Raw genomic sequence first — 137673 nt, 5'->3', positions numbered from 1 at the left:
CCAAAGTGCACCACCTGCAAAAAGAAAACGCAAGAAAAAAAAACCTGAACCGCGTCCATCTGCGTGCGCACAAAACCGTCCCTCTCCCCCCCGATCACATACACATCTACGTATATCTATTTATGTTCATATACATGCATTTCGACACAGAATGTAGAGTTGCGGCGAGGACAGATGAAGACAAAAACCGTGGACCCGGCCTTGTTGGCACATCCGCCCCTCAAAGAATGTGACTTCCTCTACGTCCACGCCAACCAGTTCGTATATAAAATTGTATAAACACATATATATATGCATATTTATATGTATTCATTTGGGGATAAAGCATGCACGTGGAAGGGTAGTATCTCCAGCTACACGCCCGGCATGAATGGACGGTTCTGTGGAGAGCTACAGGCAAATCCATATTTGGTAGAAAGACCCCCCGTTTACCAACACACCAAGCGGCTGATCCTTCATCGCCCTGTTTGGCAGTTTCCCAGGAGTCTTCTTGAACAGAGAATCGAGAGAAAGATAAACCTCCAATATATATATATATATATATATATAGGAATGCACCTGTCTCTCCCCCTGTATATATATATATATATATATGTATATGTATATATATATTTATGAGTGTTGTATGGGACGTACGGCGTTTTCGAGCTGTTGCACATCTACGCCGCGATTGATGTTAGCTGGGAGTGTCTTTTCCTCTGATCCTCCGGACGGTTTCATTGCTTCTTCCGCTTGAGTGACGGCAGCGAGGAGAGTTCCAAAATGTCTCTGCAGTTGCTCATCGGCGAAGAAGGAAATCTGCTCGTACAATTGCTTCTCGATGCTGCGAGTGGAGAGAACAAGAAGGCGAGACCGAGCTCTCATAAACGCAACTTGAAACTCAACACGCATCCTTCGTCCTTGCCCGGCTGTACAGACAGCCCTGAGTCTGTTTTCCCTTCTGTCCCCTTCAGGTGCCATTCTCTCTTTTTCCTTCTTCACCACTTCTCTCCCCTTCAGTGATCTCTCTCCGTTTCCTCTCTTCTCTCGTTCTCTCCCTCTGCCACTGAGGTGTCTACGCCCGTCACCGAGAGAGATCAGAAAGCCGCGTTTCTTCCCTCTGCAAATGCCGACGTCTCCTTCCTCGTGTCCCCCTTTTTTGTCTCCAGACCGAGTCGGCTGGCAGCTGCAGGCGCCTCGAGTGCGACTAGCGATGGATCGGTTGTTTTATTTCTTTCAAAACACGGTCGCACAGTTTTCCATCTCGGCATGTAGTGGACGAAACACGAGGAAAACGGATTTTGTTCCGGGTGAGGACCGAGCCACGTCTACGAATCTCATTCCCTCGAAGTTTTCGCCTTACGCAGTGCAGGCATCTGAGAGAACTTGGCGTTGGTGGAAGACATTGAGCAAAAGGTCGTAATTGTTGATGAGAAAAATGGTCCTTTCGCGCCGTGTCGGGATTTCCTGAGACAGCCGCTGTGGAAGTACAGCCAAAGCAACGCGCCCAGCAAACCAGCAGGAGAATGCCGAAGCGTCCAAGACGAGGGAAAGGAAGAGGCGGAGCGGCAAGAGAGGAGAAAGGACGGAAAGGCAGAGACGAGGACGCGAACACGCCCAAGGACACATGACAACGCATGCTCTCCGCGGAGGGAAAAAGAGACAGGGCGGCTAGAAATGGGAAACGAAAAACGGACACGCAAGTGGCTCGGCCGCGAGGCACGAAGAAAGAACAGGAATAGAAAGAGGGACTGAAAGAACCAGAGATGAGTGACAGACGATGAAGGGAAACAGGAAGGACAGAGGCGAGGCAAGTGAACGGCCACAAAAGAGACACAAAAAGACAACCATGGACCATATCCTTTCTTCCCAGTTTTTTTCCCACGTCGTTTCGCCTACGATGATCAGGTCGAGGGCAGTGTCGAGCATCTCCTGCAAGAGCGACAGATCGTACAAGTCTTCCTCGTCAGTTTCGCCTTCGTCGCTTTTCGCACTCTGGCCTGGACGGCCAGGATTCGCCGGGCGGAGGGAGACGCGAACCGCTCGAATCGCCTCGAGGGCGGACGCGAGCTCTGAGCGCAAAATCCGAGAGAAGAAAACCTCTTCACCAGAGAGAGAGAGAGAGCGAGAAAGCGACGGAGACGCGTCCGAGGGGAGAGACAGGAGAGACGAGGCAGCAACTCGAGGGGGAACCGCCACGGCGACCGCGAATAAAGCAGCGGGAACGCGCGGCAGGCGCCACGGGCAGCGATCCATCAGCTGCTTGTTTTGAGGGGGAAAAACGAACACGAAAGCATCAGCCAACCGAGAAAGGGGTGAAAGGAAAACGACAGAGGCAGGAGGGTGGAGAAGCGCAAAAAAAGTTCTCTTGCTCATCTTCCCGATCTCGCGTTGGTGCCGTTATGCGCCGCCTCGCCACCACCGGCGTCACCCCTCGCTTTCGCCCCGTTTTATCTTGTTGAGCGAGCATCGCCTCTCTGTTCTCTTTCCCTCTTCATCTTCTTCTTCCTCCCCCGCTTTCTCCTCTCCCTCTGTCCTTTTCCTCCCTCTTTCTCTTCTTCCTCCCCCGCTTTCTCCTCTCCTCTTCTCCGTTTCCTCTTCATCTCCCTCTGGATCTTTCTCGTCTTCCCCTTCCTCTTTGTGGCATTTGTTTCGAGTGCGGAGACTGTGGGAAAGCCTGTTGTTAGCACTGCTTTTCTTCTGCGACACCGGCTCACCGCTCTCGCTCCTCGAGGTGTATACCTGCGAAACGGCGAGTGACGTAGTGGGGATGCAGCCGGACGTCTTCGCTCCGCGGAACCATCAGAGAGTGTGGAGAGGCGTTGAGGAGCGAGGAAACATTTGCCGAGAGAATCGCCTTCAGTGCGGAGTGGAGAATGTCCTGCACACGCGCGCGAGAAGGCAGCCGGAACAGCCTCGCGCCTCGAAGAACGCCCGAGACCAAGACGCAGCCCCCGGAGAGAAAGAGGAGAAAAGGCAGAAACAGACGCAGGCAGTGTTTCGTCCAGAATCCCCCAACACGCAAAGAGAGACGCGACTTCCCGGATCTCTCGAATCGCTCAAACAGGTTAGTGCACGAGGCCTTCTTCGCGAAAAACGGAAAAAACGAGAGAAAAGAGGACACAGAGACACAAGACCCGACTTTCTGACCCAGAGCCGGAAAGGTATGGAGCTCTCCATACTGCTGTTATCAAACGAAAAAGCGTGGCTTTCAAAACAGGAAACAAGTGGCACCAGTCGTCTTTCTGAAGCGAAAACACTTTCGGCGAAGAGCCCTAGCTTACATGCATGCGCCGGAGGTAGTTGTCCAAGCACGGGATTCGCCGTCTCTTCATCACCTGCCTACGGTAAAACGAGAGAGAGGAGAGAGAGAGAGTAGAACGCCACAGAAGGAGAAAGACAGGAGAAAGGCAGTGGACAGACACCACGGAGGAGAGAGAGAGAGTAGAACGCCACAGAAGGAGAAAGACAGGAGAAAGGCAGTGGACAGACACCACGGAGGAGAGAGAGAGAGGAGAAAGGCCCTTGCGAGCTTTCGACAGATTTCCACAAGAGACAGTGGGTACCCGGTACCGGAAGCGACTTAACTGGACACGAAGAGAAGAGAGGAGCGAAGGGAGACTGCAAAAACGAAGCGGGAGGTAAAATGAGAAGATTCCCTTAAAAATGTACATCCCGGCTCTGGAGTTTGACTCTTACGTATTGTAGTGCGTTATGCGCAGCATGAGGAGAATACCGATCGCGTCGTGCGTCGAGTTCGCTGTCATCTCCATTAAATCCAAAAAGTACGCTAGAGACTTGCCCACCGCCTCGGCGAAAAGTTTCTCGTATGGGCACGCCAAGCCTGCACGCACGAAGGGTGCGAAGTGGAGAGTTTTTAAAGATTCGCCGCTGTCGAACGCAGCTCTATTTGGACGCGGGAGAGACATGCAGAGGAGGAAAGAAGAGGAAGAAGGCAAAAGCAGCGAAGACAGAGACGGACGCAAACGCGACAAAGGCAAAAACGAGAAGGCAGGAAACAGAGGAAAAGGAGAAAGAGAAAAAGAGAAGAACGCGGGGCGACAAACGCGAGGAGGGAGGACAGCCTTTGTCTCTTCTTCTTCACCATTTTTTAGGGTGGAAAGACGCCACACCACACTACTGACTGCTCCAAAAAAATGGGAGAAAGGGGAGCAACACCACCGCGGCGAGGGACGCCGCGCCCCGCTGCAGAGACACCAGACCTCCTATCCAGCATCTGCGGCCTTTGGTGCTCTCGAGCAGTCGAAGCAGTTTTCTCTACCACACCTATTAGCTCCACCTCGCAGGATCAAAGGGCAACTTGGCGAAAACCGAAGTGTTACCCGAACGCCTTCGAAGAGGCACAACGGCCACAAGGCAGGAAGAAAGAGAAGTCGCAGATTGACCGTTTCGACTCCCGAAACAAAGAGCTAACCTGCATTCAAAAAGAAGCCCGTGAGGAACAGAAACTCGCGCGTCGCGGTGTCGATCAGAAGCTTCTGGTGCGACCTGAGGCAGAGACGGGGACAAGTGGGAGAGTTCGGGCCTTGCAAGGGAAACCAGAGAAACTGCACGCGCGACGCATTGGTTTCCTCCCTCGGAACTGATGTCGAGCCACGCGACTGCCGTTCCTCGCCTCACGAGAATCGTTTTCGTGTCGCTGTCGTCGATAGAGAAGCGAGAAGACAAAAAAGAGGGAGAGACAAGAGACAGGGGAAGAAACGAGAACAAAGGAAAGGGGAGACAACAGAGAGGAAAGAGAGGTGAGAGAAGCGTAAAAAAGGAAAAAAGGTACACACCTGAAGATCTGTTCGGGGTAAACCGGAGGCTGACCCCCTCTTCCAGCTCCACTTGCATCTCCCCCGGGGCCTCCTAGGGCTCCACCGGGTCCGCCGCTTACACCTCCAGAGACACTGGAGACACCCGCGCCCGAAGTCGAGGTCGAGGGGCCAGAAGAAGACCGAGGCAATGACGCCACAAGCGGTTCCTCGTCGAGACGATTCAGAATCTGCTCTCGATTCGCGAGGCTGGAAACAGAAGAAACCAGGAGGAACGGCAGGGACGGAGAGGCAGCTGAACAAGGCCGCGCAGGGGGAGACCAGAAACTGACCCACCAGAGAGGACACAGAACGAATGTGGAAGACAAAAAAAGGGTAGAAGACGACTGGGGTTTCCACGCAAAAAAAGCCGGACACAGCCAACGAGGAAGGGGACGAGCAAGAGAGACGCTGAGAGAAGGACAAGGAGGTCGTAGAGGAGAGCGACAGTACGTTTGGAATTCCTGGAACGCGCAGACTGCATGAAAGAACGCGTTTGGATTTACCAGAAAACAGAGCCCTTGCAGAGAGAGGAAGACGGAATTGCAGTGTTCAACTTCGACATCATGAAGTCCATCACTTGCTTGGCCGAGGATGCAAACATCGAGGCCGTCTGTGCGAAGAAGGCAGAAGAGACCCAGACCGACACAGGATAGGCGCGGGGAGAAGGCAGGGAAACGCGAGAGAGAGAGCGGAACACGCAGACACAAACACAGGAAGAGCTGACCAAAACCGAGAGGGCTAACACACAGGGCACAACAAACGCCAGTAAAGGGGAAGAACGGAGAGAGAGACGGAGCAAGAAGAGATGAATGAGGAAGAGGAGAGAAAAAGACAGAGATGACGGACGGCGAAAGAAAGACGTGACGAACTGCAAAGGGCACGGGGCGACGAAGAAAAGAGCGCCGGATAGCTGCCGTCATAGAAGGAAATGGAAGAGACATCTAGCGCGAATCACACCGCACGCCGTTTGGCTTCACCTTGGCATTTTCTCTGGAAGCAAGCAGCTCGACTTCTTCTCCAATTCCTGCTCCAACGAGGGCGGCGGCGGCACCTGTCGATGCTGGCCCGACGCCCCCCGCGCCGAAAACGGTTCCGTCTCTCTGTGTTTGGAGTCTTCGGAGCTGCTGTACATACACCCGAAAGAGGTTAGCGTAGACCTGGGAGATGGTGCGTGTGTACAAGTCCTTGAACGCCAGAGCCGCCGACGGGTTGTGGTCCAGCAGAAAGATGAACAAATCCGACGATTTCAAGAGGTCGTTTTGTTGAATGATGTGCACGTTAGTGCGCGGTTGACGAAGAAGGGCGATCTTTGCGGAAAGATGAGACGACGCACGAGAGAGAGCGCATTCGCGAAGCTTCTGTAGCTCGGGTAGACTGGCCGACTGAGCACCAACCAAAACACAGAGACAAATGAAGGCGGACTCACAGAGCACGGTAGAAAACTGCAGCCGTTGAGCCTTCGTAGAACAACACGAAAAACGTATGCATGAACATCTCATTCCTTTCATCCAAATACGTCTTTCCATGTGCATTAAGTATGCTCTTCCCTCGCACGGCCGTTGATTTCACGAAGTGACAACTTCCCAGACTCTCGTGTGGCAGGTGTCCATTCAAATATCACACTCTATAAATATATATACATATCCATATATATACATATATATAGGTAGAGATGGTTCCCTATGAAGTTGGTTTGATCCCGAAACACGAGTCTCGCCTGGTCTTCACAGAACATTTCCGCCGCTCTACGCGTATACAGACATGTGCGTATGAAGGAAAGAAGCTTTCCAGTCTTCTCTTTTTTGCGTTCCCTGTATAAAGAGGATGGCGGAAGTGGCGTCTCCTCGTGTTGTGCCTAGCGACGTACCGCACTCTTTAATTCCTGCATGCCGGGTTGTTTCGCATGTTCGATTTTCTTTGTGAGTTGCTTCAGGGCTGCGACGAAGGCGCCTCCAGACACACTTCCCTCGCAGATCACCTTGACGAGGTCCCGTTCGACGGTGATTTGTTGCAGAAAGGTTTTCAGCACGACGCCGGCTTCTCGTCGATTCGCCATCATGGTTCCGAGGCGGATGCTCTCGTCTTCGACGACTTCGATTTTCTCGCCTGTTCGGCGCAGGTCGGTGCGCACGCCCGTGAGTTTCGCCTCCAATGCCTCCAGAGCAGCTTCGCTCTCCTGCAGCTGTTCCTGAAGCTCAACCATCTGCGGATAGCTTCGACTGTACAGCTGAAGCGCCTGGGTCTCGTAGAGCATCAACAAGCAGTCAACAGAGGAGTACAGCTGGTGAAACTCGAGAGGCATCACCGCGACTGAGGCAACCGCCGAGGCGTCCCCAGCCGCGCCGGAGGCTCCGGCGCTGGAGGGAGACGCAGGGCCCGTCCCCGTTCGGGCGTTCGGCGGGAGCCGCAAGGCGAGGAGGAGACGCGGGTCCGCGCTGAAGCGCTTGAGGAAGGCACCAAGGGATGTCAAATCTAGCGAGAGCAGTCGCGCCGTCATCGACTCCAAAGAAGAAGAGGGAGAGCCGGCGGCCACCGGAGGCCCTCCATCTTCCTCGGGCACCTCAGGCGCCGGGCACGACGGCGGATCACTGCCAGGCAGAGAGCTGCTGCTCCCGACGGCTGAGGCGGCCATCGGGGCGGTAGGGAGGGGGGGGGGGGGGGAAAGCGTGAGGAAAGCAGAGCACAACCGTCTGCCGGTAAGACCACCAGGAGGAAGCGAGGTCGGTGGAGAGACGACGCACACAAATTGGCGGAGGGACGGAAGGCGAGGCAACTGTCCAACCTTCTCCAGATAATTGCGCTCCGAGTAGAACGTGCTTCTTCCGAAGAAGTGGCTGCTGGACTGAGGAACGGAGCTCTTGGCGTTAGTGTTGTACAGAGGGCCCTCGATATCTTGAGTCAACGGAGACAGCGAACGACATTCAGAACGGAAAGAGGAACACACGGGCCGGGCTACGCGAAAAAGCGAGGCAGCCAACAGAAACCACTACGAAGGGCAATTCTTCACAGATAACGGGCGTTCGCCAGCGACACGATTCTTGCTCAAGACGGGGTCTCACGAGACGACCGTTTTCCATGAATGCCAAATTGCTTTTAGCCTCCTTGCGGCGGATGCCGTTTATCAAAGTGAAGTTCCTGCACGTACAACGATGGATTTCGGAATGGCGAGCTGCTGACTCTCGAGCGCAGGGTTTTAGCCCCGGCTGGATCGAGCGGCGCAGACCGCCCGATCGACGGGAAATACGGATGAGATCAGATTCAAAGTGTGACACGACACTTCAGAGAGTGTTTCCACGGTATATTTCATAGGGAGATGCAAAGCCTTCGAGAGAATGAGGAGCTTCTAGAAACCAATCCTTCTTCGGGCTGCTCTGGAATGTACGTACACTCCAGCAAACGACGAAAAGAAGGCACGGCGACAACAACCTCCTCAGGTTCACGAGATGAATGGTTCCCCTGCTCCCCCGGTTTCGCACGGAACGGGGATACGGGGCCTTGAAAGGGACACACCAGTGAAAGTGAATTGTGGAACTGCTGTTTGGTCTAAGCTTAGTCCAGTACTGGCATGAGTTTCATTCTTGCTTTTCCGCAAAGAGAGCGCAGCAAGACAAGACAAACTGCAACGCTGCATGCAGTCGACGCTCACGTGTGCTTTGTTCCACAACCAGATAGAGTATTCGTGCGCCTTTTTTTCTTGGCTTTCGCTTCTAACAGAGCACAAAAATGTCAGCTGCGTCGGAAACTTGCGCCCGTTGGCAATAACAGTAAAAGGAATGAAAGCAGTAACCCTCCTACCGGGCGCCGTGGGCAGGAGCGCTCCAGCCCCCGAGAGAGGCCACGCAGAACCGCCAGTGGCACGGCTGTGCCAGGAAGGTAAAACACGACAGAGAGCTCCACACACTCGCCATGTCGTGTTTCAGCTGATGTTTTACGTACCCTTTCTGGACTTCCTCGACCTTATGATCCCGTCCTGGTGGCTCTCTCTTCGGGACGCCTTGACGGCACACGCAGACGAGGGTGCCGGCCTCGTGCGCTGAGGCAAAGATTTCTGACGGAAAGCGGTTTCAGCTGGGTTCGGGTTTTCGGGTAGAGTGGCTCCAAAACTATTCCTACTCACATTAGCTATGACTCTGGAAGCTAAAGCCACGACTTCCCTAGGGGGATGCAGAAGGTTTGAGTTCTGTCCCTCGGATGACCGGAGCCCTGCACAATGCCCATCAATACTTTATCGGAGATCTGCGCTTACAGTCCCGGCGTGCCCAGTTCAAATGTTTGTCATGACCTTTTTGAGCCTCAAGGATCTACCACGCAAGTCCAGCGGCAAAGGGGGTGTTACGGGTTGTGAGCTATACCGATTCCTCGTTGAGTCGAGACGCCTCCCCGCCGCGCACGGGTTTCACCAATACAGATATACAGGCGGGACCACGCCCCTTCATCAACACATTCACATGAAAAGAAGCTCTACCATTTACACTTCTTTCACGTTTCTCTCTGTAATACTATTAAATACTTTCCCTTTCTTTTCTCCGAAATTTGTTAAGATGTAGCTTGATGGCGCACAGGCGCATGTGTACCGGCAACCCGGAACAGCGGAATTGAGAGACACATTTTGCTCTGTTTCTCTTTCACGGAAGTTGGCGAACCGCAGGTCTGAGCGTTGTCACCCTTTCCTGCTGCAGAAACAGTGATCATGGCGCTTCTTGAGATGCAGCCAGCTTCCTGTGTCACAACTGAAGCGGGGAGAGAACGGTTTTTTTCGAGGGGTTTCTCTGGGTGCAAAATTGCCTGTAGCCGTACAGCAGAGTGGCAGAACCAGGTGACGATTTACACATCGGATCCACCTTTGCAAAAAAGAGCGTTTGCCCTGGACAAACCAAACCGTTCGTGGATCTTGGCGCCATAGACAAACTCATTGAGAGTTGTCAATTAGAGTCTCACTGGGAAACGTGCTCCGGATCCGCATATAGTTGGAAACGGGTGCTGTTATGTCCAACTCGCCAGCTGTTCAAGCAGCACTGACCTGAGCGTTTGAGGAACATCTTCCAGAACGTGGAAATCACGGAAACATCACCACCTTTGAAAAGTAGAAAAATACCTTGGACGAGTACGCTCCCCCTGCAAAATAGCGAGAATCTCGGATGTGCTTTGTCGTGCAGAGACGGTTCTCCAGAGCCTATTTAGGCTTCCTCATATCGGGTCCAAACATTGTGTTTCTCGTTTGCACACGCGAGCTGCTCAAAATCGGAGTGACTCAGATCGATCCCATTGCGAAGATTCATCTTCACGGCAGTTCTTAGCGATGCTACCTCAAGAAAGTCGAAACAGGAGCTTCTTTTGCAGCACCGCGATAGAACTTTGATACAGTTAACTTGGTTCCCCAGCCGGGACCTTGACCTCCGGTTGTTCAGCCCGCAGCCGCCTCAGGGTAGAGGAGACGTGAGAGAAACTGAGACCAGGCGACTGCTCGAGAATCAGATGCGTTCAGAAGTGACTGAAATTGAGAACGTCCTTTCCTGAGGTCACAAAAACAGAACGGGGGCTGAATTATGACGGTCCAAAGGTATCCTGTAAACACTGACATTCAAGATCTAAAATCAGTCGTCCAGCTCGCTGCGTACTGAGGATCAGGGGCGGCTATGTTTTTTGTTCAGCGGGCGTGGCTAAGAGTCACTAGTGACGAGCTTAGCTGTTTCGTGCGTCAGGGGGAGGAAAACAGTTCGCTTTCTTCTATTGGACTACCACGGTATGGTGCGGGTGCACACTGTGACCCAAAGTCCGAGAGAGTTTCCGTGTCGCCAGCGCACTACGTTCGATGCGCGCCAAGACTACTCCCAGGAATTCAGATCCTCACCGGGGGAGGCTGACCCGGAACTGAACCTGCAGCACGGGTAGGGCACGATCCGGCTCCCAAAAGAACTCTTTTCTGCATGTGCTGCTGGTGGAGCAAGAGTCTAATGCGCGCTCTTTCATAGGCACCAGACACGATATCTACCACTGGTTGGCACTGGGGCGTCAGGTAGCTGAGACGTCGCTAGCACCCGAGCTGTGCAAGGCGGCTCATGAATATCCTTGGTTCAGACTACGTGCAGCATATCGATCGCAAAAAATACGCCGTTCCTTGCCCACCGTAGACCCCCATGAGGTAGTTTCGAGTGGTCACCGATCAGGCTCCGAGTTATCACTGGCGTTCCCCTTGGTCTTACTCCACGATTGATTGCCAGGGTACATCGGACCCACTTACAGACACGGGGAAGAGGAGACCGACTCGCAAGAAAATGTGTGAGAGCCGCGAGTCATGCCACTTTGACTACAGTCTGCTCTACTGAAGAGCAACCGGCGACAGCTGCCCGCCTCAACTGTAGAGCGTCTTCTTCTCGCTATGCGGCTGTTCTGAAGAGGCTTCGAACGGATCTCCACATCTGCCCGTGTCAGTTCGGACAGTACTCCCGATGCACTTTTCGTTCCTCTTGTCTGCATGCGCAAGGACATGAAAAGGATCCGAAAGTGCCACAGCCCGCCCACTGGGTGTTTAGACTTACTACTGGGGATAAGGTTCATCACAGACAACAGCGACGAGCAGCCGGAATGTTTCTTCTTTTTGGAGTCTTCGGTCACCGGCGACGGTTCCCGCTCCGCAACCCGCTGGCTGGTTTGTCGGCAGACGCAAAGTTCCCTGTACAACGCAAAAGCTGCTTCGAACAGTTTTCGCCCCAAGGGCAACGCCCTGGTGAACTCTCTGGCCGTACAAGGTAGAGGAGACTCGACGCGACGGCGATGAACTTACGTACAGAAGCGTGACTCGAAAGAAAAGCCTAAAGTTTTCCAAGGTGCTCCTACTAGAGGCTCGTTGGCAACGCGCTGCCTTTTCGTGTGCAGTTGTTCCGGGCCCCGCTAATCAGGGACGAAGGAACGAACTGAGTTTCACGTCAAGCGGCGCTGGTTGGAGGGCCGAGCGCCCCTCTCTTGAGGCGAAAAAGGGGACTCCTTGGAGCTGAAGCAGCTGGCCGAATCGACAATCGCCTGCATCGCAGTGCTTACAGTCTATCAGACATTCAGAGAAACGTGGGAAGCCGTGCCTCAGACTGTTCCCCACAAATGAAAAAGATACGCTCCTTTTTCCCTCTAGAAAAGAAGGCATATACACAGCTCCACGCATCTGCTACGGGGTTCGTCGCGTGGTTCAGCTGCCCTCTGAGAAATCGTTGCCATGGACGGCTCTTGTGGTCTCGCTTGGTTGCGGCAGCTGCATATTATGGCTTACCAGCTACAGAAATCGCTCGACAATCGAGTTCACCAGACAAGGGTTGGCGGAAGAGCCCCGTGTGACCAAGGTGAAAAGACGTTACTAGTGTCTCCATGGACAGAACAGAGAGACGGGGCCAGAGCGTCCGGAATTAAGAACATGTTTCCCGCCAAGTTTAGGAAACCTTCCTCAACTTCTGCGTCACTCGTATCGCCTACCTTTTCTCTCGCGAGCATCCAGCAAGCTAGCGCGGGACCAAAGTTGCACTGGGTGTCCTTGTGACTATATCCTGGGCCCCGGACCACGACAAACGGAGAGATTCCGTCAGAAACCCCAGAGTCAATGTTGATATCATGCGCAGTCTCCCGAGTATATAGGCTCATAGAACCCCGTATTTACATGCAGCCTAATAGAATCATAACCAATTCACCGGTACCAAGTACGTACGACCTGCATTCCACGTGCGCGAATTGCTCTGGACTCGTGACGTAAGGCTCTTCGTCTCCAGAGAACGTCTCAAAAAGACACAGTCTCAGAAAGGCCTTCGGGAACTCAACTTGCCAGCAGATGACTCATTGGAAAACAGTGGGACTGGCTGCAGACGAAACAAGAATTCAGTGGCTTCTCATTTGATGCCGTGTCGCAAGTATTTTCCTCGAACCACGGAGTGACGGGATCTCCGGTGCTCCGGAGTTCTCATGCGATCGTCTCCACAGTATTGCCGTCATGCTGCTGAAAGCCTAGCGGAGGCAAGATTCGGATACAGACAGACTCGCTCGTACGGGGACGGGAAGCGTTTCTTGCACCCCAGCACGAGTAAGGAACAGACGGCCCGCCACAGTGAACTCTGTTTGAAGATCTAAAGGGGAACATACGACATCCTGTTCGACTCTTTGCCCCCTTTCTCCCCAACACCAAAAGACTTTATGAGAGAGCGTGACCTTACAAACTGGTGAAGGGAGACAACACAGGCGGCCATTTCGATTAGACAGTGCGCCGGGATGCACTAGAGTGGGTTCCGCCTTCTGGGCTGCATCGTCGGCCTAAAAGCATTCTAGTTGGAGAAACATAAGAAGTGTTCCCACGCGAGCCTCTTCCGCAACTGCCCCAGAAATGAAGGGGTAATAGCATGGAAATGTGCCTAGATCTCTCTCCTAAGCTGTCGGCATGTCCCCGTCTCCAGGATTCGCCATCGAAGCAGTTACAAGAGGAGAGGCTATACCCTCAGCGCTGGTTACCAGTAGGGGTGCATGCGTCAGCCTAGCTATGGCCCCACCTACAGGGCTGCCGCGTCACACATTCCCGTACGTGGAATGCGGATTTACCTGCCGTTTTGATGCACATTGCTTTCTCTCCGCTGCGAAAAACTCCTGCCGACGATCTAGCCTGGGTGAGGATCAGTGCCACCACTCGTCAAAAACCGAGAAAAACAAAGCTGCTGGCGGGGCCTTCCCTCTGGTACCGAAGGCGTATCTTCTTCGCGACTTACTCCCCCGATAACCTTTAGGAGACAGTCAGAGAAGAGACAACTCGGAGAAGGTGCCACTGGGTCGTGGATCCTAGGCAGGCCACGCAGCACTCTCCACACGCCCTGCGCTCTGCTGAGTTCTACCACACGACTGCCTATGACACAGAATGCTCCTGCTTTAGGACGTCTCCTTTTCAGAACCGTTTCGGGACGAGAGAGATTGCACTCCGGTGAGAGTGTTGCCAGGCTACCACCTGAGCGTCCCGTTGACAGACCAGAGGCCGGTTCACACTGTCGTGCAGCGCCTGTAACGTACGAGTTTCTTGGCAGAACGGCTCGGAGATACCTGAAACCAACCGCAGGAAAACATCGGAGCGCTCGCCTTCATCGACAGCCGCGCGGGAGAGAGCCCAAACGGTAAGGGCTCTTGACTTCCGTTTGCGAGCCTTGGGGTCGGCGGGCACACGCGAGCTCCACGGGAAAGAAAAGATCGCGGCCTGCAGAGTCCCCATCAAGCTTCGTAGCGCTCGAGCTGTCGAACGATTGCGTTTGCTATTCACCCCTCTCTCGGACTACTCTACGCGGAGCTGACGCCGACGCGGGTCCCTGGACGCTTTTGCCGGAGAGCAGCGATGGAGAAAAGGAACCAGGCGAGACGCGGACTTTTTCCGGAACAGTTGCAATCCCTACCGCTTGCTGGCTGTTCTGTCGCAAGACACCGCACAAGAAGACGCCTCCAAAGCAGTGAGCTGGTCACAGCGAATCCAGGGGTGACGCTGCGGGAGAAGGCGCAACCGGGGGTTCAATCCCGACCTTTTTGGAACGGCTGTCCAGGAACCCGAGGCACGCAAACGCCCTTGAGCTGCGACGGAAGCAGGCGCAGGCGCTGAGCGCCGAGGAGACTGCGAGTGAAGCGCTGACCCAAGTCACTGAACAGGACTCTCTGCAGCCGTTGCCCAGTCGTCTTTTTTTTATCTCGCTGGGCAGCCGCCACGTTGGAGCGACAGCGGAACCGATGCCTGCCACCGTCGGGCCGAAGCCGTTGGACTGCCGACTCGGGATTTCTCTGGGCAATGCTGTGTGTGAAACAGCTACACTCCCACGCGCGGGGGGGTTGCTCTGTAGCTTGCAGGTGTCGAGTTTTCCCCTTCCCACTACTTTTTTCCCGGACGCGTTGCCCGCCATGGCGGCCCTTCCGACAAAGAGAACCCACGAGTGCTTCCTTTCTAACGTGCGATGGAAGCGCCACGTTCTGCAACGAAACGCGGGGTGCCCAAGGCTCAGCAACACTTTCCTACCGTCCATCGCTGAAACGTCAAAGACAGAAAGAGCCCCAGACCGTCCGGCCCCCAGCTAGCCGAAGCTCATGTGCAGGCGGCGAGAAGAGCCGGGCGAGGCAAAAGCTGGAAAGGTCGCGTCTTCTGCGTCGGCCGCGAGTTCTCTTTGCTTTTGTCCATTCCCTCCAGAGACTGCAGGCGGCAACGCTCCTGCGCGCAATGGGCAGACGAAGACTGGAGGCGCGCGCTCCGTGGCCGAAACCTCCCGTCTTCATAAAAGCGCCTTCCCTGAATCGACGCCTACACTGCTGAAGACTCTCTCCGTCACTTACTGTCACATGCGCCAGCTGATCATCCGCCTTTTCCAGTTCCTCTGCATGCGGCCTGTGGTGCATTGCGCCGCCAAAGTCGGGCTCGCCATAGGCCTCGTCCCACCGCGTTCTATCGCGATACGCTTGGCGGGCGATTTCCGCTCCCTGTTTGCCGTGACGCCGTCTCCAGTAACCGAGATCCAGTGCATCTTCGTTGTGTTGATATTTTTTGGGAGAGGAACGGCCTTTGGATTCGACGTGGAGGCTGCTGCGTCGACTGTCGATCTCCGGGGGCCGTTTCGGCCGTACGATCCGTTCGGAAATCACAGCTGGGTCCGCCTCCCTGGTGTCTCTACTCGAAGTCGGCGGTAAAGCCGCCCGTTTCCGCGCCCAGAAACGGGGGAGACCGACGGTCCACCCGCGTTCAGTTCGGCCTGCTTCGGGGTCCTTTGGCGCTGCAGCGCCTGCCGCGCCCGCCCCGTCGGCCGGAGACTCTCCGGCTACAGCGGCCGTCTCGGGCGTTTGCCCGGACTCGAGCAACTTGGCAAGTGCAATGAGCTCCTCTGACCTCTGCAGCTGCTTTGAAGCCGCTGCACCACAACGCGAAAAACAGCAGAAAGCGACGCCTCTCGACGAGGCATACACGAGATCTGATGGTGTACACAGTGGCCGTCCACCTCTCCACGGGCAAGATGTGCGCTGCTTCAGGCAAAGCCCCACCGTTTTACTCAACACCCACTGACGCTTCCTGAGCCACAGCCTGTCTTCGCCACACTTTCACTCCAGCAAGAAAACACAGCGTGCTCCGAACGTTCTGTAGCCGCAAAGGGGGGGGGGGGGGGGGAACGGCCTGGCACGGGTCATGCATGCGTCTGGTGCGTTGCGCAGATCCTTTCACGAGGGGGGGGGGGACCTTCCACCGGCGCTTCCCCCGCTTGAGGAAGTACGCAAAAAAACGAAGTATAGACACTCGAGCAAACGCTGGTGCTGTCTGTCTAAGAACCATCACAAACGTCCGCGTGGAATGCGGGGGTTTTCTGCCTCCCACGGCCGAAGAGAAGACGCATGTACACGACCTGAGCAGAGGGCCAGGCTGCCGGAGGGTGAGTTTTGAGGCTCCATTGACTTACTGACGAGCAGGCGCTCCGCATTGAGCTGACTCTTCAACGCCACTGCCAGCAGCGCAACTCCAAGTACGCCAAGCAAGGAGTTCCAGTACGCACTGGCGCTGCCTTTCCCGACTCTGTAAAGCAGCAGGCAACAGCAAGCACAGAGCCGAAAGCGAAGCACGTCCGTTGCTCCAACTTTGCTTCCCCACGGCGCCGGGGCCTGCTCATACCTCGGCGACACTCCTCCACTTGACATATACACATATGTATATATATATATATATATATGTATATGTATGTATATATATATATATATATATGCATACAGATCTACAGGTATATACATATATATAAATCCCCAATTTGTCACGCTCTCTCAGCTCTCCACTGTCGTTGGTGCCTTCGCTTCGGGGCGGGGGCTGCTCTCGAAAAGAGCCTGACTTCCCCGATGCCTGGGAGAGAGCGAGATTACGCGCAGGATGAAGAGGGGGAGCGACCAGGCTCCTCAGGTCTCTGGACACTGCAGCGCGTGGCCAGAGGCACGCGTTGAAAGGTCGTGACGGGACACAGCGCCGCGCTCCCATCCCGGCAGCCGCGTTGCTGGACTTTCCACGTGGCCCCAGGGCGCATGTTCCTCTGGAGAAGAAACATCTCGCGCACCAGGCGTTTGCTGCGTGAACTGTGCATTTTTCTCTGGGAGACACTCATCTTCGGACGCCTGCCACCAACAACGAGGCACACTCGTGCGGCAAGTCTGGGCTCTTTCATCCCAGCAGAAGACTAGCGCGCAAAAAATGCAGCACGGAAAAGTGTCGGGAGATGCAGTGGAGTGTGCCTTCACCGGCTGCGGCGTCTCTTCGCCGTCAGGCGAAGCGGTCGAGCGAGCTGCGTTCGATTTCGCCGGCGAAGAAAGTCTTCTCTTTCGGGCGGAGTTCTTCAGTCCTCGCGCCGCTCCTCCGCGCTGGCGCAAACGCACTTACTTCCCCGTGCGTCCCGCGCGGTTTCCCGTCAACGCCGTCTTGAGTTTCGAGATGAAGCCTGTGGCTCTCGCCGATGGATGCCTTTCGGAGTCGCGGAAGAGGTATCCGCCGTCCTCGAACGGTAAATGGTTCGTCTTGACTACGCTCTTCGTTCTCACGCTGGCGCCCTTGCGCCAAGCCCAGCGATTGGCAGTCTGTTCGTCGTCGCGCCAGAGGTTCTCCTCCCTTTTTCTTCGGTCCACTTCTCTCCGCTCCTTCGCTTCCCTGTCGCTCTCTCGCTGTGCTCGGCCGCCCTCTCCTCGGTGTCTCTGCGATCCCTGAGAGCTGCCGGCGTCTCTTGCCCGCCCGCCTCCCCCTGTCTCGCTCGTTCTCGCATCTTGCGAATCCTCGGCGCTCCTCCTCTTTTTCTCCCTCCACCTTCTCTCCGACGCGTCCCGCCCCTCTGACCTGCGCTCCTCGCTCGCTGTGTCGTCTCGCTCGCGATCTTCTTCACTGGGCTCTCTTGAGCGTCGGTTCTCTCGCCCATCTTTGTGTCCACGGCGCCTCGCCGACTCCGCCCCTCCCGTGGATGCTTCGTCCCAGGCAGCCACAGAGCGTGCGGTCGACTCGTCTGCTCGATACCCCCATGGCTGTCCGGCGCTCTGCGACGCGCCCGGAGCGGCCTCGTCGCGCTGCGCTCTTCGTTGCCTTCTTCTCGCTGCACTCTCCTCCAGCGGCTCCAGCAGAGGAACGCCGCTCGCCGCGTCCCCTGCCGAGGCCTCGGAGCGCGCTGGAACCACTTGGGCGGGAACCGCTTTCGTTGCGGCTGTGAAGCTGCACGAGCAGACGAGGAGCACGGCGGCGAGCGCGCACCGCGGCCAGCGACGGCCGAGCGCGGTCTGGCGCGCTGAACGGCTCATCTTCTTCTCTCTTGCGCCTCCGGACCTGCCTCAGGCGGAAAGCAGTCAAGTCAACTTGGCACGCCGCTCCCCATCAGACCGAAAAGCTTCTCGCATCAGGGGAAAAGAGGCGAGCCTCTCCCCGTCGGGCGTGTGAAGATCCGAAGCGACGCGACGCGCTCCCGAGACTTCGCTGTGCGGCGCAGAGAGCAGCAAGAGCCCGTTTGACGAGTTTGGCTAGAACGCCCGCGGTTTGGAGAAAAAAAACTGCCGGAGGAAAGACACCAGTCGGAAGTAGGGAGCGCCCCGAGTGCCCATCAGCCAGCAGCTTGTCCGTGGAAAGCGATTTCACAGCGGCTAGAGGGGTGTCCAGCGAGCGAGGCGATGTGGTTTTCGCGGAGGCTTCCATAGGCGGTCCTCGCCGTTTCCACGCAGATATCGGAAAGGGAGAAACCGGGAACAGATCTAAAGCTCGGGAAAAGAAGACGACACGCGTAGCGCGCCGAACCTCGAGACCAATTTGCACTCGCGCTGCTGGGTCGGGTAAACACCGTTCCGCAACCCTGCAGCTGGAGAGTCCCAGTCGCAAAGATCCTCTCGATGAAGCGCGCCTTGTTTTCGTAGTCGAACCGTGTGTTGGCGGTTCGTGGTTCTGTGCCGCATCGCGAACTGGCGAGGCCTGTCAGGGGTGCCAAGCGCTACGGCGCTCCCCCGGGAGGTTCGAGACGGGTCGGGGGACTCGGGGACTGTTCGGCAACCAAGGCCAGGAGGAAACGAGAGGGACGTCGATGAAACTTGCCTCCCCCAGCTCTGGAAAGGAAACGGCCTCGCGACGTTTTCAGGGAGTTCTCTGGCTCGTGGCAGCCTCGCGACTACGCTGACTACGGCTCTCCGACCGTTTTCCCTGTGCATGCAAGCGTGCACCCCGGCAGGGGCGCGCGTGTACCCCGGCAACTGCGGGTCGCGTGCTGCGTTCTTTGAAGTCTCTCGCTGTGCGTGGCTCGGAGGAGCCGGTCAAAACAGCTGTAGAGCCACGCACAAAAAAAGACGTGAGAAACGACTGGGACAACGCGGAAGAAAGCAAACAGGCTGCACGCAAGGCACAAGTAGACAATTCAATGTATCCCGAGGGAAAGCGGATCAGACACCGAAGACTGCCACATGGCGGCAGGTGAGAATCCTCAGCCAAGCGGGAGCGCCGGGGGCGGATGCCTTCATATACGGGGCTGCTGCGCGAGCGTCACGAAGACCAAGTGAACGGCGACTCACGCGTTTCTGCTGCACAAAAAAGACAGCAAGAGTCCCTGAGCCTTGCAGAGGGGGGAGTGTATCGCGTCGCCGGGAACGAGTTAACCTCGAAAACCCGCAAGGGCAAATGTGTGCAGGCGCCATACCGGGGTGCTGCGTATACCAGGGCACACCACTCGAGTGGCGGGCGCACGGACAAGATCTAGGAATACACACCACCTGTGGTTACAGCTTTGGTGCTAGAGGGTTTTCTGTTCTGAAGTGCGCGCCTCGCCGTGCTGGTCCGAATCGACGACGGAACAGGAAAAGTCACGTCGACAAATCCCGGGAAGATGCGCCGCGGGTTGCCAGCGACTCTCCGCTTGGGAAGAACAGAATCGCGTTGTGACATGGAGCCGTTTTGCCGTCTCTCGGTTTGGTGTGCTGCAGAGTTCACTGGCTGAAGAGAGCAATACACACGGCGCGTTAGACCGGTGGCCCCCAGGCTCTCTGCGCTCCACTGTGTCAGCTCGAAGCACCGGACTCATATCAGACTCCTGCAAAACGCGTTCACGCATCGTAGCTTACAGACGCGACGCGGGCACACGCAAACACGTAAAGCTGAAGCATTCAACCCCAAACGGATTCACGCGCAGGGATGAAAAAATGGACGAGGCAGGGGAAAACGATCCGGAAAGTGTGCGGAAAAGCCCAGTTCTTGTCCGTGAAGGACGGGGTAGTGGGATAGTGGAAGTGAAGTGTTGAGTTCGCGTGGAGTCTACAAGCAAAAACTCCGCTTGGTCCCCAACGGGCGTTTCCCCGTTTCGCAGCCCATCGGAGGGCTGGGATCGTCTCCTCAAGCAGGGGAACTCTATTCCGCCAGCGGAGCAAACGGAGCATGAAAAACTCCAAACTCACAGCGCATTTCCGTTGCGGGAGTGCGTTTCTCTTTCGTTCGGGCTTTTCGCCTAGATTCGTAGAAACACCCTGGTACGTGTACGTGCAAAAAAGTTAGGGCGGCGTCTGGGAAGAGATGGATTCGAGTGCCCAGGTTTCACCGAAGATATCTGGTCGGACCCGTCAGTCTCGCCAGCTCGCATCGACGCCAGAGAAGACACAGAACGTCTTCGACAAGTTCAAGAAAAGGAGGAAGTCACGAAGCGGGGCGGGGGTGGCCATGTACATGAGACAGTCGGAGCGCAAAAATGAAGACGCCGCTGCCCAGACTGAAAAGGCCTTCCGTCAACATCTAGGAAACCAAAGAGAGACGCAGCCGTCAGCAAACTCAGCGTCGAGAATTCCCCTCACAGAGGAACGCGTGAGTGTGTGCTTGGGCGACGATCTCGACTGGACTCGTTTCGGCCGTGCCCCGTCACCAGGCGAAGCGAACGCTCCTCGCCGGACGGGGGTCAAGCACGAGGAAAAAGACCTCTCCGCAGCGCGCGTTCTCCCGACTTTTTGGCCAGAGAGAAACCCTGCGCGTTTGTCTCTGTACGAGGAACCGACGGGAAAACGCCAGGAAGCCAGGGTGGAAACCGGCCTCCTTTTTCATGATTCTGCGTTAAGGACCACGCCTCGCTGACCCGCCTAGGATACCGGGGTCGGGCCATCTGTAGGAGACACATGCTGGATGCTGTCCGTGGTCTTCCGGCCGGTGAAAACACTCGACTTTGTTCATTTCTCCGGGTTGATGAGGTCTGCAAGCTTCTTCGCCTCCGCATTCGCCCCCATTCGATACAGCGTCTCCACCTTCGACTTGAGAAGTTTCTGTTGCCGCATGTCGTCGACCTGCGAACAAACAGTCCGGACTGCGGAAAACGAGGTTGCTTCTTTGCACGGCGAAAAGCGAAATGTCCACGGGAGAAACGGGAACTGCGGCGCTCCGTACCTTCTCACGATCCTCGCGCATAGAGCGGAGTTGTGCTTCGGCCTCCAACTTCCTTCGCTGGTCAATCATGTTCTTGATTTCTTGCCTGCAAAGAAACGACACAGGGAGAGAACGGATCAGAGACACCAGGAAGCTCGGCCAAACGTTTCCGACGGAGAAAAGAAGCTGGTCGTGTGACGTCGAAAGGAGCTGTGATTCATGCGTCTAGACGCTCGGCACGCTGCGCTTTCGCTTTCCCTCCTTCAACAGACACCCTAACCGAAGGCGAAAAAGCTGGACGAAACTCGTGCCTCGCGTGGCGGATGCGGGTTCTGTGTTCCCTGCAGCGCCCAACTTCCGCAGGAGGCCCCAGCAGTCGAGGAGCGGCCAAGCCGCACGTTTGAAAGTGTCTCGCCAAAACGTACTTCCTTCGGGCCTCATCGTTGAAGTCTGTGAGTTCCCTCGTCTCTTGTAGGTTCGTCTGCGTGAGGCAACGCAAAAGCAGACTGTACAAAAGCGCCCTATTGTGCGGTGTGCCTTTGGCTGTCGTTGTCTTCTCAGCCAGAGTGAACACCGCCAGGCAGGCACCGACGCAGGCAGAAAAAGCGCAAGGAGCTGTCGAGGAACCGCGTTCAGAGTGCCTTCTGTGGCTTCAGCTGCCGCCCTTTGTCGCATGTTTGCGCAAGAACGCGATCTTCCGTTCTCACTTTCTTCATTCTCTGCTTCGCCTCGAAGAGTTCCAAGTTGTAGTACTTCTTGCTCGGCAACGTGGCAGTGTTGAAATCCTCCATGAAGTCCTTGAACATTTCACGCTCTTCCTGAGGGAGAAAGACGCGAGAGACGTGGCGCCTGTGTGTAACAGACAAGCCTTTACATGGGACTGCAGGCGCAGTGCGTTTTTCCCCCCGCCGTACCTGTTAGTAAAAGAGTTTAGGGTTTAGAGTTATCAACAATTACTTAGTTCCCTTCAATTGGGTCCAGAGCCGCCACGGTTTTAGAGCACGCAAGACAAGAAGAAGCTACAGGCGGAAAGCTCCGTTCCGCGTCACCAAGGCAACAACGAGGTGGTTCCGCCAGAAACAGAGGAGAGGAAAGAGCAAAGAGAGGCAGGCGAGAGGCAAAGAGGAAGGCGCGTCAAGGAGCGACACAGAGTCTCTGCTCGATGAGATCCGGAGGAGAGAGGGATGAAAGATGCTTTAGTTTTTCGTCGCTGCCACTCAGCGGCAGAGAAGCAAAGTGGGATAGAGAGAAGGTAGAATCCCTCGGATCCTTCCTCGGCGGACGCACAACCAGCCGAGTCTCTGAAGGGGAAAGATCCCCTCGGCCCTCAGAATTGAGGCGTGTATCGACGTGAAATCGACAGCACTTGCTCCCTCCGGGTCGGAGTCTCTGTAGACACTCGGGGAAAGCGAAGACGCGATTCAACATCCAAACAGGAAAGGATGTTTCGGCCTCTGAGCAACGGCCCTCACGGGCAAGTCAAGCGTCTTCCGTGAGGTGCTTTCGGAGAAACGGACCCACAAGCCGTACACACTGCAAAGAAAGGTAGCACTTACCCATCCTGACAGTTCCTCGAGGTTCTTGTCCTTCACTTCCATCAGCCACAAGGAAAACTCGGCTCTCTTCTTCCACATGTCGCTCTCTTGAAGAATGCCGTACTTGCCGTACTGATTCGTGACGCAACCAGAACCTGCGGCGCACAAGAAAACGCGCCCCAGACAGCGGCCGTTCGAGGCGTGGAGAGAGGACGGGACAGCTGCGAGCGAGGGACAGCAAGAGAACCGAGCAATGCAAGCTGACCATCGAGAAGAAACAGAAAAATGATCGAAGAAGTGGGAAATATTTGACCTTAGAACGAACAGAAAAACGAGGCACGGGTAAAAGAGAGAAACGAGGAAGAAGGGAAGGCGAACAGAGAACAGAGGAAGGTAAGCAAGGAGGGTGAGATAGAGAGAAGCAGCCGTTTTGTCTCAGCAGAAAGAAGCGTAACTGCGCGGCGGGGTGTACACGGAAAAGAACAGGAAGAAGGCAAAGGCGGACGGATTGATAGCGATGTTCTCAGCCCAGAGAAGGGTCGAAAAAATCGGAGCAGCCGGCTTCGATTCAATGAAGGGAAAACTCCCGAGCTCCTACGACGGCGCGCGAGTGTGCAACTGTGTCCCCTCGATTGTGGAGCCCCAAAAGACGTAACCGGGTTCACTTCCCATGTGGAACTCTCTCCTCGTTGAGTACCTACAAAGGAACTGCTTCGTGGTATCCACCTTTCTTCCTTTCCCTCTTCACGCATTCTTCCTTTCGACCGTCGCCTCTGAAATCAAACACAGCCTTCCTGGGGCGGAGAGTGACCTACTATAAAAGTCCTTTTCCTTCTTCGGCTTCTTCCCCTTGACCTTCTTTTTCTTTTTCTCCTTCTTTCGCTTTTTCTCCTTCTTTCCCTTCTTCTCCTTCTTCTTCTCTTTCTTCTCCTTCTTTCGACGTCTGTGAGGGGGCCCACACGCAATCAAGAAGCAACGTGGCTCCACATCCGAGCAACGTCTCTCTCGTTCAGCTTTTCGACACCGAAAAACTCCGTAGTCTCCTTCCTGATGACCCGCATCTCTCTACGGACGACTTTTCTCTACCTCTCGCTGGACGCCAATGCACTCTGACTCCAGAAACACCCGCTCAGTCCCGAGAAGAGAAATCACGCTGGGGGGGACATGCCTGAATGTCGGTGCCTGAATACCTCATGTCTGGACATTAAGGAGATACGGCCAGACACACAAATGCGCGCATGCGCTCTGTTGGCGGCAAGTTCTGAACTTGAAACCCTCAGGCGTCCATGGCGCGCATCCTGTCGGAAGAAACGCGCTTCTCCAACCGACGAAAAAAAACACACCACGGAGCTACAGTGAAGCAGCGAATGCTCCCCCACCGCACATGCGCGCAAGCACATGTGCAGATTTACATTCATACGCATGCATGTACATACATTTGTAAATATATACATGCACTTAGATGCATAGATGTAGGAACACGGCACACAAGAGAGGCCAGGGAAGTGTTTTAGCACACGTTGAGCCCAGAGTTCCTCTCGGAGCGCCCTATCTCTCTCAGGCGACCTACGCTTGGGTATACCATCGGGTCGTCTGCGCCTTCTCGGGGCACGACGGCTCCGGGAATGTCCAGGATGACACAGGCTGTGTTACTCAGCATCACGAAGAGAAAAACCATGCAAGTGTTTTGCCCACTTCCTTTCACCTTGCCGCAGAGAGACCCGAGAGACGCACAACCGGTGGAGAGGGACTGAGTGTCTCTGACTCACTACTCACTTGGCTGCCCGCGCGTCGTCAGCCGAGGACGAACTGTCTTCCGAGCTTTCCTCACTCCGGTCACTGCTGCTGGCGTCCGAGCGGTCGCTGCTGGACGACGTCTCTGCGCTTCTCTTTCTTTTGTGTCTGCTTCCCTTCAGACCCCTGGCCCTTTCGTCGTTGCTCCCCTCTAGCGAGGAGTCGTCGCTTCTCGTCATTTTCTCGAAAGTTATCGTGATGTGTAGGCACGGAGTCTCTCGGATCGTTCTCGAGGGAACTCAACCTCCGCGGCTTGTGGCAGCGAATACGGAGAAGAAAGGTGCCAGGAGACGATACAGAGGCCCACGTGGACAAGCAGCGAGAGGGGAAAAACGAGAACGGGATGGCGGGGGACGAAGGCCAAACACAGTGAAAAAATGTACCAGGTAGGAGAGGAAGATGAAAGAAAGACAGACGAAGGGGACAAAGAAGGTGCATAGAGCGATCAAATAAACAGATTAGGTGAGAATTTCCGGGACGGGAGAGACGGAGAGCCTGCCAGCGATGCCTTCGCGAGGGGAAGGACCACGCCAGCACACCGCAAGGTAAGCGAACCGGAGTCTTCCTCTCGGTGTCAATACACAAAATGCTTTATACGTGTACATTCAATTACGTCTGAAAAACGCACGGGGACTTCCAGATCAATCTGGACGGGACTTAGCCAGTCCGACAACAGGATCTGTTGGTGGCGAAGGCTCTGGGGTCTGGAGCAATCGAAGGGGAAGAGTCGACCGTGAAAAAGAATGGAAGAAACGTTCTCGGGAAAACCGGAAGCGACGTAAGGAAAGTGTTCTTTCTCTCGGATTGCATGTTTTGTTGGCTCGGATCGTCAGAGAACAGAATTAAGAAAACGCCACTCCGCTGCCCTGGCCGTTGCACATCCGCACCCCGGTTGACCCCGTTGCACATGAGATCACCTGCCGTTGCGACAGAGAAAATCAGGAGATTTGATCACTGTTCGTTACGATAGAGAAAGCCAGGAGATTTGGAGAGGGGTGGCGAGTTCAATGTTCACGAGGCAAAGTCTGGCGCGTTCGGCTGCCTCGCAGCCGGGATGACGAGCGACAGACGGATCTGTAAAACGTGCATGCATCGAACCGCAGCATGCTGTCTCGCTCGACAACAATTGCCAAAGTGGCAAAGAAATCTGACGTCTGCTTTCCTCCCCCCTGAACAGTTAGTTGCTGCTCCGATGTGGCTTTCTTTTCAGTGCCGATCCGACACATGGTTCGCTGAACTTCAGTTGGCGAATCAAGAATGTCTAGACGCTGTACCGGGCTGCGTGCCTACAAGACTCCCAGGCGAGACTCCCGGTGCATCGCCGTTGTGCTACCGTCCCTTCTCACTCCTCTGAACTCCCAGGAAGCTTCACTGGTCATAATGAACGTGTGGGTTGAAACTTCACTGAATCACTGGGGTTTGTATGAATAGGCGACCGAGGGAAGTTCGAACTGCGGAGACCAACACTTCCCGTCCAGTGTCCATACAGTCGAAACCCGAAAACGCATCCTGTCTTGTCCACTCGAGTTGCCGAAGGGGCTGTGTTGTTCGCTTATGACCTCAGCCAGTCGTTTGCTGCGCTTTTATGTAAATGTCACGTTTGAATGGGCTGTCCAGAAATAGCCCGGCTGAAGAGGATGCCGTACAACGCAATACCGCTGTTGCGCTTCACTTGTTTAGGCAAACATGGACGCACGCGCGCACATTTTTAGGCAATTTCTGTAGTCACCAGAGCACGGCCTGTAGGACTTTGGTGAGAAGTCTCCCGAGCTACTGTTCAGAGCCCCCTGCCCCGAATGACACTTCCAAGCAAAAACTCGCAGCTGCGCCGTACCGCTTTGAGGCTGCCTTGTGTGTCCCTGGTGTATCCCTCAGTTCTCGATCTTCACTTACATCAGGTACGGTCGTGTAGAATGCGGCCTTCTCGTAAACGCGTGTTTTCAACGTGTTAAGGGTACTCACGCGTACGAACAACCCCCCCCGAAACCCTGATAAACGCGCATCTCATGGGGCATTCTTCGCCTGCTATTGCCCGACAGTAGATGCTCCGAATCTCCACGCAGAAGGAAGTTGAGTCCGAAATGGGGGCAAAAAGACTGCAGAGCTTGCAGCGTCAACTGAACTGTGTGTCTGTGAATATCGAGGGCCTTCTCGATGCCACTTGGGGTAACTCCTCGTAGCGCACGAGCGCCAGCGGGGGGCAAACTGACAGACGAGACGTTTCTCCAAAAAGTTCCAAGGAAATGGCTACCTACAACGGAAAAGTACAGTGCGTATGGTGTCGTGTGTTTTTGAAACAAGTTGCTCTCCGGGCACGCAACTGCCACAGCGACGCAACACCAGCCGGGCGACGCAATGCGCCCGTTGGGATCCGCGGGGATGTTGCACCTTCTCCCTCTTTGGGGCCCTAAATGACACTCTGTGAGGGGAACCATTTGCGTTCCGATGCGATGGCAGGCAAGACTGCAGAGGTGTCTCAGAGCCAGGTTGTGCCGGAAAAAGCGCACTGAATCGCAGCATCTAGGAAGTGTCTCTGCAATTGGCAAGTCTTGGAGAGCGCTCGCTGACCCAGCGCCTTGCTTTTAACAAAACGCGTCAGGGCGTATATCTCCAGCCGAGCAGAACATTGTGAACGGCACATGTCTTGCGAACGGCGGAGAAAGGACAAAGAACGAGAGTGTAAACTCGCGTCGTCAGCGCAAGTAGCGGGCCTGGGCGACGACTGTAGCAGGTACCTTTTCGTGCTTCCCCGAAGAGGGGCAAAACACATTTTCCACGGACCAGATCTGCAAAGACTTAAACGCGAGAAATCAACCTGAGTCGTGCCAAACGCGGAAGATGACATGTCCGTACAGGAACAGAAAAACGAGCAGCGCGCTGGAAACTTAACAGAAAGCGCGCGTTTTCCGCAGGTGCACATGCTCTTCACGACGCCACCGAGGGATTCTGAAAAAAATCCCCGCGTCGCAGATGCGAGGACCGCGCATCTCGACGTCGAGCACGAATCGCACACGAATCCGCGAAATCCCTCCTCCAGTCTTCTGCACTCCGTCGATCCTTCGGTCGACGCATCCCCTTTCTCCCTAGCTCGAACACTCGGGAACGGAGGACGTGTTTCAGCCTGGGGTCAAGAGGTGCATCACCACACGGTGCTGTCTCATCTCAGAATCATCAGCGCCTCTTCCACAAACAAAAAGTTCGGTCTGCGCGTCTCATCTTTTCGTGGCCTGTCCAGAAGACAAAAAGACGAGAACTTTCGCTTCCCCTTGCGTGCTTAAGAAAGGAAACATTCTTGCATCTGTTCCTTCGGCAGTCTCGTCTACAAAACTGACGAGACGCCGCCATGCCAGCAGGTTTTGCGTGACTCCCCTGCCACTGCTGTACATGCAAGTGAGGAAAGAACCGCCGAACCAGATATACGAAGGGGGGGATGTTTCCTGTACCCTGCCTCCCGCCTCGCAAAATTCCACTTGCGCCTGTGGATCACTGGGCGAAAAGTGTGTTTTACCAAGCGCGACGTCCCTACAGAAACTCTGCGGCAAGGCTGTACTCTGCAGGCAACCACGACACGTTCGCCGGCGGTGTGCCTCCCAGAACCCAAAACAAGGTCACTTTACGCATCAACTGAAAACTTCATTCTCTGCGGTCAGCCACACGTGACGCTGCGCCGTCTGCTTGTCCTGATTCGCGGCGCATCTGTCCCGCTTCGCCCCGCCAGCCCATAATTTGTATACACCTAGGAATCCCATTTTATAAGGTGTACTAAAACGTCTCCAGTGTTAAGTTTGAACGTAACGCAGCTTATCGCCTAGCCGCCATAACCCCCCGTAAAGCTGCCTGCCGAGAACTCCGGACCTCTTCCTGGGCCTCCCAGGCCAGAGCTGCTTCCCCTACCAGCGCTTGCGAGAGCTAAATAGAGCGTCGTAAGTTCGTCCCTTCCCGAGTACAGACACCCCGGTGTCAAGACGCTGGGCGTCGCGCTGTCTCCAGCCTCAGCAAACCGGGCAAGGCCCCCGGCGCCGGGCTGTGCGCCGTAGCTCCCAGCGTCAACGTTGTTCAAGGATGCTGGGAGGTGCGAAGACAGCGCGTAGGCGGTCCGCAGTGTACTTGCACCGCCACCCGTGTTGGAATCTTTGCTCGCTACGCTCGGGAAAAGAGGAGCCAAAGTCTGGGAAGAAAAGCCCGAGTCTTGAGGTGCTCTGTGAAGACCCCACAGGTTTTGGCCGTAAGAAGCCGTCACAAGTTCGTCGGCGGGGCTAGATGCGAAACCAAGTCCCGTACCTCTCCCCTTTTGCATGCGGTCTACGAAGTAGGTCGGGTCCCTCCCATATTGAAGGAGGCGGCTGTCAGCCAAGTCAGCATTGCGGGGATAGCATGGAGCGTATCCCAGGAAGGAATCACTCATTCCCGTTTCACCCGACCGGGAGTAGGGTTCTTGTCCTACGCTTCCGTCGCCTTCGATCCGCCTGGCCAAGAAGCGAGACAGCCCTGTCCACGGTCGAGACCACCAGCTCGACATGCCCAAGTTCTGGGGTGCAGGCGGAATTGGCGTTCCCCTCGGCGGGGGCTGTTGGCCGGTAGAGGCATCGGTTGCCCAGTTCTGCCTCGCCAGAAACGCGAAAAGAAAGCCCCCGAGCGCTGCAGCGGCCGCGACGGCGCAACACCCTAAAAAGAGGCCGCCTACTTCTTCTTTGAGGCGGTTGAACTGCTGCCAGAGCCAGAAGCGCGTCGTGAAGTCGTCGTACGATTTGTCGTACGAATGCATGCGATGAGGTGTACGTACAGCTGCGTTCGCGCGGGACCCAAGAAGATACTGCAGTTTCTGAAGCTGTTCGGATTGAGCTGGAAGCAGAAGGCGCCTCTGTTGAGATGTCAAACAGCTGGCAGAAGAAGACCAGTTGATGTCATTCACCCCCCTCCGCACGGCTGCAATAAGAAGACGCTCGGATCCTTCCAGATGTTGCAAGAACGGTGACTTGGCGCGCGTTTTTTCTCGACCGTCCACCCAAACGAGCTCACGAATACGGAGCCCTGTGCTCTGGTGCACTTGGAACGCCTCCCAAAACTCCACTACCGCAGCTGCGACCGCCACTGGCTTCGGCAAGACCGCGAGCTCGCGCTGTTGGCGCCGCTGAAGAAGAACCAGCTGGTCTCGAAGCGGCTGAAGGACCGCACTGACGCCGGGGAGCTCCCCCGCCGCGCTGCTGGGGATGAAGAGACTCGTGAGAGAGCGATAGACGGAACTGCCCTCCGAGGCGGAAGGCTCAGCCGCGACAGTCTGGAGAACGTCGCTCCCGCCTAGCGGTTCCGCATCTGGGATCCGGTTCAGCTCCACAGCACAATCATCTGGCAGGAAAGGGACAGTGAGGAATGTGACGAGGGCCGTGCATATGCCGACAATCGTTTTCGGCTCGGCTGCTGCGGCGGTAGCGACTCTCGCCGTCATGGAGGGCGAGACACTCCCAAATGTGCCTCCCGATGCCGCTCGGCGAGCACGAGAGGAGCACGAAGCGGCTAGGTCACTGGAGAAGGACACCATGAACTGGCGCCATTGTTCCAACGCAGCTTCGCCTAAAGCGCCTCCTGTCGCCACAGCTCCTGACAGCGCGGATGGCTCCCAGTCACTGCGACGGTCGAGGACGGAGCCTGTGGGGCGATACGGAGACTCAAGGGTCTCGCGGTGGGGATTTCCTGGCGCAGTGGCCAGGCCGCTGAACGCGGAAAAGGCGCCGAAAGTCCCACGACTCGGGGGAGGTGAGCTTTGCGTTGCTCCGGCATCAAGAAGAACGCGAGGCGAGAGAAGAGTCGGCAATTCAACAGGTGGCCGACTCCGCTCATACGCTGCCGCCTCGGCGAACTGGAGCGCCCGCTGAGTAGACAGGAGGCCGAGGTGGAGCAGTTGGAGAAGAAGGCGGTCGTGCTGGTGCTGGCAGTAACTCAAGGTCGAAAATGAAGGAGCGCCGCTCCACGACAACGGGTCAGACGGCGAGCCAAAATGAGAAGACGTCGAGAACGAGCGACTCTCGTTCCGTCCGGGGTAGGAACGAATCCCTGAGCGGGGCCACGAATGCGAGAGACTCGACGACGGAGCGGTGGTGCTGGATTCAAGGGAAAAGAAGGATGGGGGCCGGTACAAGACCTGAATTGAATCGGGGAGTTGGGAGAAGAATGGAACTTTTACGTCGTCCTGGAGACCGTGATCACGGCTGAGCACAACCAGTGTCGGCAAAAGAGCGGCGTACACTTCTTGGAGATTGAGACACTGGGAGCCCGGGTTGAAGCGCTCCAGAGAGAGCACCAGGTGGTGGATACAGTCTACAACAGCAGGGATCGGGGTGTACGTACGCCACAACTGCTGGTGACGCTTCACCTCTCCAGCCAAGCGAGATTGTCTCGCCGGAGATGCATTTGAAGAATCCTTTCGTGCAGATAGGAGGGACGTTGCAGAACATCGCTGCAGTTTTCCTTGCAACGAAACCTGCTGAACGTGACTGCAGAGACGAAAAAGCAGGTACTTATCCAGCAGTGGGGAATCCAGGCCGAATGCACGTACCCCGCGCGAAAGAGACGTATAGAAGAGAGCGCGACGAAGTTGAAGCGGTGGACAGGCCAGTGCCACGAAATCGTACGTGTAGCAGCAGCAGAGAGGAAGGATGGACAGGGGGTTGGACCCATTAACTGCAAGGGAAACCAGACGGATAACAGGTGACAACCGGCAAACGGCAGCACAGTGGAAGGACCGAAAGCAACTTGGACTAACTGACTGAGGGGGAATCGACAAAAAGGTCACAGCTGCGCGGAAAAAGGTACGAAGACCGGACGACACGCCCCCCTGCGTTACGCAATCTATAGTCTGCTCACGAGCGTTGTACGGTCCCAGCAGCTCCACCGTGGGACTCCACGAGGCATACAACAAAAAGAGCCGTGCGCCGCCCAAGCGTCCGAGCAGAGTGACAGAGATTTGTCCTCGACGAAAGACCAACATGGTGACAGCGGAAAGCATGGCCATGGCACTTTCGTGCCGGTATAGCTTTTGGCCGACTTTTGCGATCCTCTTACAGAGAACCCCAAGCGGATTCTCCAAAAAGAAGAGCTTCCCGGAAGCGGCAAGCTCACTTCCCCTTCTGCGCGATTGCCTTACCTGCGCTGTACGCACATGCCGCACCGCAGACGAAAAAGAAGAGGCGGGGCCGACGGCGAAAGAGAGCCAGGCGCCGAGGGAGCAGCAGGCGCCCAACGGGCATGGGCGCCATGTGGAAACTTGTTAAAAGACATTAGACTAGCGTGCTCACGGAGTCCAGATCAGAGAAAAGAACAGAAAAAACCCAGGGCTTGTGCCGGCACAGCGCTTCATCCCTGTGAATCGCGGAGAAAGAAAAAACTCAAGGCTCCCTGCCAATTCAGTCGAACAAAAGAAGAAACAGTGAATCGAGGACGGTGACACACAAAGAAACGTCCCCATGCAACTTGGACTGACGGGAGAGGAGGAAACGGGACACGGATTGCTGTCCTACTGCGCAAACAGCTTCACAGCGGACGAACATGGCGCTGATGACAAGGAGTCTTCTCTGGAGTCTCCCAGCAAGCGGTGGCAACGCCAAAGTGCAAGGCCTTGGCTTACTATTTACATGTAGGCCTAGGGAGTGAAAAAACTAATGTTCGGAAAGTTTCGTGTGGAAACAGCTTTCACAGTCACTCAAGAGACAATTACATCGAAGCCCCTCACACATCCGACGCAAGGTAGGCCGGTGATGATGATAAGAAGTATGCCCGAACTTGGAAATCTGGACAGAAACTGCGGAATAATCACGACATTGAGTGCAACAAAAAAACTGACGAGGGCACAGACACAAGCGAGTCTCAATCAAGGGAGAAGGATTTGGAGTCGCCACGGGGGCTCTGTCTGTACACCAAACTTGACGAATGACTGAACCTGTGGACGGAATGAAAATTGAAGAGAGGACCACCACTCTGAAAAAGCTGTCCTTGCAAAATGAAAAACAAAAGGGAAAGAAAAAGACAACTATCCCGGGTGATTCTGCTCTCCTTCAGACTCGGGAGAACGCTGGCGTTGTGTATGGGTAGCTCTCTGCATTATGACGCGCGGAAGGCATCGACGCTGACACCGCCACATCAAAGTCCGGTGAAGGAGAGTTCCATCATACGAAGGTTGTCTTAGAAAACAACAATTCGAGGGACAGAAAGAGCAAAGTCAAGAAGTCTCAAGCGTCGAAAAGTGGACCGGATTTCCCCGCGGACGCGCGCTAGAAACGTGACCCACCAGACAGCAGGCTGCAATTCCTTGGCCCGATGCGAGAAGGGGACCTCCTGAGGATTGAAAAGGAAACTGGCTCTCAGAAAGGAAAACGCACACGCACAACCGGCCAAAAACAAAATATATGTTCTCCAATACGTGATTGCGAAAGGATGAGCAGCGAACAGGAAACCAGTATGCAAACGCGAACAGGTCACTCGGCTGGTGCTATCGCCGGTATTCAGGGCGCCTACTCAAAAGATGGCCATGCGCTGGCTGTGGTTCAGCGCACGGTGATGGCTCGAGGCGTCCGAGCCGTCCAATAAAACAAGAGGAACGTCGACGGGAAACTGTGACGCATCAAAAGAATGTTGTTCGTGGAGGAGCAGAGCATGTTTACGACGGCAAAATGAGTTTGCTTCACTTGAAAACTACTTTTCCCTCCGTCCGAGGCGCAAGTACAACACATGAAATTACGGTTGCTATCGGCGTGCGTACTTGCGTGCGCGACTGCCAGAAGAATACGCAGTTGTTTCTTCGAAGAGAACAAGGTATTTGCGAATATGAAAAGCCTTCAGGATCACCGCAGGCAGTGAACAAGCAAAACCAATGGGTTGGCGAAATGACTGCGTCAGACATTGCAGTCAATCTCCTGTGCTGCCATGTTCATGGCTTCCAAATTTTGGCTTCAGAGTTGTTCCTCTCAACACAGAGCGACCGCAGTTATTTGGTCCTGCCCTCCGGTGTTTCTCCCAATGCTGACTCGCTGCCGTCCTTGGAACTGTTCTGCCCTGGGGACAGAATAGTTACTGGAATCCGCTCCGCAAATACAATCAGTCACAGCTCGTTTGCCTTCAGTGAATGGAGTTGTATAATAGATTATCTTCACTCCTCACGATCTGGGCAAGTTAGCATTAAAACGTATCCTGTGTAAAGTTTGAACGTACGGTTGTGCTGGGAATCACATATGTTGCATTATACAGAGTTTTTTGTCAATAATGTGTGTGTCACGGGCTCACTCCCTGACTCCAGCTCATGCTACCCGTGAGAAAAATCCGTATACCCGCATGGTGAAAACCGGTTCTTGGTCGTTTTCTGGCACGTCGGACTCCCCCATGTATCAGCATGTTTCACTAGCTACCTGACAGCATGCCAGAAAGCCAAATTTTTGGGTCTGGTATACACAAGTCCATCTTTGGGCTGGGAAAGCACAACCCCGAACCTCTGCAGCCACCAAGTCAAGATATCAATGGACCATTTGAGAAGACGAGAATGCATTTCGGAAAACAAAAACCCTACGCCTTTGCTCGACACTGGGATGAACCCGATACCCGACGCCTACGGGTTTTCTGGGCTAACTCGGCGAAGGCTCCCAAGTGAATATGCCTTCTGGCTGTCTGGTAGATGACGGAGAACCGGCGATACTGGAAAGGCCAGGTGATATGTACATCTTCCGAAAGTTCGAACACGTGGTCGCGTAGCCGCCGCAGGTTTGAAGCTTGCGCTCACCATTACGCTTGTGGACAATGAGCCGCTGTGCTGTTCACGATTTCACGACCAAGACCGCGGTAATAGCGTAGCGAATTCTACAGTACTGCGATAGACGCCCACACGCAGGAATCGACCAGTTCCCGAATAGTTTTTGCTGCCCCATGGACATTGGCAGGAGAATGGGAGAATATAAGCAGTCGAAGAAAGGACTGCCCCCCGCAGCATTCCTCAATGGAAAAATTAGAGTCGAAAATACCGAAAGGGGAGATTCCCATACACGGAAACTGCGATGACCACTAAAGCAGGCACCAGTAGTGGGATTGCTTTAGGAATCTATGGAGCCGTCTGGAGAATGATGCTAACGACCCGGCAGCTCTGCGGAGTTGTAGAGTGTATGTGAACTTCAGCACGCAGCAGACTACCTACCTTTGACAGGGACAGGCAGAGGGAGACTTGAAACGCTCCTCTAAGTTTAGTAGGCATGGTTCAATGCCCTGAAATGCCTGTCATCAGAAGCACCAGAATACCGGGGTTGACGACGCGAAGGAAATGCGGTCGTTCTTGTCTCTCCTGATCAGAAGATGCTGCGTTTTACTGGGTACCGACCACCCACAACGGATGATCATGAGCATCGACGTGCGCCCGCGAAAGGGGCCCTTTGAGTGCAGAGATGCCCTCCCATGGTTTCCACTAAGAAACTAAAGACTACATTTATACCTTTTGGTCTCTTCCTCGAAGTGGCTTTAAGTGAAGAGGCTTGATACTGCCAGAACAGCAGAAAAAGCATCTAAAGTTGCCGATCAGTGTGTGAGATTCAGCACCGAGCGTTCTCAGCAGCTGTTTTCCGACGCGGCCTTAAGAGACAAACCACGTGAACTATTTTGCGTCAGCTTAGTTTGTCGGAGTTGGATATCGACACCTCATCCTTCGACCCCCTCGTAGCGGTTCGTGGAGACTCTGTCTTGTCACACCCACCTCTGCGGCAAACGCCTGTCAGCTGCCCAGGTAAAAAGGTCGCGCCGTCAAGGTCCGACACGAACGCTGGCGTCCAAAGCACGATGATGTAAATCAGGCGGGGGGAGAGGCTGGCCCACCTGCTCATGCGTCTCATTTTTTCGCGCGTCTCGCAGTTAGCCATCAATTGCTGTGTCGGGTTTGTCACCTTTCTGTGTTTATGGCCTGATACTTCCCCCATTCTTCCTTTTGGGGCGCTCAGTCGCTGTGGGTACGGTTATATCACCGTCTCGCCGATAGTACCGTGAGAACAGCGACCCATCAGATGCATATTCCGGCTGCAAGGGTAGCTGTGTTGCACGCGCCCTATAGCCTATATTCTATATGATATATCCGTACATTTTTGTTGTTTGCTTGTAAATCCACTTCGTACTGTTGACCTTTTCTCATCACATTCACGATGAAAGGCGTTGCATGGAGGGGAGGGGTCACTCCGAACCTCCGTGACTGTTTGTGGAATTCGGTAGCTGGAGCTGTGGTAAGTATTGGCAACTCTTGGCGCCTCCGTCTGCGGTTGTTGGGTATTGTGGTGATCATTATAACCACCTTTATACTCATTCAAGATTCTGCAAACGCGCAGGTCGGAGTGCTCTTGCCATTTGGGCAGGGTGATGAAGGGCCCCACATTTTATCAATTGAGAGTTTAGAAACAGCAGGCAGCCAGCCTAGTCAGGAAGAAAGCACAGGGGCTGTTCAGGATTTAGCGGGCAGTGACTCGGAGGAAGGCCAGACGGACAGCCAGTACATCGTCGACAGCAAATCCAACAACGTCAAGCAAGATTCCGGGAGCGAGGGCCACCATTCTGTTGTTACAGATCAGGTCGCCGAAGAACCGGAAGGCATATCCCGAACAAAGGATGGCCCGATCGGAGATACTCAAGTACGTGATCATTCTGGGGGCGAGGGGGGCGGTTCGGCGGTTACAGATGAGGTTGCGGAGGAATCGGAAATCATGACCCGAACGCAGGATGGCCCGATCGGAGATACTCACGTATATGATCAGTCTGGGGGCGAGGGGGGCGACCCGGCTGTTCCAGATGGGGTCGCCGAAGAATCGGAAGGCATGATCCGAACGCGGGATGGCCCGATCGGAGATACTCACGTACATGATCAATCTGGGGACGAGGGGGACGGTTCGGCGGTTACAGATGAGGTTGCGGAGGAATCGGAAGTCATGACCCGAACGCAGGATGGGCCGATCGGAGTTACTCACGTATATGATCAGTCTGGGGGAGAAGACGGTGGTATCTCTGTGAGTGAGGAAGGAGAGGAAGATTCGAAAGGCAGGTATGCAGGCCAGGATGTCACTAGCGGCAGCAGTCATGACACCCAGTCAGTTGGTGGAAGAGGTAATGGGGGTCCCATCTCCACGGAAAGAGACGCACGAGAATTTGGTATTTCTGTGAAACAGCTACGAAGGGCGCGGAGGACAAAACGGAAGGCAAAAAGAAGTCGGATGTCTGGTGTCTCAGGTTTGCTTGAGGATCTTGCGAAAGGCCGTATCTCGAAACAAGAAGGAAGTCCACGACTTGCTGGATGCAGCAGCTTACAAGGGGCCAAGCGCACTGATACAGATTTTGATGTTGTTCTCACCACTGCGGAGGCGCTGGCTCGCACTGGTGTCCAAACATCAACTGAGGGAGGGGGAGTGATATTTCCTGTTTTTTCGGATGTTGCGAAAGTTCGATCCATGGGGCAGGAACCTGTCGGGAACCAGGAGGCGAAAGCACGCGAATCCACTTTGAAATCGAGGGGGTTCATTGTTCCAGTTGCAGATATGTTTGCAGCGGTGAGGCGGGACTGGTCGGAGCTGCCGATCGATTGCGGAGTGTGCACGATTGGTAAGGTGTGACTTAAACGCTCACGGGATTGCTGGCTGCTGTAGGTCTCTAAGTCCGCCCCTTAGTCGAACGCTTGCGTAGATGATGTGCCGGATTGATGCTGACACACTGAGCAAATAGTTCATAACTGTGGTAGTGTTTCAAAATTCACCTGTGGAAGCCCAGGTGTATTCTGCCCTCTGTCTACGGTGCACGTAACTACGTTGGCCAGTAGTTTAGACACCTGATACATGAACAGAAATTTCTCGTAAACGACATTCGCATCACCGTGTGGGCCTCATATTTGCGGAACAAAAGCTACTCCATATGCGCAGACACACACATCTAAGAGGAAACAACGACAAAGAGTGCGTCTTGCTTTTCTCGAGTGTGTGATACCTGCCACATGGAAAATGGTGGACTCTGTCAGTGGTTGAAAGAGAGAGGTCATTCTGTAGGCGAGCCCTGCCCGATCGGTGTGGCCGGAGTTCTCCAGTGTTGGTCAGACTGCTTTCGTGTGCGTTTAGCATTTTTTCCCGTTTGTGTTCAGGCGCCGGATACCTTCCTGTACGGTTGATCGCCACGGAAAAACATAAAGACGGGGAGATACTTCGTTTTGCTGATGTGGAGTATCCTTCTCTAGTAGCCCGTGGCACACTGGTTTCTATTCCGGCAGCTTGGCTAATCATGAAAGGGAACACTCCCAAAGAATGGTCTCCCGGCGCCGGAGGCTTTATTCTTTGCCTGGAGAGTGGAGACAAGCCAGTTTTTGTTGCATGGAGGACAGGGCTTTTCAGTCAGTATACAGGTGAGTTTTTTTCAAGAGCAGCAGACTGTGGCACCATGCTTTACGGGTGTAGTGGATGCGCAGTACAAGTAGCAGGATGTGTGTAGTGGATGCGCAGTACAAGTAGCAGGATGTGCGGGAACACCGACGCTTTCATTTGAAGATTCCGCATCTGAGCGGTACATGTCGTAGTTGATTTGTTGTCAACACATCTCCTAGCAAGCCTTCTCCGGTACAATTTATTAGAGGTTCAACAACTTTTATGATGTAGGGCAGGATATGCCGATTCGTGCCCTCTTTAGCATAAGCATTAAGAAGTGCTCATCAATGGAGAGCACTGCCACTCACTAAACAGATGCTGCCTGTGGGTCAGAGCCGGGACCGATATTTTTTTGAGGCATTCTTACTTGTAGGCCTCTTCTGGTCAGCACACATTACTGGCGTGACAGCACTATGTTCCATACTGTGATGAATAGCCTTACTGTTTGAAACAAGTTCATTAATCAGTTTACGCATGATAGTCGTTTGCAAATGGTACGGTCCCGTTGTTAGCTCCGCACTACACGATACACACTATATTGTTGCACATTTCCATTTTGTATTATCTCTTGGAGTTATCTTAGCAACTATCCGTGGGAGAGGCTTGATCGAAATCCGTCCGTGGGAATGCCGCACTGCCCCTCGTGTGACGCGATTCAATTGTTCTGAATTTCTGGGACACTGTTCCCCGTGATCGGTGTTGAGCACTGAGCAGTATCAATTCGATAGCAGATAGAGAAAACCGAACCCAGTCAACTATTCTTCGTCGTAAAGTTGGCCTGTGACGATATTGCATAACCCTGCCTCGATTGCGTTTCTCAAACAGGAAGTAGAGCACGAGTTCGTCCTGTGCCTTTGATGCTACACGCTGGGCCGCTAAAATCGTGCTTGTTTTGTCCTTCAATTTCACGGCGCCTCATAAGTCGTCTGTGTTTGTGATTGTTTTCCGCGTCTGCCTTCTCAGAGTTTCGTGCACAGCCGTTCCGGGAACGGGTTTCGGTCGTTCAGTCTGAAGTCATCAGAGGCACGAGGCAGAATGAGAGCGTGCTGGAGGCGAAACTCACTCTGAGTTCTCGTGGTTATTTTGTTAATCGACCTCTCAACCGAGATGATTATACTTTCATGTTCTTCGGCACTGTCAAAGGCCCACCTGTTGTACAGAGCCTGTTGGTGAAACACGCTCTGAATATGAGCGACAAATGTGTTATCGAACGAGAAATTGATGGTGGTCCTGTTTCTTTGGACTGTAAAGGATGGAGGAAATTTGAGAAACTGATGAGTGAGCACAAATCGGGTGCCTCCTGCATGGCCGTTACCTGTATCTGTTGTGACACACGCCTGTCTAGGTCTTAACGAATCTATACTGGTTTGACATCAGAGGACAGACTGACAAGTTTCCGCAGTGATTGTGCTAGATGATATCACGACACCTAATATATTGTGTGCGTTTGGTCCCGTTTTTTCCTGCAACTTACAAAGTACGCACGCTTTATAATAGTCATCAGGTAGTTGACGAGCACTTCAAGTGGACCGTAGCAAACGTATACATATATATATATATATATATATTCATGTAAATATATATGTACTTATAGTCTTTAGTTGGTGAGGTGTCTCGTCTTTGTGATGCAGGTCCTTCGACCTGCGCAGGCTGATGGACAGTGTTTGGATTTGTCATCTGCCTGCCTCATTCATACCAGTTTCTGTTCTGTTGCTTGGTTTGCTGTTACAGGAAAGTATGAGGAAGGGGAAGCGGCTATCGCCAAAGATAAACAGAGGAGACAGATAATGGCTGTCGCTCTTTTAGGGCTTGGAATTGTTTCAGGAGGTTTCCTGTACGCTGGGCACAGAAAAGAGAGAGGCCATGGGCTTTTACGAATGCGTCCGTCACATACAATGCGGCACAAACTGCTGGACAGGGTTATGGAGAGGAAAGATGATGGCAGGCGGCGCCGAAATAGATTTATGCTACCTCAATTGAGGGAAGGGGTCTCACGAGCTGTTGTTCCGGGTTACGTCCACAATATCTTGTCGTATATCGATGCGATGCATCCTGTAAACCTTCTCGACGCTGCCAAAACATTACAAGGCCATCATGATATTGTGTCACAGTGGGTGGATTGGGGAAGCGGGAGACGTGAGGCAGCAAAGGGAGTTTTGTACAAGGGAGTTGGTGGATACGGTATGGCGACGACCGGTGTTCTTGGTACTATTCTTGCATTGTATAGTGGCGCTAAACACATTTACGGGCGCAGCAAACAGTTCCTCATTGCCCGCAAAGCAAAGAATTACGTCGACGATGTACTCAGCCAGAAGAAGGAGAAAATTAAACGTAGAAGGATTGTTTTCTTAGTTGTGCGGTGAAGCAAGTGGGAGACGTAGATATTTTCTCAGTGGCCACCTTTCGGCTACCACTACCGTCACTGGAAGCCTGATTTCTCACGAACTGATTGTGCGCTTCCGGTCCGGTGGGCAACCGGTTCTGCCAGTGTGTGCAGCGGAGACGGCTTGTGGTGTCGGAGTAAGTCTTCCAGACTGTTATTCCTTTCCATCGTTGACCCTCATCTGGGGGCCTGCCGCCGCTGGCCTCTTGGAGAGGCGAGCTGTTCGTAAAGGGGGACCGCTACGGGTTTTTCTTTGCAACTTGCGGTAGTCAGGCGGGACCGTCGGCGCGGCTACGGCTTCACGCGTTCTGTTGTTAAATGCGATGAGTCAATCTGCTCCAGAGTTGGATACTGTCAGTTAGCACGAACGTACGGCGCTGGTGTGGGCGTTTTCGCTGTGGTGGGTCGCGCCATATTTCCTTGGCATTGCGTGGATGCAAAGGCGCACGGTGGCGAGCCTCGCCAGCATTAGGCGGGGCGCAGCAAGTGTATTATTGTACGAGAGATTAAGGATATTTTGAACCGAACATGTGTCGCAGTCCGAACGAATCTCACTTATATGATTTCTTGTTCTCCACAAGGAATTAGAGTGCAGTGTATGCCGAGACGGATTTCCGCAGCGGAGCAGTGTAAGGAACTGCCGCAAGGTAACGTGCTTCTCTCTACAGGCGCTTCGAAAGTTGTAACCTACAATGCGTTTGTGCAACTCTGGTGAACACCGTTCCCAGTAAAAAACGCACAATTTCACATGCGTCGTAATCAGAGATGACGCGAAAATTGCAGCGCGATGCAATGTCAGGCGCCCCTACATCCCGGGACATGGCTGCTACGAGACGTGAGACTCACATGTAATGCTTATAGTCCCGCTGATTGCTACCAGTTAAAAATTTTAGTACCTGTAGGAATAGCAGTCATAAAATTGTCATAGCTGAGAAGCATGCACGTGTATCAAATTCTAGACCTACTGGCGCGCCTGTCGTTCCCGTACTCTACATGCGCATGTCCCATAACTCGTTTTTCGTCTCTTTTTGTCCACTGCAGCGCGTAGAGAGCTACAGCAAACAAGTCTTAGTATATGAACGGGCAAGACTTTTTTCGTTACTATTACTGCACGTTTGATGCTATTATAATCTATCGTCAAAATATGAGTTACACACGATAGAGGGGACATTAGGCGTATGCCGGAGAGGCGCAGGCCATCCGGCCACGCATGCAGTTGACGACTCTCCGGCTCTCTCCTCAAACAACACCAGAATTTTTTCCATCACCACAAGCTCACGCATATCCAACGGCTCTCGTTCACGGGTGCGATAGGAAGGCTCGTCAGGAGCGTGGTCCTCCAGGTGAGAGCACCGCCCGACAGTATGGGGTTGGTCAAACTTGCGTGCTATGAAGGCGCCGTTGCCTGCCGCTTTCCTTCTTCTGTAGCCTCGACCACATACTGAAGTTCACATACTGTCACGTTAGACGTGTCAAAAAGATATAAATAGAAAGGAAGCCGGATAGCATTCGCACTTGCACCATGTGTCTGCCACCGAGGGGTAGTTCGGCTATGCGGGGGCATAATTCACCGGCTGTCTTCAGTGGCACTACGTACTTTACGGCTAATAAGGAAAGTTACCCACAACGGGGGATCGATATCTCGGCTTCGTGAAAAGACGGGGAATGAGAATAGTACATGATAAACCGATAGACCCAACGTTTTGGAAGTATCGCTGCTGCTGGTCGGTTTTCCAAGGTGGGTCGCCAGGAGGAAAACCGCCCACTTTCTAATAAAAAAGAGAAGTGTAAATTGACAAACTAACAACAGCATTGCTGCGCCAGTACAATATGGAATTATCCTCTGAAAAACGCTCCGCGCCAGTAGCCGTGTGCCCTTCGAGCCTGCTGCAGAATAGTTAGTACAGCGCACGGTGACCATGTGGAGCTGCCACAGGCAGCCCCATTGTTTTTTTCTACCCATTTGCATGCCCGAAGAAGCGTACTTCTAGTCACGCGGCTGCAGATTCTTCATGCCTCGAGAATCGTAAAAAATGCGCACTTTTCCTTCCGTTTCTGCCATCGTTGTAGGCTGGCCTTTGGGTTTTCCTTGTTTTTTTAATAGATGTTCAACCGACTCTACGTTACTTTTCTAGCAAAAAAACAGTCGGTTGTCGGCACGAAGGCGCCGGACTGCTGCATGCAAGAAGTCTCCGTTGCGTCGTAGCCGGGCAGAGCTGACTTCCTTTTGTGACGTCCTCTGTGGCCTCTACACCATCTTTTCTACTTTTGCTGTGTCTCGACTGTTTTTGCATACGAAGAGCGCGAAGCGGAGGTTCTGTAGCCGTCCCAGGCCCGCATATGGCTTTCTCTACTGGCGTCGATTCCGACCTGACGGATGGTCCACCACGAGTTTTTCATTTTGAGTCCGGTGGGTCCGATTTTCGACTGTGATAACGTTTATGTGTCGGGTCTTTTCGCAGAAAAGTCCGAGTGCCGGTTAATACTGGGGTGGCCTTGCTCCAGTCCCATCTTACGATTGCCCGATGCAGGAGGTGATTCAGCTCCCTACTCCACACTGCTTTCTGTCATAAATGCGGGAGCATTAGGGACAGAAGAAAAATTGTCGACCGTTCAACCCTGCTCTTGATGTTACCGTTTTTGCGAGCACCGGATCGAAAAAAGATGGCGCACCTTCCTGCAGTCGTGGTACGTGAACGCGTGCCAGTGTCCGCTATCCGGCAGGTCGCTGGCGCCGCGATCCCGAAACGCGTGTCAACGCGACAGTCACCCCACGGTCCGACAGCTGGAACATGGCGGTCCGCGCCTCTACTGACTTCTGGACTACAACCCTCAGGCGGTTTTCTCGGTAGCGACAGAAGGTCAGAGTTTCGTTTTGATTGTAGAGGAATGAGAAATTTCGGGGGCTGCGCTTCAACAGGCACTGAGGAACAAATCTATGCACTGTGCTTTAGGCATAACGTTTTGAATGATGCTTTTCATGGGGAGCGGCAGGAACCTTCCTTACAGCGAAAGAACTGCCCAAGAGGACTGCCAGTCGAGGGTGTCGGATTGCAGGGAGAGGAGGGGCAGAGTCGGTTTTGTGTCCGGAAACTGATGTCTCTTCCGCGGGAACGAGCGAGACTTTTTGGGCGAGGACGAGAAATATCAGAAATGCTAACGACTAGGGACCAAGAGTGTGAGTTATCGGACGGCTGTATTGTAGATCACGACACGAAAACTTTGGAGCAGAGCGACACTGAGGCGACTGTGACTGGTTCAGCGCCCGCCTTCTTCCACTTTTCTTCTTTTCATGACTCGGACCCAAGGTTGGCTCAACTTTTGTTGAGATACCCAAGTGGTCTGACAGAACCCCCGGCGGGAGCAGGCATTTCCGCCTGCCGGAACCGCGTGATGCGGCCTTATGTTTCAGCTGTGCCAACGACGTCTGACGCTGCGGCACAAGTGCCAGAGCGAATGGTTTCTCCCTCGGTTACATCTGATACGTTAGTTGAAGAACGACTGGAGAGACGGTGCAACCCGCAACAGACCCGTCGAAAACAGCAGTATGCCTCTATCATAGGCAAGCAAGGTCTAAGCAAGAAACAGTGCGGTATTTTTTGGGATTACTACAAGCGGAAGTGTAAGAAACGGAGGAGCACTAGGAAATTCATATGAAGGGAGAAGGTGGTCGGGCCGTCATGGTCTCATGGTTTCTTCTCTCCGTGAAAGACTCATCTAACCGCTGCGCAAACGCTTTTCTTACTCTCACCCCGCTACGGAAGCTGTGGTTTCTGGCACGGATGCCTCAGATTCGGTGTATTCTCTTTGTTTCATGGTACGGAAACTCCAACCGTGTGCACCTACGAAACGGCGTGTCAGTCCTGCGTGACGCGTCTTTCTTGGTCTAACCAGGGTACAGTTCGGATTCGGTAGAACACAAGTAGTGTCTGCAAGAGTGATTAGAGCGGCCGAGAGCGTCCATGAAAGAGGCAGAACGTAGCTCACCCGCCGGTACGTCCGGTACCTCTCAGAGGGACTTCGCCTGTGCTTGGACCATCCGCTAGTTTTCACTTTTTCACAAGCCAGAGTGTCCTGGTTCCCCCCTAAAGTGCGTAGAAACGGTAAAAACGAAGACTCCGGTGTCATATGCCAAACATTCAACATATCTGCATGAGACACTCTCCTCATCACGAATTTGAAGGAAGCCAGACTACAGGCGAGTCACGAGCACTGCAACTGTTGCTTATTGGTTCTTAGACCCATTTCTTTTGTTGTTGCTGGCTGGTTGTGGTTTTTCCGTTGCTGTTCTGCGTGTTAAGGAGGATGTTTTCTTGAAATGCCAGTTGCTGGTTGAGAAACTCGATCTGCAAGAAAGCATCACAGACAAAGAGAGGCAACACACCGTGGCTTGAAAGATACTTTGACAAGCTGCAATGACTTCGAGGAAACAAGAGAGGGATTAGGAGGGCGCGAGCAGGTGAACATAATGATAATGAGCAAACAAAAAGAAGATGAAAGATACGGACAAACAGCAGGAAGATTTCCACCGAACATTCCATACTAGGTGACACTGTCTGTTCGGTGCTAATCGACAGGCGTATGTGAAGTCGAATCTAGACACGCCTGGATGTGGATCTGTTGGGTCCCAGTTGACAAGAGATTTATTGGAGGCGGTGTAAAGGTACCGGCGTCACGATTTCTCTGGCTGCAATAGAAGCTGTCAGCCAGTGAGTTACAGCGGCGAGATATCCCCATTCTCACCTCAGCCTGGTGTTTGGCACGTAGCACCTGCAATCTTGTTGCTTCTCTCCTACATCAAATCAAGTGCAGTGATTATGCACACGCATGCATTTTTACTGTCCTAGCATCCATCTAGTTATACAATTTGTATGCCCCAAAACGATAGATGTAGACATACATCAAGACATATTTACCGAATGCACAGTCTTGTTGTGTCTCGTCACCTTGGGAAAGCGTTTGGCCACGCACCAGCATCGGGTATTGGAGTTGTTTCTCACAGGGGTCTGAGTGTTCTGGGTCGCGTTAGAGCAACCCAAAGAGAAGAACAGTTACGCGTCTCTGTGCACTCGAACAGAAATCTGTTTGACATTTGAAGGCAAGGTCGAGCGCGCTGCCCTTTTCCTCCTGCGTATAATCGGGGAAATGCCAACCAGGAGACAGTGCGGAACTCACGCTTCGACGGCCGCTGCTTGTCGTTGGAGACCGGCAACCTTGGCCCGTAGACGTGCATTCTCCTCCTCAAGGGCTGCGATCTGCCGGACCAGCCAAACGGGGGACAGATTCAGGGAGAGATTTATCGCACGGTGCACAGTGGGCGCTTCCTGTGCGAATGCCGAAAAAAATATGCGTCCAATGTCATGCAGTCCCACGCTGCCTGCTCAGTGCTGGCGTTCCTTACTCGCTGTTCGCGGTCTCCGACAGCTATTTCACTCTGGAGTTGCTTGCGTGAGGAGAAGTTGACGCACGCCTCAGAAAGCGCTTCGTAAGCCGCTATAGTCACACGCGCTTCCTCTTTGAGTCTGCCGGCCGACAAGCATGGTGCAGCTCCGAGGAAAGAAAGGAAGCAATTGAGAATGTGGCTGTAAAAGGGAGTTCGTTTAAAAAGTAAATCATACAGCCGTCCTTAATTCAGCGCACGTAGAAGCGCACGAGCTGGTACATCCATTGCTTTCTTTCGAATGGTATATGCGTCGACATTGCCTCTGGAGGAGGAAGTCCGTCCTCTCTAGGCTTCTCTCTTTCCATATTAGAGGCAAAATATTGATACTGTGAGCGAATACACCACAATGCTCGGATAACCAATAGGAGGAACATCCTCACCGAAGTAGAAGCAAAGCTCTGTCGGGCCCCTGGATGGCGATATGACGTATCAATTCATCTGTAAAAGCCGGGCACAAGCATTGTTTTCAGGCATCCACCTCCATGCCAAGTGTTGGATCCTTTGGCGCCGTTCACACACTCGAGTCAGTCAACGACGACTTCGTGCTTGACGACAGTGCTTCTATGTGCCCAAGAGGTCTCGTGATTCCCATTCCGTTTTCATGCTGATGCATGTTTTTCTTAAACAATAAGCACCTCAGTAGCTGCTATGATGTTTGAACAACAGCCAACGTTTCGACGGATGTGAGGCATAACTTATTTTGCGTGCCACCCTGCTCAGTATTGTTCTCTAGTGTGTCTCGGACAAAGCAGTAGACACTTTTCTCGCAGAGTTCGGGGAACGATTTTACCGAAACATTGAAGGATAAGTTCGTATCGTATGGGGCAAATCCCCGTTTCGCTCGCGTGCCGCCGAATAAGCTCCTCATCCAGCTCCTCTTGCGTCTTCAAAACATCCAGTCGATCTGCCGGTGCGGTGCTGACGTACTGTTACCAGCCACAAATAACACAACGCACACCTCGAAATCCAAGAGGATCTTTTTGGTCCTCCGAGATAAGTTCTAAGGAGGATTTTTGATGCAGGGTGCCCGACGCGCTCTCCCCACGTCGTCTGCTGTCCTTTCTGCTCACCTGAGTAAAGAGAGTGTCCCCATCGATCCATTGAAGCGGCGGGAACAGTTGGTTGAGTACCACATCGACAGACGGACTCCCTTGTTGGGACTCTGTAAAAATCTTTTCGAGCTGCCGGACGACGGAGCCGCCGTCTGCTTGGCCATCGCCCATGTCGAGGTAAGTTGTAGAATTCGTGTTGCGCCATGGATGGGTCTTTACGGCAGCTGGTGCAGGTGATGCCTCCGGCAGGCAGTACCGGACCTGTATAGGAAGCGCGAAGACGATTCCGACAGGGAGAAGTGAACCGAGTCTGTACAGTTGGGTCATTCTGCAGGTCAACGACAAAACCGAAGGGGCGATCGCGAACTGTTATAGCACCGGTAGGGATTCGGTTACGTTGGCGTGTGGATCTTCGGAGTAACGCGCAGGCAATGCTGCGCAACAGCTCAAAATTTATACTCTGTCGTGCCATCTTCGTGAAAGCATCGTGACAGTACAAGCAACCGCAAATCTCTGGGGTTTCGCTTAAGGTGTGCATGTGTTTCTGTATCGCAGCGCTAGGAATGTTGGGACCACAGGAGACACAGTGCCGCACGGAAATCATAGACGGGATCCGACAAGTCTACAGGAGAAGAGAGTTTGGGGGGACGAAAGCTGTTTTCCTACATCCGAGTGGGATTAGCGAAGAATAAAACCCTATGGGCTGATGCGGGGCTTCAAGAGGTGACAATGATACAAACGACGTCAACACTAAGGGACAGCGTGAAAATTCATAGGTCTTGGTGGAGCCTTTTGTAACTGAGAACATGCCAGTTCGGTCTTCACCGAAACTAAAGCGAAGATAATCTTGTTGCCCAAGCACGTATTTGCTGCGGGCAGGAACGGCGCCGCTTACCAGTGTTGGTCGAGGAGGTGAATCGTAAATCATAGTGGAAGCAGCTCCAGTCGAGACTTTAAGATGGCATGTTTCAGAGGGCGAATCCGAAGATAGAAACAGACGCGCCGAAAAGTGCAATTCTTTTTCTCACCTCGGCGACTGTTACAGGAAAGTGCAGTACAGAACGTCTAGCTGTTCAAAGAGAATTCGCCGCCATCTGGCAAAGCCTGAAGCGGGGGATTAGAGGTGCGGAATCCTGGCGCACAGATTCGCGTTGCCTCCTTCCTGACCGGGGAGTCTTTCTCAAAAATCTATGTTTAGAAACGGCAAACTGCAGACGGGAAAACTGAAGAAACAGCCTTTGTGTCCTGGTGGTGGGTTGTCCGGGCAGGAGCTTTTTGGTGGCGGGGATCAGAATAAAAGGAAGCAGGAGGCTGCATCGAGAATCTCGTGAGAAGATATCTTCTTCAGAGCAGAAGGCACTTCAGAATAAGCGAACACGTTGGACATCTGTTTCTAATCAATAAAAGGTGGCTGTATTGTTCGATGCACCTTAGCAGCAAACTTCGTCGGATGAAGAACGCCACCGGAGGAGAAATTGTTGTCGTGGTCGTAGGTGTCCAATTGAGTCGAAATGCTCCACGCGACGCATAAGAAACTGGAGAGCGAACGGTTTTAGCTATTCCTGGAACAATGTAATTTGCGTCGTACGGCTACACCTTAGAGCCAACGAAAGACCTCTCTACATTGAATTCGTTCCACCTGATTACTGCTGGTATTATAACGCGTTTAGGATACTGAATCGGGTAGCGTTAGGGTACACTTCGCGTGGGAAAGTCTCTGAGAGTTCTCGCTAGTGTCGGTCTCTATACTAACAGGACATTGCTTTCGAAATACATATACTGAGTTCTTTGCGACTGCAAGACAACATGCAGTCCCAATGGCCAGCCGCTAGCTTTCGTATTTCGTTTTCTTTACACGCATCACGTAGTGGCAACAGAGGCCATCTGAAAGTGGCACCCCTCTTGAACGACAGGAAGTACTCATCTGGTTTAGCTCCACCTCGTAGAGTACGGTGTTTGCTTTTTCTGTTCCTTATTGGTTTTTCAGGAAAGGGTAGCCTCTCAGACCTCAGTCAGAGAGGCAGGAACCAGTTGCAGGCTGGTTCCCTACGAGCGTCTTGCCAACGCAACAACAGCCACACGAACGGATCAACTGCATGTTCGTGCATGCAGTCTACTCACACCCTCACAGACACAGGAAATGATTCGTTACGGGGACCACCATTCAAATGTTTTTTTTCTACCAGATAAAGTTGGTGCCGTTATATTGGAAGAGGGGGATTTCAGGCACTGAAGTGCCGACGGCGATAAGGTTTGAGCGCGGACATACAATGGTAGGAAGAAGAGAAACTCTTCGTGGTGAGGTGTTTACACGATTGCGGGAAACACATCTGTGTGAACTAGAACTAGACTCTAAACTTTGTGAATGTTCTAGAATGAGATCCGATGAAGTCGACATTCGTACACATAAAGGCTGGTACACTGATGGGTAAGGATACGCAGACATCCTCCTGTTTGCAAAAGCGTATCCGATCGATCGGATACACAGATGACTACGAGTCGATATAAATCAATCGATTAACACCAGATTGGATAAGCATACTGCACAGATAGCTGCAGAATGGTATAGACTGGTTGACAACTAGATTGTTCAATGGATGTGTCTGAATTTCACAACACACCATCAGGTGATCCAAAACCACATTTATCAGTAAGGAAGAGGCGCATGTCGTTTTAGCTTCAGCATTTACAGGTTGGCTAAGTTGTAATTGGCATGGGTTTCGGAAACTCCTCCAAGCTTTGCGTTATAATTCGAGGGTGGACCGGAACAGCAAACACATGGACGGGACGAGTGGTTCTCATTGCAAAATGAACTACCGCGGATCAGCAAGACAGTTAGACCGTGGGTTCACGGGTAACCTGAAGTCTATAACGAAAGCATGAGCGACTCACTCGGAGAGCTGAAACTGTTTTCCCAGAGAGAGTCACAGTCGAAAAAAAAGTTACTTCTTTTCGGTTTTGACCAGGTCACAGAGAACTGTGTTCACCACCGCAACACAGAAAAAGCAGCTCATGTTTTCTTCCAAAGGAAGTAGCTGAGTCTTTCTTGACACGGCGCAGCCGCCGATCCCAATTTCGCTCCCCGTGCAGATTTCTACCTTGTGCTATTACGAATGCGAATTCTGATGAGGTCTTAAGAGCTTTAACCACATTTGGAGGTCCAATGCTATCCTCGCAATTTGGTAATTTCGCCGCGACAGGGTCCATCATTGTCGTCTTTTTGCGTGAAAAGGCTGGAAGGGAGATTCTGGTATACAAGTAGGTTTCGACGTCTCTGACGTGTGCAAAGGGTCATTACCACATAACACAGGACAACCCAGATCTTGAATGACTGTGTTTACCGTGTGTTCTATTTTTAAGCAGGCCGTTTCGGGGCACGGAGTCGACAAAACTTGCTGCATCTTGATTGTATGTATTGTGAACCGAGTGAGCCAGGTAACTGCGAGAGTGGCAGGAAAGTACTGATCTCTCCGGCGCACACACCAGCAGTTGTGTGGTATTCCCGCTGCAATATGGTCAGCCCCTGGTGACAACTCTTGCCTCCTTTCCTCATAAGGAAAGCGACTAGCTAGCCATATCGCGCCAACCGCTTGCAACTGTGCAACATGGCGAGAACTGATGACGTGTTCTTGGAACGACATACCACAGGGAACCACCACTCTGCTGCTCAGTACAACAATTCCGCATCCTGACAGTGAACACCACATATGCCCTGTGCTCGGGCGTTTCTGGCTGTTCGGAATACGAGCACGCGTTGCCAAACGCAACTCAGGTTGCCCGAGTTAATGTACTGCGATTCGAGGGTTGGGGCACTTCTGAAGACGTGCCTCACTTTCACTCTCTCCATTCTCCGAGGGGCCGAGATAACGGATCATTTGCAAGAATTTGTTACCAGCCAGTAAGACCTGTCCCTAGCTGCGCCCGCGTTCGTCGTATCACCTCTGATATGGATTCAAATCTTCGCCCTGCTTCCACATGGTTAGGTCTGCTGTTTTTCCAGCAATCGGTTTTTCAATAGAAGAGCTCCATTGATGAGTGGTGCTGCCCCACCTGATAAACATTTTCACCACTACCGGTTTTTGGAAACTATCTAGGAATGGCAGATGAGCAACGGAGCAAGCAGCCCACTTGGAGGAAGCTTGCGATGCTTTTCATTGGTGGCTGCGCAATCGGCATTTTCATATACGCAATTTATGAACACAACTGCGTTGACAGTAAGGGAGTGACACGGCCACCTCCGTTGCTTTCTCGACTACGCGGAATGAACAGCGAATCACTGACAAGTGGATCTGTAAATCAGGGAACCGCATCGGCAACTCCTGCGACAAACCGAGAACCGGCCTATCCAGCTTTCCCGTCACTCAAGGATGCCCATTCACATTCCGGATTTTTGAGTGGTCTTGGAAGTGCTGAAGCGATGGGGAGTTCCCCCTTTTCCGATCCGGTTAGTATTCGCGTGCACGCGTCTGCACGTGCTTCCTCGTCGCAACAGTCAGCTCCCGAAGACACGTTTCATAACACCACATTCGTCAACGTGTTGCGACCACGAGACGCTGACACGCAGGGAGGTGACGCATTCCGAATCGTCGCGTTGGCCGTTGATGACAGTCAAACCACAGAACTCGAAGAAGTTACGAAAGTAACGGAAAGCGCAGGTGAACAATGAATCTCTCTTAGAACACACAATGAGCGTGGCCGAACGTATTCCTTTTTGAGTACATGTAGATGTATGCGTGGTTACAAGTATCATTTCGATGCTTGTGTGTTGGGTGCCACACGGATGTGACGCGTTCAACTGTGAGATCTTCACATTTTGTTCGTCTGCTGCGTGCTCGGTTTTCGTGGCCAAACAAATTGCCCTCTCCTCCAGAGGAGGCATCCATGAACGTGTTAGCAACTAACCGGAGGATCGTCGATAGAGCCAGAGAGCTCCAGCAATCGGACGCTGCCGTGTGCGGCAAACCATACCTTCGCAAAACCCTCAGGAAGCAACACCAACGCTTTGCTCTCCTTGTCTGCTTTTGCCTTGTCATTTGCAACATATTTAGACTGTAGAGACTTCGGAACAAATGAAACAGGGGCAATGTTAGACGGAACTTCAGTACCGGGTCACGACGGAATTAGGGGAAAGTTGTTTCGTCCTGCGACAGGACAGTTGCAGTCCCTGAGCAACATTATGACCCAACAGTCATCGTCTCAGAACATTCTCTGATTGCACATCTGTTCTGCTATTTGGACTTATGGATACCGTCACAACGTGGCTCCTTTACAACTGCCCTTCTGGTAGAAGAAAACTCAGTCGGCCATCTCACTTTGGTCTTTTCTTCAAGCGTACGCAAATACACCAGCCGATCATGTGCGATCGCCTTTGCAGCGCGCGGTTCAGTCCAAAGGATTGGTCCGAGAAACCGTTGTTTTCGTACCCCTTCCGAAAAACGAGTGGTTTGCAGTTCTCTTGGAGTTCTTGTGCATGCGAGAGACAATGGAGCTACGAAAGCGGGAGGAACCGACACCCATGCAGTCGCCGTCCTATACGGCAGTGAATTGTTTGTTCTCTCCAAATGTATCCCCCTTTCACTCGGGAGACTCGCTTTCTCGTAGGCTGTTCTAAAAAGAAAAATATTGTAGCCGCCCCGCGGCAATGACACGAGCGACCAGAGCGCACACGCGCACCGCCCCGCGAATTGCCTGGTTGGGAGAAAAGAAAAGATCTGGAGGAGTGTTCGAAGGCAAAAGGAAATTCGAGTAACTGAACGGCTTGCTGCCTTTCTCCATTCAAAGCGATGTCACTTCGGGGGGCCGGAAGTCACTGGTTCTTGTGAGCCTACAGGGAGTTGAGACTTGAGATCTGTACGGGAGAGCCAGTCCCCCCCCGCCAAAAACCCCGTGATTGATTCTTCGTCGCCAACGGAGAAGAAAAGAAAGATTTCGATCTGAAAGTAGAAAGACCTTCAGCTGTGTGGGGGCACAAGACGCGCTCTCTTTTTGTACAGTGTTTGCTTCTTCCATTTAAAGCAGCGACGACTCTCGAGTCGAGGTGACTCACCTGTCAGCACGAGAGAGAGAAGAGAACACCACTGCGTCGTGCTGTCCTCCTCTCCTGCGACTCGGTGTGGAATTGCGAACCTTTCTCCAGTCGGTGTAAGTGTTGCGTGAGTAGTGTTTCCAATGCATCCTTCTGAAGCAACGAGGTTTCGCTTGTTTTTCCACTCGAATCTCACGGCCAGTCGGTTGCCCACCAGAGCAACTAGCCGTTTAGCCTCTCGCCCCGTTGAGTTGGCGGTCTGGAGGGAGGGCACGTAAATAAATGCACCTCCCTATGGACGCAGCAACCGTTTAAGCGGTCATTTTTGTGGTTACAGCCTGGCGACCGGCCTTTTTTGTCGACGGCAAAACCCGATCTCGAGTACGGCATATGCAAGACGCCCCGCGTGCGCAAACTGTCTGCGTTGCCTCCCGTGCATCTCCCGCCCGTGCGTTTCTTACTTCGGGGCAGGAGGTGGGAGGCTGTTGAGGTGACTGGGACGCCGCGAAGCTTAAAGTCAAATCTGTATCGCGTGCTTTTTCAGTCCACTCTGTCTATTCTTTTTAGCTCCTCTTCTTCACTTTAGGTCTCACATCTGCTTGAGAGTTTCGGCGTTATTGCTTTTCTGCGCATTCTCCTTCAAGACAACAGACGTCTAGTTCGGTGTCTACTCAACACCCGCCGTCCACAGCTCAGGTTCCGCGTTCGCGGCACGCAGTCCATGGCCCCGCCTCCCTCTCACGTAGCCTAAAGCCACGCCGATTTCATGTGCCCGGAATCAGGAAAATCTCTTTTCTTCGATGGTGCATGACAGCAAAACCCTTTGGTAGGACGACAACTGAGTCAACCAAACAGCGGAACCGGAACCATGTGCGAAATGCTGCAGCATCCAGATATTGTCGGACAGATCCTCGCGTGTCTAGCGTGGCGAGAGAGGCGTCAACTAGCAGCTGTGTGTATGTCTTGGCGAGAGGCGGCTGAGACCAGTCCCTGGTAAGCAAGTTCAGGCACGGCCATATCGCAGAGAACTGACCCATTTTTTGCGACTTGTGTATCTCTTGTGACAACCACACACGTCTTGTCTGTGCGAATTAATTTAGCCGCGATTGCTCGAGGAAGAATGCCCCGACATGTCGCTATTTATCCATCCTACCCTCCCTCTACAGCGTCTATCTACCCGTCTGTGTATTCGTGTATATTTTGATAAAGTGCCGTTCCGCTCCGTTGTACGTGCATATATGCCGCAAACAGTTTTCCCCAAAACCAAGTTCGTTCAGTGCACCACCGCCTTATTCTCTTGCGTACCTGTTGGCTTCTTCTGTATGAACAGCTGGAGTTATGTCGACTTGACTTTCGCCGACGCGACCACAGCCGTCACAGGCCTGGTCCATTCTGCGAATCATGCCTCCAACTCCCTCCAGTCACACAGGAGGCAGGAACTCGCGAAACGGGTTCCGCTCTGTCGTATGAACATTAGAGGGAGCCCCATGCCTTTTCGGTGGGTTCAAACTCTCCAGCTGTCTGTGTATTCCAGTGGGGAGACAGCAACGCTTCTCTCTCTTTTGCTCTTCCCCATACGTCAATCCTCAGTGTGTCCTGCTTCGAGGACGCATCCACAAGGGCACGGAAAGTGGACTTCCAATGGCATGGACACAATTTGTGGTCCTGGGGAAGCCACCAACAGACCGGGTGTAATCGACGACGCTGTGGAGCCGGGTTTCCCAGCAAAAGAAGACTCGAATCTGTTGATGCCTGCACTTCGGCGCCTTGATGTGTATCGCGGCATCGGAGACAGGAGATGCGGCGTCTTTCGGATAGGTACGGTAGAGAACTGACAACGAGTCGGTTTGAGCGTTCCGTTCGCTCTACATGTCATCACAGTCCACAACACTCCTAGACTAAAAAATCAGGTGACCGCTGCTTGCCTTTTGTGACGACCGTTTCGTGTCCATTCAAGAAGAGATGAATACCTTTTCGTTCGTGTGTCAGTAAGGTCAAAATACCACAAAGGCGAGCGGAATGGTGTGCGATGTCTGAGTTGGGAATTCGACTTAGAAGCTTTTGTCATAAGGATGCCGGGCTAGAAAATTGGACTTAGATCAGTGTACGGGAGCAGCACTCGACTGGTCCCTTGCGAAAACATTTCAGTTCGCGAACTTTTTGCGTTGTCCATTCGGTACTCACGTCTTCCGGCCATACGGCCACACACGAATAGTGAGTATCCGATAGGCGTTTTTGCCTTCCTTTTTCATTCTGACAAAAAGGTAGTGGTACAGAACGGAAGAGAGGGGCAATCCATGACGTACCGGTTCAAGCCTGCGTTTCAACAGCTTAGCTGCGCAAATCAATACAATAAAGATTCCCCTTTTCAAATCCGGTAGATCTATCGAGGGACACATGCTTGAAGAACCGCGGGCATTGCCAGATAGGCGGGACACGTGAGAGTGGTATGCATGTATGTCTTGCGCTGCACAGACACTGTTCTGCAACTTTTGGCGGGTATGCCGTCTTTTTTCCCGGTCAGCAAGACTCTCCATGGACGCCAACGAACTGCCTGTTACCCGCCGTCACCTACCCCAGGCGCGTCTTCATCTCTAGGTTTTTCTGGCTCGTATCCGTCTCGGGGATCAGGGTCAGATTCTGCAGATTCTGTCGCTTCACTCGACCCTACCTACGAGTTATCCGATTACACGACCTCTCGTTCGCCGTCCTTGTTGCCTTGTAGCGAGGCGCATGATTCTCCACTTTCAGCCACAACGATGCATGCTGAGCGCGTGCTTCCCGATTCGCTTTCTTTTCCTTCTCTCTACCCCCTTCGGCGGCGTTCTCGGCAGCAACTTCCAGAGAACCGTGACTTAGAACTGCCCACAAGCGCGTGCTCTGCTGGAGAGCTCTCAGTCGAGGGGACGACATCTACCCGTGAGACGCCCTGCCAACTTGCACCGTTGCCATCCCTTGAATGCCTTGTGGTGGAGGCTCCTCTACCAGCCACATTGATTCGTGGACTCAGGGGACGCCTGCCGCGACTTCGGCACCTCAGCGTGACGCAGCTCATGGGCTTTTCTCCGGAATCGGTGAAACGGCGTGATCACGGGGGCCAGCGAAACCGCGAATTGTCAAACCTGGAGCGTCTGAGAGCTCTGCGAAGTTTCTTGGAAGCCTTGCCGCCCAACCAGCTCCAGTCTGTTTGTGTCTCTTTGTCCAGCGCTCCGACACCCGAGTGTCTCTTCAATGAAAGGTCTCCGTGGGGAGGCACAGAGCAGGTGGAGGGGGACGAAGACTCTCAGCCCGGCAGCGTCCGTGCATGGAAGACCTTGATCGACCGCGTTGACAAGGCTTTACCTCCCGAAGAGGAGTCTTCGGATACGAATGTTGATTGGCGAACGCATGCTCCAGGGGGGCTCGCCGAAGATGGAGACGAGGTTATGGAGCTGCTCACCGCATACCAAGCTGAAAGTCTCGAATCGTTATGGGTAGGTCAACGCCAAAATTGGTTTCATCTGGAAAAAAACAGATGTATATCGCGTGCCAGGAGACTTCGATATAGCGTCCGGCTTCTGAAAAATCCGACAGCATGCAAGATTGAGTGTCTGCAGTTGCTAGATTTGCCGTTCTGAGACATTCACGTAGAAGTTTGGATCCTGAGGCAAATGTAGAACGAGGCACGGATTTGCCATCCAGATAAACATAGCCGAAACCAGGTCTATCCAGAAGGGGCCCTTTTCTACTACGCATGCGCGTTAGACCAGCGCTCCCCTGTTCCCAAGAAGGGTGATCATGGTGGTTCTGGCGTTGATAGCTGTTGGTGGCACGAGCCTAACGTTTGTGGCATTCTGTCATGAAGTCAGCAGCGCAGATGCGTAAATTCGTTTGTTGTGCGTACCACAGGGAGTACTTCAGGCGAGAGAAACATGGACACAGAGCTGGACGAACTCTGCCATGCAGCCGAGCACTGTAAATATCGTGCTGACCCCATAAGCTTTATATAGGAATATGTTCCTCAGATTACTACCCCCGGACGGGAGTGACGGATTCAGTTTCGTGTTTGTTCCGGATTACCCGTAGGGCATTTCCCTTGAGTGTGCCTTTTTGCGTGCAGTTCCCAGACATTCCGGTATCGTATCCTATTCTTCAGCGATTCCTCTCGCGGTGCAAGAAGGTGAAATCTTGGCATATTCCAGGATGGGCGGCGCTTATGGCTGCGACACTCGGGGGGTCTCTGTAACAAGAAAGAGGGTCAGCGGCAGCTTGTAGCTGCACAGCTACTTTTTTCCGATCATTTTTCTGAGTTCTTCCTGGAGAAGGGATAATTGCTCGAGATCAATCTCGGATAAAACGACTTGTCCGTCCTCGCGCTACCATTTTGTACTGTTCTGGCCTTTTGAACCCAGCTGCCACGCTCTGAGAGAAAAGGTGGAGGGAAGGCGTCCACATGGAGTTCCGTTTTCGGACATGGTGAACAAGTGTATGTGCGGCAAGTGCGTTTGCACACACGGTTTTATTTTCTTCAGACAGTTCGCATCTCGACGCTTCATTTGGTTGCGTCTTTCCTTCCAATACAGTGTGACTGTTGCTGGGACACAGCCACAGACAGTCACCGATAAGGAAGAAGCTTTGGTTTCGAGTCGCCCACACACCGGCATACAATCCAGGAAGATACTTATGCTTTGAACGGGAAGGACAATAAGGCCAATAATTGACACTGAAGAGTGGATGTAAAGGTTTACCTGTGGAACGCTGTTGAATAGAGAAATGCATAGGAACTCCACAATAAACGATCGGCTTCCCACAAGGGGGGACGTCTTCGACAGCATCCAAAGGCAGAAGATATCCTAGTGACAAGCAAAAATGGTGTACGGAAGCGGCTCACGTATCTCGCGAGTTTAGACAACTGGTACTAAAAAAGATTAAAAAATCGACCAGACAGAATCTAGAACAGACCTCATCTGGTGACACTAAGAACTTGGCTTTGATGATTGTTTACAAAAGCAACGTATTCCAAAGGGGATCCCTCGTGCGAAGTTTTGGACTGTCAGATAAAGCGATTTCTTTTACCGCTGAAAAAATTCATGATTGTACTGGGAGAGGCATCTCATGCTGCACACATATAGAAGAGAGTTTTAAAATCACGCATATGGCCATCAGGCAAGGTGTCCTACGACGACTCGTTTCAAGAAGTTGACACGTACGGACTTTCCTTGGTACGTGTTAAACGAAGCGTGTGAACTCTCGCATGACCATTTCTTTCCTTTTCTGAAGTGGAGCCCGCGGCGGCGGCCTCCACATGCCTTGACCATCTCACTGTCTACCCACTGCACAAAATATTTACACTGCATAATTCCATACGCATTCCACAAACATACAACCATATATATATATATATATATTGCGCATAGAGGAAACTAAGTGCGACAGGACTTTGAAATTGAGTTCATAAATTGATAATTCTCTTCCAGTAATATATGAAAGTTACATCTGTGCATCACTTACCGACACCCGGACTTCGAGGTTTGCCATCAAGAGAGGCTCCACGCTTTCGTCATCTGGGTGGTAGCAAGCGAACATGACCACGAATGCTCCTTCATCCTCTCCTGCGTCAAGTCTGCTCCGATACACAGAGGGCTCCATGACTTTATCAGTTCCCCGCGTAACCTCGTCTGAACAGCACATGCGAGTCAAGCAGTACAACTCGCCCACGGTTTGTGAATACCGTGTGTGCATATCGCTTCTCACTTGCACGTCGTCGCTGACATAACGTGAACTAGTGTGTGTGAACAAATCCCATCCATTTAAGTGGTCAACTTCATTCCCCTTGCTGAATGCCAACACCAGGGAGTTTCCCTCCGGCGAGACGCAGGAACCGGATGTCCCGTGGTAAGTGATCGGCCACCGAAGGAAGAACTCCCGTCTGCTTTAGACTGAATGGCCTCGCTAGTATCGGCGTATGCGTGGGAATACGGAGGCTCTAGCTCCATGCGATCCCGCGCATGAGTCGAAACGAACTACCACGAAAATGATCGCTTCCCAAAATGAGACACTACGAACATTCACAATTGAGAAACCTTGGATATTCAGAAAACACAGATTTCGGTAACAATGTACATCGGGCATTGGGTGTCTACATGCATATCCATGCTTAAGCATATATGTTTCCTGGACCGCAAACCCGATTTGGTGATTGCTCCTTTGCATTATGAAGACTATTGACGGATTAAGGAAGCATTGTCAGATCGTCGTGGAGGCACTGCAGAAATGCGGGAACTCTGCCGCAACTGGTGATCGCTGTTTGCCGTGGAAACACAATTTGACTGCTGCTAAAAACCTGTCTTGTGCTTCCGGTTCGTTTTGTTGATACCTCTTTTGCGCGGGTGAGTGGCACTGAGGCGGATGTTTTCGGAAAAGTAGGTTTCCTGGACTGTACTTGCTCCTCTGTTTATGGAGTATGGCGCTGTTCCGTCGTGTTTGTGAAAAAGAGCACGGAACCCCTTTGGCCGTTTTCTTCTGTTGACAGGCGAGGAGAGATAGCTCAGATCATCTTCAGTCTCAACTGCAGCTTCGGGAGTGACAACCGCCGCCTGCCGTTTTGTTGCAGTTTCCGCAGCGTGCGTTTTCTTGCTTTCTGCTGCATGAAGAGCTTCAAGAAAAGCTGATGTTATCCTGGGCACCACTACAGGAACATCTCCGGCAATGCCCTGCACTTCTCCGGAGTTTGCTTTTGCCGCTTTCGAAGCAGAATTGGATTGCGGAGGCGTCACAGTTTCCCCTTCTTCTGTATTCTCATCTGTAGGTTCCTCTTCTACCGTCGGTGACACCTTTGTGGCTTCTTTCTCATATTCTTGTCCATTCCCCCCTCGTGCTGCTTGCCCTCCTTGAGGAACGCGCTGCCGCTGCAAATGAGTAAGTTGGTCTCTTGCTTTCTCGAATGATTCTACATCAGGGTCTGGCATCTGTATAGGCGCATACGTCACAATGTCCACCTTACACGCAGGGCAGATTGAGGGTAGAAAAAGGGGCTCAGATCGGTCACGGCTGTCGATTTTGGCAACGATCGCCGCCATCAGTTGATCAAAGGCAGAAGCATTTATGTTGATTCCTTCTTTGCTTATTGTGGCAGCTGGGTTAGTCTCCTCGACTCTCACAGACGTTGACAGAACAGCTGAACCGTTCTCTTTCGCCGTCGGAGTGGTGGTCGCCGGCATTGTCTGTGGGGATAGGGGTACTATTTTTCCCAAGAAATCTGAAGACGTCTCTGGATGTGCTTGAGACCCTTCCTGTTCGAACACCGAAGCGTTTTGGTCCTCGATTGTTGAACCGCTGCCGCCGTTCACAACCCCTTCTACGACTATATCCGGTCGTTCGCCCTCTGCGGCTGTCCTTGCTCGCAAAGGAAAGATATCCTGCCGAGACGACTCCGGATGACGTTCTCCATTTTCGTCGATTTCGGGAGTAGAAACGGGATTCGCAGACGGCCGACGAATCGCCTCGCCTGCTCCTTGCTCCCCTTTCCGTTCAGGTGCCAGCGCGTAGGCGTCGAACTGCGGTCCCGGGACAGCCGGGGGAGACTCTGAAGAGCCGCTTCCGCCGCCTTGTCCGGGGCGCCGCGGAGGAGGCGTTGGACGGTCGGGAACAGGAGAGGGAAGAGGTGGATTTTCATCGTCGGGCAGGGGACGGGGAGACGGAGGTTGCGGCGAAGGAGCGGGCGTCTGTGGAGGTGGGTAAGGATAATAAGGAGGGTAAGAGCCGTAGGGAGGCGGATAATACGGGGGGTAGGGGTTGACGGGCTGCGGGGCGGTCGGTGGTCGCGGAGCCGGATAACCAGGGTAGGTAGGATACGGCGGAGGCCTCGTGACCGGCGGACTTGGAGGAGCCGGGTATGGATTTGGCGTTTGAGGAGGGAACGGTTGAGAGGGTGGACGAGGATAGTATGGAGGGTACCCGGGGTATCCGTCAGGTGGATTCGGACGCGGTCTCGGAGGATAATAAGGAGGATACGGATAGTAAGGGGGAGGTATTGGGGCAGGAGCTGGCGACGTGGGAGGAGGAGAGGGGTCACGCGGATGGGAAGGGTTAGGAGAGAAATCTGGCATTCCAGGGATGGAGACAGGGAAGGCGATGGTAAGAGGGGACAACGACGGGGATGTAATCGGTAGAGTGATGGGAATCGTAACCGGAGCTGTTACTGTGGTTCCCACTGGCAACGTGATTGGATGCCTGACAGTCCCTCCCCCGGGACCGGGACGAGAGGGATTTAGAGAAGGCGTTTGTGGAGGTAGTGTCGTACCAGGAGGCGTCTGCCATGTTCTAGGATCGTTCGGGTTCCATTGTTCAGATGTACGATATTGCGTTTCGTTGGGCAGTTGCGGTGATGGCTGCAGGTACAGTCCAGGAGACGGAGCCTGAAGCTGAAGCATCTGCGATGGTGTTTGAATCTCTCCTGCAGTCGCTGGGGAAACTGAGGCGCTGAAATACTGCTCCGGTCGAGCTGGCAGAGGAGGCCCGTCTACGCCTGCATTCTCAGGAGTACCGTTGGCGGACGGCACGAATGGTTGAGCGGGGTAGTAATTGTTGTAGTTATTGTAAAAGAAGGGAGCTCCGCTAGCTTGCTGATCTCCTCCAGTCTTATCTGTATCCCCACGTGCCAAACCTCCCGCACCGTAACCCTGCATTCGTCGCTCGTTTGACACAGCCAAGGGGATGGGCGACGAGACTGCAGGGAGCTCCCGATTTCTGGAAGAAATTGAAGCAGGAAGAACTCTCACTGCGCTGCATACGTAGGAAGCGTCTGGAGTGATGAGATCCACAAACACTGATGAGGAAGGATGCATTGCAATGGTTGTCGCCGTAATTTGAGAAGCCGCCCCAAGCTGTAAGCAATAAGAAGCCATCAGCCACACAGAGATTCGCTGTTCAGAGGGCACACACATTAGGAAACTGTCTCTTTCCTTGGGGCTGCACTGGGTAGTGCCGAGCCAAAAGCCAAGCCTGATCTTGGACTTCGACGGTTTCCAGAGAGAGTCAAGTTCTTCAAAGTTACATTATTGAAACCTTCAAAGCGTATTTTGAGGATGCATGGGGAACCGTTCTACACGTGGAACCGCGTTTACCTTGTTACAACTTTTTATCAGTTACTGTGAAGCAGAATCGCACGAGCCGTTTTTCTATAGGAAAACTGGAACCATATACATCCAAACATTATTAAACACTGACAAAATAGAACAATCGTTCTTATCACAGACTCGCAGTGTCGGCACGCTGCCTAGTCAGGCCACAAGGCCACACGTATTTTTCTCGCATCAGGTTGCATCTGAAAGCGAGGAACTCAACTACGGTTTTCCAGCCTCTCCTCCCCTCAATGAAATGATGGCTGGTTTCTAGCTTTTGAGTCTGTTTCTTTTTGAAGCCTACGTTCACGTATATGTATACATATACTTATTGACATGTGGACGCCATGGTAATCTCTAGTTGTGCTTTTTGCAACGTCAAGAGCATAGTTGGAAGCTGACAGTTTTGAGAGGCAAGCGGCGCCTCAGGCTTACCAGTTTCCTTCCTGGGCTTCCTGGAGCGCGTTCCTCCATGTTGGCGCTGAGGCGCGCCGGAGGAACCCCTTCCATTTCCCCCACAACGCCGGTCTGCCCTCCATTGAACTGTGCCACTAGTACGAGAATAATCCCAATGCTCATGAAAACAGAGACTCTGTTTTCCCCTCCACAGGGGGCACGAGAGGCTAAGCCTCTCCTTCGCACTGGAGCCATAAGTGGCAGAGGCCGATGACGATGCTCTAGCACAGACGGACTGCGTACGAAAATCGTCAGAAAAAACGATTCAACTGTTTCTGTGCGTATTACAGACTACCCACAGACAGGCACCGAATGCTGTCCCTTGAACTGCGTTGTCCGTGCTCTATAGGAACGAGAAGAGATGAGTGGGAGCTCCTTTCTTCACACAGTGGGTTGGACAACCCTGACACAAGCGGTACAATTCAGGGGTGTGGAGACTCAAAAACAACCAACTTGATGAGGGACAAACGACCATGTAGTGACATTCGCGGAATTTCTGTTCCAAAATCAGCCAATGTTTCGGAATTGTCGAAACACAACAGTTTTCGGTTCATCTGCTGTTACATGAGAAGAGGAAAACGAGGAAGGAACCGCTTGCCGAAACACGCATGTTTTCGAACACACTGTTTCGACAAGTAATGCTTTCGAGGACGGAGAAAACCAGAAAAGTGATTTCTCGCTAAACATCTCAAAGATGTGGGCGAAGTCACACACCGACTTCTTCCTCGATGGAACCACCAAAACAGTACGCAGACGAACTGTTCTGACGTTCTCTTTGAGACTCTAATTCGATCGAGGTCATCGTGGAGAGCCAACATCCAACCTACGTCAGTCATCAGACTCCGTTCCACAAAAAAATGAGCTTCCCTGACATGGACGAACTCGGATGCTAGTCATCCTGGAGGAATACGAAAAAGTCCTACCAGGCCGCCCAACAATACGCCAAGGAGAACCACGCCACGAGCCGTGTCAGGGGAGAGATGCAAAAAGTAAAACAGCAGACGAATGGGCAACTCGGCCCATTTGTGTCGAAAACACTCCTGGGGTTTCCACACGTATACGACATATCTGTATCACGGGCACAAGTCCCATTCTGATAGTAAACGTAATGTTGCCCATATTACTCAAAAGTGAGTTTGCCCCCTGTACAGTCGATATGTGGGAAAGCGAAACATACGTGCCAAGTGAAGGAAGCGAACTTTAAGTATTGTCAATAACTTTGACGAGTTCGTCGGGACTAAAAAAGCCTCTGCAAATCGATTGCAGCTGCCCCTCAGTACACATTTCAGGTAGCATCCTGTACTTATGTGGGGTCGCTGCGCATGATCGGTACCATCGGTGGTCTGGTAGCAGTAGACACGGCATTTTGGTTTGGCTATCGAATCCAACGCACTGACAAACCTCTACAGTTTAGAAGTCGTGTTCTGTCTCCATGTTTGCCCCAGCAAGAGCATCCCCAGGACCCTTTATTGCTGTTGTGTAAAAAACTATGAGGCAGATTTCGGTGTGTCGTCGAAGCCGACCACCGCACTCTGTAGACGGTGCATCAATACGGGAGCATCCCGATCCGTGTTGAATCATCATGGCATACGAGCTGAGAGTTTTTCGAACTGGGAACTAGATCCTCATCTCGTCGGGTTTTCGATTATTCCGCCGCTGCAGCACGCACGCACCTGCTTCAGGTTTTACACGCGACTGTCACTCTCGGCTCGCATGTTGCCAGATTTGCCCTGACGCAGTTCAAGCGGTCGTTCCCCTCTAGCGATGTAGAGTTCACGTGTGATAACGCTTGAACAAACAGGTTTTGCTCTCGAGTCCCACAACCTCGTATTAACAGCGAGGGAAAACTACTACTCATATGCTGGGAACAGCACCGTCGTACTGGGAGTGATAATCTCTGAGACCGAATTATTTATAAGCTTTTTCTGGGGGCGTATATAGTACGAGCTGGACTACTGGTTTAGATCGAGAATGTCTTTATTTACTGGATCCAAGTTTCAGTGTGCTTCGCAGAAGAAAGTCGAGACAGCGTATCCCTCCCGGAACAGAAGCCGGAAGTACGTTACTGGCATGCTCCCTCGATTTGCACCGATGTGTGTGACGTCGCTCAGCAATCAGAGAGCGACATTTGGGGTGCACAAGCGAAGAACTTTGATCTCGTGGTCCCGTCCTTTAAGCGAATGAAAGAGTGTGTTACCATTCTTCAAGCATAGAAGAAGGCTTTCCATAAACAAGAAACCAAGGGTTTGATGCCCAGCAGTGTCGCTTATTGGCGGCCACGACGCCTCCGACAGCTTCTGGGCCCCCTTCACGCAAGCAATTCTTCTCTCCCTGACTGATGAGGGTTCGGCCCACTTTCACGGAGAAGCTGCAGCTCGACGCCAGGAAGAAGCAGGGGCGTTCGCGTTACACTGGCAACCTGAAACGCCTCCCTGGGAGTCCCATCCGGATCTCCAAAGCCCGTTCCGCCTCCTCGCGAAGCGTCAGGCGAGGCATTTCCACCTCTTGTCAAGAAACACCAAACGACTCTCGCTCCACTCATGACGCGACTCGAGGCGGACGCGGCTCTGCTTTCCGCAGCTGTCCACAAGCCTACACGCCTCGACCGAGAGACGCCTCTGTCTCTGCCCCCCGTCTCCAAATCTTCCCCGTCACTGACATTGATTTCTCGCACGTCAAAGTACCCACTGCCAGAGCTGTCTGTGTTCCCAAACGCTTCGCTGCGGCGTGAACTTCCGCCTCCGGGAATGCGGGGGCGGTCGCCACTCCCTCTTCCATCCTGGCTCTCCGGAGGATCAGAATCGTCTCCGCTCGACTGCCTCGAACTTGATTCGGATTCTGGAGCGAGAAGTTGCCCCACGGAGTCCCTGGAAAACAAGACGCGGAAATAAAGTGTATGCGCCAGTGACACGCGCGGATCTCTCGACAGGCTTTAGAGGCAAATCGAAAACAATATTCACCGCGCACACCCTGACGCCCGTGCCGTGAACTGACACTGCCAGAGGGATCGCCTGAGAGAATGGATCCCTCAAATCTTGCCCGTCTCCGAAAAGGTGACCCTCGAAAACCACGCCGACGCACAGCAAGGCCTACGCCACTCACTGGGTAAATTTCTCGCATATCCAGGTTGAAAGTTCCGCGCGCAGGAGACAGCGCGGACTATCCGACTCCTGTACAGGGTCGAGGAACGTCGAAAAATGCCGACGCCACACCTACCGGTCTGATCTCGAGACACTAGGCACTGTGCGGCAAACGAATTCGACAGCGACCGGGGGGTTTTGAACGAAGAGAATTTCTGATTCCACCGCCCGCTATTGTAGAAGGGGGGCGAAGGCCTTTAATCTCGCGGCTTACCTTCTCTGTTTCACGGCCAGCCAGATAATCTGCAGTGTCACGATATTGTACACGATGAAAAGGGAGAGAAGCAGAACTTCCAGAGGGTACAGAGACGTCGTCGCGATGAGAATGAGGTCGAGTAGGAGAACGCCAAGAAGTAGGCCTGTATTAATGCACGTGCACCTGAGACGCGGCGAAAGACACAAAACATTAGCAGCGTGAAGCGACGTTATCTGCAAGAGCCATCACGACAGGAAGCGACAGACTCTCAGTCCGCATTCTTTACGCCTCCACCGTCCGGTTCTTTCGTTCGAACTCACACGCCCGAGCAGAGGGGAGGATCGTCTGCATCCTCATCGTCGTCTTGCAGCAGCCGCCCTAGCGAGGCCAGCAGCTGTTCCTGAAGTGCTGACGTCGTTCCATTCACTCCGCTTCCAGTCGATCCATTGCTGTGTTGTCGTTGGTGCAGAAACTTCTCATCCCCCTCCACTCCCGCTCGTCCTGAAGAGCCGAGTCGCAGAGGCCGGCGAATCGAAGTCACGCACGGCACGAGAAGGAAGAAAGAGACTTCCCCCCCGGCATCATTACCCGCGCACCCCTGGCCCAGAGGCGCCCCCGGTCACGCCCAGCGCAAGAAACGAGAGAGGAGACACGTCGGCAATAGGACGGAAGGACGGGAAGAAATAGGCCGCCCCGGGGAAAACATGGGTACACCTTGACACTGCACCAAAAAGAAGTCCTGAACGAGGCCGCATTGCCCAACAAGTTTAACACCTACGTATGCAGGGTTCGAGAAGACGAATGCACGCGTGTTCACAACCAGATGCTGCACGGTCGAGAAGCTTGCTGGGATCGGTGCTCGGGGGAGAGCGAGGACTCATGCTTCTCCACTGCTAAAACCGGTCGCCTTCGTCATACCCATCCTGTGCGTAGGGATGGGAGGCTGCCTGATTTGCATGCAAATTGCATTTCCTGTCATGCTAGGTTCCACGGGTTTCGTACGGCAAACGGTGTGTCTCGCGGGCTACGAGCGGGGAATCGACAGGAGACAGCAGAGCCTCCAGCGGAGATAGCTGCGCCCCCGGCAGTTCCCTGCGGAACGAAAACGCTTGCGGTCTAGCTCACCTGTCTTGCAGATGGAACACCGATTCGGATTCGGCGTTCTTTGACCCAACAACCGAGAACGAAAAGCGGCCAGCTGCTGGCGTCGGCGATACATGGACCTGTGGCAAGGCGCCGCCCAGAAACTGGCAAGATGAACGCTACGCCTGATCCAAGTTTGCAACCGATCAGAGTGTAAAAGCCAGCGGAAACCAAGTCAGGACGAAAAGAAACACAGAGCGTGCAGTGGGCTGTACCTGTCAACACATGTGGACATATAGATGCACGTTTAAACACACCGCCATCTCTAACTACACACGTGCTACTATATGCGTGTGTATACAGAATACAAGTTGATAACAACGCCTGGTGTTGTGCAAAGAGAATCCAGTTGAACTGGTTGCTCGAGAAAAGGAGCTGTTTGGTGTCGCTTCTTCATCTCCTCACTCCCAGCAGAATCTCTGCGGTTCGAACTGGTTTTTTCATGAACTACGGCGTTTGAAGAGAGACTTACCAGCATTTGCGGTGAACGACAGCGAAGCACTGGGAACAACAGGGGAGGAGATCGCGTGTCAGCTGGCCGTCCCTTCGACTCCTCTTGACTCCCTCGAGGCAAATGAAGCACGCGCGTCTCGCGGCCTCTCCAGGTGCGAGAGTGTTTGGCTGACGGGAAAGAGGCTCCGCTGCCTGAAGCGATGAAGACGCTTCATCTGCCATTCTGCACGACTGATTGACAAGACAGTACCTGCTCGAATCCACTCCAGGAAGGCAATCAAACGAAACAGACTATGTGACACGGAGCTGTGACTGGATATACACCGAAGTCTACTGGCGCTGGATCTGGACCGAAGCGCCAAGGCAACGATGTCGACGCGGGGCTATATCGAAATATAAATAAATCGCATTGCACGTGATAGGGGGACTAGTCATAAGGGGAAATGCCCTTGGTCTTCCGGATAAAGGGGCAGAAAAGAGAATAACGCAGCGTTCTCCGTTCCATGGCCTCCGGTCCAAGGGAAAGCAGCGGAGCGCGCGTTGTGCCTGGCCCCTCGAAAAAAACGACACGTCAGCGAGGGCAAAGGACACAAACAAGAACTTTCGAAAGTAGACGGCGGCCTGCAGACACCCGCGGGGGTCAGGCGGTCGCTGTTCCGAACATTCTGTCGCTTCCCGAGTAGACCCTACCCACCCTCCTGACGACTTTCATCCTGCGAATTGTGCCAAGTAAGTGGCTTCTTCTCGGTTTCAAAAGCGAACGCCAGCACGCTCCGCCAGCGAGTTTCATACGCGAGGCGGAGCCGGCAGAGCGGTCTAGGAGCCCCCCCCAGGCAGTCTGCTCAACACCCGAGATCCTATATTTACGTCAAAAGATAGCGGCCCTGTCACCCGACGCCGCACGAAAACACGCCATACACAAAAGAGCATATAGAAGATACCTAAACGGGACGAAGTTGATCAAGAAAGAGGTCGGATCGTGGCTGAAGCAGCCCGGATCCTGACATTGCCACTCATCGCGCGAGTTGCGTCGCCGTACCGGCTACAAGGCACTCTGTTGGAGGGTACCGGTACACGGACACGCGGGAAGAGAGCACGCCAAATGAAAAAACCAAGCTGGCTGCTTCAGGGTTCACGAAACGACAAGAAATACCATCTGGGCCGGAACCGCGAAATCGCTCAGTCCGTTTGGCACAGCGTTTCCAGTGCAAGAAACCAGCTCGGATTGCATGCACGCTCACAAAGTCCAGCACGCCTTCCAGAGGGGACGCACTGGTGGTTCGGCGACGATCGAACAGGGATTTGTCGCTTTCAGCGGCTTTCTCGAGGAGAGTTTTGGTTCGTTTTCAAAATTTCGCAGTCTTCGCTCTTTGGGAATTCTGTGTGCGTAAACCAAGAGGACTGTAGTCTACGTGTGTTCCACAGTAACGTCTCTCCGGGCAAGACCGGTCCGCAGGGTGTTCTCGTCATCAGACCCGACCCTCTTCCCCGCTTCTCTGTGTGCTGTGTTTCGCCGTAGGAACGGTCCCACAGGAGAAGGGGTGTTTCTGCTTGCCGGTGCAGCCAAGGATAAGCTTTTGCCTTTTTCTGCACATGTGAGGATTTTTAGCGGCCGCCAATTGCGCCAGTGTTCCTGTTTCCTGTCACGGCCACGATGCGTGCTGCGGCACCGGATCAAGTGCGCTGCCTGCACTTGCTTATAAAACACAACCAGTCGAGAAACCCGATCTCCCGCCGGACGAACCAAGCTGTGACCAAGTCGAAGGAACAGGCTCACGCGGATCTCTCTGCGCTGCAGTCCAGTGTGTGTCAAGAAAACTTTGCGCAGCTTGCGAACCAGTACAGCGACTGCGGTTCCTTCCAAAAAGGAGGTGATCTCGGGTTCTTTACCCGAGGAATGATGCAGAAGCCCTTCGAAGACGCTTCGTTCGCTCTTCAAGTGGGGGAAATAAGCGATATCGTTGATACGGACTCGGGCTTGCATCTCATCTACAGAATTGCGTAGCCCTGTGTGGCGTCTCGGAACGCAAACCGCATTTGGTTGCACTGCTGCATTTGGACGAACGGTTCGCCTGCTGGGTTTTTTAACTGGGGCGAAGAGTGCTCCTTCGCATCTAGGCCGTTTCACGCTCATGAACTGCACAAACTCTTGGTACAGTGTGTCCCTTGAGCAAGTCCAGCGCTTCTATTCTAGGGGAAACAGGCCGTCCACCGGAGGCGTCTCTCGACGGTTTCAAGTTCATTAGCACACCAGGAGATAGCAAATCGTACGCGGAAGAGACGACCAGGCCTTACCCATAGAGAGAGGCTGTAGCAAACGCGTGTGCTTTTTTGAGAGCGTGGTGGGGTTGCTGGGGGCATTTCGGGGAAGAGGGCGAACAACGCGCCGCAGCCGGGTTGTTTGCGCAACGGTTTACTCGTGGCGCAGTCTTCTCTCTCATGCGTTTGACGTGCAGTAGAAGCTACAACGTCACACTCGTCCTGTTCTGTTTTTTCTCAATGGCCAGCTGCGGTGAGAGCGCTCCTGGCGGGGGAGGCGCAGACCTCGTGGCCGTCATGTTCGAGGTCCATGGTCGGGTCCAGGGGGTTTTCTTCCGAGTCCACACTCAAGAACACGCGCAACACCTAGGCTTGACAGGTTGGGTTCAGAACATGCCGAGCGGCACTGTAAAGGGGGAGGCAGAAGGACCAAGTGGCCAAGTTGAGAAGATGCTCCATTGGCTACGGCATGTAGGCAGTCCCCAAAGCCGGATCGACAAGCTGGACGTTCTCGAAAAGAAATCCATAACAGAGCGAAAGTACTCTACGTTCGACATCATACGAAAGAAGCGGTAGTGAGTGATGTGTTGTGTCTCAAAAGACGAGAGACCTCCGTTCTCATGTCGTATTCAAAAACTGCACCAAAACTGGTGAGGAAACAGCTTTGGCGGAACGCTTCGTGGCGGCCTAGCGTGCACAAACATCACACACTGTCTTGGCACCATCCTCGAGGACAACATACCGGTGCCGGGAAATAGTTACCCGCTGAGACTGAAACGGCACTTGTTTGTAGCTTTTTTCCAGACGGTGAAGCGGAAGTAGTGTAGAGGGATTCGTGACAAATCGCAAGCATATCACCCTCTCCCTTCGCTCCCGCCACACCCTATTTCCATCGCTGTTTTTCTGTAACGTGCACACCGGCGCAGAGAGACGTTGCCGCCATGAACGAGAAGACCCAACCTGCCAACAACCTGCGCGTCGCTAACGGATTAGAATTTCACCGCACTTTGGAAACCAGCCATCCGGAACAGCGTGGCGCAGCTTCCAAGCAAACGTGAAGACCGGTAGGATACTGAAATCCAACACTATTAGCTGTCTTAAGCAGTCCAGTGGGGTGGTGGTGTACGGCAACCATAAAGAACTTGGTTCTCGGTATCTCGTAACTGGAGTCACATTCAGTTGGTTGCATCTGATCATGGCGTCACATGATTACTGACAAGAAACCGACCACGTGTCCTAGACCGAGAGGATGCGCCCTCATTTCGGCAAGTTGCACAATTCGAACGGCCGGAGTGTGGTAGCGCAACACCCAGGGAAGGTGAATGTCTCACCGATTTTGCTTCCGGTACACATCCTACGAAGTTGCCGCGGACGGGTTCGACAGACTCCAGTTGAACTCTCGCACACTGAAGCGGATAGTCTTCTCACGAAGCTACGCGTTTCGCACCCCACCAGTCGAGGATTCCCACTCTCCACTCTTTTCTAACACTTTTCTCTCGCCAACGTATGCACGCGCCTCTCAAGCAATGCTACAAATATGAGCACTCCTGGCAACATATCCTACCTCATTGCCTTCGCCATTTGTGGGCAGCAGAAAAGCAGGTCCGCATACACATACGCAGGCCACGTTCGGGGCGGCGAACCACCGACTGCCACGGCCTGTTTGTACTTTGGTGCCATGGTCTTCGCCGTGAGTTTCCGTGTGCTCTTTATCTAGACTCAGTACGACGGATGCTTCCCATTTCAGCAGCGGACCGTTGATCATCTGTTTTGTTCTTTACCTGGGGCGTCCAGTTTCCTCAAGATATGAGTCAGTTTCCTTTGACTGTGTCGCCGGCTCTTCGTTTGCAACCACAAGGGCCGGGGTTTGCTCATGTCAGAGTAAGATTCGGCCGCATCTACGAACCGCCTTTTCTGCAAGTCTTTCCCCCTACATTTCTCGCCGCTGTCCCGTTCACATGACAGTGCCCGGTGTCTCGAGTTTCGAATACGAGAGAGGCCACGCACTTCCAAACACGTTCATACGGATACAAACACGTGCGGATAAACACACATATACTTGTGAAGCGTTGATGTATACGGGTCTGTGCAGGCCCCTAATGGCCTTCTTGTACCTAGAGAAAAACGCACAGAAAAGTGCGCCCATAGGCGCACGAATGTGGACGAATGCTCCCCCCAATGGCGACTAAACTGCACTGTTTAAAAAAACCGCACATATATGCAAACACACCCTGTTACAAAAACGTCTACCCGCACATCACAACTATGTTCATATTGCCTGTCTAGTCTGGACACACAGAAAGAAGAAAACATCAAGGCTGATGTTGGGTGCCAAGACCGGGACATATAAGAACTCAAAATTGGTTGTATCCATCCCACTTCGCTGTGTGAAACCGTGAAGAAAACCGCAGCCATCCCCGAACACACAGATACCCCGGCACGAATTTCTCCACCAGGCTGTACACCTGAAAAGAGAACTGTTTCCCCCGGATCGCACAGGTGCCGTCTCGTGACGACGCCGTTGTTGACACGGCATGTGCAAGAATCACATGTGTACCGCTTCAGCACTGCCCATATAAAAAAAGTGCACATACACACGCATACAGAGATACATACATATGGCTATGCATGCGGGGCGTGCCAGCATGCCCACCTTGAAAAGGATCAAGCCCGAGGTGTATATACATTCCGCGCGTTGCGGAGGACGTTGCAGAGCCCGGAAAACGAGGAAAAGCGACACATGCGGCTTTCAAAGCAAGTGCTTCTTCTCCATGTCTCGGAAGCGTTTCCAAACGAAGACGGCAAAGGCGAGAAGAACGAGAATCATCCCGACAGTCATAAAGAACGAGAAGTGCTCCTTTGCTGCAATCGTGGCCTCCAGCTCTCGCGCCCGATTAGCCAACTCCCGTAGCTCTGGAGCGACCGCGCCTGCCGACCCTGCACAGAACGGGACAGAATGGAAACAGCAGATGAAAACGAGGTAAGGCCACCGAGGGAAGTGCGAAAAGAATTCGAAAAGCGACGGGGGAAAGCAAAGACCGACAAAGGCGCAAAACGCCGAGAACACGAACGGGAAAAGAACAAAAGCTGAAAAGGTGGATCATGCGGCACAAAAGCACGAGAAGCACATTGCGTACGAGACCGGAAGGGGATTGAGAAGCGCATGTTGCCCCACCCCCCTCCTCTTCCCCCCCACACAAGAATAAAACTGAGGCACAAACCGAAAAAGACGGAAGACAAGAGGTCTCAGCGCAAAGAGAACAACACAAGTGAAGAGAGAGGAGACAGAGACAGTGCCTGGGAGGGAGAGGCATATCGCCAAGGCGACGCGAAGCAGAGAAAAAGATGGACAACGTAGGCGACAGGAAGAGCGACAAATAAACACGTTAGAAGAGGAATGGGCCCGCGCACAAACACTCAGCCCAAAACAGAGACATAGGCCAACTCCTGTCTGCGAGGATTTGAAACCGCTCTTTTTTCGAGGGTCGGAAATGGCGACTTTGGACGCATTGCAACGCGTCCCGCTCCGATCCGTTCTCTCGTCTCGTTCCGATCCGTTTTCTCGTCCCGTTTCTCCCTTCTGCTGGCCTTAGGCCCGAGGTAGTTCTTTTAGCTTCGCACAGAACATCGCCTCGAACGGAGCGTCTCAGTGGCGGTTCCTCCCGCATATCCTGGCCATTTCTTGGGACTTGCCGAAAATGCGAGAAGAAACCCGCGTCATTCTCCGGCTCTCGTTCCGGAATGTTCGGGTCTGTACCCCTCACCTGTGGCTCTGGCAGCCTCGACCTTCTGCTGGAGCGTGTGGAGAGAGTCTCTGTGGATCTGCGAGTGCTGAGCCAGCAAATTCTTCAGGCCATGCAGCTCGGTTCTCACTGTATGCAAGGCGTGTTCGGTTCCTGCGCCTGCTTTGGCATCGCCAGACCCGCCGACCTTGCTCCCCGCCCCTGGAGTCGCCTTCTGCAGATGAGTGAGAATGTCCTTCTTCATGTCTCGCAGCTCTGTCGATAGCCGAGTCACCTGCCCTAATAAAGAGTTGATGGTTCGCTGCATCGCTTGCTCCCTGAAACGACAAGAAAAAGGGGAACGCAGGACACACCATATAATGCAGCGAAAACGGGGCCCCCTCGAGCTCCGATCTGACATCCTCGCCTTTTCCCTCTCCCTTTTCGACGCCTTTTCCCTCTCTCTTTTCGACGCCTTTTCCCTCTCTCTTTTCGACGCCTTTTCTCTCTCTCTTTTCGACGCCTTTTCCCTCTCTCTTTTCGACGCCTTTTGCCTCGCTTTCTCTACAAAGACTCGCGACTTTCGCCCGGTGTCCCTCTTCGTCTCCCCGTCTGTGGTTCGCTCTGCGCACCTCGGCGTTTGTTCCGCAATGTGCTTGTACATCATTCTGGTGAGTTGTTTGAGGGCGTCGGCAAGCGCCTTGTCGTCTTTGTGGAAAGAGTGGAACTTGAGCATGTCGTCGACGGGAACGTCGCTAAGTTCCTGCGCAACCGCTGCGTCGTCTTCGCCGCGCACGCTCAGGTCCAAGTTCCAGAGTTTGACAAAGTAGAGCACGACGAGGTCGGCAATGCCGCCGCCAGGCTTCTCGTCGCGCCCCGCGGTGGGCAACAGAGACGCAGCCTCCGGACCGTTGTAAGCCGTGAAGCCGATGAAGCCGCCGGGATTCAGGCGAACGTCCTTCAGGTGGAAACACGTAAGCCACGGGCCTCGAGAGCTCGTGCGAATCTCCCCTACCACTCCCGCAGGGCCCGCTGCGAGTTTAAAGACTGCAGGCTGCGAAAAAGGAAAAAAACGGGAGCAGGGGACTGGCGCAGGGAGAACGCGGGGGCGAGACAGGATCGAGGAGGCCCAAACGCGAGAGCGACACGAGGCATGCAGAGAGAGAACAGGCGTACAGAGCACGGCGGCCACGAGATCCCAAGTCAATGCTTCCTGTCTCGAAAAAGAAGGCAGCCAATCAGAGCCCGAAGTAGAAACGGGAAGGTGCACTGCATGCGTTCGCCTGCCCGACGCTCCAGACACCTCCCACCCCCCGGACGATTCTGAAAACGCGTTCGTTATTGTAGCCCCCACATGCCAACACCTGCAGCTCCTCATGCATGCGTGGAAATCCGCGCGTTCATGGAGACACAGGTAGACGCGCGTACATATCTGTGTGCACGCTGTGCGAGTCTGCCCACGACCTGCAGAGCTTTTTAACCCTCTCTCCGCCCCACAAAAGCCCCCTTTTCACCACATGGTTCTGCTCCCCTCGGCTCCGCCCCAATCCCCCTAGCCCACAACCTCGCGAACCGTCTCTGTCTATCTAGCTCTCTAAGCTCTCTATCCGTCTTCGTCTGAGGCCTTCGTGTCTCGGGTTCTGGCCTTGTCGTGGCCACGAACGCACCTCGGGGAGGTTTCGGTATCTGTAGAAGACCCCGGCGGGGAGCGGAATCTCTCGCAAGGGATCAAGGGCGCGGGTGCCGTGCTCGTTGTAGAAGACCGAGATGGAGGGTCGGAGTTGGCCGTAGCGGTCGAACATTTTGAAGAAGACGCCGAGCCCTCTCGGCCTGTTTTTGTAGCCCATGAGTGTCCAGTCCTTCTCTTCCTCGGGCGACTTGGGAAACACCTTTGCGTATTCGTCGTAGACGTACCAGAAAGCAAAACCCTCGGGTTTCCCAATCAAGACAGGGCCCGCGGAGCTCCCTGCGGCGTCTTGCGGGCTCTGAGCCGTTTGTCTCCGCGCGTTCGCCTTCGCAAAGTCGACGTACGCCTTGTCGTCGCCGTACACGCCGAACCCGAACTGAACTTCAAAGTTGGTTGTCTTCAGCGGCTGTCTGTGCCAGAATTGCCCCGTGCGATTCGCGACCGCAGGCGTGAGAACGAGGTATCTCTCCGCCGGGACCGTCGCCATGGCGATGTCCCAGTCGCCTGTAGGGAGAAAAGGGTGAACAGTGGAAAGGCGTGAACAGTGGGAGATCCCGGTCGCACACGTCCGCTAGCAAAGGACTTGAGTTTTTGTCGGAAAGCGAGGGAAGGAAGCGAAAAAACAGGTGCGAAACCCGAAAGTTGCGGAAAGGTTTGAAGACGAAGAGTGGCGACAGAGCAGAGACAGGCGTCTCCAAGTGGGAAAGCGCACACGCCCAGAAGTCGCTACAGTCGGCGAGAGCCCCACTCGCACTGCTGTGCTTCTTGGCTCCACCCCCTCTACCACTACCTCCGATGCCTCCTCAACAAGTAAATCTTACCCTGGATGCTTTCAAAGTCAAGCGGCGCAGCCCAGGAGTGTCTGGGGAGTTCGACCGAGCCGACTGTCTCTTGCCACAATGGCCTGCCTGTCTCCTTTCGTCTGCTCGCCCCACTGTCTCCGCCTGGGACGACGGGAGGCGGAGCCACGTGAGGCGCGCCCTCGACGAAGGCCTTTCGCGGCGGAAACGGGACGCCGTCGCCCGAAAACGCCTGAGCTGCGGGCGCATAGGAAGCAGCGTAGGGCAGAGAGGAGCCAGCCTGGGGCGGAGGCGAGTACGGCGGAGTTCCCCCAGCTGTTCGTCCGTCGGGCCTCCCATACATCCCCTGAGCAGCGTAATCTGGAGCGGCGTAGTTCTGAACAGGCGGCTGCGGAGCCTGGCCATAATTCGCCTGACCACTCGGAGGCGTGTATCCCTGCGTTTCTCCAGGAGGCGGGGGAGAAGTAGGGGGAGGAGGCGCTTGGTAGCCCGCGTTGTACTCTGCCTGGTACGCAGGGGGCTGCGCGGCCGTTACAGACGAGAGGAAAAGGAGAGAAAGAGGGGAAAGGAGAAGAAGAGAGAGTGCGAGCTGAGCAGCGGAGACGGCCGCGAGCCGGGTGCGGGCGGAATGCGCCAGAGCCATTGTGGGGTTGCACGTGCAAGGAGACCAGGCGGCGAGAAGGAAGAGAAAAGCCAACCGCAAAAAGAGGGAACAGAACGGAAACACAGGAGAAAGAGGGGATTGTAGCGGGAATAGGAGAGACAAACACCCGGAATCCAACAGAGTCCGCCGTGGAGGAAGTTGCGTGGACGCGCGACACGGAGATGACCCCGTGCAGCTTCCCAATTTCTCGTCCGTTCCCCAAGGTCGTTTTGCGTCTGTCCCTCGTTCTCGCTCAAACCAGCAGGCCGTTCTCTCGCCCTCGCCCTTGCCGTCAAAGGGTGCACACGAGAAGTTGTCTGCCGTAGCAGGAAAAACCCCTTTTAACAACGAGAAAACCAAACTGGACGCCCGTATCGAAGGCGATGAACTGAACCTGTCTCTCCCTCTTTCGTCGCTGCTTCTGCGTTGATCTCCAGCGACGCGTCTTCCTCCAGGCGGTGTGGTTGTTCTCGTCTTCAACCCGCGCAGATCAAGGCAACGACTTAGAGATAGAATACGAGATATAACGCGCGAGAGAACGGGAGAGAACAAGAGAGAGAACAAGAGAGAGAACTAGAGGGAGAACAAGAGAGAGAACTAGAGGGAGAACTACAGGGAGAACCTGAGAGAGAATAAGAGAGAGAATAAGAGAAAGAAAGAGAGGGACAGCATAAGACGGAGAGAATAAGAGAGAGAACAAGGAAGAGAAACGGGTCTACGGCAGGACGCAGCAAGAAGACCGCGAGAGTCCGTGACAAGAGATCAGAGAAACCTAGAGCGATACACCAGCAAGAAAGCGCCTTTTCACCTGCCTACTGCAAGGAGGAAAAGCGGGTTGGCGAGGAGAGAACGTGGCGGCTCTCCCGAGACAGGAACAGAAAAGTCGGAAGTTTGCGCGGATAGCACTGCGCCCGACACGTTTTCCTCCGTTGTCTCCCTCAAAAAACTCACAAAAACTCCTTTCCTCTCCCAGTTGCCTTTTTGGCTTCACGCGTGCATGGCGAGGAGGGTCAGAAAAGAAACCGGGGAAAGCTGTGTATTTTTGGCGTTTGCCAAGCCGTGACGCCGGCTCTTTCGCCGGCTCGCCCCCGAGACTGACAAAGAGAGTCACGCTGCGCCAAAAGATGACTTCCACCCACAAAACTTGGTTTATACCGACGAGAAGGCCTCCACATCCCTCGTGTGGTTTAAGCGTCGCGAGGAAAGACAGCACAAATCACGAATTTGACGCGCGCAAAACGCCAAACGAACCGCAAAAAACCGAGAGAAGTGAAATCGCGAGAGAGACGAAAAGAACACGAAACAGATGACATGCCACGTATGATAGAATTCGGCCAAGTTCGCTTTCTTTCGGCAGCAGTGCCAAGCGGAAGCTTGAGTCAAAGTCGAGAGCACGACGCTTGCCACCCTGCGACGGTCTCTGTTATCTCTTCCCTGTTGGCCTTGAACCGCGCGAAAAGAACGCGAGCACAGTAGACCGAGAGAACGATTCGCGGACACTTTTTTTCTCTATAAAGTGGTTCATGCAGCGAGGCTATGAAGCCACGGAGCCTGCGTGCCCGACGAAAACGACGCGGCCTCTCTCCTCTGAGCAGCATAGAAGCCGCGCGTCTTCACACAGGGAACTCTGCCGTTCCCTTCTCGCTGGACAGCTGCGTCTCTCTCATCTACTCGTCGAGAATGGGCCTTAGCGATCTGACACAGTCCTCCCTTTGCAGCGTGTGCAAGGCGTCGCGACGGGTTTTTGTCGATGCGGATTTCGATCTTCTGCCTAGACCACAGAGCGAGGGGGTCGCCAGGACGGGGAGACTGCGAGAGCCGTGTGCTGGACGTTTCCGCGTGTCGCTGTGCTCTCGGGACGTCCCTCGCTTCTTGCGAGAGAGCGGCGTGGGGGGTAAGGAGAGAAAAGCTTGTTGAAAGGGAGGAAAGCACCTGAAGTCGCTGGTGCGCGAGTTGAAAAGAGTCTTTCTGTTTCTCGCGCTGAGGCTTAGCACGCGCGGACGCGCAGACACCAGCGGCCCTTTTTCTCCGCACGCGGAGAAAAAGGGCCGCTTTCTGTCGCGCTGGCGCGGGCCCCGCGGACAGCAGAGAGAGGAGAAGGAGAGTGGGAGGCGCTGCGCGCGCGTGTGTGTACGCTGTTCTTTTCGAAAAGCGAGAGAGTAGTGAATTTTCTCTCGGAGAAAACGCCACGCTGCCGTACTTCGTTTGCATGCCGCCTTCCCGATGAACGCGGAAAAGGAGCGAGTATCTTTTTTCCTTGCGGTGTGTTTCTCCGCTTCTGTCCGCGATTCTCCAAAGCTCTCTCTTCCTTCTCCGACCTCTCCTCGGGTCTCTTTTCTCTCTCCCCTCGCCTCTCCCATATGTCAGCAGCCCAACTGTCTCTCCGTCGGAGACACCTCAGCTCCTGTCTTGACGGCAGACTCCCTTCTGGCAGCTGTTCTCTCCGACCCTTCTTCCTCTCTGCCTCTCCTCTCTGTCCTCGCGCCCGTCTGTTTGCCTCCTCGCTCTTCTCTCTCCTCCTGTGTCTTGCCTCCATCGCCGTCGACAGGGACTTGGCGCTGTTTCCCTTCTTTCCCTCCCTTGTTTCCCATCGCTTCCTTCCCTCGCTTCGTTCCCCTCTCGTCTTCTCCTCGCTTCTTTCGCATCTCTTCTGTCCTTTCTCTTTTCTCCTTTCTCTTCTTTCCTTTCTCTTCTCTCCCTCGCTTCTTTCCCTCGCTTCTTTCCCTCGCTGCTTTCTCTTCTCTCTGATTCACACACACAGACATGCTGGCAGTAGCCACCATGGATTCGACTTCCACGCTGCATCGGCCGTTTCTTCCTTCCCTGGCTTCTGACTCGCACGCCCTTCTCTCTCCCTTCCCTTCTTCCTCAGCGTATCCTCGGCAGTCTGTCTCTCTTTCCCAAGTCCCGCTGTCCCGCAACAACCCTGTCGCGCATGCAGCAGCTTCTTCCTCCTGCGCTGCGGCTAGTCAATATGCCGTTTTCTCTGAGGCCGCTGCGGGCGCCAGCGAGCTCGCGCGGCAGCTCGCGGTGGCCGACGAAAGCGACGGGGCTCTGGAGAACAAGCTGCGCGGCGTCGGCGCCTGGGCGGGGGGCTGTACGTACACCCAAGCGACGGATTTCCGGTCCTACGAGGAGAATCGCCACGCTTTCTCCCTAGGCCAGGTTTTCCCCGAAGTCGTGCCGCTGCCGCCTGTGCTTCAGCGGCTGCTGCATCGGAAGAAGCCGCTCGAAGTCTCAGGCGAGAGGTGCGAGCGTCAGACCCAAGAGGAAAGAGTCGGGGAACCGTCTTTCTCAGCCTCTCTCGCTTCGGCCTTCTCTCCTCGCTCTTCCTGTCCCTCCCCTGCGCAGAGTGGCGTTTTCCCGCTTCTCCAGCTTCTCTGGGTGGCTGAGGGTGCGACTTTGCACCTGTGGCCTCTTCCGGTCGGCTCTCCGTTTTCTTCGCCTTTCGCGACCGGCTTTGCCTGCGAGAGAGACGAAGACGCGGGGGACTTCCAAGCCCGGCAGAAGAGGGCGCACTCGCGCCGCCTCGTCGAGCAACAGAAACTTTTGCACTCGACGCTCACGTACGAGCTGCCTTCGCCGATTTCCTGCCTGCAGCACGTCCTCCTTCCGCGGTCTCTCTTGCCTCTCTCGTTCGCCTCGTCCTTCCTCTTCTTCTCGCCGTCTCGAGGATGGCGACATCTGTCTGATTCTGGAGGCCAGCTCTCTCGTCGAGAAGACGAAGGAGATTCTCGCGACGACCTTGGCGAGGACGACTGCTTTTCCTCCTCCCCGGACCCCACCGAAACGACGCATTTCCACGCGCTCGTTGCCGTCTCTTCCTCCTCTGTCTCCATTCTTGCTCTGGGCTCTCAACCGTCCCTATCAGAAGCGGACCGCCGCTCGTACACCCGGCGCGGGCTTTCTTCCTCATCTAGTTTCCCTTCTTCTCTTCAGCTGTACCAAGTGGCGAGTCTGCCGCTGAGCGCGACAGCCGCCTCTCCGTTCGCGACTCTCTTCTCTTCTGCGGACGCGCTGGAGATCACCGCAGTGGGCGTGCACCACGGCTCGTCGCGAATCTTCCTTGGAGACAAAGACGGCGGGCTGTACGAGCTGCGTCTCCTGCCGCTGTCGGCGGGCACATCGGCCCTCGGCAACGGCGCGGCGAGGCAGGGGAGAGTCTCCCTCGCGGTCGGCGCGGAATCAGCTCGGCTCGGGGTGCGGAAGATCAGGCGAAGAGACACTTTTGCGGAGGCCCGCGGGAGCGAACGAGAGAGAGGGAGACAGGGACGGGGCGAGGCGGAGACCGAAGAAGACGTGCATGCCTTTTCCAGCGAAGAAGACGAAGACGACCAAGGGGCGGGAGAAGACGGAGACGAAGCCGGCCTCTTTCAGTGTCGCCTGGAGCGTCTCGGAGCGTCTCTCATCTCTCGAATTTTGCGCGGCGCGTCCGAGGTCGTTTCCTCGGCATTTGCCTTTCTCCCCTCGCGGCGCGTCCGAGGCCGAGGCCGGGAAGACCGACAGAGACGGGCATTCTCGGCTGCTCCTCCCGTTCAGAGAGGCTTGGACAGATTCGAGGAAATCACGGGCGGAGAGAGGATCCTTTCCATTACGGCCGACGAGGCACGCGGAGCCTTGTGGGCCCTGAACGCCGCCTCGGACGTCACGCTTCTCCTCCTCGACCCCCCCGCGCTCTCTCCGGACGGGACGCTCGTCGAGGCACACCCTCCGGTGTCTGTCGGTAAGGGACGAGGAAGCGAGAAGAAGGAAAAAGAGAGAAGGAAGAGAGGGAGAAGAAGGAAGAAGAGGGAAGAACGAGAGGGAGAAGAAGGAAAAAGAGGGAAGAAAGAGAGGGAGAAGAAGGAAAAAGAGAGAAGAAAGAGAGGGAGAAGAAGGAAAAAGAGGGAAGAACGAGAGGGAGAAGAAGGAAAAAGAGAAAAGAAAGAGAGAAGACAGAGGGACGAAGGCAGAGAGAGCGAGACCAAGGGACGAGGAAGGCGATCGAAGGAAGGAACGCGACCGGTAGGGGAGTAGCGTAGGGCGATAAGACGAGAAAGGGACAACGAGGAGAGAGGAGAGCAAGAACGAACGGTAGGCGGATATATCGCAAAAAGATGTGCTCACAGAAAACGTAGCTTTCCGGAGATCGGTAGAAAAAAAAGGCCTTGGGGTCGAGCTGCGGGCCCGCGACAGACGGTCACACACATGCTTTTCTGGCTCTCTGTGCATGCCGTGGTGCCGGTTCGTGCGCGTGAAGTCTTCTCCCGATGACACACTAATCTTCGGCATGGGAAGTGGCAGGAAAGCGGCGTTTCGCTTCCTCTGAGTCGCTTCGTCTTTCATCCTTTTGCCCACAGGCGCGCCTCGTCTCTCCCTCCAGTTCGTTCTCGTGTTCCTCTCTTCTTCGCGGCTCTCTGTGTGTCTCTGTCTGTGTCTTCTCTTCCCTTTTCCCTCTCTCTGCTTTCGCTTCGCCTGCCTCATCTTCCTCCTCCGTACCTGCGGTCTCTTGACGATTCGTGCGTCCTCTGCATTTCCAGTCTCTGGCGCCCCGCGCCTGTCTCTCTCTTTCGTTGCTTCCTCGCCGCCTAACGGTTTCTCGGGCCTCAACTTCGTGCGGCTTTTTCTCTTCAGTGAGGCTGAAACGCCGCGAGATGGAGCGGCAAATCGGCGCCGACTTCCGCAACTGGGCCGCGCCCCCTGTCCCCTTTTGTGGGGAACCGCACTGTCCCCAATGTGTCTCTTCTTCCCGCTTCAGCTTTCGGTCGCCTCAGACGCCGTTGTGGGGCGGAGCCTCGGGAAAGGGCCTTTTCGGCTTTTTCGGCTCTAACCAGGAACTGCGCGTTGTCAGCGCACACCCTACAGCGCCCCACGAGGCACAAACCATCGCTGTCGTCCTCCTGGATGAACGAGGTGAGGCCCGAGAGAGACGCACAGGGGAGAAGCTTCGAGGCACCAAGGCAGACACGGGGCGAGCTAGGACCACGAAGCACGTGCGCGAGGCAGATGAGAAAATGGGAAAAAAAGGAGATCTCCGTTTCCGGTTTCAGGCATCGCAGCGACGCCTCGGGGTCCGGATTTCGACAGGAAAGAGGGCACTTCGGCAGAAGCGCGCGAACGACGTGAGGTGGAGCCCAGACTCTCGCAAGCGATCTAGCCCAGGCAGAAAGCTAGAGAAAACAGCGAGGAGAGTGAACGAGAGGAGAAAAAGGAGAGGAAACAGGGGGAACAGAAAAAGGAGGGAAAGAGGATATCTCTGGAGAGATGGACCGGAAAAACAGCGTGATGTGGTTCAACTGCGCTTCTGTCTCCTTTGCGCCTGCAGGCGGTAGAATCTATCTTCAACTGGAAAACTTTTGCCTGGTGTCGCGACTGATGGGGGAACCCGAGAGTGACGCGCAGGCTCCGTCCTCGTACCCTTCGTCGGCCTCGTCGGCGCCTTTCCTGCGCGTCGCCTGGTACCGCCCCGCGCCTGCAGCAGCCGGCTACTGTTGTGCGTCTCCGACTCTAAGCCGAAGCGGAGACAGCGCCTTCGGAGCTCCGCAGGGGCCGAAGGATGCGGCGCCTGGCGCCCTGTGTGGAGCGCGTCACCGGAAGCTGAAGCTCGGCTACTACGCGCAGGGAGCGGCCGTGCTTCTGTTTGCGGCCGAGGACGGCGAGAAAGGGAAGGCCAGCAGGCGCGAGGGCGACGGGCGGGATCGAGCAGCCAGCGAGGGCCAGGTGTCTCCGCCTGCCTTTGAGCGCCTCGTGGCGATCGCTCCGGAGCTCGAAGTCTCTGCACGCGAGGCCGCGCCCTCGACTTCCTCGTGGTGTCACCTGTCCAGCGGCCAGAAGCAGCAGCCTTCCTCGTTCTACAACTCTGCAGCTTCTCGCCGTGTCCACCCCCTGAAGGAGGCTTTCGCTGCCTTCCCGCTCTGCACGTTTCCTCTCTTTTCTTCCGCCTCTTTCACTTCCGGCGAGTCGCTCTGGGTCGGGGAAGTCCCGTGCCTCGGCGAAGGCGCGGCCCACGCGCTGTCTGAGAAGGCCGCGTTCACGTTGCCGTCGCCCTTCGACATTGCGAAACGCATTCACTGGCGGTACTTGCCGTATCGCGATGTCCTATCTGCGCCTGGGGGGTGTTACTCTCCGTCTTCGCCGCGCGCGAGAGGTTCACGGGGAGGCGCCGCCTATTCGCACAGCAGGTCGGGGCCGAACGGGTTTTCCCCCGCGTCCGGGTCTTTCGTGTCCGCGTCTCCGCTCGCTGCGCGTTCTGGATCGCATGCGAGCGCAAATCCAAGCGAGGCACCGGCTCCCGGCACAAATCCGCTTTTTGCGTCGGTCGAGAAGACGATTGCAGTCGCCCCTCCGCCGTTTGCGTCCCCAGTTCACTTTGGGAGACAGGCATACTCGCATCCTGCGTACACGAGCTTTCGGCGTCAAGACGGCCCAGAACTTGCCTTGCCGCTGTCCGCACTCCCAGCGCTTGCGCGCGACCAGGCGCTGCCGCCTCGTCGGGTGTTGATTCTCACGACGCGGTGCGTCCTCGCCCTCACCTTTTGCTCTCTCGAGGAGATCTACAAGAAGGTGGCGACGCGGCTCCTCCGCGAAGTTGAGGCTCGCGCGCTCTTCGCCCCGCGCCTCGCGTCGAGCGCGCTCGCGGGGCCTCAGACCAGGAAAGACTTGCAGCCGGAGGGGGGTTCACCGCGTGACATCGCTTCCTCTTGCGTGACCTTCTTCAAGAAGAAAACCGCGCAGGTGAACGCGACCGAGCAGGCGATCTTTGCGGCGGTCGTTGCCGCCGTTGACAGCCGAGGCCGCGAGGGCGACGCGGGGCGCGAAACCTCGCGGGAAGCGTGGACGATGAGGCCCTCGACGGCTGCCACGTTTCCCGTCGAGCAGCGCATGCAGAGGATCCAGACGCAGCTTCTCGCTCGGCACCGCCAGGAGGCGGAGCGAAGCCAGGCGGGATACCGGCCGACGTATGCGCCAGGTGGATGGACACCAGATCCGAGGTGGGGTGTACATACACCGTACGGAGGGGGCCAGACGGCGGGACCAGACGGCGGGCCACGCGGATGGGCGCGGCTTTTCGACTGCGGGAAACCCGCGTTTTTCGGTGCGGGCGGAGTTGGCGGTGTGCCTGGCCCTTCCGTCCCGGGGGGAAACGTTCAGGAGGGAAAATTCGCCGCCGGAGCCAACGACGTCCACGCGTTCCGCCACGGATGCCCCTTCCTCGAGGAGCTGTTTCTGGCGTACCTCCGCGATGTCTATACACCGGAGCAGTTCGCGGCGGTCTGCTGGCAGTTGTTGATCGACTTTCCGGCGTTTCTCGCGCCGTCGCTTTCGGCCGTTTCCTCGTCCAGCTGCGCCCGGGATCTCCACTATGCTCTCCGCGCGCTCCTCCACGCGAGCGAGGCACACGAGGCCTCGCTGGCAGGTTTGACCACGCATGCAGGCCTGCTCTTCCACGTGGCCCCCGGGCTGACGGCGCCGAGTGTCTCCCTGCCATTCACGTCTCGACGCGACCGCGAGTTCCTCGATCTCTTTCTGCACTCGACCAAGACTCTCAGCACGCTGCCGCCCACGGCTTCGCCCCTCGTCCTCGACTCCCTCAGAAGAGGCGACGGCGTCCAGGATTCGAGTGACGAGGGGCGACGCGTGCGGCTCGACGGCCCGCATGCAGTCGAGCAGTTCCTCACGCCGCTCCGCAGAGGATACGTGGGCGGGGCGCAGTCGCGCGGCGAAGACACGGCAGGCGGGCGCGGCGGCCTCGCCACGACCGCCGAGACAGGTCTGCGCTTCTGCGACCCGAGCCAGGAAGGCCGGGTACGCGACGCAGGCAACTTGGCTGTCTCTGGCGGGCGTGCGCATGCGTTTGCAGGTTCCGGGTCTGGGGTTCAGAAGGGGGTGTTGCGGAGTGCCCCCAGCGTCTTTGCGAGCTCGTTCTCGCCGGTTTTCGAGGATGAAAGCGAAGGGCGCGCGCCGCGAGTCGCCGCGCCGTCGCTCTCTCCTGCAGAGATACCTGCGCTGCTCCTACTGTCCTGGCGTGCGCTGGTCGGCGCGAAGGAGACACCTCGCCCCGCGGGGGCCTCCCGCAGCGCCGGGTGGGGGTCGGCAGACCACGAGGCGGACTGCGCCAAGTTGAAGGAGTTGGAGAACGAACTCCAGCAACTCCGGCAGCGGAATGCATGCGACAGGCTCGACAAACGACGCGAGCGAGGCGACAGCGGAGTGGGCCGGAGCCGGTTCGGAGACTCCTCCGGCCCCAGCCGCTGGCTTCTCGGCTCAGACGCAGAGACACCGCGACCCGGCGGCAGTCTCCAGGAGCAACAACTCGAGTTGCAAATCAAACAGCTCCAGCTTCAAATCGAGCAGCGGGCGTACCAGCAACAAGTCCAGTTGAGCACCAGTGCAGGTGAGGCTCGAGTGGAAACAGGCAAGAAGGCGAAGAACAGGGCGCGCCGGAGAGCAAAACTGAGCGTTGAGAAAGAGGAATCGAACGATCGAGAACAGGAGGGAGAGAGTCGCTTTGAATCGGCCAGAATGCACCTGGACAAGGCGCGAAGAGAGAGAGAGGCGGGCGGCGGGGCGAGACAAAAAAAAGGTCGTGTGTTTCAGGAAATCAAAGAGGCGCGAGAACGCGAAGGAAAAGAGTGGATGCCACGTTGAGGAAAACGTAGAGATGGGAGGCACGAACGAATCGCAGAGCGTGGCGGTGTTTTGTACCACCGTTTTGTAAATCAGGGGAAAGGAAAGGAGAAAACTCGCGGTTGATACGCGTACCGAACTTGTGTGACTCACGTCTCTTCTCCACCCCCCCGTCTCGTGCTCTCCCTTTCTTTGCTTTGCGCACAGCTCCCTCGCCGTCCGTAGACCCCTTCTCGTTGTCGCCGACGGCGAAGGGCCTTCTTCTGTTTGTTTCGCGTCTCCTTCGGCCTCTTCTGTTCGCCCCTCTCTTCGAGGCTGGGCACAGTCCGGCCGGGATCGTCCGCGCACCCTCGTCTGCGGCGGCGGCGACTCCTGCTGCCGATGGCGGTTTGCGAAGGCGCTCACGACTCGCCTTTCTCTTTGGCGATGGCACGAGAGAAGGGACTTCCGGAGCCGAGGCGTCCTTGCACGCCGTCGCGGGCCTCGCGGGTGTGCAGGCGGGCCAGCTGGCCCCTGGGGGCCTTCCGGTCCCCATCTGCATGCGAGGAAGATTTCCACTCGCAGCCGTCTCCGTCGTTCAAAGGAAGCTCGCCCTACTTTTTATGGTGCGTCGAGGAAATCCCGGGTGCTTGGCCTTCTCTGCGCGTTGTTGTGAACGTGTGTGGAAGGCGGCTCGGTTGGTTGCATGCGCGTGGCCGTCGATCACCCTATCTGGAAGATGACGGCCGGACGCACAAAGCTGCATGCTATGGATAAGTGTGTGTCTCGCTTCTGCACAGGGTCGATGCGCATGTGAAAAATACAGAACGAAAGGAACCGGCGTTTAAACCCAAGAGGAGAGTTTAGTAATCTGTGCGTGTGACGGAAGCAAAATTGGGAAGAGGCGGGTTTCGTCGTCTTGTGTCTTTCACGTCCTCACGTCGACTCTGCGCTCGACGGATAGAGTCTTGCGAGGGGGCTAGTAGCGCGGAAAAAGTGTCCCTCTGTGAGAGCTTGGCCTTGGGGGCTGTGCCTCGCGCTGTGACATCCAAGACGGGGCGTTTACCGCACCTTCCCGTTTTCCCCTGCTTCGGCGTTTCGGTTCCTCCGTGACCGCCCCATCAGAAGGCGGGATGCCTTTTTTCTGATTGGTGTTCGTCCTCAGGTAATTGACGCGGTATATACGGCGATTTTCCAGCGGCACGTCCAACAGCGGCAAGAGCAGATTGCAGCTTCGCAGGCTTCGCCGACCTCGCCGTTTGTCTCCTTTTCGCCCATCTTTCCTCCCGCGATGCCTCAGTCTCTGCCTCCGCACTACCCCCTTCCTGCGTTCTCTGCGTCGTTGGCGGGGTACGCGCGAGACGCACGACCCACCGAAGGCGGCGTCTGGGCCTCGGAAGGCAGAGAAGAAAAGAAATATGCAGACGCCGTTGCATCGGCGTCCAGGGCTGCGATCGTCTGGGGCACCTTACCTTCCCATGATCAAGAAGAGCTGCAACAACTGGTAAGTCAAAGTACGGAGTCCCGCATTTCTTTTTTCCTCCCCTTTCTTGTTCCTGTCGCTCCACTTCTCTACGTGCGTTCTTTTTGTTCCGCGGCGGCTTCGCCTTGTTCTTCTCGTCCTGTTTCTTCTTTCCTCTGTTGTCAAACCGTTCTTGACCTACCGCTGCCTCCGCATGCGTGCCCCGGAGGGACCGTCTCGGCCCTCCTCTCTGCTGGACAAGAGGACTTGAGATCGACCGAATCTTCTGCATTTCGGCTTCTCCTCACAGTGTTTTTGAGCTTCTCTGCCGTCTTGGCGCCCCGGCCTCAGCCGCGCCTCTGCGCGTTCGTTGTTTGCTGTTTCTTCTGCGCTGCGACGCGCGCATGCATTGAGGAACCGTCGCGCGTTTGTCGCGTTTCCCTCGGTCGCTCTCTTTTAAGGCTGCATGGCGCGCGAATGCCACGCCGAGCGAGGGTTTTTCTCACTCGCCGGCTGCGCGCGTTTCCCCTCTCATGTGTTTTTGTTTTCAGTTTTCCGTCTCCCGCATGCTCCTCCTGTGCAACGAGGCTCTGGCGGCGTATCGACTGCTGCTGCGCGAGATGGCGAGCTGCGCCCAACTCGGAAGAAGACGCGTGGTGGACGCGCTGCAGTTTGACAAAGTCCTCTGTCTAAATCTCTCTCTCTTGTAAGCGATCGGTTCGGGTCCCCAACCGTTTTTCCCAGGGAGACCGCAGGCACCCCCAGCCGAGACTCCTGCGGAGGCGTGCGCGCATTCGGCGAGACGCGTCGAACGAAACGGAGGAAGACGACACGGCGGGCGAGGCGCGTCGGGGCCTGGACGAGGCGAGGGCAACCGCGTGCAGACTGTGCTTCGGTGGGGTCGCGGAAAGATTGAGCGTTTTTTGCAGAGCGCGGCGACACAGAGGCGGAGGCAATCATTGCTGCATGCGGCGGCAAAGGGGGACCGGGGGACACTCCGCAGCGCAGGCTGGCGCCGCATCTCCGGCGCAAGTCTGCCTCCTTGAAGCAGAGAAGAACTTCAAAAGGCCATCAGAAAGAAGAGAAAGAAAAGGCGAAACTGCCTGTGGCCGGTATGTGTGGTCTTGCAGATGCTCGGAGAGAAGCAGTCGAGAGGACTTCCGGCAGTTTGTCTTCAGCTGCGTCTCCGTCCAGAGCCCGGCGCTCGCTCAACTGTGCACCGGCGGCCTATTCACGTAGGTTCTTTTCTTTCGGCTCCCCGTGGAGGCTTCAGACACTCGTACCAAGGAAGCACACAAAGCTGAGGCGTCGACGAATTCCAGAGACAAGACCGCCAATGAACCAAGATCAGTCCGGTGGCCTACCGAAAAAGCTTTACCGTTTTTTCGCATTCCCCCGCTTCGTCGCATCTCGGCCGCGCGGCTGGTCTATTGTCCCGGGCGTGGCGCTTCCGCGCATATCCCCGGCTCGGTCTTTCTGTGAATGTCGCCTTTCTTTCCCTGTCTCGCATCTTGGTTCAGCCCACAGGAACTGCGTGCGCACAGCGCGCTCGTGCAGTTGAAGAGTTTCATTGAGGACGCCCGGGAAGCGATGCAACAGGAAGTCTTCCAGCAAAAACTTCATCTGTCGCGGTTCCTCGAACAGGCCGAGCAGCCAGGCTCTCTCGTTTCTTCGCTGCCGTCTCTCCCGGCGCCGAGCCCAGCTGTCCATACACTCCACTCCCAAATTGAACAGTTCGTCGACTCTCAGCTCGCGCCGCTTCTCTTTTTCTTCCCGATCGGAAGACTCGCGGAACTCCTCGTTTCCGTCCAGATGTACGGGTAAGGCCCTGAGGAAAAGAGGAGAGCATCGAAGGCGAGACGAAAAAGCTCACCAGAGAAGAAAGGAGACAGCCGCGACAGAGAGAGACGGACTGTTCGATTCGCGCCCGTCTCTTCTCGGCGGGTCTCGTCGACTCCGTCACGGTTTCCTGACAGCTTCGGTGTCTTCGACTGGCAGAGAAGGGAGGCTCGTGGGGGCGCAGAGGCAGCTGGGTGGACAAGGAAAACGGCGGCTGAAGAGCACGGGGCAAGGGAAGGGAAAATTAACGAGAAACAGAGGAAAGGACGCGGTGGAGGCTGGAAGAAGCAACGCAATGACGGGATTCGGAGAGAGCCTTTCTTGTCTTCTGATTCAGGCTCTTGGTGAGCGTGGTGCATGCAAAGGCGGAGGATACGCGCACGCGACACAGACTCGCATCAGGCGGATGCAGCCAGAGCGTAGGCAGACTTCCTTCCCTCGCCGACCAAGACAAAGAAGTGTAAGAAGAGAGAACGAAAAGACAAAGCAAAGGGAAAAGAGACGAAACAAAACCCCTCGGGATGATTTGCAGAAAGAGGGTTCGCGATGGAAAAGAAGAGATCGGAATCGAAGGTCCGGTGCTGGCACCCATCGAAGGACGCAAAAGCGTTGCTCCCAATTTAAAAGGGCGAAGCGTCGACGCAGGCGCATATGCCTTGAAGGAAACCAAAACAAACACCACTGGGCTTCACCTGCGATCGCTTCGTGGAGCTAGAGTTGTGTTCTCCACGTAGCGAGTCGCGGTGGTTCTCGGCCGCGGTTAGTTCTCCATTCATGTCTGCAGTTTCGTCTTTTGTGTCCAGGGAAGAAGCCTGCCACGCCCACGTCACCGGCTTATTGCAGCGGTTCCTCGCGCTCCATTTAGAAGCCAGAGAACGCCAGCGCACGGGTGCCCAGTCGGGAGATTCCCGGGTCGCCTCTCTCCAAGGTGAGGCTATATGGACGGGTGTCTTCACAACAGAGAACGCATGGGCGTCTTCAGAACAGAGAACGCATGCGCATCTTCGCAACAGAGAACGCATGCGCGTCTGTGTGCTGGGCGTGAGTGTGAATGAGAACTCGTTTCTCTTTCTCCGATGCGTCCCCGTCTCGGATTTTTTCTGCGTGCGTCCTGCGCCGTCGGCGGCTTCTCTTTTCCTCCTCCACCCGCTCATTCGCTTTCCTCTGGGAACTTTTTTCTCGCGTTTTTTGCTATCAGGCGACGATGCAGAGGCGCTGTTTTGGCGCATGCAGGCAGCCTCGCTCGTGGGCGCGGTACTCACCTGCGACGACGAGAGACTGCAGCAGGCGGTTTTCTCCTGGATCGCCCAGGCGGGCCAAAGTACGGCGCCCCTGACTCTTCTTTCTGAGAGAGAAAGACTTTTCCGTCTGCATGTGCCTCACCTCGGACTCTGCCGATTGCGAGCGGGACCGGACTCCGTTGCCGTTTTTACGCACTTGCTTGGTTTTCGGGGACAGCTGGTGATGTCGCCACATGCCAGGAAGAGAACGCGCTCGCTTGACAAATGTGCCTCGATGTGTCGTTTACCCTGGTGTTCCGGTGTGAGAGAGACCCGAGAGAGCGGCACGCGTTTGCTGTTTCTCTGTTTGTGAAAAGGATAGCTCAACTTCTAGGCTCGGGTGTCTGGTTCAGTCGTCGTGCTCTTTCGTTTCATCTTTCTCTTTTCAGAAACCTTTCCGGAGTCCCTCCTCACTCTGCGGAGCCCGTACCTCTTGCCGTGGATTCAACAGCACTTCCGACATTTCGCGCTCGACCTGGGAGCGTTCTACGCCGCGGCGGGTCTCTCATCTCGCGTAAGGCGCTTGAAGACGTCTCCCTTTCCGTTTGAATCCCGACGTCTCTAATCTCTGTAGAAACGTATCGGCTTTCCCGAGGGAAAACCTCGACAAGCCGGCGTCTCCATTCCATGCTTCCCACCCCCTGCGAATCAGTATCTGCTGACATGCACAAACGTCTGTTTACATCTATCTGCACATATCTCTTTTTATAAGGCGATAAGTAAACGTACATGAATTTCCGCGTTTCAGTAGACACCACCAAAAAATCGTGTACTTGTGTAAGTAGGCACGAGCCCTTTCGCGCCAGGTCGACTTCCACATTTCTCGGCCTCTCCCTTTATTTCCACAAAAGTGTACCTTTCTTCATTGTGCACACTCACAACTCACGATCGTCCCTATATTCCGTCGCGTCTGTGTGCGACTTTGTGTCGTCGGCGTGCGTAGGGCTTCTCTCTCTCTCCAGCCAAGAGTTTCCGTTTCCGCGCGGGAACCCTCTTTCTCTGCTGACAGGCACCTGAACAGCCGCGTCCCCCTCCGGAGCTTTCCCCCGTCTCATGTTGTCTGTGTTCCTTTTTCCTGCCTCTCACTCTTTTTTCCTGCACGCACTTTTTTTTGCTTCTCAGGCGGCAGCCGAGTACCTCGCGCAAGGTTTGCGCCCCTGGGGAGGGCGGGATTCCTCGGCGCCGTCTGATGCGTCGCTCTCTCCTCGGTCTCGCGAAGGAGACGGCGGACGCACGAGTCCGCAAAATGCGGAGACGGGGAAGGTCTCTGGCGCTCAGGACGCGTCTGCGCGCGAAGGCGATTCAGACGAGGCAGCCAAGGACCACACGGCGCAACTCCTCGCCTTTGATGCAGCCCGCGACGCTTTCTGCGTCGAATCCACGGCTCGGGTAGGTCCAAGATGCCACAGGGCGCCCACCGGACCGTTGCTAAGCACCTGTGCACACGTCGAGATACACACATGCGCCAGTCAGTACTGCGATCCTCCTACTGTAGCATCACACACACAGGTTTGTAGACGTACACACACACACAGATCTGCACAGCACATAGATAGTCGTATATAGTCATATGTATATTCACATATTCATATATATATATATATATTCATATGGATTTATAGATTTTAGATGCAAAATAGATATGTATTTGAGTGGGGAAGTAGGTCGGTCGATACAGTGGTGGACGATTGCTGATTCAGGGGAAAAGTCCCGAGGCGTGGGTAGGGGAGATGCTTCCTTCCTGTTATGGAGGCAGCACTTGAAATCCATGGAGACGCATGCATACACAAGGTTCTATCAATATACCCTCATTTACATTCGTACACACACACACTTGCGTATATCCATATACCTTTATTTATATGCATGTATCTCTACGTATATATATATATATATATGGCTGTTGATGTGTGGGTTAAAAGCACGAGGCGTCTGTTTCTTTGCGTTTCGTGTAGATTTGGCAGCGCACGGCTGCGCATGTCAGCCAGCAGAGCCGCGCGCCGTCTCTGCAGGAGCGCCTGGTTCTTCTGGCGCAAGCCAAGGACGCGCTGCAGCAGCAAACGCAGGAAATGGAGGCTCAGGAAGAACTTCTGCGCTCCTCAAGTAAGTTCGTGTCTCTCCCCGGTTCCGAAAAATGCGCGTCTGAGGACGTTTGCGCGCCCGGTTATCGCGCTTTCGCCTGTCTCCCCCCCCTCTTTGCCGCAGGGCTCGAAGACACCCCACCCAGCGGTGACGGACACGCAGAAAGTAGACACTTGCGACCTTCCGTCGGAGACGCTCGAGCCGCGTGGTTCTCCGCACAGGCAGTCGCCGAACGCACGCAGAGCACCCTTTCTCCCCTCCTCGTCGGCTGCGTCTCAGTCGAGCAAATCTCGGAAAGCATGCAAATGGTAACCCAATTTCAAACTCACTCATCAAACCCAGGGCTGTATATATATAGATATGTATATGTATATATAGGCATAGATTCACAGGAATGGATGCATGCCTCGATGTGCGGCCGTGTCTCTGGCGATGTGATGTGTCTCCTGCGCGCCGTGCCACCCTCTGTCTTGATGCATGGCCTGTCGATGGATCTCCATATATATATATATCCGTATATAAGCATATGTTAGTAAAAAATATATAGATATATGTAGATATATATAGATATATCTATTTATGTATATAGGTGGATCTGTGTGTTTATGGAGTGCTTGCTTCCTGTATCATAAAAAACCGATGCAGGAGTGTATTTGCGCATCCTCGCATTGTGGTGCGGAAGGCCCTCTAGTGCCTCGGAGACACTCTACAGCAAACCGATGTCTATGTGCGTGAACTTGTGCGTTTAGGTGGGGTACCAGCAAGGCCTTTTGCGGGACTGTCTCCGCGTGTTCTGCTTCTTGACTGTGGAGTACGCTTCGGCTGCGGCGCGCGTGAAGAGCCTCGCGATGTCGGCGAGTCGCCGGTGCGGGCCGTCTTTGCGCAGCTCTGAAGAGGACGAGAAAGGAAACCCTTTTGCGACCGAACAAGACCCGAAAGAAGAGCGGGCGGAGAGGGACGAGAGAGAGCGACTCTTCCGCGAGGCGGTTGAAGATTTCCTTGAAGCGTTCTTCGCGCACAGAGAGCAGACCGTCAGCGGCGTCCCGGCAGGCTCAGGAGACACACGAACTTCAACAGGCTCAAGAACGACACAAAACACAGAAGAATGGGTAATGCACGCCTCTCCAATCTATACTCCCCACGTGTCTAATGCTGATACGTGGAGCTCCATCGTGTATACATATATATATATATATATATATTTATATCTCGGTGTATCTGGGCGCAAGCGTCTGCGTATGTATACCTACACGCATATATATATATATATAGTTTATGTATTCGAATATGGCCCACCCTCGGGAGTGTCTCCTGCTTCCGTTTCTTTTCTTCGGTTTCTCGCAACCGTTTTCTTGCGTGGGAGGTGTGACGTGTGCTCTCCTCTTTCTTCTCTTTGTCTTCCTTCTGTCGCTCCGCTGGAGAGACCCTCGTAGGTTTGCCGGGCGTCCTCTTTTTCCAGGGGCTTCCACGAGTCACAGCTAGTTCTAAAAAAAGCAAAATGGCAACTAATTCAGTTCCATATCCACCCTGTGACGCCACTAAAGGTTGGAGATTGTCACTGCGGAGCGCGTCTGTCTCTTTTTCCGTGGCGGGCGTCTCCATGTTTGTTTGCGTTCGCGTGCCCAGCTGCCACAGCCTGCGTCTGTGGGCCTCGTCGTCACCTTCCTCTCTCTTTCTCTAACTCCTCTTGATCTCTTCCTCTCCGTTTCCCCCTCTCTCTGTCTCCTCTCTTGATCTCCTCTCTCCACTCCATGTGTCCTTTCCTTCTCTGGTCCCTTGTTTAGGACATTTTCGGGAGTTTGTTGGACTTGATGATTGCGCTGCAAACGACGGTATACTCGCGTGCGGAGCTGCTGTCGCTTGTCGCCTTTTTTTGGAAGTCTAATCGCCGCGTTCGAGACGGGACGTTCTCGTCCATCTTCCCCTCCATCACGTGCCTGCAACTCCTCGCAAGCGCCTCGACACACCGTCAGAGCGACCGCCTCTCTTCGCGCGGCAGCCTCCTCGACGCCCGCGAGAAAGACCGCGACGACAGGCTCCTCTCAGAGGCGTCAGATGCGAACGCAGTTGAAGACGGGAGAGTCGCGGCTGCATGCGCAAGCTACCTCGCCTTCGCCACAGCTGCCTCAAGAGTTCTGGAAAACGAAAAAATTCTCCATACGTCGGTGAGAAAACGAGGAAACAAACGTGCACAGGAGAGCGGCACTCGAATCGTAACACGCAGACAGCTACACAGAGGTTTTGGTCTAGAAAAAAATCACATTCATGTGTCAGATATACATGTGTAAACATACATGTATATATATATATATATATATATGGTTATGCATGTCTTGTGGTGTTAATCTTTAGAAGGATATGCGCCATCAGAATTCCCTGTATCCGATGCAGGTCGTAATGCGTGCATGGTTTCCCCGAGGCCTTTGCTGTCGAGTGTCGGGGTGGTAGGAGCGGCGTGTGTGTGTGTGTAAATGCTTGGGTTTGTTTCTTCAGCTGGACGATCTTCTTTCGTATCCTGACGTGGGTCTTCGGCGCGCGCAGCGACGCTTGCTGCCAGAGTATCTTGTCCTTCTTCACAAATTCGTGAAGGAGCGGGGAGTGTCAGAATCCTTCCGACCGTCTGCGTCTGCGGAAGGCCTCGCTGGCGGGGAGGCGCAGCGTCGGTTCCTGGAGGAGATTCTTTTGCGACCGTCGTGCCGCGTGGGGGGCGATGATGGATGCACCGAAAGTTTGCTTCTTCCACCTGCGCTATGGCCCGCCTGGATGATTTTGCATCGCCGTGTCTCGCCTGGTCGCCTCGTGGACGCGTATCTGCATCTCATCCGAGTAAGACTTCCTCCGAAGCTTGCCGTGAGAGGAACAGGGCCAGGAATTCTGCGCACCGCTCTCGCGGAGACGGATCTCTGCTTGCCAGTAGGCGAGACAGAAGAGAGAAAGGAACAGAACGAGGCAGCGCGGTACCCTGAGCGAGAGAGATGCAGGGAATATTTGGCGTTGAGGTTGAGGGGAAAAGGCAGGTGAGAAACCTACCACCCAGAACGCTTTCCAGGCTGTGTACGCATGGCACGGGCACACGGCCGCGTATGTTCTCTCCTCTGGTTCCTTTGTGTATGCTGCTCCACTGCATCCTCGCAGGATGGGTCCCAGATCCTCGCCGTCGAGATGGGCGTCACGCCTCAGGTCCAGGCAACGATTTTTGCGTGGCTCTTTGATGCGTGGCTGATGAACGAGGAGAACTCGACTTCAGGTGCGACGTTCATCAAGACGTTCTCGTTCTACCTCAGCGAGGGGAAGCTGCCGTCTTTCGAAACTCCCAACGAATGTCTCCACGCTCAGGTGAGAGAGTGTGAATCGCAGAGAGTCCTGAAGTCTCTCGCGAGATCCCCGAAAGCAATACACGACTGCGAATCCCAAACATCTTCTGGAGGCCCTCGCTGGCATGCGAAACACAAACGCATGGAAAAGAACATTACGTGCAGAACACCACTCTCCTCTTCGAGGCATTGCTATTTTTATTGGCGTGTATAGGCGTACGCGGCTGTACGTGTCAGCGAGGCGTTCTTTTCCCATTTTTCGGTCACTCTTTGAGTCTTCCTTCGCGTTTTCTCAGCTAAATCGGGAAGAGCGCGAAGGCGCCATCGACGCTTGCCGAAACCTGACGCGCCTCGTCCTAAACATCGGAGCAGCCTTGGCCGCCGCTGCTCTCGAAGTGCCTCAGCTGAAACAACTCGAAATGTACCGGAGCGCATGCAACGCTCTCGACACTTTCCAAAGCAAATTGTCTCTCTATGCAGATGCTCTCCGACACCCAACCGACGATTAAGTCCGTGCAGAAACACCTATCCATATGCATAAACATTTCCATGATTATATATATATATATATACGCGCCAATCGATGCGATATATATATCTATATATATATATATATATATGTGGAGGTGTGTATGTGTGTCTGGGTGATATCTGGTGAGGGGTCGAGGGTCTCCGGTTGTCCTTCGCGGTTTTTGTCCTGAGATTTCATTCGGGAGAGTGAAAATGCAGTGTGAAAACTCACATCACCGAGAATAGCAGGAAGCAGTTGTGGCGTGGATTTACCTTTCTGTCCGTTTCTGTCGTATTCTCGTCTGTTTTCCTTGCGCTTGGCCTGACAACTTCTTGTTTTGCCCGAGTTCTCTCCCTCGCACTCTCCTCTCCATCTTTCTTCCTTTTCGTGTCTGTCGCTTGTTTGTCACTCTCCTCGCCGTCAGCGCACCAAAAAAGGCGTGACGGTTGTTCCCTCGTGCGCCGGCTGCTAAAAGCTTCTCTCTTTTGTCTCGGCTGTCTTCATCTCTTTTGCACATGGAAACATTGTACCCTTGTTTCGAGACAACGCCGTACTCTCTTCTTAGCCCCCGCACGCGCGGTTTGTCCCTTTTGTCTTTTGCTTCTCTGTGCCTTTCTTCGTCCTAAATTGTGTTTCCGCGGTTTCGCTTTCCTTTCCACCTTTATTCTTGAAACGGCGTGGCCGCGCGGCACTCTGGGAAGTGAAAGACGCTTTAATAAATTCTTGACGGAGAATCATAGCCCAAGGCACAGAAGCGACGAAAACGCAGAACAAAGACAGGCGCGGGGATCTGTGCGACAACGGGCGCCGCCCGCGACTCGTCTGACAACGCGCGCACGGGGACGAGAAACGCGACGCATCCCCGTCGGAATCTCCAAAATGCACACTTCCTCGTTTTCTCCACAGCCCCCGCAACATCGGCCTCGCCTCTACAGTTGGTGCCGCCGAGTGTCTATACACCAGACGGCCTCTACATTTTCATCTGCGGTGTACGCTCATCTACAGCTATATACATATAGAGAATTCGCTAATGAGTACGGATCTAGAATGGATATTGAGACGGGTAAAGAGACGGGGTCCGCGACTTCCGAACGGAAAGGATGTATCTTTTGGACAAACGAACCGGCGTTTTCCGTTATGACAGTGAAGCCTCCGCAACCTCTATTGTGTGTTGTGCTTACGCCACGGCGAAAGAAAAATGACAAAAAAACGGACTTCCACGGGTATCTCTGGAATCACCTCTCCGTGCAAAAACCTCCCGCAGATGTCTCTCATGAACAATATCTAAATTTAAATGTAGAGACATGTAGATTGTTTGGCTCGAGGGTCCATTCTGTGCGCGTGACGAGCCGTCTCTGCTTTTTGTGACGAGCGCTTTATTCAGGCTTTCCTGCAGATATCTGCATGCGCGTGCATTTGTTGAAATGCCTCATTTGAGACACACAGATTCGAGGGCGCGCTGCAGAAAAAAGGGTAGCTCCACCCTACACAAACTTATCTCTCCGCGTCTGCACGGACGGACCTGGTTGCGTCTTTTTCCCCTGTTTTGAATCCAGAAGAACCCTTTAAAAATCAAGAACTCCCGTCTTCCCTGCAGTTCTCTCTGCATGACCCTGCTCGAATCCAAAAGACGCATCCTCTCGCTACACCACTTCTCACCACTTGTTTTTAACTTTCGTCCTTAAGCACTCGCATTGCGTGCGAACGTTCAAACGCAAACTGGGTTTCCCCCCAACTCCACCTGGAAGAGAGACGGCTTGCTCCCTCCCTCTTCTCGCCTTGTCCCCCTCTGCCACTCCTTGTCTCTCTCTTCCTCTATTTCTCAATGTCTTCCTGTCATTCTCTATCTCATTCTCTCATTCTTGGATCCTTCAAGGCTGCACAGCTCCTGCATTGTGGACTTCATTCGGAGCAACTGCTTGGAGAAGCTGGACTAACCACTTCTTTGTCAGTGGCTCTTCTTGCAGCGCCGCATGAAAGGTTGCGTCTCTGTACAGAAAAACCAGAAAGAGACAAAATCCGCGTCAGCCAACGCAACGGACCCTGTTCCTCTCGCACCTCCCCGGGCTCTTCACAACTGCGCTCTTCACCCTTCCTCCTTTTTTCTCTTTCCTCCGCCTCGCTCTTCCCCTCCTGTCCCCTTTCTCGTTTCCCTCTTGTCCCCTTTCTCATTTCCCTCTTGTCCCCTTTCTCGTTTCCCTCTTGTCCCCTTTCTCGTCTCTCTCTAGATCTTCTTACACTCTCCTTGTGTCTCTCTCCTTCGTCTTCCTCTCATTCTTCTCTCTCTCTTCCTCTGCGTGCTTCTCTCTCTCTTCCTCGACGTTCTTCTCCTCTTTTCCCTTCTTTCCTTGCCTCTCCCTTCTTTTTTTTCTTTTTTTCGTTCTCTCCCTTCTTTTTCTTCGTTCTCTCCCTTCTTTCTTTTTCTTTCTCTCTTTCTTTCTCGTCTTTCCTGTGGACCCTTTGTTTTCTCTCTGTTCTTTCTCTCCCTTCTCTCTCCGCCCTTCTCCGTCCGTTCGCTGTCGCCTCCCGTGCTCGCGTGTTCGGTCTCGTTCGGTCTGTTCCGTTTCCCAGTCTTCTCCTTTCTTTTCGCTTACTTGAGCGCATCTGGCAAGCACTGCTTGAGGGCCTCTCGCGCGCGGTTGTTGTCGGTGAGACGCAGGTAGCAGCGAATCACGTGCTTGAGCAGTCGCGCTGGCGGGCAATCCGCGAGAGTGGAGACCATGTTGCAGAGAACCGTGCTCACCGCGTAGAAACGCTCTGCCGTGGCGCAAATGTACGAAAGCCCGACGTCGTCCAGGAGGATCTTCTGGACGATGAATGTCGCAACCTGCGCAGCACAACACGCGGACGCGACGCAGGAGATAGAGCCACGCAAAAACGCCAGACTCAAAAGCACCCAGGAAAAACGAAGGGCGAGAAGAAGGCGAAGACACCAGTCGCACAGCGGGGCAACACTATCTGGAAAGAGGAAGAATGGCAAGATATAAAAAAAACCGGGACAGACGAACACGGCAATCAGGGTTGTAAGGTCGCGCCCTCGAAAGGGGAGATCCGAGTTGAAAAGGCCACGTTTTTTCGCGTTTTCGGTTTACCGTCTTGGAGAGCTCCGAGCCTGTCTCCATGATTCTCAGGCAAAGCGGAATAATTTCCGTCTGCAGAAGAAAATTGATGACTTCCGCGTCGTCAATCTTGACCAGCGCGCCAATGACGCCCAAGGATGTCAGGCGAAGGTACTCGAGTGGCCGCGTCTTCGACACGGTGTTCAAAAACGGATACAGAAAGAGCGGAATGTGCGCTGAACACACAAGGCGACAAACACACGTTCTCCCCTTTCCTACTGCACTACGACACTCTCGTGTTTCCCTCCGCGTTGTTTCCTTCTCTTTCGCCTTGCCTTCCGCGTCCCAGTCGCCCCGCACGTCTCGTTGATCTCTCTCGCATTCGTCTCTCGTGCTCTTCTTCCCCACCTCTTATCTTTTTGCGAGCTCTCTTTTAATCTCTTTTCATCTCCTTACTTCAACTCCCATCTAGCTTCTCTCACCGTTCAAAAACGCCTGCCGAGTATCTGGGTGAGAGGCAACGCACTGAAGAAGCGCGAGAGAGTTGCACACGCGGTTCGACGCTGCCGCCGTCAAGGTCGGAGGCGAGAGACAGGGGCTGGAAAATAAAGATCCACACAGCAAATACAGATCTGCATGCACTCATATATATATATATATATATATATATATATATTTATATACGTGTCCACGTGTCCGCAGGCGCACGGACTATACTATACATAGTTCAACTGAGATAGGAAGGCTTGTGCATGTCGATGTCCTCCACAACCTGTTGTCGTCTGAGCGCCACAGCCAAGCAAGCAGGAACCTGTCGATAGGCACTGAAGTCTTTCTCCGTTTCTGACATCGCAGTCCACACACATCTGCTCATATATGTCTGTATATATTTGGCCGCATATATGTAGTATTGTAAAGGTGAATGAATGATCTCTCCAACAGCGGAAGGTTGTTTGCTCCTTTGCGTCTCACTAAATGGCGATGATTTCCTGAAGGATCGCTGCAATGGTTCCGAAGCTATGCCAGAGGAGCGGGGCGAGATCCGGGTACTGTTCACGGCGTTTGGAGAGGTCGGCGAGGGCTGCCTCGCGCTTCTCCATCACACAGAGGTCGAGAAGGAGCTGACAAACGTGATCCTTGTCAGAGTGCGAGGAGGAAGCGACAGTGGCGAGAGACGAACTGGGGACAGTTCCACTCTGTGGGGCGGTTCCAGGGCCGGGCTGCTGCGCAGTTGCCGAGCTGGACGAGTTCGAAGAGGCCGTCTCGGGCGCTGGACCAGCCGCACCGAAGGAAGAAGACGAGAAGGAGGAGGAGAATGAAGACGCCGACGGAGTAGGCACAGAGCGACCGCTCTCGCTCGGAGTGCCGAGGGCTCCGGTAGACGCCGGAGGGGCTCCCATCATCGTAGCCTCAAAAAATCCAGAAAAAGCACGAAACCAGAAAGAGACGGAGAAGAGGGGAAGAGAAGAAGACGACAGACAAGGACCGGTGAGAGAGGGAAAGGGAGAAGAAGGGAAGGGAGAAGACGGCAAGGGAGAAGGAGTAGACAAAGAGAGAAAAGAGGGAGAACGAGAGAGTGAAAGAGAGAAGAAGAGAAAGAAGAAGAGAGAGAAGAACGGGGAGGTGTTTTTGCGTTATTCCTTTGTCCAAGAGAGGAGACGCAAGAGGTTTTGGAGTTTCTTGTCTGCCGAGAAAACACGCAAGAGGTTTTGGAGTTTCTTGTCTGCCGAGAAAACACGCACACTCGCGGCGAGAGTCAGACGGGAAGAAAGGCGCATGCGGAGCGAAGAGAAAGCGCCTACCTCTGTTTGCAGTTCGACAGATTTGCTTCTCCTTTTCAGCGTGAGGAAGACACGCAGCTCTCGATGAGAGGAAAGAAGGAAGCAAAGAAGAGGGAGGACGCGGAGACAGACAGCCTAAGCGGGTAAGAAAAGGGAGTTTGCCTCTCGCAGATTCTTCTCTCCTCCGCGGAGCGAGGAGAGCCTGGCGGGCACTGAAACGAAATGCAGACGGCGAGAGAGAAGCGAACCGCAAACCAAGGCGAGGAAAAAAACGAGAGAGGCAGCGGAAAAAGGAGGCGGGTGCGAGACACGGAATGAACATCAAACGTGAAAAAACGCGAGGCGCGCATTCGGGGACGACGAGGAGCTGCAAAAGAGGAAGTACGTGAGATAATGCCACGATTCAAGCGAAAAGAATAAAATAGAAACAGGGGCAAAACAACAAAAGCAGAGAGGCAGTCAGTGCCGAGGCCAGCGAGATATCAGTGAGGGGGAGATACCGGCACAGAGCACAGGAGACACAGATGCAACTGCGGCTAAAAGGGCCGTTTCCTTCCCCAAGAGCGCCTCGAAGAAACGAGGAAAAGATTGAGACAAGAAAAATGAGGAGAAAGGGTGTCACACGAATTCCGGACGAAAAGATAAGGGGAGAAATCACAGATTGACAGGGTTTTCACAGGAAGGGGGAGAGGCCGCGCATGCAGTCTCTCCTCTCTTACCCTGTCATCGAGACCGCGAGGCGAACTCTCGGCGCAAACCGCGGATTTTCTGCCGACTCAACATTTTCTGTGCTCTCTTTTCTATCTCACGAGCCGTGAGAAGGCAATTGTTCGGTGTATGTACACCTGAGAAGCGTCGTGGACAGCGGGAGGGACTCCTGGATAACGTGGAGAAGAAAAAAGCAAAGAACGGCGCAGACCGCGCGGGTCTCGAGTTGTTTTGGACTTGTGCGGACACCACCACACGAAAAGGAAACTCAAAATTGATTTTTTTCCTTCAAAAAGTTCATATGGAAGGGAAACTCAGCGAACCAAAGAGAAGCAGGCAATAACTTGTCTCTATCTCAATCTGGATATATACATTTAGGCTTTCTGGCATGTGCAGAACATTTGTGTGCACGGATCTCTCAACAGGATTCAAACCTGCCTATATAACTAACCTCAAGGGTAGGCGCCAACGAAAGCGTAAGTCTAGGTACACTTCAGAGCGTTAGTGTTCTTGAAAGAAGTTTTTTCCGCTTTTCCAGGTCCCCCGTCTTTTGGTTCCTCGCGAAGGGTCAACGGCGGCCTTGTAGGACTGCGCCTCTTTTTTTCTTCCATTTGGTGACTGCATCGAACCTGTCCCCTGCTCTGTTTTTGTCTCCCACAAGGACTGAAACAGGGGCGACTGTTTCCCTATGCAGGGAATGTATGTATATGTACATGCTCTCTCAATACGTATGGTATATAATTTTACATAAATATGTATACATACTAAGTGTGCATGCATTACTCTATCTCTCTGCGCAAAATCCGCCACGGTTCATATATCTTTCTCCCATTATGTGTCTGATTACACGCTTCCATACACAAGAAAACGCATATCCGTTGACGGTTATATGTATATATATATATGTACGTATATATATATATATATTGATAATTAGGAAGAAATTTAGAGATAGGTTGTTAGAAGGATAGGCGTCAAGTTGTAGATGGCTATCAATATGAAAAGATATGTCAGCGTTCGAGTTTGTGTGTGCACAGAACAGTGAGGGCGATTTGAGGAGACTGAGCACTTGGGTTTACGCTTAGGGTTCTCGTTGGGGGAAGAGGGATTCGCTCCCGCGCGCCGAACCTCACAAGATCTCTCTCGGCGCGACGACTTGCCATGTCAGAAGCCAATTCTCTGGCCGCATGCAAGAGACTACCTGTGCTCTTCCGGGAAAGGCGAAACCGAAAAAGTCTGCCAGTGATCAAGGAGAGTCTCGACATCCCTTTCTCTATCCGCCGGGACATGAACAAAAAGAAAGTCCATCTGCACCTGCACAAACGTAGATTATTTAGACACAAGCGACAAGCTGTTTCCTCTTTTTCACACGCCACTTTCGAGCGGTGTATACCACTGAAATGCATATATATATATATATATATATATATATATATATATATATGGGTGTCTATCTCCATATGACTGGACAGGACTAATGCATACAGATGCATTTGCATACACATATTTTTTATGTGAGTGCACATATTATATGGAGATATATATAAATTTATTGGCAGCCATGACCAAGAGACGATCTATTGACGCTCCACCGAGACAAGTTTTGTGGGAGGCTACGAATCCGGCTCTCTCGTTGGCAAGGTGCGATGCCGAGAAGAACCGTGCGTGGGGTAAATTCCCGTGAACTAGGCGGAGCACGAGGGAGAGGAAACTAAAGCAAAAGAGACCATGAAGAGAAGGAGTAGAAGCCGGGTCAAGGAAGCCCCAATGCCGCATACTCACACGGCTCCAGGCCATCCGTCCTGAGCTGGGTTTTGTATCCAGAAAGAAGCGGTATAGAATGTATCACATTTATATAAATATTATAAACCTGTGTGAATGTACATATCTATACACATTTATATAAATATTATAAACCTGTGTAAATGTACATATCTATACACATTTATATACGTTTACGGACACACATCGCATTTATCTGTCTACATTCGCCTGTGTGTATGGTATGTTTATATAGCTCTCGGTGTTTGTGTGTACACAGAAATGTGCATGCCTTTTCTACCAAAGCTTTGCTGATTTTTCCGGTGTACATACACCTGACCGCCTTCATTTTCTTGTCCGGAGGAGTATCCGTCGATTTCTGGACTTTGCTCTCTCCCATGTGGCCCTTTCCACATGCCGGCGCATGCACCAAGCCAAAAAATCCGGTTTCGGACGGTCCTTCTTTTTTCTTTTTCCCAGTCTTCCTCTTGGAGACTCTTGCCTATTTCCTCCTCGCCAGTTTTTCTGAGGAATTCTACCGAACTAAGCGGCGATTGGAGAAGAGCCTCCGCTCTCCTTGCTTTCCCAATTCCGTTTCTGTGCATGCACTGTCCCTGGCAGACTCGCCGGGAGAGGTTTCTGCCCATCCTCTCGCGTCTTTCTTCGTTTTTTTTTACTTTCTCGCCTTCGTTTCCTCTTTCTTCACGACTTTACCCCTCCCCTGTCTCCCATTCGTGCAGGCCGCTTGACATCTCGGCGCCAGGCTCGCGGCTGCATCTCGTCTCGCGCTGTTCGCGCAGGCGATTTCTGCGGACCGGGCTGTTCGCGTTAAAATTCTCGGAAGTTTTTTTTCTCTCTCGTCACTTGACGCACTCGTCTTCAGCTCCTTCGATCGCTCTTCCTCGTCGACGCTTGCGGGCTTCCTGTTGCGCTTCTGTCATTCTCTTTCTCGGCCTTCCGGGGCCTCTTCACATGCAGTATGCGAAAATGCCCTCCTCGGATTTCCTCTCTCGCAGTTCTTCTTTTTCCCAACGTGGTTGTCTTTCACTCTGCCTTTCTTGCTTTTCAACGTGAGTGCCTCGTCCTCACTTGGAGCGCCTTCAGCCGCCCTTCCCCCTAAACCTCGCACTTGTCATCGGCTCGGTCCACCTTTGGTGAAACGGTCTCCTTTCCACTGTTCTCCTCTTTTCCCCGCTTCCTTCAAACACCCTTCTCTCTTGTCTCTCTCTCTTGTCTCTCTCTCTCTTGTCGCTTCACCTGTTTCGTCACCAACATGGAACCTCCCGTGCCTCTTGTCCCTCAGGGGGCAGGCACCCCTGGCTCTTCTTCTCACGCAAACGGCGCTTCGGGAGGGACTTTGCCTCGGCACTTGAAGCGGAAATTCGCAGGGATCATCGACGCATGCAGACGATGCAGAGATTTCCATCTTTTCCTCGAGCCGGTGGATGTAGTGGCCATGGAGTGCCCAACTTACTATGACCTGATCCAGCATCCGATGGACCTGACCACGATGGAGGAGAAGCTGCGGAAAAACGCGTACGGCAGCGAAGAGGACTTTCTCCGTGACATGATTCTTATATTCACCAACTGCAGACTGTAAGGGAAAGGAAGATCAAGGAACGGTGCGGAAAGACAAAGGGAAAGGAAGCAAGCAAATACCAGCGAGGTAGAAAGAAAGACGGGAAAACGCCCCGCGAGTACCAAGCTAGCAAACAGGCAAGATTCCCTTCGCGCTTGTGTGCCCTTGATCGCGTTTTTGAGGGCGGTTTTGAAAAATTGGTCATTGCAAAAGAGAACGCTCGCCACCTGGAGAGAGCGTGTGCAAAAAGTGTCGCTCTCGCTCCTCTTGCCCCGTGTTTCTCTGCCTCGTCCTTCTCGTCGGGCCTTCTCTTTGCTTTCCCGTCTTGCGTCTCCTGTCGCTGTTGTTCTCTCGTCCCCTCCTCCTTCTCTTTCTTACGCTTCTTGCTCGTTTTGTCTCCGCAGCCTTCCGGGGCCTCTGCTCTGTCTCTCTCTCGTTTTCTCTCTCTGCTGCCTCTTCTTATCCCTCCTTTTTCCTCTTTCTCACTTCTTTTCCTCAGGTTCAATCGCCCCGGGAACCCTGCAGGCGATTTCGTCTTGTCGCTGTGCGCCAAGTCGGAGGAGAAGTTCGCAGAAGAGTGGACAAAGTTCCTGAAAGACGCAAACAAATCCGCCAAGGCCATCAAGGCGTTTCACGAGTTCTTCCGGTCCCAGGTTGGCGGCCCGACGCGAGACGCTGAAGGCGGCAGAGGCGGTGGAGAGAAAGGGATATCGGGCCGTCGCGAGCAAAAGGACTCTTCGCATGCTTCGGGCGCAAAAGACAAAAAACCCCGACACGGCAAGGCGCAGCCATCGGCAGGTGTCTCTGCCGGCGAGTCTCCTCAGGTCGAGAAGAACCCGACAGGCGCGACTGCTTCTCTCGTGGATCCAACGCCCCAGCCGACCTCTCTCCTCAGCGACGCAGGAGAGGCTTCCGCCTCGCCCTCGTCGCCTCTTCGCCGAGGCTCCACTGACGGCAATGCTTCGCAGCAGTCTGCGCTGGCCTCCAGGCAGCTTGAGACATCTCTCGCTTCTCCTGACGCCGCGGGCTCGACCGTTTGGGTGCCTGCGCTGCCTTCGCCTGGCGCTTCTTCTCTGCCTTTGGAAGCGCCGGCGTCGAGCAACGAACCTCGTCCTTCTCTCTCTCCCTCTCGTCTTCCGTCCCTCGAAGCCGCGCTGCTCCCACAAACGTCTCTCTCTTCCTCCGATTCTCTCGCTGGCCCTCCTGGCGCTTCTTCTGGTCCTTCATCTGGTCCCTCATCTGGTCCTTCTTCTGGTCTCTCTTCGTCTTCTGGACTTTCGCCTGATGCAGAGGCAGGGCGAGATTCGAAGTCGTCTTTCGCTCACGCTGAGTTAGAGGCGACACGCGCAGACGCCGCAGGCGAAGCAGCCTGGGGAAGCGACAGCGCGAAAGCGGGAGAGCGGGGACTGCATGCGCCCCTCAAAACAAATCCGTTTCTCTCAGGATGCACGAAAACCTGGCAAGTCTACTGCAAAGATTATGTAAGCTACCGACTGAGGCTCCCGAGACACCTCATGAAAACACATCTCACCTGCCACGCTAAACCTAGACACCACCTGGTAAACTGTCCATTTACGTACCTGTCTACCTTTCTATCTATGTCTATGTCTATCTAACTATATCTATCTATCTATCTATCTATCTATCTATCTATCTCTATCTGTATCATTCCTGATATATATGTATGTAAAAATATATGTGTATATATATGACGTGTGCATCGAATGCCAGCTACTTGCCTGGACCAATTCCAAGTGAACTGGGTAGTCACGATCAGGCGTGCGACGCTGTTGCGCAGCACTGTCGAGAGGCAAAGACTCTCACGCGAGAGTCCTGTCTCTGTTGTCCCCTTTTGTTGGAGCAGAGTTGGTGCCTTTTGGGGCCGTTCATTTTGCTCAGCCTCTCTTTTTCTGTTCTCTCAGATGGTTCGTCCGTTGAAGAGCGACCGCTACGGCTACCTCTTTGGCACTCCGGTCATGTCGTCTGCGGAGCTGCCGCAAGCAGTCAAGGAAAACTACTCAAAAATCATTTCTCGTCCGATGGACTACAGCACAATATGGGTAACGCCTTCAATTTACCCGCCTCTGGGCGAGACCAGCGGCAATGGGAAAGCGAGACTGTCCTCCGATAAACGCCCTCGGTTTCTCTCGTGCTCTTGCTCTCGTACTCTCTCTACTTCTCTCCTCTCTCGTTCACCCGCTCCCTCACTTTCCTTCTCTCCTATGCGTTGTCTCTCATGGCCTCAATATCATCCACGCCGTCTCTCTTGCTGTCCTTTTCTCTCACCCTCTTCGTTGTCTTTCCTCGCTCGTCCCCTTTTTTTTCCTGCGTTTCGGAGAGAAAGGGAAGCCTCCACCTGCGGCGCGAGAGACGGCCTTCCCCGCCGCTGGCAGGAGTCGCATCGCGGAGTCTGCATGCTTTTTCGTGATTCTCGGTTGCTGCAAAATCGCGCACAGGAGACTCCCTTTTCTCCCAGAGAGAAGGAGAGATGCCATCAGCTTGGGCGGCACGAGAGGCCATCGCTGAGAACTCGTTTCGTGTCTTTGCTTGTGTTACGCTTTAGACGAAACTCAGTTCGCGCTGTTACGAGCACCCAGACGAATTCCGAGACGACGTTCTTCTGGTAAAGACAGCCGACTCGTTCGCGTCACGTAAAAAAGGCGGAAGATGAATGAAATTATAGTACATAGGACACTGAGTGTGGCTCTAGATACGACGGGCAGACAATCAAGTTCGTCCGTGTACTGTAACAAGCGTCGGGCCTCAGCGAGGATGACTCAACGATCTACTCGAATGCACCTGTTTGCCTTTGCATGCACAGGCGCGTCTACGGATATTCATATTTCTACATATGCATATATATGTACACGCAAGTTGAATTTGTATGCAGTCATGTGGATGCATGCATCATAAACGCCCAAGTACCCAAGTCACTTACGTGTGGACTGATGGCTCTCTCTGTTTTTTATCCATATACTCTCCTTTATATATATATATATATATATATATATGCCTTGTGGTGTAGGGGACATTACGCGAGATCCAGAGTTCCTGGTTTTTTTTCGTTTTTCAGGTCTTTGATAATTGCATGACTTTCAATCCCCGGCACGACGAGGACTGCGGCTGGTTGCACGAAGTGGCGTTGCGGCAGAAAGAGAAATTCTTGGAAAAGTGGAAACGATGGTCCCCCAAAGTGTTTGCCGCCTTCCGACAGCAAAAGCAAGCTGAGTCTGCACTCCGTTCTCCTGTCATCCACGCCCAAACTTCTTTCTCTTCTTCCTTTTCCTCCTTTTCTTCCTCTTCTTCCTCTTCTTCCTCTTCCGCTTCGTCTTGCCCTTCTTCCGCTGCTGCGTCTTCTTCGGAGATGCTGAGTGTTGAGCAGTTTCCTAATCACGAGGAGCGAGAGAAGCCGAAGTCGGTGGAGAGGAAAGAAGAAACCGCGATGAAGCGAGAGGGAGGAACAGGAGAGAAACCTCGAGGGATTGTCGACAACTCCACGTACAGGTAAGATAAAACCAGGAAACAGGTGACACGGACCATAGACAAGAACGATCCCTAAGTTGGGTCTCCCAACTCAAGTGTATAGACACCGGAAGACCTGGATGCACACACGAGTCACTCACTGGAGGTTGTGAGAGGCTCTTCCGACTCTCCCAGTTTTTATTACCATCCCAGTTTTGTGGTGGACGAATCCGAGTACGCGTACAATTTCTGACATTGCCGTGCGTATTAACAGCCACATTTATGTAAGTGTCCACGCATATGTGGTTATGCCTCTAGAGATAGATGCGTGTAGGTGTCTATAGGGGAAGAGAGACATCAATATACATAGATCGAGGTGCATTTCTATCCGCGTCATAAAAGCGTCATGCGGATATAATCCCGTGTACAAGGAACTCGTTCTGCATCGGTAATCTGCCACACATTGCCCTATACGTATATAAATATATATACTCACATATGCACCTGTATATATATATATATCTCTTTATATATATAAATATATATAAATATACAAATAGACATGGATGAAGATGTAGAGTGAGCTATGGAAGTCTTTCTGTGCAGGCGACTGGGGAGTCCTTTTCCGTTTTCGCTCTGTCGCGTTTTCCGGGCTCCGTGCATCTTGCCTCTTCACAGTGCCCCTCTTCCGCTGTTTCAACTGATTTCGACGGCTGCCGGTTTCGTTCTCGCAGGACGCTCGTCACCGATCTCTTCGGAGAAGAAGCGTTAGACGACGAGTTGCCTTCCCGGACTGACGACGGCCCTCCCGATGCCTCTCTTCTTCAGGCTTCTTCCCAACCCCCTTCAGAAGCTTCGTCGCCGCCGCCACTGCCGGTTTCCCTTCCTGGCACTGGCGAAAATCTCCCCGCTTCCTCTCCCTCTGAGCCTTCGCAGCATCGTGAAGAAGCGGCGCTTCCTTCTTCTCTCCCTGCGTCGCTTTCTGTCTCAGCTGTCCAAGAGAGCGGCGAGCTTTGCCTGACGACAGACGTGGCTGTCGCGAGTGGTCGGAGCTCGGCGTCGACCGGGGCGGAACAGGCGGGGACGGGCGGAGACGCGCCGCAGGAAAGCGAGACTTTCTCCGCGGCCGAGGAGGCGAGAGGGCTAGCCGCACCGGAGAAAGGAACGACCGTGCAAGACGAAACGGACGGCAACGGCGTTCAAGAAGATCCAAGGAGACGCGAGGAAAGCGGCGCGTGCGGCGCTCTGCCTTCGGCCTGTGGCCGCCCGAGTCAGCCACAGGAAGTCGACGCCGCGTTGAGGATTCCGGCGCATGCAGCCGATGCTGAGGCGGATGGCGGAGAAGCAAGGGTGCACGTGAGTTCGAAAGAGAAGAAGAAAAAGGAGAAGAAGGAGAAGAAAGAGAAGAAGGAGAAGAAGGAGAAAAAACACTCCGACCACAAGGGGAAACGCCGAAGCAGTGGCGACGGGGGCGACACCCACACCGCGTTCGCGTCTTTCCCTCCCGTTCTTCCTCCATTTCCAGATCCGTCAACGTTTCCCCTGGATCACCAGGCTCCGATTCAGCCCTCCACAGACGTATCCTTTCCTCAGCCGGGAACCTCTCTCCTTCCTCATTCTCATTCTGTTCATTCGTCTCCGCCTGCTTTCCCGGGCGAACCTCAGCGGCCTTTGCCTGTCTCCGTTTTCGCTTTTCCTGCCGCGTCGCTGGCCGGGAACCCGCCGCTTGTCTCTGGCGGCGCAGAAGGCGGTGCGCTGGGCATGTCCACGACCGAGCTCGGTGAAACGGAGACAAAACACGAGCAATTTGGGGGCTCGCTGGTCGGCGGCCTCTCCGCGTCCCCCGCGCTCGCGGCTGAAACCGGAGAAGAGCAGGAAACTCGCTGTCTCGCGCCTTCGCTTTCGGCGTCGTATTCCCCTCTTTCGCCCTCGCCCTCCCTCGGCCTTCGGGTTCCTGCGCACGTCCCTGGAATCCCGTCCCAGGCGTGCACTTCCTCTCCAGAAGGACCCGAAGGCGCGGCGAAAGATGAAGAGCAAGGCCAGGTGGTTCTGTTGCTCAACTGGCGACCTACAGAGACAGGCAAAGCCTCGGGCACACGCGAAGAGGTAAAACGAAAAAGACAGCGAACGCGAGAAATCACGCCAAGCGACGGAGATGCCTTTTGCTTTCCTTTTATTGCGTGCCGGCATGCCGTTCTTTCGTAGTGATCTCCGGTGGGTGTTTCTGCGCCGGGTAGAGGACAGAAGACACCCTTCGCGAGTTTCGACGTGAACCAAAGGAAGGGGATAGGGATAACGCCCCACTGCGCGCATGGGAATAGATCGAGAAGCGCATCGAGACACACTTAGATATACCCTTCAGTTTCCCTCTCTTTATATACACATGTATGGGAGTAGACACAGAGATTGGTGTACACACGTACGTCTTTATATAGATCGTTGAGGCGTTCCGGTTTTGCACGTTTGGATACGCATTTTCTTCGAAACGGCTTTCCTTTTTCCGAAGGACCTTCAGAGAGGCCGCTGAACTGAGTGGAGCGCGCCAAACTCGTCTCTTTGGAGATCGAAAAAACGCGACTGCGCCACGTGTGCTGTCTGTGGATCAGAGGAAAAAGTCGCTTCTCGGTGAAGGCGATCTCGTTCAGCATCTGGTGACGCGAAGCACGTTCGCGAAGACGGGTCGAGACAGTTTACACTCCAAGAGGTTCGTTCCTTCTCCTTCTCCTGGCAGTTCGGGTCCGCCGTTGCCGTCTCGTCCGCGCGCGGAAACGTCTTCTCAAGGCGTCTCGGAGCGCCAGGAAAGCTCTTTCTCTCCTGCAGCTCTTCCGAAAATTCGCTTCTCGGTTCTCAGACCGGCCTCCAGAACACGGCCCTCGGCTGCATTTTGCGAGCATGCAGCGTCCGCAGCATCACTCTCTTCTCAGTCGTCTTCCTCGCTTTCTTCTTCTCTTTCTTGCTGTCTTTCTTCTTCTGTCTCTCATGGCCCATGCCAGTCAGGCTCTGAGGTCGCGGCGAGCCGGCAGAAGGCGGAAGCTTCTTCCGTCTCTCGCTGGTTTTTGATCGAGGACGAGCGAGGCAGCGGAGAAAAGGAAGAGAGCGAAGATCCAGAACGAGAAAAGAAGGGACAAAAGGAAGAAGGGAGAGAAGAAGAGAAGGAAGAGGTGTTTGACTCTGTGAGTCGTGTCGGCGAGGGAGGAACAAAGAGGCATCTCCCCGACAGCGCTTCGTTCCCTAGCTTTTCCGCCAAAGACGAAAAGCGCAAACGCACGCTCGACGGACACTGGAGCTGGCAAGGAGCGACACAAAGATCCACGAGTGCGCGCTCTGCCGGGGTTCTGCGCCTTCGAGTCCCGTTCAGTTCCGACCTCTCATGCTTTTCTCCCTCCGAACGCGAGGGCCTGTCTTTGAGGTAAGCCGGGCGAGCTGCCGTTCCGTATTTTACACAACGCGTCGCGCCTCTCTTCTTCGACAACTTCAGCGCGACGCTGCACTCTCTTTGTTGCCCCATGCATGCATGCATGCAGAGGCAGGTTTCACTCGCGCACGGCCCGACGGGGCGTGCAGCGGCGCAGGCTCCTCCTCACCTTTCCGGTCTTGACTTCGTGTGACTGCTTCCTGCTGCAGACTCCGAGCCTCGTCGTTCTCCTTCCTGGCCGGCTCAGCTCTCGCTCACGGACCGACACCCACGGCACCGTTTCCGCCTTCTCCGTCTCTTCTTTCTTCTCCGTCTCCTCCTTCGCCTTCAGCTTCTCCGTCTTTCCTATCTTGTCCTTCTTCTCCTTCTTCTCTTGGGAGTTTGTGGTTTCAGGAGGAGACTTCTGAGCTCCGCGGCGTCGAGTCTGTCGTGGACGGCGCGTCTGCTTTGTCTCTAACCCGCCTCTCATTCATTGCCTTTCGGGAGGGAGGGGAAGAAGAACAGGAGGCAGGCGACTGCGTGGGGGAAGCCAGCGAAGAGCAGGCGTTCTTCGACTGTCTCCTCGCCTTCCATCTTCGCCGCCCTGACCTTCTAACCGCCGCACTCGAAGCGGCAGCTGCAGGCACAGGCCTCCCGGCTCTGCTCGGGAGTGTTGAGAGACGCCGAGCTGTCAGAGAGCAAGCAAAACGCGAGACCGGTGGACGCGACTGCGCGAGATTGGAAACTCACGCGGAAAACCCCGAACTCGACTCAGAAGAACACCGGGACGGTGAAGAGGCGCTGGAAGAACCCGGACTTCTCATGATGGAAGAGGAAGAGAAGAAGGCACTGCTGTGAGTGGACTCTCTTATAAAACCCATTTCCTTCCCTAGGTCGAGTTTTGCGTGTTTTCGCGCAGGACGGATCCTCCTGCACTTGGCGTGGCAATGACTTTTTGTCCAGCGTTTTTTCAGGGACAGAACTTCGCTGGACATCTCAGCTCTTCTCTTCTGGGCATCCGCTGCTCGTTCAGGCGCTCATCCGCTTCGTCTCTCTGTCTTGGCTTTTTTGCTTCCCACGCCTGCGCCGTCCGCCCTCCTCGACCCTGCTGGGGGCGTGAACGCGCACGTCTTGTCCGTCTCGTTGTGCGCGCCGAGTTCCTTTGTGTGTTTGTTCCTTCTCAAACTATCTGCAACTTTTGTCGCCGATCTTGTGTCCGGGTCTTCCGTCGCTCGCGTTTCCTGTCTTCCTCCTCTGTCTTGTCCTCGCCTTCCCACGCCACCCTCTTCCCGTCTCTCTCTTCGCTTCCTCGCATTTGCACGGCGGCACATATTTCGCGTTTTCCTCACTTCGCGCTTCTGTTCTCTTCTCCCGTTTTCGTTTGCTCTCCCTCTCCACAGGACGCTCGCTGCGGCGATTTCCGCCGTCTCTCCCCGCGAGGCCTCGTCTGTCTCTTCGCGTCGGCCTGCTTCTTCTGCGGAGTTTCTTCCACCTGCCTGCGCCTCCGCCCCGCGTCAGTGGTTGACCCCTGAAACGGAGAAGCGCTCGAGTTTCCTCGCACGACTCTGTCTCCTTCTGGAGGCGGGCGAGGGCGAAGCTTCGCAGGGTCGCCAGAGCCTGAGCGGCGAACACGGGGCCGGGATAGCGGCGCGAGAGGAATCAGAGTGGCGCTGCGCGAGCCTCTGCGGAGACACTCCGCTGAGCTCCGAATCCGAAAGAGCCGGGGACGCGGCGCACGGTCTGGCGAGAACCCGAAATGGAGAAGGCAGAGGCGGAGAGGCCGGGGAGGCGACAACCGGGAGCGAGAGGAGCGACGGAAGAGCGAGCGCCTGCTTGCCAGAGTCACGGCAGAAAAGCGTTTCTCTCGGGGTCTTTCCTCCACGACAGTTTCATCTCCACGACGTAGGTCTTTTTCATCTTTCCAAGAAAGTCGTTCTGCAGCCGGCTTGTTCTCGGCCGTTTGAGGAAACTCTCTCTCTCTCTCCTCTTGACGCCGGCGAGCGCTAGGGCTCGACGGCTTGATGCTCCGCATCACCAGTGAACATACAGCGGTCTTGTGGTGAAGACCACAGCTTTGTGACGACGGAGGCGTGGACTCCCGAGAGAAGTGGAAGCGCGAAAGCGCCAGCTGGAATATCTATTACATATACACTCGTGCATCATCAGCTGATCGCCTATTCTATATATACATATATAGGTAGATATATGTTTATCACTGGATATGCATATACATACAATGTACACTGTGGTATACAAGTACGTACATTTGTAGGTGGATGTTTAAGCGTTTGTGCGTATGGATGTGCCAGTGTCTCATGTGGTACGAGAGCTGTGTTTCTTTCTTCAGTACGTCATCTTGGCAGCAGCTGTTACGTGCCCGGAAAGCTGTGGACTCCTTCACATTTTGCGGCTTTTTGGTGTCTTTTCAGGCTTCCTGCGTTCTTTGGCGGTACGCCGTGTCGACGCACTCATTTCCCTTCATGAACCATCTGCAGCTGAACGTGCTGTCCGTTCACCTTCTTCATTTCTGTCACTCTCTTCCTGCTTCGCCCCTCTGCCTGCCAGCGTCTCTCCCGCCGGCTGTCTCGCGCTTCCTGGTGTCTAGACACTCGGGGGAAGGCGAAGAGCATGACCCTCCCGTGTGTCTTCCACTGCCTCTCTCTTCCGCCTCTTCTCCCCTTTCTGTCGCTCTGCTGGCTTAAAAACATGCGACGGGGAACCGTAGCGACCGCGTAGAAATCAACGTGTATGTCCGGCGCCACAGATGTGCACTGGGGAAGAGAAGGAAAACGAAGCGAGACGGCGGCTTCGCGCAGAAAAGGCCAAGACTTCAGGGGGAGAGGGACATTAACCGGCGAGCTACAGTTCAGCTGCAAGGAGTCACGAACAGAGATAGGAAAGCCAAGATGAAAACGAAACTTGCAGAAGCGAGGGCGACATATGCGATGGGGAGGGACACACTCCACACACTCGCTCGACATCCACGAAAACCCAGCGCCTTCCTACAATTTGCTCTAGTCGTTGCTTCATGAGCATCTACACATATATATATATATATATGCATATATATTTATATATGAATATTCATGTGGCACTGGCGTGTACAGATATATATTTGAATACTTGACTGTGTGCGGGTTTGTTTTGGGGCCCGTTCATGCGTTTTTCGCTCTTGTCCGGAACACAAGGACTGTCGACACCCCGGACGTCGTTCTTGCTTCTGTTTGCCACGTCACCTTAAGTTTTTCTCTGACCTGTGCTCTCCTCGCGTTTTTCTCCACTTCATTTCTCTCCTGCTGCATATTCTCTCTCTTGCCTCTCTCTGCCGCCATGCGTTTCTCCTCCTCGCCCCACACGCCCTTTCTCTGCTTGGCGCACGTTGGACGACCTCCCCCGCAGGGGGAAGAAACCGAAAGAGCAGAGAAACGATGAAAGCGCGCGAAAAGGAAAGCTGCCAGAGGCCTCTGTCCGGTGCGGCTGTGTGAGCGGCCATCGTAGATCTGAAGTCGCGGTGTCTGTTTGAGAAGCAAGGGACCAGCTAGACGAGATGGAAGAGAGAGTACCGCCTCGATACTTAGCTAGAGAAGAACTAGCGAGAAAATCCGAGAAAGGTCAGCTGTGGTAGAAACACAACGAGATCCCGGTCGTCGTGCAGGCCTCCAATTGCGAAACTACGTTTTCATCGAGTCCCTAAGGACTCGAGTCGGTTGCCTCTGCGCCTATATATATATATATATATATAGAGAGAGAGAGAGAGAGAGATACAGAGATACAAAGAGATAGAACTACATATATATATATGCCAATCTGTTTCGTTACGCATATTTATATGTGAACACGTCCAGTGGTGTATTTTTTTGGATTTGGATGCATTAGCTGGCTGCTGCTTCGCTCTCGGGTTGCAGGTCTATATCGTTTTCGGTGCCTTCCGACCTTGTCCCGTGGTAGCATTTTCACATTTGGTTTCCACACGTTTCTCCTGAGAAGAGAAGTGCAGGAAGGAGACAGCTGACTCTCTCAAGCGTATCTCAGCCTCCGTATTCCCCGCACGCATGTGCCTTTGATGCTCACACGTTCATGCCACATGTTAATTGTCTCTCATTCTTAATTGGACTAAACTTCTTACAAGCGGCGTTTGGTTTGATGGAGCTTCATACCCAGACAACTCCACACCATGGTTTCACCAGGCCAGAAGCGAAAGCGAGAAAAGTTGGAAGCAGAGAGAAGTATCCAGGACAGGGGGACAGAAAACGAAAGGAACAGATGAGAGGGAGAAAAGCGCAGATACAGAGAGAGTGACAAAGAGAGATAACGTAACAGGAAGAGAATATAAACGAAGGCTGCAACGACTGGTCGGGAGAAGGCGGGAGACACCTGCGTTTACCAGAGAAACCCAAGGAAAGTGCGTGGTCTTCTCGTTCCCTCTAGAAGACGGAGTCGCCCTGTTTTCTGTGCACTGTGCTTCCGTGGACTGCCTCGCTTTCTCTCACAATCAGACGGAGAGTCTCCGATGCTTTTCTATGGAGAACAATCGGCCTACCGTCGCGGCTGTAGCTTCGCCGAGCAGAGGAGAGAAAAAGGAAAAGACCGGAGAATCGCGAGACAAAAAGAGAACCAAAAAGACCGGATTCGACGGAAAAACTCGAGAGGGTATCAAAAAGGAGAAATCAGAGGCGCGAAGGACAGTCAACCCCCCCCCCCCCCCCCCGTGCCTCTTTCTTCTGTCTCGTTCCTCTGCCTGTTTTCCTCCATCCACGCCGTCCTTCGCACCCCACGAGGTGTGCACACCTTTCGTGTCCTTATCCCTTTACAGCCCCCCCATGGCGACGACAGAGAAGCGTTTTTCTGGAATCAGGGCGATGAAGTCTCCGCTGTTGAGTGGCAGCAAGCCTGCCTTCATGCAGTGGTTTAACACATAGAGACACCCGCCGAGACTGATGAGGAGGTAAACTGTTTTCTGCAAGAAGAAGACGGCGCGTAGACTCCAGTTGGCGTCTTGCGCGAGGTCCCGACTGCGGCCCGAAGAGGCAGAAACAGAAGAGACGGACGAGGCACACGCACCGAGAGCCTCTCGATCCTGTTCGAGTCCGGCAAAGACGCGGTTGACGTTGAGAGCAGAGGAGAAGCAGCTGTGCAGGACGTAGAACAGAATGAGGATGCCGAAGATTCCGCTCGAGTTCACGCCGCCCATGTAGATCATGAAGAAGTTCATGGCCAGGTTCTTTGCAGGCGAAATCGCGATTTCCCACCCCTTCTTCGCCAGCAGATGCTGACGCCGTGCAGCCTCAACTCGGGAAGCAGCCGGGAGTCCCCGCGACGAGACAGTGGGCCCCGAACTGGCTGCAGCAGACTCGGTGAAGGAGAACCCCGGCGGCGAAGGCAGCGAGATAGGCGGAGGCATGTTGCCGCGCGAGCGCGCTGTCGAGGCGGTGGAGTCGAGAGAAAACGTCCAGCAGGAAAGCGCAGAGGCGGCAGACTCGGCGCTCGGCTTCTCCATTTTGTCTGAGGAGAGACAAAAGGGTTGCTTGGACAAAGACGAAAAAAGGATCCAAGGCGTGGATGGCCCCTTGACCATATACGAAACCGATTTCTCGCCGTGTGTACGTACACCTCAGAAGGACATCGTGCGGAGAGGCGTCCACGAGAGGCTCGGGCGTGAGATGTACGTACACCTGATTGTGCAAGCTGAGAAAGCGGAGAGACGGTGGAGAGAGTGGGGAAAACGGCGAGACGTCACGAAGGAGGGTGTGCTCGGCGTCTCTCTTTCGCAGTCCCTCCTTCGTCTATGTTCTCGACCGCGTTGCCTCTGGCGAAGGTCTTTCCGGCCTTGCCTCTGTGGAGGCCTGAAGCGGACTTGCTCACTCTTTCGCCGGTAAGCTGTCTCGTAATATTTCTCCAGGCACTCGCTGATTCCGCCTCGACTTCCGCGTTCCAACCGCACTCCCTCGAGCACAGAAAGGGACGAGAGAGGAGGGGACAGAGAGACAAAAAAGCGCCAACTACCGAAGAGAGATTTGAGAGAGAAAATGCCAGAGGAGGCACTACGTGACGAGAAGAAGCCCGTGAAAACAGAAATTCCTGGCGGCAGGCCCTCCCGACCTTCAGCGAGAGGTGAGTGCAGGGGGAAGAGAAGAAAGATAAACATGGAGAGAGAGACGGGAAAAGACAGACACACCAGTGGAAGAAGGAGGGAAATAGAGACAAGCTAACCTGAGGGTCGCTTTTCTCGTGTTGCCTGTGACACACACTCCTCGCAAAAATCTCATGCCTTCTCGCTGCACATGCCGAGCCAGCGAGAAATCGCCTTATACGCGGATTTGCTGGCAGAGAGACAGCTAGGTTTACCCGCACAACAGAGAGGGAAAAGGCGAGAAACTCCAACATGCAGCTGAAGTGGTCTTGAGTGGAGAACGCGCAAAGGAAATCCAGAGGAAATCGACCTGCAGAAACGTTCAGTTGGCAGTTGCCAAGCGTTCGTCTTTCATCGGCTGTACGTACACCTGCATCTCAGTTGTGCCATCTGCCTGCTCAGACGGTAACCGACAGCGCCGTTGCATTAGTAAGGCCGCGCTTTTTCCTAGTTGTCAAAGCAGTCTTCCTTTCCTCGCTTCGTTTGTTCGCAAATTTCCGTCTTCCTTCTCTCGCACATGTGGATCTTTTCGTCAGCTTCTGATTCTGCGGTCCATTAGACTGAGCCGCTTCGCAGCTCGCGTTTCTCCCTTTCGCCGCCGAGAGGCTTTCCCTGCACCATCTGTCCCTGCTTTGTTACCCAGCTGTTTTGCTTTCCGCTTTCGCAAGTTCTTCGCTCTTTTCCCGGCGTCTCTCTCCCACTGTTTCGCTGGTCATAGCCTGTCCTCCGTGATCTCCTTCTTCTGTCCACTGCCCGCTGGCGTTTCTCTGTCTTCTCTCGCTTCCAGGATCGCACGTGTTTTTTGCGGCTCTCTTTCCAGAGAAACGTTACAGACGGTGGAAACGCGAGTGCGTGTACAGTCCTCCTGACTGTTGTCTGTTCGTTTTTGTGTGTCTCTCTCTCCTCGCCATTCTCTCTCTGCTGTTTCCTTCATTCCCCACTCGCTTCCTCTCTGGTCTCTGCATTTTTGCGCGTGCCGCCCCTCTGGCACTGCTTCTCTTCTCCGGCGAATTACAAAAAAGAGCTGGGGGCCCAGGCAAAGGAAACACAGTCAGGGATAACCTGGTCCAGCGCTGCCTCTTTGAGGTCTGCCTCCGGTCCAACCCTCTCTTTTCTCCCGCAAAGGGAAGACGTCCTTCCTCTCTGGACGGTCTGCGGTGTATGTACACCTGAGTCCGCGCCCGACACAACCTGCATCTCTCACTTTCCCGTGTGTACGCATCAGGAACGCGTGACTACAGCAGTAAACCGCCACTTCCTCGTCTGCCTCGCCGTCTTCTCGATTCTCTCCACGTTTTCCCGCCCTTCGCTGCTTCGCCTCTTTCTCCCTCATCGCTCGCTTCCTCGAGCCCACGTCTCCGAGGCGTGTGCTCCGCCGTTCGAACTGTCTGCGCACCGCAACTCTCCGAAGTCGTCTCTCTTCCCTTTTCTTGTTTTTTTTTTCTGAAAATGGAGCTCTCGTTCTTCAACGTCGACGACGGCTACCTGGAGGGCATTTGTCGCGGCCTGCGCTCGGCCTTCTTGACTGAGGAGGATTACAAAAAGTTGTCAGCCGCTGACTCTCTTGAGGGTAAGACGAACGTTGGAAAGCAACCCTTCTCCTTTTTGACCATCTTCACAAAACCCCCCGTTGCATGCGCCCTGTCTTTTACGGAGCCTTCTCTTCCTCTCCATTCTTAGGTCCCGCTCTGTCTCCTTTGTGTCAAGCACCCTCCTTCTTCTCCCCCTAAACAGCACATGTCTCTCTCTTTGCCTTCTTTTTTCTCCGGCTCTTCTCCAGATCTGCGGTCGGCGCTCGAAGAGACCGACTACGGCCCCTTCATGCAGGACGAGCCGCTTCCTCTAGCTGTGCCCACGTTGTCTCAGAAGTGCAGAGAAAAGATGGCGTCTGAGTTCCGGTAATCCGCTTCTCCGCTCGCTCCTGGAAACTGTGCTCGCGATCTCTCTCCGGGCCTGCCACGCGCTTCGATGCTGGGACGACCAGGCGCCTGGCGAGACACGCAAAATCGGTTCCCGTTTCCCAACACCTCATATATGCCTTTTCCTCTCTTTGCACATGCTCGACGTCCTCCCGCTGAAAGCAGCCCTTCCCCACACTGCCTTCCGCGTTCTTTTCTCCGAGAGCCTTCGCGCCTGAGGCCGGAAGCGCGAGGGCGGAACGGCGCGGGGAGGGGAACGGGCCTCTCTTGCCGTGCTGGTCTCTGCGTTTTCTCTTCTCTCTGCTTCTTCTCTGCTCTCTACGATTCCCACAGCGCCGAGAAAGGTTTCGCTACTTTCGTCTCAAACTCGGGGAATTTTTCGCGCTCAGACTCTGATTCAAGATTTCTTTCCTTTTTGACTGGTTTCGCAGGTACATGCGCTCCCAGGCGTCAGGTCCTCTAGGAAAGTTCCTGGACTTCATCGCGTAAGCGAGACGGAGATTTGCGTTGCGTTTCTCTCCGGTTTGCCCTCTCTTCACTCTTGTCTTTCACAGGGTTTGTCCCCTTGAGCGGACGCCTCGCGTCCTGTTCAAAATCGCTAGGCCTCCACTCTCCGTGCTCATCTGATCCTCTTCTGGCCCTGGCTCGCTTCCCCGCTCTAGCTATATACATATGCATATATATACATATATATATATATATATGTTCCCGATAGCATGAGTTTATCCCAGTGTACAGAAAAGTGCACTTACGAGTTTGTGTGCATGCGCGTTATTTGGCTACAAGCCAAGGGGAGTGAACTGTGCAGCAACCACCGTGTCGATATTTCGTCTTCCACACTCTCTGTCTCTGCCTCTCTAATTACATCTCTGTAGATTTGTTTCCATTTCTGCGGGCGCGCAGGGGTTGTGTTGTCTTCCGTTCCTGTGTGTGTAATTCCGAGTGTCTGGATGGGCACAGGGGTTTTGAAGTCGGGCGTGTGGAATTGGGCCCTCGTGGAAGCAAAACGGAGACGCTCGGTGTGCGGGGAATTCGTCTTTTTTTCTGTTGTGTTCTCTGGAGTCATTTCTCGCTCTGGCCATCACATTTTCTTCTCACCCGCCGGAGACTTTCTCTGCTTCTCATGTAACACGGAGTTGTGCTTGTTGTCGTGCTACCAAACGCTCGGCAGTCGAAACGCATCTAGGATGGATTAACTACGCCAGGGGCTCCAAAAGAAAAGGCGTCTCTATTCTAGATCAAAGAGGAGACAGCGGAAACCGTAGTGCGTCCTCTCACGCCGGAGTCTCTCTGTTTTGCATGTGTCTCGGAATCTGTTGTCGAGACAGCACAGAGAAAATGATCGACAACGTCGTCGGGCTTATCCAAGGCGCACTCAACAGGAAGTCGGCGCACGAGCTCCTCGCTCGCGTTGACCCCATGGGGTACTTCCAGGTAACAAAACCGAATGCCGCAGTGCATGCGCGACGGAGAAACGGTCTCCTTGGTTGCCGCATCGCGTTTTCCCTCTGTACCGTGTCCGTGCACCCCTTCCGTTTTTCTGTCTCGGCGCCTGCACACATCTGTTTCCGAGAGAGAGCCGGTGGGGAGAAAGGTGATAGGCACGCCCACGAGTACACAAATATACGTAATACGCATATAGGTATAGGTGTGTAACTGTCTTTGAAGGCGTATACGACAAAGCACGTGTAAAGAAAGAGGTTTCCACTGTTTCTCGCCACACGCATGATGCGATCGATAGAAAGGGCGAGACCTCTCTCCACAGACAAAAATTTACGTCTGTGCAAACGCATGTACATAGACAGCATTTCTCATCAGCCTGGTCTGTCGAACTGCAAGGACGTGTTCTGCACTCGGGTTTGGGATGTTCCGTATCGGTCATTCAACAGTGTGAAATAGAATCCCCGGAACCGCTCGGTTCACACTTATAGGTTCCGAGTCGAGGGCTCTCGTAATACCGCTTCCGTCTTCCCTGTGATCTGCATTCACCCTTCTGCTGTCTGCATTCACCCTTCTGCTGTCTGCATTCACCCTTCGGCTGTCTGCATTCACCCTTCGGCTGTCTGCATGCACTCTGCTGTCTGCATGCACTATGCTGTCTGCATGCACTATGCTGTCTGCATGCAGGAAATGGCTGCGATTGCAAACATGGACTTGACGACGAGTTACGAGGAACTTTACCGCGCTTTGCTTATCGACACACCTGTGGGGAAGTATTTCCAGGCTTTCCTCGCGGAGTCGAGCTCTCAGGCTGCTGCGCATGCATCGGATCACGGCGGGCGAAGCCTCGCCGAAGTGGCGAGCATTGTCTCCGAGACGGACATCGGTGAGAGAAGAGAGAAACACGATAGGCGCCGAAAAGAGCCTACTCAGCAGAAGAGGAAGAAGCGAAGAGGAAGAAAGCAACAAGCAGGAGTGTGCAACTGCCTCGTGTGTTTGTGGATGTGTGTGGCTGTTTGCTCCAGAGCTGATGAGAAACAGCCTCAAGAAAGGATGGCTAGAAGACTTCTACGCTTTCACACAATCCCTCGGCGGCACAACGAAGGAAGTGATGACACACATCCTCAAGGTCCGCGGTACTCCAGGAAAAGAAGTTCCAGAGGAATCCGTTACTTCCTTTGGTTTATGCCTCCGTCTCTCGCCGCGCATGTCCTGGCCGCTGGACAGCTCGTATGCTCTTCCCGTTCTCCTCTTCGCCTCTGGATTTGGTGCTTTCCTTTTTCTCTGCTTCTCTGGCAGTCTCCCTGTGTACGCCTTCTTGTTCTCTGTTCCTCGCTGCGTTCTCTTCTCGCGTCGGCTGAATGGTGACAGTCGCGGGTTTTCCTTTTTTCAGACCGAAGCGGATTTCCGAGTTTTGCGTTTGGTCGTGAACTCGCTCTCTTCCAATCAACAACAGCAAATGGATCGTCACGCTCTTTACCCTTCGTTTGGGTACCTCTATCCAGAAGGTAAGAAAGAAGAATGCGGAACAAAGACAGATTTCTTCTCTTTTTCCCGGCTGAGAAATCTCAAGTTCTTCCCTGTGCTGGCCCCTCTTTGTGCTGCAACCTTAAACCCGGAACCCACTGCTTGTCGACTGGCGGTCTTCGGTTCCACTTGTCCCCTGAAGAAACACCTGACACGAGTGGCGCTTTGCGGTTTCTTCCTCGTTTTCTGTCCCCGCGAGTTCCCGTTTCTGTTTTTGTGATCTCTGCTCTCGGTGTTCCTGTTCGTGCCAAGGATGAGAGCTTTCAATCTCGTGTCCTCTCTTCTTTCGATTCCCAGAAGAGCCAAAGAGAGGAGACACGAAAGGAGAGAGAGACACTTCTGTTCGGCTTCCGAGCAGCCAGGGGTCATCTCTCGAGGAACGAAAAAGGCGAATCTGAGGCCAGAAGGGACAGAGGAAGAAGATAGAATGAGGTGACAGCAAGAGCACGAACGACAGACGCTGTGTCGATGCTCCTGTCCGCCTATCTCACTCTGTGTCTTTCTCCATCTGGTGCCCGATCCACTTACGTCTGCATCAGTGTATGCGCATCGTGGAGATGTAAATACTGATCTACCTCCTGGCTGGTAGACCTCTGCATAGTGCTGCTTTTTCCTACAGTTCTCTCGAACCTTTCCTCTGACGTGCTCTATCTGTATTTTAACGTTTACCCTTTTGGACTGTGTCAGGTTGGTCTCCCTCGGTGCATGATTTGTGCGCGTCTGTGTGTGCGTGCGGGAAAACACAGGAACGGATGGCCTTCGGAAGGCATGGAACGATGCGACGGTCCGGACCGCGCTCGCCCCGTTTTCGGTAGGAAAAAACAGCCTCTCCTTAAACATGCTTGTCTTTCAAACGGGAAAAAGATTGCATGCAGAAATCGACGTATGCATTGACATTTACATGTGGCCGGTTACAGGAGGATAGGCACTTAGACAGATACACAACCAGGCACATCCATCGATATAGATAGATTTAGATATAGATTGATATAAATAGATATGCACACGAACTGTGTCACTGATACCTAGATGGATAGATCTATGGGTAGAGAGATCCAGTGATGTGTGTGTATGGAGGTGTTCATGTTCGGGGGATTCATTCCTGGAAGCTTTGTCAGGGAAAGAGAGGTCTTGACGTAGTGTTCGCGTCTTGGAAGCGTGCGTTTTTTCGCAGAACTACCTGAATCTGTATGAGCAATGCAAAGCGTTCTACGTTGGACAAGTGAGAAGGCGCCGTCGTTTTGAACGCCTGGCGAATTCGCTTCACTTTCTCCTTTCAACCAGAGTCTGCCTTCCCTTCGTGCGTTTTGTAGCCCTTCTCGGGTCTCTGGTGCTGAAGAGCGGCACATGTATACTTCTAGTTATCATCAATGTGAACATATTATGTACATGTAGTATATATATATATATATATATATATTATATGTATTATATATGTATATACATAAAGGTAGGAACGGAACAATGAGTGAGATGTGTTTTCAACGTGTACTACACAGGCACATTCGTATGTGTGGCCGATGTCCTCTACATCTTTTTCTATCAAAGGATTTCGGTGTGCATGTCGGGCCCCAGCCCATGTGCGAATGTGGATATCCGAGAAACACGCAAACGTGTGCACATGCATGTGTGTGGTTCGACGTGGGGATGTGTCTTTTTTGTTTCGCGTTTTGTCCTTCCCTCCTTTTCTTAGGAGGGACAGGGAAATGAAGCTGTCGATATGGCGAGCAACAGCAAATTCAAATCTCTGGAAGATCTACTGTACAGCGAGACGGCGACGATGTGTGAGTTGGCCTTCGAGCAGCAATTTCACTACGGTAAGCGAAGAGCTCCACCCGAAAAAAAAAAGCGGAAATGGGGAGCCCGCCCGGCCTCGACGGGGAAAAGGCATGCACACGCACGCGTTTCGAGTAGGCCAGGAAGGAGAGAATCGCGTCGAGAACGGAAGAAATACCGCGTTGTCACGGTTTTTTTGGTTCTTTCAGGAATCTACTACGCGTGGGTGAAACTGAAGGAGCAGGAAATCAGAAACATTGTGTGGATTGCCGATATGGTAAGCGTAAGCTCGTGTCGAAAGACACTTCACGAATCGGGCGATCACGATATATCTCGGGCAACTTCAAAGCTCATCAGAGGAAAGTCTCCAAGGCTAAACAAAGAGACAAAGGACAGGCGTCTAACAATTCTCCTCTCCACTTTATTCATATATATATATATATATATATATTGACGGTGTAAATCAACGCGCTTCGAGCTACCCAAGGATAGGTGCATGTTAATACGTGTGTGGAGTTTTTCAGGTGGTTTTTGTCATGATTAAATCTTTGTGCACGAATCCTTAACCACACTCACCATGTGACCTTCCAGAATTGGTCCTGGCGTTTATATGTATATATATATATATATATATATATATATGTCGCATGCCTTCTCTGTCGCATGTGTGCTTTTCCTTGTGTTTTCAGATTTTGATGAAGAGAAAGGAATACATCTCAGACCAGATTGTTCCTCTTTTCCCACCTCGCACGTGAAGAGTGTCGCAGATGTCTCATTCGGTTGCTCTTTCTTCGTTTTCGTTCTACCTTCTCGGTTCTCCTGTCACGTTCCTCCTCTGCGTCCGCTTTCTTCTCCCCCGGCTCCGGCACGCTCTCACGATCCTGGGCGAAATGTCGCTGTGGAGCTGCATGCAGTCAAAGTGTCGCGTTCCTTGCCCCTCCGTTCTAAGGTGCACACGTGTGGGTGTATTTGTCTAAATATTTGTGCTGTCTCTTTGTCAGTGCTGCGGGGAAGTGACCGCCAGAGCAGCACGGAGGCTAAACAAGGAGCGAAAGTGATTTCGCCGTTTTGACGCGAGTATATGGTCCTATCGTTCTGCTCATCTCTCAGTAGGCTGTTCCCCCAGCTGTAAAAACAGTGCACAGAACAAGGCGTGTCTGTACGGCAGGCACCAAAAGAACAGCCTGAGGCGGTCAGCACTGCCTCTGGGACAGGCAATTAACCGGAGACGCGACACTGGCGCAAAACCGGCATTTCGATCTGACGTTTCAAGCACATGAAGGTGGAAATTTTCCATTTCACCGTTCTCACCGCGAGCGCTTCTGAATAACAACCAGGAAGATCGCCAACTTGTGAAGAGCAGTTCCATGGGAATACTGCGGGGAGGTGAGAGTCAGGCTGGGGGAGGTTCCTTAATACTCTCCGGGCGTTTTGCAAGTTTAACGTCTCCTTTTTGGCCTTCTGGAGGCAAAGCCTGCCAGCAAATGGCTGTCTGTTTACTCCCAATAATCCAAGAGCTGTTGTGGACGGAGTATGCGCGGCGAAGAGCATAAGTCGATATTGTGTGTAGTGCGCCGGTTCTGCACGGATCACGATGCTGATTCATTTGGGTTCTGTTTGAAAATATCAAAACATTGTCTTCTTCTTAAGCCCTAAAAACAATCACTGCAGATCTATGAGTATCTCCATTCTCCAGTGCGCTGCGGGGCAGGGTTGCGAGTATCCACGTGTGACCGACACATCGCCAGAGCACATGCACATGACACATTCCACTACGACACCGCCGCTGGGAGAACACAGTTGATACGCATCGCATAGAACCTTTCTCTCCACTTTCCCGGTACTTTCTCCCTGTGCTTTATCCGGTCTTCTCCGCTACCACGGACACGTTTGGTGCCGAGCTAACCCACGGGGTTTCCTCGTGGAGTTCAGGCATACCGTCTCGGGCGCGTTGCGTTCGTCTGTTCGCACTCCCAGAGAGTTGCCAGAGACACGATTCGCCGTAATTTAGAGCAGTGTGACTCTCCTCAACACCTGACCGGGGAGGAGCAGCACTGCCACTACGCCTTGGAGTCAGTGTGCGGTCAGTCGCAGGGGATTTTGAAGCTGGGGGCGCTAGAAGACTTCACACGGCGCTAGCGAGCGTGGTACGGAGCAGAGAACTCCGAAAGTCTCCGTCGTTTCCCGAGAAAACACACGGACCAATGAGAATCGCTTCGAACCGAGCTCTCCAGTACGGTTGTCGTCGGTTCTTCGTCTAAAGGCCCGCAGCGGCCTCTCAGGCCTTTGGCAATTCTGTGAAAGCGACCGCTCCTTTAACTAGACAGGATTCACACGCGTCCATTGGCCAGTCCGAGCCGGAGCCTCGAGACAGCCGTTCTCTCGAGCTGTCGTACGTCTTCCTGCACTGGCTACGGTGGCGGGTTTGCCTAGCCCGAACGCTGGCGAATTTACTGGTCGCACGCCTTCCCGTTCCTCCAGTCTCCCGGTCACGAGGCGGCGCAATATGTCTGTTGCGGCGTTGTCTATCCACCCGGCCTGCGTTTGTCGTGGACACAGCCGAGTGGGAAGATCATATGAGCTACTCTGTGTTGTGCGCAAACATATTATTAGGTTGAGAGGTGTGAGCAGAGAGCTGTCGAATATACAAAAAGTGGAAGACCTGGGCAAGATAGCTACAGGTGGAGTCGTAGACCTGTGACTCGAAGCGGCGTTATCAGAACATTCTCTTTTGTTATTCGCGCCGGTCTTGTCGCCTTCGGACGCCCACCCTCAACGAGGTGGCCTCGCAGCTTCTCGAGTTACCTGTTTTGGAAGGGTTCTCTGTTGGACTTTTGAGAAGAGTTCACAAAATGGCTCCACCAACAAATCATCCCCCGGGAGCATGCCCGCCGGGATGCACAAAGCACCCTTGCTCGTCCATCGCGCCGAGCGGGGTCTGTCCCATGCGTTCGTTCCATCCGTCGGGCCCTCACTCCCATTTCTCCTGTTACGATGACCTCAGGAGCAGGCTTACGCACGACAAGAATGTTAGACCCGTTGCCTCTCAACAGGTACGGGGAGACACTGTCAAATAGACATCGGTACAGAGAGAGACCAGCCAGAGCGTGTCGTCTGCCGGTACTCAATTGTTCGTCATTCAAAACAAAATTACGTAAACAAGGGACGATAGGAATGGAGCACACGCGGCGCCGTAGTCGGAAAGTTGCGATGTGCAGCGTTATGTGTCATCATCTGGAAGTCGGGTTCGCATTGGTGTTGGGATGAAGGTGTCGTCAGCTCGGAGCTGAGCAGCGTTAATTTCAAAGAAGAGCAACTCGGCACTTTGCTGGCGAGGAGAGGCAGGTCGAGTTTCCGCGAATCTATTGACTAAGGGTTTTGTCATGAGGACGGCGGTTTTTTAGACAAGCGTTTTCCGGAGGGAAGAGGTGTGTCTCCGCGAGAACCGAGGAGTGACGTCAAAGTTACTGAAAACCAACAACAGGTGCCTATTTTGACGGTAACTGTAGACCGGAATTTGTGTGAGGTGTGCAGCTCGACTTCATGGATGAGGCGGGCCCCTTGGCTCTTGCATGCCTCCCTCCGCTGGTAAGACAGCCTCTCCGCAGCGCCAAACAAGCGTTGTTTTGAAAGGGAGTTGGCGTGCTGGGTTACAGTTAGGCGTTTCATGGACACGTACACGCAACGGTGGTGTTGGGTGACACACAGGGTGACCTGAAGGTAGGTAGAGGACGAGAGGTGGTGAGATAGCGAGTGTCGCGTATCATTGTCTCCGACTCTGTACGAATCGCGCACTTCGGGTGAAAATGTAGGCATGAGGTAGGTAAGAATAGATAGGAGCTTGGGACTGCCGTGCGGAATCTCCCATTAGAAGACTGTGTTCATATGCTGACGCGTCATGGCAGCTATGGGGAGGCTTGAGCGCCAACCCTATCGACGATATGATATTTGAGACTGCGCTTACCGCCAACGAGATGATGGACGACATCACATGGAGACCGAGAGTTGACGTGGAGTTCGACAGCAAGAAGAAGGAGATGGTTATCTTAGCCGACTTGCCGGGCCTTCAGAAGGATGACGTTACCATAGAAGTAGACAACGGGGCTCTTGTTATCAAAGGTCAGTCAACAGCTCAGCTGCTAGCCCAGGTAGACTCTAAAATTGCAGTAGGTGGTGTCATTATCGAAACATGCAGACTGAGGTGCCACGGATAGTGAAACACATACAGCGACATACACGAGAATCTGCAGCGATGACGGAGCGGAGTTGGTCGAAACGAACCGGCGACAAGATCGAGTGCCCCCGGCTGCCATTCAAAGTGGGACGGGGAAGAGCAAAGAAAACTGAAATCTGGATTCGTTCTTTCTCTGATATAGGTGAGAAGGCCGCTAAAGACGTGAAGGAGGACGACGAGGGGAAAACGAAGAGCCTCGTTACCGAGCGGGTGTCTGGTTACTTTGCTCGCCGCTTTCAGCTACCGAGCAACTACAAGCCTGACGGGATCAGCGCAACCATGGACAACGGCGTTCTACGCGTTACTATCAAGGTGGACGATTCAGGGAGCACGAAGCAACAAATAGATGTGAAGTAGATGTTGCAAAGGAACCGCGTCGTGCGGCGCGGTTTGCAGAATGCAGAGGATACTCGAAACTGTATAACGATGGGAAATATGAAACGACACTGAAAGCGGGTTCAGCCCACATAGCAGCCCGTAAGAATCCCTTGCGCACGGGCGAGCTGGGAGAAACGGGAGTAACCGAGTGCACCGGTCGACTAGTTTGCTGATGCCATCCGAGAAAACATGGATTGATGCAGAACTGAGTTGCACGCTCGATTGTTACGCTTGCTTGGTGTTTTTTCGAGAGGTTGCTCTTTTCATGTGTGTGAGGTTTTTTACGTAGCAGACCTGGAAACGTTCAACCTCCTGAAGACAATCGAAGCGTGTCTGTCGGTGTTTCCCCTTCTACCACGATTAGGTCGTGCCTATACTCCGTTTTTGCCTCAAGCGTGAATCTTCATATATTGGTGCAGACGACGGCCCAATCTGCAGGGCGTATTCACGGTCACACGGTCGAGTGAAAGATGTCGGCGTTTTCGTGCGTGTATAGGAACAGTTAACTGGGGCTCAGGTTATTCGTGGAAGAGAGCCTGGTCGGTGATGACAAACATGCTGCGGTACAAAAGAACTCATCTTGGTTACTGATCGCGGCCGGACTTAGGCACAAGCGCGGTTTTGCAGCAGCCGTTTCGTATCACACGAACCAGACAGCGAAGGTCAAACTCACTCAGCATCTAGCAAACGAAGACGGACGCGATTCCACGGGAAACACGGTGATTACCATCCGGATAGGAGACGAAGCATCCTGCTTCCGCAGCGTGCTGTGGGGGAGTTTAAACGGTGGAGGCGCACATTTTATCTGTTTTTGAGAGACGTTTCCACAGAAACGAATGTTACTGCCAGTTTCTGGTGGTCTCGCCGGGATCGTACGGTAAGTCTATCAGCTGGCCGTACACCTCGTCTGGTGGCTGCAGGTCCTGGGCCGCTCCGCCAAACACTCGGTGATTGGGAAGAGATAGCAAGATAGCGCAAGGGATCTCTGCCATCAAATGGTGCACTGGAGCTTCTCCTGGTCTTCGTTCCCTTTCGTAGACTCCACTGCTTCCCCCAGGCTACTCAGTTTTATATCCGTGACCTCGGTGCCGAGAATCGTGGGCGTGTGCGGGTTGCTAGTAAAAACAGATCTCTCATTCGTTGCTTTCTTTGTTGAAGGGGAATAAACATGACATGCGTTTGTCTTGGCGTAGACCGGAGGCGGGTGGCTGTTCCTGAATGTTTTTGCAGATTATGCTCTTCACATCTTCTAGTGGGCACTACGAACGATTCTACAAACACCAACGAACAGGAGCAACGTCACAAACACTCTTGAGTCGAAACAAACGCGACAACAAAGGCTCTAACAGGGTCATGCTACTATTACGGACCTGCACGCCCCCAGTTAGCCACGGGAAAGCCACAAAACCGTTTTGCTCCTACAGGGAATCGTCCAACACCAACCAAGCAAAAGGTGATGATCACCGTGTCCTACATGTGTCCTCAGAGAACAGGAGTTCAGCACTATCGTGAATCTTCCGTGGAAGCCTACTAAAACATCAAGAGTAAGAACTGTTCTGCCACAGGTTGAGTGCGGTTTTCTTGTGTAAGCATGCGTTTCGGGATGAATTGGGATCAAACTGGCAGGACACTAAAACGGTTGGTGTCCGGCGCACCCATCGTAGGCTCGTTTCAGAAAAGCGAAAAGGTGGTGATGGCGTAGCAGATATGTATAACTGAACAATTATATACATGCATATATATATATATATATACATATACAACTGTGTCAATACCTAAATACGTAAATATTCGTGTGGATGAACGGAGATAGTCATTTATTCTCAGTTGGTTCGTTCCGGATGTACAGCCCTTTCCATATGAAGTTCGCTTTGCAGGTCGCGCACTTCAAATGATTTTATTCTCCTGAAAAACACTCGCATGTCTTGTCTGAATCGCTCGTTCCGTGGCCTAGTGTCTACCAAGAAAAGAGCGAACTAACTGGTGACGCTACGTGACTCTGAACTCCAGCGGTACATACGAGCTGAGAAAAGACGAACAACCACACGGACATAACAAAGGGAGCCAACAATGGGACACGGAAAAAATGAAAAGACCGTCTGCATAGGAGACCCCAATCTGGAGGTTCCTTTTGCCTCCCTGGCAGCTTTCTTGTGTTGTTTCAACCCATTCATGTCTCGGTGTATCCGCACGAATGGATATTTTCAAAGTTCGGCTCAACTGAATTTGCAACGCAGGTCCCTCCTACCTCCTGAGGCGGAAAGAAACCAGAAAACAACGGGACACACATATATATATATATATATATATATACATATGGCCAAAGCCACCGGAACAGACAGCCAGAGTGTAAGCGAATGTATCAACGTACTTGCTTTGACGCATGAATGGACCCGACAATGAGAAGGAAAAGTCAGGGCGCACAGGCCGTTCGTATACCAGGACTGGGGGAAACAGCTAAAACGAAGCTGCTTTTTGCTCCAAAGTTCTTGCTCCTTGGGCGGCCACGTCTCTCAGGTGCAAGGTGTTTGATTCGGGTTGCAGCACCTCAATTTTGCCGGCATGCACACTTATTTCAGAATTATAAATAACCCAGCGGCAGCTCCTGAGACATCAGGCTGCTCAAGCAGTGCGTGTGATACGATGAAACGCCTTGCTATGTACTCGTGCATGTGGACTGACACGTGTCGGGATGCAAAAGCTGTCTCATACTACAAAAAGTGCCGGAGTGTCACGCCTTTCTCGATCGCTATATATATACATATATGTAAATGCGTATAGGGCTCCATGAATGTCCACAGAAAAACTGTATGCGTTTGTGGACATTGGATTTCACGCATGCATCCATTTCCGTAGGCAGCTATCAGTTCGGCCTTATGTGCGTGCATTTCCTTATCCGGAGACCGACGATACATGGGGGCATTTTGTCTCTGCGGAGTGTATGGAGATCAACACTAAGTACTTCGTCGCTTCTTTAATGTGACAGAAAAGAGACAGGCAAGGCTGCTTCGATCTTTCCATCGTGCGTCTAGACTTACCCACTGAGGGACAGGGTGCAGAGGAGCAACGGCGCCGTGCCAGAAAATGCAGCTCTCGCTACAGCTGCGATATTGACTGCTTGCGTCCTTCGTTTTCGTCTTCGTGTTCGAAACGGTAATATCGAATTTTCGCAAAACCGTTCGTAACGGGAATATGCAAAAGGGATAAATTCCAGAGAGCGACCTATCGCCTCCATTTTTTTCTGTGTTCGGGTTGTGCCAAACTGAACAGCGCTCAACGGGCCCGGGTGCCGGTGCACCTCGGGAATCAAACAACAGATAGACAGAGGGAAAACGTCCTTTTTGTCACTCTTTTTCTTTAGGAAAAAGAACGTACGACCTGACGCGAAGACCAGGAAATTCCACGATTGCTTGTTCAGTACGAGCAAAACACGGAATCGTGGAAAAGCCTGTTTCTACGCGGCGTTCCTAGCCCGTCAGGCGGCCGATACACTTTTAGGAGTGATGGCTTATTCATTCTTGTACCTAACCACATATACCTCTGTATATATAGCCGTGTAAGTATGTACTGACACGCAGCTTCTTCTCTGGTTAGGGTACCGCTAGACATCTACGATGAGGTTTTTATGTTTCCGCTCGGCAACGCCTCTTGCTGTATGCGTGTACGACTATGCCAAGATCTAAACCAGTAGTTCAATTCGTAGTTTATACACCCCAGAAAAGAGCTTAGAAATAATCCTGTCTCACGTGTTATCACTCCCAGTACGATGGTACTGATCATCCTAGCGTCTGAGTGGTTTCAATATGAGTGTATTTCTGGGACGCCTTGTCGTTTATCGGTGTGCTCTAAATATAAATTCATTTTATAACATTGGTTCTGGTTTAGAGTTTGGACGTCTTTGTTTTTTTTTTTACCGGATCTAGCCACGCCCACACCGCGTGAGAGACCGTTCGGCGTATACCAATGTACGTATACATATAAATATATATATATATATATATATATGAACGTCTATATGTGCGTGTGTGTGTCATTGAGCCTAACAGATACCCAGCTGCTCTTCTTATACAGACCTTTAGCATTGTTCGGCATCTTTGCATAATCTGTGACGGAAACACATCAGGTGGCTAGTCGACGGTGCACATCACGCCCGGCCCTTTCCGTGATCAAGAAGCCTTACTTCCTGCGGAGTTCATCGATCGGAACAGACACACCGCGAAAACGGGAAATGTGGGTGGAACACAAGCAAGGCAATCTCCTTTTTCTTTTAAGAGAGACACGCATAAGCGCGCACGCTGAGACAAGGTGTCGCCGTTTAGATAGAGACCCTCGCCAGTTCCTCTTTGCTGATTTGGGCTTTGCCGAGGTTCCGGGTTTTTCCTGCAGTTACGAGCTGCAGACCCCCTTATTTAAAATTGCTACTGGATCCTTTAAACAAAGACACCCAAGATCTAGACCTGTCAAACTCGTAGTACACACTCCCCAGAAAAAGCTTATAATGAGTCCTGGTCTTATATAGTCGACTGTAAATGCCGCGTCGGTGGGACTTACGTTCTACACAGGAAAGTGGGGAAAGAGCCGAGCAGGCAAGTTCAGGAGAGAAGACAGCGGTAGCACGGGTGTATCGCCATAGCCATCAAGTTCCATAACAGAGAGAAACAAAAACTGAGCCCCCCATGCGTCTGCTACCTCTCCTCGCGTCCAAAGAAGAAAAAGACAGAAAGCGTGGACGCGGTGTAAATGAGGAAAAAAGCGAAAGAGGGAAGACAGGTGAGCAAGATGCACCCCCCAGAACAAAAGAAAACCGACTGAAAGAAGAGCGACAGCGGGAAGACATTGCAGAGCAACACCCGCAAAGAAAGGAAAAAAAGCTGTACATCGCGTCAGACAGCCGCGACCACCTTACAATCTGGAGAGGCCATCAAAATGAAAGATCCACCGCGAACACCTTTTGTTTTCTGGTCTTCTCGTCTCTGATTTCTGCTGTATTGCCCTTTACCACTAGTCGTTTTCCACTCCTTATTCTATGAGATTTCGCATTTTCTCGACGGACACGAGAGAAGGAGGCGAACGCTGGGACTGGGAAATGCGGCAGAACATACACATAATCTACCAGCGGTCACACACTGTTCCCGTTCAACAAGAGAAACCTCAGAAGACACGTTTCAAATGGACCGTTTCACATGCCGAGAACTGCATAACCACGGCCGTGTCAAATTCCTGTATTTATCATCTTGAGCAGTTTCCGTCCCCGTCGTGTCCTTTCAATCAGCTTCTCTCCCCGTGGTTCTGTTTGGGATCGCCTTTCTGGACTGCGGCTTCCGTTTCTCCCCCGTGCGCTCTTCGTCTTTAGCTCTGTTGTGGGGTTTCCAGTGGACGCACGGAAGGCTGTCGAGAACAAAAAACACAGATTTGTGAACAAGCACTTACATGTGAAAACCCACGAGAACTCTCGACATAACGCCGACAAGAAAAAGAGAAACCGGGGAACGCGGGCTTCTCTCCAGGGAAGGAGAAAGCGGGGCGTTGGCGAGACAGAAAGGCTAAAATGTACCTGAGAGGCTGTCGACAGTCATGAGGCATGAACCCACGCCCGCTCTCCATTTCTGGCGGCAGCAGAGACTAGTATCCCCCCTTCGAGATTTCGTCACCTTTTCGCTACGAGTCAGAGACCACACGGGGGCGAAGACGAGGAGAAACCGCGCGCAAATCAAAACGGTTTCTCCAGCAAACGCACGAGGGATGAGTGCTTTCCCTTTCCCCCGAGTGTGTGTAGGACGGTTGCCGCAAGCACAGGAGGCTGCTTCTTACAGGCTGAGAGAAGGTGGATTCGAAAGAGACAGAAATGAAGACGCAGTGAAGAAGCAAAGCGCCCCGTGTTTTCGCCTGTGAGGGGCAATCTCGCGAGGTCGTGCACAACACATCTTGCCAAAGGGGACTTATGCAAATGCCGCGTTTCTCTTGGGACTCGGCAGTTGGTTTGCCGGGAAGACAGGGCGCTGTCCCTCGTAGAGGCACGACACCCAAGTCGACTGTTATGAGAGCTGCGACATCGGGTTTCTTCCATGCTTGTGGTGCGAGAAACTGCCAGAGAGAAAGCCGGGCATCCTCACGTTCTGGAGAATTTGAAGAAAGGAACAGGCAACGGGGAGAATGGTCGACCCGCAACGCAACAGATCCGAAACGTTAATCGCGACAAAGGTCTTGGAATTCGCTTTCTGCTCGAAAGGCACCTACCCACTGGCGAGAAAGAAGGACGGAGCGAGTAATCTTGAAAGGAGAAGCAAATTTCACGGTGACAAAAGGCGCAGCAATGAGGAAAAACAACGCAAGCAAGGGGACACATCCCAAACACCCCATACAGGCAAAGCAGTCAACCTGTCTAGTCTGCCTACACGGGTTGCCATACCTACATATATAAACGGTATGTCAGGAAGTGAAGCGGGTTCACAAGGATACATATACCTAAAGATACGTGCACATCTATACACATGCAGATAGCATATATATATATATATATATACATCCAGATGCACAGATGCATTTAGATGCAGTAATAGAAGTAGGTAACTCTCCATTTAGGTGTGCTTGTTTGCGGCAATTGGAGCAATCCGGAGAGGTGTCGAGTCACCCCATTTGTCTGAGGCATGTAGGGAGGAAAAACCAGCTTTTTCTCGGAGGAACTGTCGAAGTACGAGACGCCAGAAATGCGCCCAGAAAACGTGGAGAATCCGTACGTCGCTTCTGTTCGACTGAAGGACCAAGAGAGAGCGGAGGGGGCGCCGCGAAATGCGAACACGAATTTCGAGTTTGAGAGGAGGCGCGAAAGAAAGGCAAACGCGAGGAAGACAAAGGCAAGAAAGAGGCAGGCGAGGAAGCGGAAGACGAAAGGAGAACAGGAAAGACATATTGAAGACAGCGCCGAGCAGGAAGGAGGAAGACGCACGCAGGCGGCGAGAGGAGAGAAAGAGGCACGCATACACCACCGGCCTGCATCTCGCCTACGCGGGGGTATGGGGCTATTCGAAGCCACACTTCTCCCGAATATTAAATATATAAAAGAGTATATAACCTCAACACTGCATACGTATTTGCCTAGACAGCGCGAGCGAGGTCTGGACTATGCCAGAAAGCAAAGCAAAAGGGTCCTCTCGCTGTTGCGGATTCATCGACCGCGTATACTGGCGTGCCTTGCTGACGAGGAAAGAAACGGCCCAAAAACCTACGTACTGAAAGACGACGAGCAAGCTTCCTTTCCCACGTTTGTTGCCTCCTTCCGCAAGCAGCCTCGCCGAGGATCAGTCCGCGCACTCTCGCGCCTCTCTCCAAAGCCGCAAAAAGGGAAGCGAACACGAGGTGGGAGGGGAAATCGTCGTTTTTGTCCTCATCGAGGACTGCAGGCGAGAGCCCCACGAAGCAAGCACACGCTCCTCACAGGGGGAGAGAAAAAAATTGTCAGGAGCGCTGCGTTAGTAAGAGGCATAGAAGTGAGAAAAGCAAAGAAAGAAGGAAAGATGCACGGAAACAGACGAAGGAAAATCGAGCATGTGGGACCAGATATGAGAAAACAGCCCTGGGATTTTGAGGAGGAACGACCTACAAGCTGGTTGATGCGTGTTAAGGGAAGGACACAAAAAGCGAATATCTCCCGGAAAAGCAGAGGGAGACGAGGAGACGAGGCGGTCCTGAGCGTCAAAACGCTTCCAGAAGACAGAGATCAACACAGGAAAGAGAACGAAATTGAAGCGCAACACAAAGGCAGCAAGTGCATGGCCAAGCCTGTGGGGTCGCGCTCTCAGACAATGAACAAAATCGCTCACCGTCTGAGGAACCGAAAAAAACAGCACATGCACCAGGAAGCTTGCGTTAATCAAAAAGACGCTCGACACTCGAAACGTATTTACCTCTACTTCACAAGGCCTCTGTGAGACTACACACAGAGACAGGCAACTCATTGTCAACAGACTCATCTACATCTGCATACATACAAATATATATATATATATATATAAACACCTGTATACACTAATCTATATATATATGCATATAGATGCG

The 137673-nt window shown here is 53.6% G+C and overlaps 18 protein-coding genes across 18 annotated transcripts in view; 8 read left to right on the top strand and 10 right to left on the bottom strand.

The window, feature by feature from the left end:
- NCLIV_027640 (hypothetical protein) overlaps positions 1-7431 on the bottom strand; it is a gene marked incomplete at both ends in the record, with an annotated part of 8355 nt that extends 924 nt beyond the window's left edge. Inside the window, 12 exons of the mRNA XM_003882958.1 lie at positions 1-14; positions 637-823; positions 1343-1458; positions 1879-2051; positions 2722-2860; positions 3264-3321; positions 3679-3823; positions 4415-4488; positions 4779-5006; positions 5303-5409; positions 5777-6181; positions 6667-7431. The exon at positions 1-14 is cut by the window's left edge and continues 91 nt beyond it. Coding sequence (XP_003883007.1) covers positions 1-14; positions 637-823; positions 1343-1458; positions 1879-2051; positions 2722-2860; positions 3264-3321; positions 3679-3823; positions 4415-4488; positions 4779-5006; positions 5303-5409; positions 5777-6181; positions 6667-7431 — 2411 coding nt within the window. The remainder of the gene's footprint in view (positions 15-636; positions 824-1342; positions 1459-1878; positions 2052-2721; positions 2861-3263; positions 3322-3678; positions 3824-4414; positions 4489-4778; positions 5007-5302; positions 5410-5776; positions 6182-6666) is intronic.
- Positions 7432-14312: 6881 nt separating this feature from the next.
- NCLIV_027630 (conserved hypothetical protein) lies at positions 14313-18086 on the bottom strand (the record flags this gene model as incomplete). The annotated part of the gene is made up of 4 exons (XM_003882957.1): positions 14313-14489; positions 15120-15688; positions 16229-16341; positions 17188-18086. 4 exons carry the CDS (start codon positions 18084-18086, stop codon positions 14313-14315), a joined length of 1758 nt encoding a protein of 585 aa, XP_003883006.1.
- A 2880-nt stretch (positions 18087-20966) lies between these two features.
- NCLIV_027620 (hypothetical protein) lies at positions 20967-24667 on the bottom strand (the record flags this gene model as incomplete). Its single annotated transcript, XM_003882956.1, has 7 exons — positions 20967-21080; positions 21181-21265; positions 21585-21640; positions 21867-21977; positions 22716-22915; positions 23510-23637; positions 24471-24667. 7 exons carry the CDS (start codon positions 24665-24667, stop codon positions 20967-20969), a joined length of 891 nt encoding a protein of 296 aa, XP_003883005.1.
- A 3629-nt stretch (positions 24668-28296) lies between these two features.
- Positions 28297-31473, bottom strand: NCLIV_027610 (conserved hypothetical protein; the record flags this gene model as incomplete). The annotated part of the gene is made up of 2 exons (XM_003882955.1): positions 28297-30803; positions 31350-31473. The coding sequence occupies 2 exons, from the start codon at positions 31471-31473 to the stop codon at positions 28297-28299; spliced, it is 2631 nt and encodes an 876-aa protein (XP_003883004.1).
- A 4174-nt stretch (positions 31474-35647) lies between these two features.
- On the top strand, positions 35648-39548 carry NCLIV_027600 (conserved hypothetical protein; the record flags this gene model as incomplete). Its single annotated transcript, XM_003882954.1, has 5 exons — positions 35648-36534; positions 36793-37088; positions 37618-37875; positions 38858-39172; positions 39526-39548. The coding sequence occupies 5 exons, from the start codon at positions 35648-35650 to the stop codon at positions 39546-39548; spliced, it is 1779 nt and encodes a 592-aa protein (XP_003883003.1).
- A 3912-nt stretch (positions 39549-43460) lies between these two features.
- On the bottom strand, positions 43461-47700 carry NCLIV_027590 (putative 33 kDa dynein arm light chain, axonemal; the record flags this gene model as incomplete). The annotated part of the gene is made up of 9 exons (XM_003882953.1): positions 43461-43471; positions 44563-44623; positions 45021-45069; positions 45453-45532; positions 45679-45799; positions 46101-46158; positions 46511-46646; positions 46791-47033; positions 47668-47700. The coding sequence occupies 9 exons, from the start codon at positions 47698-47700 to the stop codon at positions 43461-43463; spliced, it is 792 nt and encodes a 263-aa protein (XP_003883002.1).
- Positions 47701-50868: 3168 nt separating this feature from the next.
- On the top strand, positions 50869-51438 carry NCLIV_027580 (conserved hypothetical protein; the record flags this gene model as incomplete). Its single annotated transcript, XM_003882952.1, has 1 exon — positions 50869-51438. One exon carries the CDS (start codon positions 50869-50871, stop codon positions 51436-51438), a length of 570 nt encoding a protein of 189 aa, XP_003883001.1.
- A 3005-nt stretch (positions 51439-54443) lies between these two features.
- Positions 54444-57022, top strand: NCLIV_027570 (conserved hypothetical protein; the record flags this gene model as incomplete). Its single annotated transcript, XM_003882951.1, has 3 exons — positions 54444-54615; positions 55273-56270; positions 56897-57022. 3 exons carry the CDS (start codon positions 54444-54446, stop codon positions 57020-57022), a joined length of 1296 nt encoding a protein of 431 aa, XP_003883000.1.
- An 826-nt stretch (positions 57023-57848) lies between these two features.
- NCLIV_027560 (conserved hypothetical protein) lies at positions 57849-62408 on the bottom strand (the record flags this gene model as incomplete). Its single annotated transcript, XM_003882950.1, has 4 exons — positions 57849-57854; positions 58288-58454; positions 59153-61661; positions 62334-62408. The coding sequence occupies 4 exons, from the start codon at positions 62406-62408 to the stop codon at positions 57849-57851; spliced, it is 2757 nt and encodes a 918-aa protein (XP_003882999.1).
- Positions 62409-65013: 2605 nt separating this feature from the next.
- Positions 65014-67508, bottom strand: NCLIV_027550 (conserved hypothetical protein; the record flags this gene model as incomplete). Its single annotated transcript, XM_003882949.1, has 5 exons — positions 65014-65221; positions 65709-65873; positions 66011-66170; positions 66816-66913; positions 67306-67508. Coding segments are annotated over 5 exons (834 nt in total), but the record flags the coding sequence as incomplete, so codon positions are not given.
- A 1432-nt stretch (positions 67509-68940) lies between these two features.
- Positions 68941-70121, top strand: NCLIV_0275 (peptidyl-prolyl cis-trans isomerase NIMA-interacting 1; the record flags this gene model as incomplete). Its single annotated transcript, XM_003882948.1, has 2 exons — positions 68941-69287; positions 69794-70121. The coding sequence occupies 2 exons, from the start codon at positions 68941-68943 to the stop codon at positions 70119-70121; spliced, it is 675 nt and encodes a 224-aa protein (XP_003882997.1).
- Positions 70122-72294: 2173 nt separating this feature from the next.
- Positions 72295-76397, bottom strand: NCLIV_027530 (putative lectin-domain protein; the record flags this gene model as incomplete). Its single annotated transcript, XM_003882947.1, has 5 exons — positions 72295-72482; positions 73310-73605; positions 73900-74321; positions 74935-75458; positions 75776-76397. 5 exons carry the CDS (start codon positions 76395-76397, stop codon positions 72295-72297), a joined length of 2052 nt encoding a protein of 683 aa, XP_003882996.1.
- A 2781-nt stretch (positions 76398-79178) lies between these two features.
- Positions 79179-96468, top strand: NCLIV_027520 (conserved hypothetical protein; the record flags this gene model as incomplete). The annotated part of the gene is made up of 19 exons (XM_003882946.1): positions 79179-81120; positions 82011-82289; positions 82702-85770; positions 86211-86608; positions 87148-87486; positions 87996-88150; positions 88575-88679; positions 88965-89264; positions 90087-90211; positions 90482-90604; positions 90953-91077; positions 91686-91952; positions 92519-92666; positions 92769-92953; positions 93395-93754; positions 94430-94810; positions 95139-95471; positions 95781-95981; positions 96256-96468. 19 exons carry the CDS (start codon positions 79179-79181, stop codon positions 96466-96468), a joined length of 9048 nt encoding a protein of 3015 aa, XP_003882995.1.
- Positions 96469-98341: 1873 nt separating this feature from the next.
- Positions 98342-100932, bottom strand: NCLIV_027510 (hypothetical protein; the record flags this gene model as incomplete). Its single annotated transcript, XM_003882945.1, has 5 exons — positions 98342-98459; positions 99065-99297; positions 99563-99765; positions 100012-100127; positions 100502-100932. 5 exons carry the CDS (start codon positions 100930-100932, stop codon positions 98342-98344), a joined length of 1101 nt encoding a protein of 366 aa, XP_003882994.1.
- A 4120-nt stretch (positions 100933-105052) lies between these two features.
- On the top strand, positions 105053-114221 carry NCLIV_027500 (putative bromodomain-containing protein; the record flags this gene model as incomplete). Its single annotated transcript, XM_003882944.1, has 9 exons — positions 105053-105375; positions 105858-106839; positions 107281-107418; positions 107922-107981; positions 108432-108862; positions 109555-110926; positions 111814-111993; positions 112629-113068; positions 113615-114221. The coding sequence occupies 9 exons, from the start codon at positions 105053-105055 to the stop codon at positions 114219-114221; spliced, it is 4533 nt and encodes a 1510-aa protein (XP_003882993.1).
- A 2800-nt stretch (positions 114222-117021) lies between these two features.
- NCLIV_027490 (conserved hypothetical protein) lies at positions 117022-117711 on the bottom strand (the record flags this gene model as incomplete). Its single annotated transcript, XM_003882943.1, has 1 exon — positions 117022-117711. The coding sequence occupies one exon, from the start codon at positions 117709-117711 to the stop codon at positions 117022-117024; it is 690 nt and encodes a 229-aa protein (XP_003882992.1).
- Positions 117712-119793: 2082 nt separating this feature from the next.
- NCLIV_027480 (hypothetical protein) lies at positions 119794-125761 on the top strand (the record flags this gene model as incomplete). The annotated part of the gene is made up of 12 exons (XM_003882942.1): positions 119794-119914; positions 120125-120242; positions 120695-120748; positions 121592-121697; positions 122391-122589; positions 122729-122832; positions 123097-123211; positions 123977-124041; positions 124405-124452; positions 124924-125047; positions 125216-125283; positions 125696-125761. 12 exons carry the CDS (start codon positions 119794-119796, stop codon positions 125759-125761), a joined length of 1188 nt encoding a protein of 395 aa, XP_003882991.1.
- A 2097-nt stretch (positions 125762-127858) lies between these two features.
- NCLIV_027470 (putative bradyzoite antigen) lies at positions 127859-129597 on the top strand (the record flags this gene model as incomplete). Its single annotated transcript, XM_003882941.1, has 4 exons — positions 127859-128059; positions 128541-128594; positions 128912-129125; positions 129383-129597. 4 exons carry the CDS (start codon positions 127859-127861, stop codon positions 129595-129597), a joined length of 684 nt encoding a protein of 227 aa, XP_003882990.1.
- Between the last annotated feature and the right edge of the window lie 8076 nt (positions 129598-137673).

The sequence above is a fragment of the Neospora caninum genome, chromosome VIIb (assembly GCF_000208865.1).
Source record: "Neospora caninum Liverpool complete genome, chromosome VIIb".
Lineage (NCBI taxonomy): Eukaryota > Apicomplexa > Conoidasida > Eucoccidiorida > Sarcocystidae > Neospora > Neospora caninum.
Note: the sequence above shows the minus strand (reverse complement) of the source record. Positions and strands in the feature narration are given on the sequence as shown.